Here is a 144,179-nt window from a genome sequence, read left to right on the forward strand (position 1 = left end):
TTATGGGTGTACGATATGTCAGGCACTATGCTAAATCCTGGGGATGCTGCAACACGCTGTCCCACTATTATGTAGAGAGATATAAAATGAGTAACTACAATAACTGATATTCTAAGAAGTTAAGTGACAACTAATATAAAAGATATGGAATTATATCCCTTGTCTTTTGTTTAGTATCATTTCCACTCCATCTACTATTTCTAACAAAACATCAAAAGGAAAACAAAGAAAATATAATGTCAAAATAAAATACTGTGCTCCTTTTCTTTCTTTGTGATAAAGATAACTTGAATAAAAATAAATTTTACCAAAATACATTCAATAAATCCACCACAGCACAACACATTAATATATAGCTGAGTGAAAAACATAAGAAAGCGGATAGGGCCTACAGCTAAATAATCTTTATGTAAATTCACATACACAGACACACACTGCAAAACATATTTTCCATGGAAATATATATTTGTAAATGTGTGTGACACATTATAATGGCTGCCTAAAGAGCTTGTAGAGTGGAGAGTGGGATAAATAAGGATAGTATAACACAGGAGGGCTTGTTTGTGTAAACATAAAATATTTTCACTGAGCAAGCTGATTAATGCTATTTTTCATATGAGAAATTGAGATGGAAAAAAAGATTAAGTTAAAGTATTACTACTAATATTTTAGTTATTAAACTATATTTTTAGAGCAGTTTTGGATTCACAGCAAAATTGAGCAGAAGGTGAAGAGAGTCCCCATATAACCCATGTACCTACACACCCACAACCTCCCCCAACTGTTAAAGTCCCACACCAGAGTGGGCACTTTTGCTACAGTCAGTGAACCAAATCGAAATATCATAATCACCTAAAGACTAGAGTTTATACTAAGGTTCACTCTTGGTTTTGTACATTCTATGGGTTTTGAGAAATGAATAATGACAAGTATCCATCACTATAGTATTATATAGAATAGTTTCACTGCCATAAAAATCATCTGTGTTCTGTCTATGCATCCTTCCCTCTACCTTAATCCAGGGCAACTATTAACCTTTTTACTGTATCCATAGTTTCACCTTTCCCAGAATGTCATATTGTTAGAATCACACAGTTTGTAGCTCTTTCATATTGGCTTCTTTCACTTAGTAATATGCATGTAACTTTCCTTCATGTCTTTTCAGGGCCTGATAGCTAATTTCCTTTTAGCACTGAATAATATGACATTTTCTGAATTAATCACAGTTTACCTATCTACTCATTTATTTTGGGGCATTGTCCAAGTTCTGGTAATCAAGAATAAAACTTCCATAAACATAAGTGTTTAGGTTTTGTGTGGACATAAGTTTTCAACTCACAATGAATACCAAGAATCATGATTGCCAGATTAGGTAATAAGATGTTCTTGGATTGAAAGAATCAATATTGTGAAAATGTCTATACTACCTAAAGCAATCTACAGATTCAATGCAATCCCTATTAAACTACCATTGGCACTTTTCACAGAACTAGAACAAAAAATTTCACAATTTGTATGGAAACACAAAAGACCCCAAATAGCAAAAGCAATCTTGAGAAAGAAAAACGGAGCTGTTGGGCTTCCCTGGTGGCGCAGTGGTTGAGAGTCTGCCTGCCAATGCAGGGGACACGGGTTCGAGCCCTGGTCTGGGAAGATCCCACATGCCGCGGAGCAACTGGGCCCGTGAGCCACAACTACTGAGCCTGCGCGTCTGGAGCCTGTGCTCCCAACAAGAGAGGCCACGATAGTGAGAGGCCCGCGCACCGCGATGAAGAGTGGCCCCCACTTGCCGCAACTAGAGAAAGCCCTCGCACAGAAACGAAGGCCCAACACAGCCATAATAAAATAAATTAAAAAAAAAAAAAAAAAAAAGAAAAACGGAGCTGGAGGAATCAGGCTCCCTGGCTTCAGACTATACTACAAAGCTACAGTAATCAAGACAGTATGTGTCTGGCACAAAAACAGAAATAGAGATCAATGGAACAGGATAGAAAGCCCAGAGATAAACCCACGAACATATGGTCACCTTATTTTTGATAAAGGAGGCAAGAATATACAATGGAGAAAAGACAGCCTCTTCAATAAGTGGTGCTGGGAAAACTGGATAGCTAGAGGTAAAAGAATGAAATTAGGACACTCCCTAACACCATACACAAAAATAAACTCAAAATGGATTAAAGGCTTAAATGTAAGGCCAGACACTATAAAACTCTTAGAGGAAAACATAGGCAGAACACTTCTATGACATAAATCACAGCAAGATCCTTTTTGACCCACCTCCTAGAGAAATGGAAATAAAAACAAAAATAAACAAACGGGACCTAATGAAACTTAAAAGCTTTTGAACAGCAAAGGAAACCATAAACAAGATGAAAAGACAACCCTCAGAATGGGAGAAAATATTTGCAAATGAAGCAACTGACAAAGGATTAATCTCCAAAATTTATAAGCAGCTCATGCAGCTCAATATCAAAAAAACAAACAACCCAATCCAAAAATGGGCAGAAGACCTAAATAGACATTTCTCCAAAGAAGATATACAGATTGCCAACAAACACATGAAAGAATGCTCAACATCATTAATCATTAGAGAAATGCAAATCAAAACTACAATGAGGTATCACCTCACACCAGTCAGAATGGCCATCATCAAAAAATCCACAAACATTAAATGCTGGAGAGTGAGTGGAGAAGAGGGAACCCTCTTGCACTGTTGGTGGGAATGTAAATTGATACGGCCACTATGGAGAACAGTATGGAGGTCCCGTAAAAGACTAAAAATAGAACTACCATACGACCCAGCAATCCCACTACTGGGCATATACCCTGAGAAAACCATAGTTCAAAAAGAGTCATGTACCAAAATGTTCATTGCAGCTCTATTTACAATAGCCAGGACATGGAAGCAACCTAAGTGTCCATCAACAGATGAATGGATAAAGAAGATGTGGCACATATATACAATGGAATGTTACTCAGCCATAAAAATAAATGAAATTGAGTTATTTGTAGTGAGGTGGATGGACCTAGAGTCTATCATTCAGAGTGAAGTTAGTCAGAAAGAGAACAACAAATACCATATGCTAAGACATATATATGGAACCTAAAAAAAAAAAAAAAAGGTTCTGAAGAACCTAGGGGCAGGATGGGAATAAAGACACAGACCTAGTAGAGAATGGACTTGAGGACATGGGGAGGGGGGAAGGGTAAGCTGGGATGAAGTGAGAGAGTGGCATGGAGTTATATATACTACCAACTGTAAAATAGATAGCTAGTGGGAAGCAGCCACATAGCACAGGGAGATCAGCTCGGTGCTTTGTGACCACCTAGAGGGGTGGGATAGGGAGGGTGGGAGGGAGGGAGATACAAGAGGGAAGAGATATGCGGATATATGTATATGTATAACTGATTCACTTTGTTATAAAGCAGAAACTAACACACCATTGTAAAGCAATTATACTCCAATAAAGATGTTAAAAAAAAGATAAATAAATATTATTGATGAATTAAAAAAAAAAAAGAGAGTATATTTGGTTTTGTAAGAACTCCCAAACTGCATTCTAAAATGGCTGCACCATTTTGCATAATACTAGCAATGAATGAGTTCCTGTTGCTCCACATTTTCACCACCATTTTGTGTCCTCACTCTTTTGGATTTTGGCCATTCTATTCTCATAGATGTATAGTGATATTCCATTGTTTTAATTTTCAGTTTCCGAATCACATATAATGTTGAGCATCTTTTCATGTGCTTATTTGCCATCTGTGTATCTTCTTTGGTGAGATGTCTGTTCAAGTCTTTTGCCCATTTTTGAACTAGGTTGTTCATCTTCTTATTGTTGAATTCTGAGTTCTCTGTATGTTTTTGGTGTCTTTTTCAGGCGTGTAATTTGCAAATATTTTCTCCTTTTCTGTAGCTTGTCTTTTCATTCACTCAACTGTCTTTTGCAGAGCAGAAGTTTTTATTTTTAATGAAATTTTTAGTTGTTTTTTTCAGGAATTATGCCTTTAGTGTTATATCTAAAAAATCTTTGCCATACCTGAGATAATCTAGGTTTCCTCCTGTGTTATCTTCTAGGAGTTTTACAGTTTTGTGTATTACATGTAGGTCTATGATCTATTTTGAGTTAATTTTTGTGAAGGGTATAAGGTCTGTGACTCTGTTCCCTTTTTTGCTTGTTTTTTTTTTTTTTTTCTTTTTTGGCATGTGGATTACTAATTGCTCCAGCATCACTTTTGAAAAGACTATATTTGTTCAATTGTATTGCTTTTGTCAAAGATCAGTTGACTATATTTATGTGATTCTATTCTGAGTTCTGTGTTTTGCTCCATTGATTTATTTGTCTATTCTTTCACAAGTACCACAGTGTTTTGGTTAGTGTAGTTTTATAGTAAGTCTTGAAGTCAGGTAGTATCAGTCCTCCAACTTTGTTTTTCTCCTTCAATATTGTGTTCACTATTCTGGTTCTTTTGCCTCTTCATATAAATTTTAGAATCAGTTTGTCAATTTCCACAAAATAATTTGCTAAGATTTTATTTGGGATTGCATTGAATCTATCAATTAAGTTGGGAAGAACTTGACAATACTGAGTCTTCCTATCCATGAACATAGACTATTTCTTCATTTGTTTAGTTTTTCCTTGATACCTTTCATCAGAGTTTTGTAGTTTTCCTCAATTTTTGTACATATTTTTTAAGATTTGTACCTAAGTATTTTTCATGACTTTGGTTTCAGTGTTAGGGTAATGTTGGCTTTGTAGAATGAGTTAGGAAGTGTTGCCTTTGCTTCTATCTTCTGAAAACGACTGTTGAGAATTGTTAAAATTTTTCCTTTAATGTCTCAGAATTCACCAGTGAACTCATCTGAGTCTGGTGCTTTCTGCATGGGAAAGTTGCTCTTTACTGATTTCGATTCCTTTAATAGATATAGGCCTGTCTATTTCTTCTTGTGTGAGTTTGGCAACTTGTGCTTTTAAGACATTTTAAAATTTTATGTAGCTTATAAAATTGGTGGGTATAGAGTTCATAATATTCCTTCATTATACTTTTAATGTTCATTGGATCTCTCTAATGATGGAAACAGCCTTTTCCTACCAGATATGTACTTTCCTTATAAGGATTCTGAGAGCCTTAATTTTATTATTTTTAACATCATTATTTCTTATTTATAAATTATGTATAGAGAAATTGATTAACCTGTACAACCTAACAACACACTTAGCTATGACAGAGCTCATTTTGCTTTATAATACCAAATTGGGTAAATGCAATACTAGAAGAGAATTGTAAGATATTTCCATGCCTATAAATTATGAAGTAGTTGATTATAATACTTTTTTTTTACATAGGTAGCTAGCCATGGCAAAGTGTATCTTGAAGTTAGAATATATTACAACAGAACAATGTCATAGTTACTAAAAGTAATTATTCCATGTTATAATGAATTGACTTTCTTATTAAACTAGAAGTAGTAAAGAATACAGTGATGACTTTATAAACTGAAAGTAAATTTCTTGATTTTAAGGTAACATTTACAATACTTAACTACATTTATATAATTACTTATAATATAAATACTTCTTAGTAACCTTTCAATTTTCCATAATTCTCATCTCATACAATTTGGCAAAAGTTCCATTTAGGACCAAACTGGGAAATAATTCAAATGTCACACTGAAAATTATCCTCCTTAAAGACACTCAAACAAAATTCTTGGAGAAGTTAGCACAGCTCAATTTATTTCTGCTTTGAAGGGAAACCTTTCTCTTGTAGGAAGTAATGGGCGTATGTTGTGTCTTTTCCTTCCAATATCGTGTCACATGTTGCTGCTCCTGACATACCCTAAATTGTCTCGCAAGACCATCCTCTCTTACATGGTAGGGTTCTTAGCCCTGGGTGGGGCTCTATCTCTAGCCCCAAAGTTGGAGCTATAGCTTCATCCAGTCATTCAGAGCACTTCATTCTGTACACAGACACACACACACACACACACACACACACACACACAAACACACACACAGTAGTGGTTGGTTCAGGGGAGCAGTGTTGTCCTAAATTTGTCCAATCAGATAAATGCCTGGGACTGTTATTTATAGCACAAGGAAGCTCTTTTTGCATGCTGGCTTTGAACCCAGGAGACTGAGCACTGAACTATTAGGCCACCATATAAAGCCAGAGAAAGAATACACTATAGGAGTTGGAGCTCTGAGAATCATAGAAGCTGTTCTCTGATGATAAAGTTCGAGTCCTAATTATAATAGTGTCTGAAACTAGGACTAAATACAGATTTTTTTTTTGTCCATTCTTGAAGGGAAGTACAGAGAAAGAACGGGGCACAGAGGCTATGTTCTCTCGCTCTCAGTGCCTTTCTCTGAAGTATATTCCTTTCTGAGGCTGTTATTTCAGGCTAGGACCTACATTCTCCCTTGAGATAGAAGTTCTCTTCAGCAAACTGTGGCCCACAACTACCCTATTTGTTGTTTTATGGCAACCACTGCTGCCACCTAAATGAATGTGGATAATATCAGATGGCCTTTGTATTGACTTTAGTGTTTGCTGCTGTCTTGAACCACCAATGGTGAGTCAGAGTACCCCAGAGCACTCATTTTAGAGTTAAATAAAATAAGTCCAAAGAAATTTTCCTTGTTAAAACATGTTTTATAAATAGGTTTAATCTACCTAATTTAAAGTAAACTTACAAAAGCTAAGAACTAGAATGAAATCACACAAAATATTTTGAGAACATTTTCACAAATTATATGCTCTCTTTGCACTCATAAGACAAGCCTTACATGGTTTAAATAAAAAACAAAGGATGCCTGTTTTCACATTTCAGGAATGATAGTGCCTTCTGACACCAAAATGCTCTGTATGATTTGCCTAACAACTTTGCTTTGAGTAAAACAAACAAAAGTAAAACACACAAACACAAACGTGGTCTTAGTTGGTCCTAGTGGAATACAAAATTCAACACTTAAACTTTTATTTTTTCCAGGTAAGAATTACCATCACCAGGATAATCTGTTTTACAGGAAGGAAACCAAGATCTACTGAGTGCCAAACTTTGTGCCAGGTAACTTACATATATTATTTTGTTTAATTCTCATAATAACTCATTGCAGATATATATTATTTAAGATATAGTGAGTGCTCTGGGCTGTATTATATCTGGCTGATGAAGATATTTTTATCCAAAATGTTTATTAAAAGAAAAATTTCTAAAACATAGTCTAACTTCAGTTCTGCTACACATAATTAGCTCTAGTATTTATACTTCAAATTGGATATTTTGAAATGAATAGCCCTGGCAAATGCATTCAATAGCCACATGCCCTATACAAAATTCTTACTCTATGTAATTACCAATGAGGTTAACAATGCAGTCTATATACAAATTCATTTAATAAAAAGACATTTGGGACCTATGGGAAAGATGGCAGTATAAAAACTAGCCATATGTATGTAATATGCATTATATATTATGTATTTATGTACTGTATCATGTATTTAGTGAAAAAAATCTTCATATAGGTGGGCCTGTGTAATTCAAACCCATATTGTTCAAGGATCAACTCTATAATAAAATTATGTTTTTCAAATCACTAAGGCTGTGCAGAGTTTATGGTGCCATTAAAAAAAAAATGTAGATTCCATCAACAGTAGAAAGTATGCATTTATAAAGAAAGCATTTAAAACAGAAATTATAAATCAAGTTAACCATCAGCAAAATCACCTTTATAATGATATAGCATCATAAAGTTAATATTCTGAAATCATAAACTGATTTTATCAGGAAAAGGAAAGTTGTAATTAAAACCAATGAGAAGAAACACTATCTTTCTTCTTTAATTACGGGCAAATTTGCTTAAGTGTGAAATTTATTTCCTTAATTTGAGAGGATATATAAGTTCAATATTAAGTATAGCATGCATTTGAAAATGATTTTTTAGAGGGAAATACATAATGAACTATTTTGTTTTATATGTGTATTTAACAGAAATAAAATAAACTATTAGGATAATATAAAATGTGTTGTACACATAAGAGGGAAAGTGTATTAATACAGCATAGACCATTCTGTCTCTAATGTATATTAAATAGACAAATTTTAATGTATATTATATAAACATTAACATGCATCTAGTTGATACTGTATTTTTCAGTAAAACCTGTGCCGGTCAGAAAGTGACTGACAGAAGTAAAGACAAGAAGAGGCTGAAGTGACCTTAAATTCTTGCTGTCTCACAATTGAGCTGGATTCCAACCAACTAGAACATGAGCCTTGGAGGCTGATCCCTTCCGTACTTCCATGTAGTGGGCGTAGGGTGACCTGCGGTCTACTTAGAGCTAGTCAAGGCTAAGTTCGAGGGAGAAATTTCCAAGGAGCATTTAGACTCCATACAGAAGAACAATTGGAAGGATGTGGGCTCTGAATAAAAGGGAAATGATCCTGAGTAGGTCAGAAGGGAGCATTCCCGGTTGTTGCAGAGTTGATACTTAGCTTGCTGCCATGGTCCTAATCAGGAACAATGAACTGTTGCTGAATATCCTTTCTTACTTGCCCTTATAAGCATCACCACTTGGAAGGAAGACTTCACTGGCAAAAGAAGTACTTCTCTTGGGGTAATTATAAGATGCCTTTGGGATGTGGATCTCCACAGACTGGACCTTTCTCCTTGCTACGGTTGCTAAGTAGACTTCCTCAGCTTGTCTCAAGAAAATAGAACCGAGGGCCAGTATGTACCATAAAGTTTGTGCTGAAATTTTAAGATCTATCTTAGTCATTAATTTTTTAACAGTAGCAAGTAAAATAAAACCTGAAGATGAGAGTGCCGATAGAAGTGAGAGAAGGTGTAGATCTCAGCTTCAGACAGATGGTGGGTAAAGGACAGACACCAAACTCGACTTGGTTGAATTCAGATATTATCAGAGTGTGCATGTATGTAGGGAAGAGACCACTTTTATTTTCTTATATATCTCTGTACTTTTTAACTGGAAGTAACAAATATGATTTAATTTTAGAGTTTAAGAACTCAAAGTAAAAGAGAGAGAATGATAGTTTTCACAAACAATAGAACTAAAATAAAATTGAAACTCATTAAACTTGAAAAATTGGATAATCTTTATCCCTTTTTGGCAGTATTTGATCTAAAACTGGAAGACTATGCATTCAATTAATGAGGAAACATAGTTTAAACAAATATACATTGTGTTGGTTTGTGCCTCAGCAGCAAAGTGTAGCCAGAGATTTTATAATAAATTTAGTTCGCTTGCTGAGATATTCCTTTGCTCCAATAACATGTGTCTATTGTCTGCCTTTCGTATATTCAATTTATGCACAGATTTTCAGGAAAGGTATGTAAAAATTAATGGGCCGCTTATAATCATCAGTATGCTCTCCACGGTAATATTCACAAAATCAGCAAATTATCAAGTATGTTCATATCTATCCTTTTATACTTCTGCCTTGGAATAAGTTTCACAAAAATGATTCATTTGTATCCTCTGTACCAAGTATAAAGCTACTGTAGGTCACCCTATAAAACGTTCCCTTATCCAATTCTTTGCTCATTATCTCTAAACGTTAGGGAGTTTTATTTCATGTATATTTTAGCTGAAAAGACTTGCTGGCTCACTGTACAATGTTCTTATAGATTAGAGCATCCCTTATATGATATATTATGCAAAATTTTTAAAAAGAGACAGATCTTAAATAATTTTATGATTAAGTAAAAAAATCAGACTTTCCCATACATGGTGCTTTTTAACTTTATAGTGGTTTACACTATCATAGCAGCATGCACGGCATTTTTCTGTTCTTCACTGTAAGATGTCTCATGAAGTTTTTTTTTTTTTCTTTTTCAATACAAACAGAAATGACAAGGCATGACAAGTTAGAATTCAGCCTATACTGTGAAAAGCTATCAACGTTGTCTCTCTCAAAGAGATACTATTTTTCTATTTTTTTTCTTTTCTGTACTTCTAACCAAGGTGTATCTTCATCTCTACTAATTCTCAGCCTATTTCTCTGCTTTCATTTCCTCTCCCCCCAACTTTGTTCAGTGGCTGGATTCTATTCATGAGGGCTTGTTCAACACAGAGGAAACATGTTGGCTTTCCACGTTATAGGAAAATAAGGGATTCTCAGTTAATTGAGAGTGGTACGTGCCTATGTCCTGATTAAAATTATAGTTATTTACTTTCTTACTTTATGCCAGGCTTCATGCCAAGCACGTCGCATATTACAGGATTGAGTTTTATCAGCAGCATGATGAGGTAGTTTATCGTTCTCGTTTTACCAATCAAGAAACTGAAGCCTGTAAAGTTAATAAATGTGACAAAGTTTATAGTGGGACATAAACCCCCAATGTGATATCTGAAGCTGGGTATGCTGGAGCTCTGGCTGATGTGTCCTTTGAGGGAGTCCCTAGTACAGTCACTTTCTGCAGAGAGTGGGTGTAGGAGGTTTTATCGCAGTCACATATAAACCTTGTTCTGGCCCAGGTCTGAGTTTGCAATATAAATTTTTTTATATTCAGTTACTAAAATTTTTTTATATTCAGTTACTAAAATACTAATATATCTAAACATGATATATTGCTTACTCGCTGGCTTTCTTCATTCTTAATTCTGCTTCCTGGTTGAATGAGAGAGAAACCACAACCAAATCAAGAGTAAGTGTATAGTAGAGATCATAAAATCAATCAGAGAAATATATTTATGAACTATAGGTATAAGTTTTTAATAATCCTATTGTAAATCTACTCATCATAATGTCTAATTTTCCCCAAACATTGTCATGAAAACATAAAAATAATAGTAAAAATAGTTGGGCATGTGAATATATGTCCTTTATTATAATTGTTTTCTTGATAGTAATTTCAATCTATGTTCAACTTTCAGAGCATGTTTTGTGATATACTGTAATTAGCTTAAACTCATTTCAGGTAATTTCTTAAATTCATAATATATTACTAGTTTTCTATAAAAATCTTTTTTGATTTTTAGAAAATACTTTCTAAAATTTACTCCGCCTGCTTTTATCTACCTGGTGAGGTCTCAAACCAGAATATTAATTGGTCTAATCAACTATATTAAAACACTCCAGCTTTAAATTGAATGGAGCTTTGACACAGCTTTTGTGAATTTTAATATTTAAATGTTTGGTGTAAGTCTCTCTTCCAGTACATTTTGTCATCTAAATTCTATGAGGCAGGTATTATTATAAGGTGACAATATTGAGGTAAAGAACATAAAATTTCCTCATAGCTACATTGCCGGTGAGCAAGAGACCGGTTATTCAAATCCAGAGAACCAAATGAGTGCCATGGAAAAAATTTATAAACAACAACAACAACAAAAACAGTGCAACAGGATACTTTCACTGTGATGTTTCTGCACCTCCTGAAGCTTGAACTAAGCTGTGTTCCATGTAAAGCCCCTTTATTCAGGCAAGAGTCAGGCCTGGGTGACCTATAATAAAACTTCACTGGACAAGCTGTCTTTGACCCACTCCTTCAGGTGAAAATTCACAGGTCCCTCCTCTTTTTTTATTACCTTCATATTGAATCTTACATATTTAACCTTCTGATAGTGATGGCAGGAGTGTGTGGAAAGACACACACTCTTACAATCAGGCAAACTAGAAAGCAAATGCACGAGTACCTTTCATTCATACTGTCTCTTTCAGTTCACCCCCTATGAGTATGGCCCAGTGAAAGGAAGAAGCATGGGCAAAAGAAGATCAAGAAGAGTTATTGCTTTCCCCCACTGAAAAAATATGAAAAGAACTTTGCTGTACTTCAAATTCAACTTTAAATATCCTAATGGGAAGAGACAAGAACAGAGGAACAACTTGGTCAGGCAGGAGTGATGTTTAACGGAAAGAATACTGAGGAAGAGAGAGGAAACAGAACTGAGAAAAGAAGTAAAGACAAGAAATGAAGAAGCACTGATGCTGTCACAGGGAGGGGGACGAATGGCTGGCTAGGTGTGAAGTCAGGATGTTGGAAGTTGAAAGGATGCTTTCTTATCGGCTTTCCTGTAAGATCCAGCCTATCACCGCAGCAGCTTCCGGAACCGCCACACGGGGGCAGCACATAATAGTCAGTGTGCAGAGGGTCTCTGGGGCATGTCTGATTGGGTTCAAATTCTGGCTCTGAAATTTATTAGCTCTGCATCCTTCATAATTTGACTTCTTCCCTCTCTACCTCAACTTCCTTATATTAGAAATGATAACAGATAAAATTTAAGCAGGAGGCTTGTGGATCTTAAATGAGGTAGAAGAGTTCCTGTCACATAACTGCCCAATAAATTTTAGCTATTACTAATATATTGCTAATCTTGCCTGTGCTAAATTCTTCCTCTTTGTAAGAGTGATCTCTCTCTCTAAATCACTCCCAACCTCTCTCTTCTCTGCTCCAACTACACTCATATGACAAGAATGAATTAAAAACCCAGCTCCCCTGAAGTGATATATCACCTATTCTTTGGCTGCTTCCTCATTTTCCACCTGAAACTTTCTTGAACACCTGCTCCTGCATAGTAAACCTCTTCCAATCCCCTCTCAGAATATCACCGTTTTTCATCCCCTTGCCTTGTTAACTGTACTCTGCATGGAGCTTTATTCTTCATTGCACCTTTACTACCATCAATAAATTCCACCCTTTATTCAACATCTCAATCAATACTGGCAGTTGATGAAAATATGTATTAGTTATCTATTGATAACTAGCCAGCTGTTGTCCAGAGGTCACCCTTAGCTCCTTGTGACTGGACCTCCTCGGCACTGCACCCTGCTCCATTAAAGCCAAGAGTGGATCTACCAGCTAGATGGAGGTTACAATTTTCCTGAATCCCCTCTTTCAGGGAGACCCTCTGATTGTCCAAAACAGACAAAAGTAATTGGAATTATCACATTATTTTATAGCTATTTGACTTGCTTGTTTTACCCCGTGGCCTGCATGACACCTGAGTCTGTGTCTTCATCTTTTTAATGTCTGTAGCTCAGTGGTGACCACAGCATAATGACTAAAATATGGGTTTAGTCAATCCAGGAATGAAATCTATAGATATATAGCCACTTAGTTTTTGATGGGTGAGAAGTTGTTTCCTCTCATATAGAATAAATTCCCTTCAGCACACAGAAAAAGTAATCTTGCTATTGTGCAGGCAGCAGATGTATATAGCAATAGAAACAAAATAGAACAGTCATGGATATAGTGACAAAGAACGGTTTTGAGGTTACAGTAGAGAAATCTTGAAGTGTAATTTCAAGGGCATCTAAATAAATGTGTTGTAGTAGAAAAGATAATATTAACAGATACCATCATTCAGGAATTCACTACAATTCAGTATCCACCCAGAACTTCTACACAGTTGGGCTGTTGGTATTAATGAGAACTGTCCTGGCACACAAAACATGCTTATTAAATTCTTTAAAAAATATATTGTGAAATATTGCTGTTCAATAGGTATGGGGAACAGGGATTCAACATGGAAAAACCACATTGTGGGCATATACAGAGAAAACAAGAATGTGACTTTTTTCCCCTCTGAACCGTATTTCTGAACAAGTGTCAACCTTTATAAATTGTCTTTTAATGGAATTGTAAAAGTGAATCAATTTATATAATTTTCCATAGAATCCCTTCAGTGGAATTACCAGCTCCTATAGGAAAATAAGAGTAGCAATCACAATGTATTGGATTTAACTATCAGTATTTATAACATAAAACTTTAGAGTTCAAGCTGAATGTCACAATTAAAGTTCAAAATTTTTCATATCTGAATAGAGTTTTGTACTGTACAAAGAAATAAAATGATCAAGTTGGCTCAAAGACAGTTTTGAATTCTTACATAATTAAATATGAAAGGCTGTACTTTCCTGAACTATCTTGACTTTTCTGTGTTCTCAGAACATCTTTTCCCTGGCCCCCATGTGGAAAATTCCACTTGGCCCTGAGTTAAACCTGAATGACTGGGAAATAATATCCAGTACTTTTCCCAGGTAATATTGTAGGCGTCCTATTTTCTGACTCACACTGTGTGTGTTCCCTTTGAAAATGCACATGCTTGAGACTTTGCTGGGGTCTCCCGTCTCAGATTTTCTACGATTGCGCCTCAGAGTAGCTCCACACACTTGAAGTCTTATAAATACCCCTCGTTGCTTATTCTCTTTGAAGCAGTTTCTTCAGAAGCTGCCTTCCTGTTGCATTTCAGACAAAAAGGGAAGCATTTTATTTCTTCTGCAGCCATTTTTTATCTTAACAGATAACTGAGTTTATTTTATCTAGGATTAAAATGTAAAATTCAAGGGGTTTTTTTCTTCTTCATACAAGAAAAGGGCTATGTGCCTTCTTTTTAGAGGTTAATTTTATAATACAAATTAGTAAGAAGCAAAAAACAAACAAACAAACAAACAAACCCAGATTTTATTACTAATCTCTTTAGGAATGAGTTTTTAATACCAGACAATTAGAAAATGTGAATTTTTTTCAAATATTTTTTCAAAGTTTGAATTCTTCAGGGACATTACCACAATAGCACATTTTCCAATGGTCTGCAGAACTGTGTTTTTATTTATTTTTGATCATGTGCTTAAAAAACGAAATCAATTCTTTCTCATTTTGCACCTGGTTTTCATATAGTGAATAATACAACCATCCTTCTAGAGTGAAATATAGTAACGCAGTTTATGGTTTCTCCAGAAATAGCATGTTAGTCAAACACAAGGAATGTGAAATGCTTCTTCACTAAATAAATCAGAGTTGCAGCTAAGAGTTTCAATAATCTCTTAGGGATTAAATAAAATTTACAGGTATCATCAGCATTTTAAATACTATTGCTTATCGTTCAGTTGTACAATCTAGGTAGACATCAGTTTGACTAAAAATTATTTCATCTAGATTTTAGAATTTAAGAGGAATATTTTTTAAAAGAAGGAAGAATTGTCATGTTGGTTTTTTTATGGGAGGAACAAGAGAAGCAATACAATTTGCTTTTGTTAATCAGATAAACAAAAATTTAAAAATTCAAATAATATGTAAAATCTGTGCTTAACTCCATTTTGATACAGAAATGTGGCGTTCAACAGCAAAATGTGCTCAAAGTGTACTTGGGGGGATCAATTTTACACTGCATTTAAGTCTAAGAAAAATTATGGTAAATTTTCAGTAACCTAATCATTAAACAGAAATTATTACTAAATGTAGTAAGACAGCGTATGTATTTATTATATTTATGATAGTATTTACCACATTTTGATCGTTTCTAACCTCCTGGGTTGCTTCTCCCCACGACCCTCCACTTCTGTCTCTTCCTCCTCTCTCTCAATCACACACACACACACACACACACACACACACACACACACACACACACACGCTCTAATCAAAGAAGTTTTCTTTGTATAATAGGTTCTTGCAGTGTTTTCTTTAGTGACTCTTTTAGTTTAGGTGCTACTGACCTCACAGAAATTTTATAGAGTATTTATTCTAAACAGTTTGGATGTTTATGACATGATTTTATTAATTGTATGGTTTTCCCCAAAGATCTGCTACCTTGTATTCTAATGTATTTTCCCCTTTCGTAAAGAATTTACACCTATTAAAAAATACTGCATGTTTGTCAACTTTGTTGCTAATTTCCCAATTTTGAAAAACATTGAAAAATAGAGAAGAGCATTCTAGAACTCAGACATGTGACTTTCTATTCTGCATGACTGTTTTTATCATCCAACTTAAATTCAAAGTTTAACAATAAAAATAAAATTCTTAAAAAATATAAACTATTTCATAGTATTTGATAATATGAAAGTATAAAAAAGGATCAGAATGTTTTAGTTGCCTTATTTCTAAATTCTAGGGTTTGGAAGATATTTTGTGATTAACATTTTCATGTTGTGTGTTATTTTTCAGCTGCCTGGTTTCAATTTCCAACTGAAATATGATACTGCTCAACAATGTCACTTTAAAGAAGATTAAGTATCCTGGTGTGTGACAAAGCGAACTCAATTTTTAAATTATGCACAATGAAATAACGAAAACAAAATAAAATGGAAACTCTATTTGTCAGGGACTTGCTACCTAGTATGTAAATCATTTATAGCACATGTCTAAATTTTCTCACGATTCATTTTTTTTTATACTCACTTGAGCATTTTCCTACATTTAGCTATTTCTTAATTTCTCTGTTTAGAAGTTTAGTGAAAAGGCAGAGCACGACTAAATACCAAAGGAAATTTTAGCTAAATTTTATTTATACATATTTGGTTTACTTGTCCCAGCTACAAGGGGGAAAAAAACCCAAAAAAACCCTGAGATGTCAAAAGGCAAAATTCCCAAAATTTCTTTAGGTTTTTTGGTGCTTTGTTTGAATCCATTCTGTGGCCCTTAAGTTAGATGTTGCTTCCTTGAGAATCTTCCAAAAGAAAGAATTGTTCTGTTGTTGTTGGTGGTGGTGGTGAATGTTTCACTGCCAACATAAAGAAAGCAATACCTGAATTTATACTAATAATTGTGTAGTGATGCATATTACTCTGCATGGGGCATTTTCCTTTTATGCTGGGTGTCCTAGGGAATATATAAAAGTAGTACCACTTCTACTCTTACAAGTGTGCTGGGCTGGGTGATCCATTTTATGCACACTTTATAGTAATACTAAGCAAAGTCTCATATTTGTATAATCATTCAATATTTACAAAAGTCTTTTTATTTTATCATTTTATTTTATTATCTTCTTAAGAACCTGTGATGCAGGAAGAAAAATGTCTAAAGATGTTAAGGAGACTACCCCTCGATTCTCCAATGGGCTATCCTTTCCTTGCTTGCAGGACTAGATCAGGGTCCAGTCTATTTTCAGGAGAAAGGTGTTAGAAATAGCCTCCAAAAGATTGTGTCCAAGATCTACATGTTTTCTAAATCACATTTGCTTCCTATATGATACTGACTTCCTAAGTCATCCTTGGGGTCTTCTTATTCTTCCTTTTCCTTCTAACTCTTCTGTTTGAGCTTCCCACTAACAAAGAAAACAACTGAGATAGAATTGGAAATAACGATAATATATTCCAAGATGTATTCTAATTCCCTCTGTTAATTATTTTGCCTATCTTGTGTAGGCTTTGAACAATCTTTGATGATGGTTCCCAGCTCAGAAGGAAACCAAGTCTCAGTATCAACTTTAAACTGCTTGCCCTATTCTGAAAGGGATTTAATAAGAAGCAAATTAGCTTTGTAAGTGTTTGGATAGCCATAAAAAGGGGAATTAAGCCAGGAAGAGGGATGGAACTAAAGGAACTACTAAAGCATACAATGGTATAAGAGAAATAGGAGTGTACTGGCAATTAGATTCAAGTTGTTCTTAGAGAATCTAAGATAAAGATGGATGGTATTAAGTTTTTAACATTTTTCATTTGCCTAGGTCAAGGAAACAATATTGGAATCTGAATCTCTTTTTGAAGCTCTTTCATAATTCCACTCCCCTAATGCCGACCATTAAATATTTGGATATTTTTTTCTTTTATTTCTAAGAGATGTCTCTCACATGAACAATTTTGTTCATAACAAAAGTATTCAAACTGACTACTATAATTCTAAATCATCCTTGGTGAAATTGAAACATTTAGATATATAGCTTCACAAATTAAATTTATAGTGTAAAAACATGCAAGCAGTAGGTGTCTGGCACAGAGTTAGATTTATACAGATACAACATTATTAGAACTGCACCAATCAGTAACAGTGGTGCTTATCCAACTTCACGCCTGTGGAATCTAATCAATTAATGAGGCATCACCAGTCAAAATCCAACAAAACTCTTAACTCCTGAGAGGCAGAACTGAGCAAAGCAGTTCTCAGGGAAAAAAGGCAAGACAGAAAGTGTGTTCAGGTGATGTATGATTAGACCTTCTTAACCAATTTAAAGGATAGACTTCTTGGCCCTTTGCTTATCATCTTCATAGAGACTCTCTCTTATAAACTTACAACACAAAGTAACAGGCAAACATGGGAATGAGACATGTTTTCACCGAAGATGAAAGTCTTCAAACTTGATTAAATGGCCACAAAGTAAGTAGAAGCAGTCCTATTTCCTAGGAGACAAAATTCATTTAGCATTTGGAATCTTGATGAACACAATGCAGAATTCAGATATAAATGTGAAACTGATTCCACCATCATTGTCAAAGAATTCCATGAATTGGAGGTCAAGGGGCATCAGTTGAACCTGCAGTTTCAAAATTGATGATTTTGAGCCATGAATACAAGTAATTTTGTATTTGAATTTTGGTCAGACCTACATATTCTAAACCTCACTAGACAATCTGCTAATGAAGCAAAACTGAATTTAACCAAACACATTCCATTGAATGAGAGAGAACATCACTACAGTCTTAGTAATAGACTGTTAAGTTTTAGTATAGTCTTAGGAGTGGATATTTATAGATTTTGAGGGTACTGTGTTCAAATAGTTTGAGGAAGGTATTTCAAGTTAAAGAGCTGATTGGAATCGGGCAAAGCTCTAGGCATTATTGTTTAGGGGGTCTGTTTATAGTCAGAAGAGGTTCTTCAAATGGAACTCAGGAAGTAAACTATTGCTGATTGTATCAGTCTGCTAGGGCTGCCATAACAAAGTACCACAGACTGGGTGGCTTAAACAGAAATTTATTTTCTCAAGATTCTGAAAGCCAGAAGTCCAATATCAAGGTGTAGGCAAGGTTGTTTCTTCTAAGGCCTCTCTCCTCGGCTTGCAAATAAATGGACATCTTCCCACTCTGCCTTCATGTAGCCTTTCCTTTGGGTGTGTCTGTATCTTAATCTCTTCTTATAAGGGTACTAATCATGTCAGATTAGGGCCCATCCTCATAAGCTCATTGATCCTTAATTAATTAATTAATCAATCCTTAATTGATTCCTCCCTAAGGACCTTATATCCAAATACAGTTACATTCTAACATACTGGGCATCGGGGCTTCAACATATGAATTGTAGGGGATCCAATTCAGCCTATAACATTGATAAAGAAGCTGTTAACTCAGGTGAGCAGGTTGTTGTTTTAGATAAATTAATCTGATGAAATTTTCTGAAGCAAGTAGTTGTGCTTTAGAGTCTTACCTTTCTTGCAATATGTGTTCGTATGACACAGATAGTCACCTTTCTAATCATTTATTTAATGTTTTTATGCTGATGAGTTGGCTTTGGTACTGCTAGTCCAGGCCTTTCTCACAGTGTGAATTTGGAGAAGTCATTTAACCCTTACAAAGCTCCTCTGGAGATATTAGCAATACCTACTTTTGGAATTCTTGTGAGATATAAATAAGGCAATTATTATAAAGCTCCTAGCAGAGCGCCCCACATTTAATGTGAGCTAGGATACTGCTGCTGATGTTGATAATAATAATGTTGTTACTACTGCAAGAGCTGCCCAGAATTCTCTATTTTAGGGTCAAGTTCAAAAGAGAAAATAACATTGGGAGTCTTTAAGATTAGGGCTTCCTTTTTTTGGTAAGGGTAATGGATAACAAACTGAGGATTTCTTTCTTGTCATTTGATTTTGTGAAATCTGATATGATTTAGAAACTACTAAATAAGTACTTATTATGTGGAAATTTTTATTGTTTAATTTAATTCTTGAAGAAGTACATAAAATAGATCCTTTCTAGTTTAACTATGGGAACAAGGAAGCTCAGAGATGCTATTTAATCTGCTCAAGCTTATTCAAGTAAAAGAGTAGGAATTGAACTCAGACCTATCTGATACAAAAGCCTATGTTCTTAGTAGTTCATTTAACCAGCCATCTAAAGAATACTAGAAGACAAGACACAATAATAAACTATTTTTAGCCCTCAAATTTATATTAGCCTTTTCATTAAAAAAAATTGAACTTATTCTAACTAGATAAGTAGCCACAAGATAATCACCCAGATAAAAGTTAGACTGCCTGATTATGCAGGCCTTCAACATGCCATAACTCCGGGAATTTGGTCACCATTTGCAAAGATGCGATTTGACCTGGGAGAGTAGTTGAGGGACTAAAAATCCTTAGCACTATGGAAAAAACTCCCATTTTTTTTTAGGTGCCTGGGGGAGATACATCTATAACTGATTACTCAAGTTCCAGCTGTTCTCAGAATTGTATCATTGAAGTCATGAATTATTTGTTGACTCTAATATGTGGATAACAGTTAAATCAGCACAGTGAGTTTATTTACCTGTTGCATAATCTCTTTTATAAACATGCTTGTCCAAACAGAAGATACATATTCATCAAAGAAATTAGTCTAAAATTATTGAAAAATATAGATAGTACAAAATAAATATTCACACACACAGAGGATAGCATTAGGGGAGGGATGTCAAGCTAGCTTCACAAAATTGTCAGAGACCTTTGTTTGGAAGATACTTGTCAACACCTCTGAAATGACTTTCTTCAATTGGTTCTTAAATTATTTCCTTAGCTGTTATTATTTTGAATCCGTCCCTTTGACTTATAAATTAACTAACTCTGAAAAAGTGAGTAAGGTTTTGTATGCTCAACTGAGTGGAGCAGGTTTTGTCCATTTTCCCTGATAAGAATTCTCTGAGGCCTTCCTTATATATCCTCTTTTAGAGCAGTATTTCTAAACTTTAATAGGCACATGAATCACCTGAAGGTCTTATTAAAATTCACTAGGTTTGAGGTTTGAAGTCAGGGCTGGGATTCTGAAGCTCCCAGCTGATGCTGATCCTATCGGGCACTCTCCCAGTAGCGAGGGTGTGGAGCCACACTGTCCAATAATGTAGCCACTATTCATATATATTCTGAGCCCTTGAAATGTGGTTAGTCAGAATAGAGATGTGTTGTAAGTCTAAAATAGGAGATTTTGAAAGCTTAGTACGAGAACCCGCATCTAAATTGTATCAATAAAAATGTTTTTTATAATGATTACATGTTGAGTAGACAATTCTTTGGATGTGTTGTGTTAAGTAAAATATATTATTAAAATTAATATCATTTTTTACTTGTTTGTGTGGCTACTATTTTATAATGAATATTTGCCTTGCATTATGTTGCATTTGCCCAACACTGGTCTAAGTATAGGGTCAAGACCAGAATCTGATTCAATGGGACTGAGATGAGACCTTGATATTGTCACACTTTACTACTCATGCATATTAAAGATACTAATGTATCAATCTATCCCACAGGATTGTGAATTTCCTGAAGGCAGGGACTCTTCACTCTTTCATCATAAGCAATTAATAGGATGACTGGCAAAGAAGAGGTTGTCATGTTAGTTAGATATTTACAACACACCATTTTGAAACTATATTACATTATGTTGGTGACTACAATAAGTGATGCAGTGAAGGAAAAAATATCATTTCTGGAACACTAAATTTGGTATCAGATAGCTTGAGAGAACTTTCTAAAAACTTACAATACTTCTTTTATTCTGGTGTTATTATGGAGAATGTGTGAAGTCATGTCACAACCCCGTCTCAAATATATGATTATCTTACCTGAAACCTAAGGAATGATACAATGTAGTTCATATGAGTTTTGTACAGGGAATCTTGAGATGATAAAATATCTTGTAATTCTCAGTTATGAATGACTACACTGAAATGAAAGTTTACTCTCAACAAAGCAATACACTTCAAACACACAGGAACTTTTTTGCTACTGCAACTATCATAAAATATATAGTATTATCAGGATCTATGTAGCAACATACAATGGAGCATGTGTTTATGTGTGCACAGGTACATAATGCGTTTTAGACTGACCTGAAATAGTATGTCCTGCTCCATTCTCAAAACTTAATTTACAACTGTTAGAAATATGGTACTGTGGTTTTTCCTTACGTGAGGCTATAGAATTAGTGATTAAGATCAAAGTCCCTAGAGCCAAAATGCCCTATGCAATTTATCATCATTTCTGTTTATCAGTTTTTTCATCTCTAAAATAGGGGTAATACAGGAAGTCCCCTACATACGAACCTTCAAGTTGAGAACTTTCAAAGATGAGAACATGCATTCACATGCCCAATCACGTAAGTTAGTTCCCAAGTCTGGCGTACACTGTCACGTGTGTGCATCCTCTACAAGTGGTTGTGTTTTTGTGTTTTTTACTGTACAGTACTGTATAGAGTACAGTAGTACAGTGTCTTTATTTCAAGCCCAGGATGTCCAGAAGCAAGTGTAAAAGCAGCGGTATATAGCCAATTGTGTTAGTTGGGTACCTAGGCTAACTTTGTTGGACTTAAGAACAAACTGAACTTACATACTTGCTCTCGGAATGGAACTCGTTTGTATATAGGGGACTTACTGTAATAGTATTTATCTCATAGGGCTGTTGTGGGGCTTAAATGAGTTAAAACTTCTAGACTATATGGAACAGATTGGAACCGAATTATGTTCTGAACCAGTAACTAACAGAAAAGATTTAATGGCCAAAAGCAAAATTTGCATTATAGTTTAAGTATAAGAAATGCGAATTATTTAGTTTCAGTTATATATCCCCCACTGATGAGAAAACTTGAGGACAACTGATATAGTCTATTGTCTTGAAGCAAATAGCATTATGATGTTTTCAAAATTCATTTGCAGACACTTATTTTTTGAATGAGAAAAAATCTTAGTGTTTCTCACAATTCAAGGTAAAACATAGAATATTATTTTCTCTGGTAAAATTGAAAAAGTATTATTCTGGGTGTAACAACCATTTTATCTAAAGTTAGAACTATGTTGCTTTTGGAGTTTTGAAAGCATATTATATTCTTTTTCAATTTTAGTCTCAATATTGTTCCATACATAGCATTTCCAATGTAATCCTGAAGATATGAGTCATGTATTATTTATGTGTCCTCTTGTATTAGCACTTTAATAATCCATTTTCCACCTGTGTAGCATGGTTGTTTCATTTCAGTATTTTAGCAGCCCCAGTGTGCAATGCATTCTGTTATTTCTATATTTAAGAATCACAAAAATACATGTTGGAATGTGACATGATGACTAAATGTAATGCGATATTTTGTGTGGAATTCTGGGACAGGAAAAGGAAATTAAGTAAAAACCAAGAAAATCTTAACAATGTATGGACTTTAATTAATAATACTGAATCAAGATTGGTTCATTAACTGTGACAATTATGCCATAGTAATGTAATGTGTTAATAAGAGGAAAAAACTGGGGCATGGTATACTATGTGATATTATGACAAACTTTTCTGTCAGTCTAAAAGTAGTCTGAAAAAAGTTTATTAACATTCAAAAATACATTTTAAATTTCCTGAAATGTGTAGTACTAATATGCTTTTATTTTCATTCTCCTGCCCCTTACCCTCCACCCTGCCCTTTCTGTTCTTTACTGTCTCTTACTATTTAATACAGTATTTTTTCTAAGAAATTAGAATTATAGTCTTAACAGAAGCCTGTATTGCATCTCTACACCTGCGAGTTAAATCTAAGAGTTTAAAATATAAGAATTATATTTATTTATAAATATACAAGCGGTCTTTTTTTTTTTTTTTTTTACAAGCGGTCTTTTAATTAAAAATTGAATCTGCTTATTTACACCATCCTTAAATATGGATGAAACTTGCAATGTTAAGAAAATAAAATTTTGTAGTCTAACTCTGTTCATATCTACAAATATTTCTAAATCTATGTGAATGACTGATGAATAACAAAGGTCTCTCCTGGAATAGAGAATATTCTCCTGGAATAGAAATGTCTAGTCACTAATGTCTAGTCACCACTCTCTTCCACTTTCCTGCCTTTCTAGGACAAAAATTTATTTAAATAGAAAATTTCAGTAAAGAATTTTTATCATGAGTCTCGTAAAATCTACTCCATAAAATTTAATGATTATTTTTACTTCATCCCATAAAGTTAGTTTACTGGGTTTTTTTTTTTCTTTTAAAAATTACTTGATTAAACCATACTAATTTCAGGTTGTATATTACTTTTTGGACTTTTGATACATGAGCAAATTTTGATTGAGTGAGGTCAAAGAAATGCATCTCTGCAAATGGTTTGTTAAGAATCCCTTTAGCTTCTGTCCCCCTACTACAGTGCTCTCACACTCCAACCAGCATTTCCAAAGTGACTCTAAGAGGAAGGGTAGACAGGGTGCACATGAATGTGCTTTAAAGACATTTCTGCTCCAGAAGACCTCAGGCTCCTCAGAGCCCGACTTTCTCTCATGTTTATAGGGTTTCCAGAGTTAACATTACCTACATTATAGATCCTGTGGATTTTATTCTCCTTATATGTAGTTTTCATCCCTGTTGCCTGATTTCTTGGATTTTGGACTCTGTTTCCCTTCCTAGACACTATGGTAACATAATTCCATCCACTAATGGCCCTGATCACCACCTGAGAACTTGAGACTTAAAGTTTCATTTTTCTGAATCTAAAGAAAATTAGATAATAACAAAATATAGAAATTGCAGTACATCTGAATAACTGTAATGTCTGAGTTCTATAGTGACATTTATTCATTTACATTTGCACTTAAAAAAAAGACACAACTCATATCGAAGATTCAAGCACGTACTAACACTTAGTAGCAAAATACTATTTCAGTTCAGTGTCCAAAAATAATAATAATTATATATTATACTTTATATATGATACACAAATAATATAGTATATAATAACATAATACATAAAGCATATGTAATATATACATTTATATTTATGTATAAAGTATATATATAATTTAAAGTTATTTAAAGTTTTATGTCTGCTAATTTTTATGTTTCATTTTTTATTTGTATAGTCAGAAATGATAATATATTATTAAAAACTGTGATTTTTTATTTTTTTGCCATCATACACTACACAATATTCCTTAATGGAATCAGAAAATGTTAGCCAAGTTTAGAACTCATATAAAACAGATGGGCTGCAGACTTAAATCAAGGAAGTTAGCAGTTACTTGTAGAAGTCAATATTAGACCCTATATGGAAGGGATCAGATGATAGGCAAAAGGGTGGGCTGTTGACAGGAAGGACCAAGTAGGTCAGGACTAGAATCTATAAGAAAAAGCATGAAAGATGCAATGGAAGACGGCCTGTACTTAGAGCTGTCTCTGGCTTGACTGTTTTAGATTAATTACATGTATTAGCCTTCAAGCTCCAATTACGATGGTTCTCATGAAATCACTTTATTGAATCAGAGCCTATACATAGCTCCCATTCCTCTGCATTGATTCTGCCTCATTTTTCCATTGCTTTAGTGTTAAAGAAATCTTGCTCTCTTCCTTTCGCAAATTCTGTAAGGGTGACCTCTGTAGTCACTCCCATCCTAAAAAGTCAAAAAGGTTTCTGCCATTAGAAAATTCATCCTTATTTCAACACCAGAGGCATAGAGCACACCTCAGGCCAAAGCTCTGAAATGAGACCATTAATATAAATGGCATATTTGTAGATAAGGGGGAAACAGAGCCCTCCATGTGGCCTCAGACAAGGAAGTCCTCATAAGCCTGTGCTGGACATCAGTGGACTCCTTTAGGACTCTTATTTTCCTGCTACGTTTGCACTTTATCCTTTGCTCTAATAAATCTTAGCAGTATTACCTTTAGCCCAAAAAATCACAACCAACATGGAAACTGTTCAATTCTTTCTAAAATAATTGGGACCAAAAGTGAATATCTTTCTTTTACTAACCTCCTTGTTACAATTTGAGGTAAATTCACTTTAAGTTAAGAAAGAGAAACAGACAGACAGAATGAATTATCTCAAAAGAATTTATCGGTACTTTTTTCCCCGTAAATTTAACTAGGGTTATATGCACCTGCCAATTTAAACACAGTATGTATGATGCACAATTATCTTGCACTAAAGCATAAAGAAAAACAAAAGTTGTAATGCCACTCATGTACAAATCCTAAATATATCCTCGGATCTTTGGTATGAGATTTTAGGTACACTTCTGGATAAAATTAACCAAACTCAAACCTGGTGCTTTTTTATGCTCTCACTCATAGAGAAAAGAACAAAACAAGACCTAACAAGAAAATTCAGGAAGTTAACTGTGTTCAAGAACATACCTATGGGCTGCCTCAAACCTCTCTCTAAAAAATGCACAGGGTTTTAACTCTTTTAAGACATATTATGAAATGTTTAAATAATTGGTGCATTATCTACTTTATGTTAGAAACATTTAGACAATTGAGGTAATCAGTTTGTCGATGATTATTTATATATAATTAGAATATATATATATCACTGTATATCACAAATGTATAAGTCAAAGAGTGAAATACAACAAAGTGTAAAAGAAGGAGCTTTCTCACAGGAATTTAAACATTTTGAAAGTGTGGTCTACTGACTCACCACAAACACTAGCAGAACAATCTGTTGATCTAATCAAAGCTGAGTTAATTATACCTATTGTCATAAGAAAGAACATAATTTTGTCATTTTCTCAAAAGAAGGAAATCAGAAAAGTGAATTATTGGATTTGGGGGTCTGGAGTGGTTTGAGGTGGATCTTTCAAAGAGGGGAAATAGCTGGGATTGGGCAAAATTTATGAAATTTATGATACAATAGTTTATGATCAGTATACGCAATGAGGCCAGAGTCCTGAAACCAGACTTAGTGGGCAAGTGGTTGTCAGGTAAGCAAGCACTTTTCCCAGAGAAGTTTAGTCTGAGAATCTCTTGAAGGAAAAAGCAGTTATCAGCTGCTTTATCATCTTCTCTTTCTGAACAATAATGTTCTGGAGCAAACACTTAAGTCATATTATCATAGGATATTTAAGTTCTCAGTAGAGGGATACAATTCAAATAGGAAAAATTACCTCTTCCAGTAGAAAGTACTGGGAAACTTCAACTCAAATGCAATCATCCACAGATATTGACCACCCAGTTTATGGCACATGTCCTGTTAGGTGCAGTCTCCTAGGTGTGAACGTTAGATAGTCCCTCACTTCACAGACCATGTAGTCTGGTATATGACGCAGGCAAAAAGAAGGGCAATTCAGTGTTGTGTGATGAGTGTTTGACAGCATTAAGTACAGGGATACAATGGCAGCACATGGGAAGAAGACATAATCCAAATTTAGAGGGTTGTCAGAAGGCTTCTTGGGGAAAGTAATGGCTTGAATGAAATTTTGTAACAGAAGCTAAGAGACTTGATGCAAGAAATGAAAATATAAAAAATATGAGGACAAAAGAGCATCTTTTTAAACAACAAGACTTAACCATAGCTAGAACACTGATTGCTCTGAAATCTAAGAAAAGCTAAAGCTTCCTATCCAGAAAATGTACGTAATGAAGTGTGTTCATGTGAAAATAAAAACAGAGCCATTTCTGTTACTTTCACATGTTATTATTTATTCATTTCTACTAAGGGCCAATACATGAGCTATAGAAATAAATCTAAACAGTGTACATAAAAGTAAATTTAATTCTGCTTAGATTTCCTTTAGAAATGAAAGCTACTGTGATTTAGCCTTAACTTGATGTCAACATTTCTGAGAGGTCATTTATGTGGCTATGTGTATATTATGTTTTAAACCAATCAATTTATCATTCATATTTTGGTAACAGTAAGAATATATAACCTTCAAGAGACTCCCCTGTAATCCAGTAGACCAGATTTAAATTTTAAAAAAATCAGAATTCTATAAGACAGTTTGAATTAAATTGAAGTTTCATCTCTTTGTTTGCAATTCATTCAGACTATATTCAGAATAGGCTGACATTTTTTATGCTATTTGTGTCATCATGGAAACTATTAAGAATATGCTTACTTATGGTTAAATTTTTCTAAGAACTCTCAGAAGAGTTTCTTGAATTTTTTTCTACTGATTATGGATTTATTTTTGTGGAAAACAGACAAAGCTTTATTATTCTCAACCCAAGTATGCAGGGATACTTCTTCTAGCACTGGAAAATTCATATGTTCATTCATATTTGTTCTTTACTTATAGTTCTTTAGCAAGTAGCAAACTCCTATTTTTAGACAATATTCTATATTATTAGTGAGTCCAGGGCCCTTAAAATAAACAAAAAAATCGCCATGTTCAAATGTCCAAAATACGTATACATCTCTCCAGTCAGCCAAGAAATAAACTTTTTGTCTAATTATACTAAATTTGAATTTTAAATTTCCCTTGCTCAAAGAAACTTAACTCAAAACATTAATCATTAATAATTTTACTCCGACTTCAATCAAACACTGAAAGATTTATTATCTCTAAAATCACAGTTCTGTTGTATAGAATATGAAGTCTAATCTATTATTTAAAAATTTTTTAATGTAATTTTTCTGTTATAGATAACAATTTTCATAACAGAAGATGATACTTCTTTGGGGATCATTGATGATTTCTTAGATGTGGGATGAATGAATTATGTTTGGAGCCTCTTTCTTCAGCAAAGAAGCAAAACTAGCATCAAGAGTGTTCCATCTGTGCAGAGAATACCAAGATTTTCTTTCTTATTTTTAACCCAATTTTTTTTTCCTGGCAGAGAAATGTGTCACCATATCAAGAGACATCTATGGCCTTTCAAGTGTTTAAAAGGAACTCAAACATTGAAATGTTTCTTTGATGGTGTCAGCGTGCTCACAGTGGATGACAAGCAACTCACTTCACTGAGAAATATCTAAACTTCCACCCAAACGCATGCTGACTAGAAATGGCAGAGATGATAATTACATATTTGTTCAGAATATTAGTAGAAACATTAAAGTTTCTGGAGTGGGACCTGTCATTGATGGTGGAAATGGTTCTGTTTTTATTATATTCTCTCTCTTTATATTATAACAACCAAGGCGTATCAATTTAATCACATTCCCTCACACTGTGGTTATTTATTTTATTTTCAGTAATATTGGGTAATTGTTAGTCTACTTTATAAAGAAGACTTTAACTGGAATTACGATAAAACTTTTCATAGTAAATTTATGTATTACATAATATAGAGTAAAACATAAATAGAACATGAAGTCAAAGATGCAGGGAAAAACCCATCAGATCATGGTTTCAAAAAAAAACTAAAAGAAGTCTTGCCAAAAAGTACTGGACTGTCTATGAAAAGACTCCACTAGGTTTATCTGCAGGGCAGGTATTTAAGATCTATCTTGGAATCGACTTCAACTTGGCTCATCTGAAGAGGGTAAAGTGAAAGTGCCCTGGATTGAAAAGCACTTGTGTAAAAAAGAGCAGTCACAGAATAGAGAAAATAGCCAAGAAGCCTCAGGGAGATAAAAGAAGCTTTATTTGTTGGGGGAAACAGGGTGACAGAAAGTTTAACATTTTGAGATAAGAGAGAGTTGAGCCTGTTTATTACAGGGAAGAAGCCAATTAAGAGGGAGATTGCTAGAGAAATCAACTGTAAGAGATTTAAGATCTCTGATGAGGTTACCTATTTGTTGAATGGAGATGGTTTGAAATAGCTAATACATAATGAGAGAAAAAAACCGACCACATAAATACACACAGATTTCCATAAAGTTTTGAAGATTCCATTGAATGAGGAAAAAAAAAACCCTATATTTATCATGACACCAAATTTTGAGGCCATGTGTTTCTCTAATGACTTTTCTTCAGTTGTATCCAACAGTGTGCATGTTGGTAAAGAATATATAGATATTTACCAATAGGTATATTTGGAATCTAATAATATCCAAGGCATTGTATGGAGTAGAAAAAACAAAAAGGTTCTTGCCTTCAACAGAACTATAATTCAGTTGAGCGTAATTAGCTAAAATTAGTTTTAAAAATAAGCAGTTCAAAACAACAGTGAATAATTGATACCCACGCTCCATATCTGGATAAAAGTGATTCTGTGATCTAGTTTAGTTTTTGGATAACCTCCTCTCTGCCCACTGACTTCATAGATAATTGCCCATCTTCAGTAATGCATTAGACAATTGTACCTTCAAGTAAGAAAGCAATCATATCTATTTAACACATTTCCAAAAAAAATGCATTCTCCACGTGTCTGCAATATTATTCACTGTAAAAACTCTTTTGCCAAGGTGTTTCTCTATCCTGCTTTAATTAATTGTTTGTCAGTGCCTCCTTTCTGGCTGAGATCTGGGTATAACCAGGAATAGTCTTGATAGCAAAGGCTCTGAAGTGTAGTTCTAGGTGACTGCCATAAAACGGTGGTGCTATTAAGTGCAGGGCATTTAACCCTTCAAACAAAATTCAACCTGACTTAACCAAGCTGATTTTTGAAAATAACTCATAAAATAATTAAGATAAGCATCTACAGGAAATTTATAACAAGTTAGCTATCACATTAAAGTACTAAAGGAGCAATTAAAATCCAGATTCTCTTATGCCTCTGCTTCTTTTCTGCTGTTCCTCTTGGTGACAATTATGGGTTCACTTAATCTGGCACCATAAGCCTGAACTTTGTCATCACCAGTTGCTGTATTAGAGTTTGTCTATATCCCTAGCTGTTGTTGCCAATTTGAGATCTGACTAAAGCCAGTGAAGTTTCAATGTCTTTCTGCTAACCCCATGCCCTGCTGAAACTGTTTTTTTTCTGAATAATCATCAGACTCTATCTCCTTGACAGGAAGAACCTGTCTTTTCTAGAGCTCCAGTTAGATAACAGACAATGGAATTGGTTCAGCACTGTTTGCTTTTGTGAAAGAAGTCAGATAATATTCCTGGCAATTGAATTAAATGCTTTTCACAAAAGGAGCATTTTTTTAAGTCATGTACCTTGATAATTTTTGTAAAAACCTGTGTAATCTTATAATGCTTTAATAAGTTAATTATTTTAATAAAATATATTTTTATTAAATTAAATACTGCTCTCTTAAGTGCATACGATGCGTACATATACAAGGTAAGTGAATACAAATATATTTTTAAGTTGCCATCTTATTGTGTAAAAACAATAATGAGTATTTACTACGTGTTTGACAATATGACAAGTTTATTTAATTATTTAAATTTATTTGATCTTTTAATTTTCACAGTAAATGGATGGGGTCGGTTTTATAAGTCCCGTTTTACACATGATAAAATGGATGGTGAGCATGATTTTGAAGCTCTTACAGCTAAGAAAGGCCTTTGCTGTCTTTCAAATGGAGGTTAGTTTGTATGGAATGTGTAGAATATTATGCTTCTATACATTTTGCTATACTAAGAAAATATAGCCTTAGTGGAATGGCAAAGCTAAATATCATTTCAACTATCATTGATTCCACCGTACTGTCACACAACTGAAGATCTCCCTATTATAATTTCTCACTCCACATACACTTTGTGTTCAAAGTGAAAGAAATTGCTAACTGGACCACTCACTCCAAAATCTTCATACTTTGAAGACTAATTTTAAATATAATTTAAGTTTCTATATTTCAATAGATTGATGTAGCTAGAGAACATGCCTTGATATGTTTGAAAGTTTTCTGTTTGATTTTAGTTTGATTTTAGGTTTCAAGCCTCAAAAGGATAGACTATGATTTATGGGTATCATTTCTTATATTGAAAAATACAATAATGGTGCAATAATCCCTATTAATCCTATAGATTAATGTATTTAAGGGGACATGGTTTTATTAAAATTTGCTTTGGTTTTCACTGTTTGTATGCAGGTCTTATTTATTAGCCAAGAATATACTGCACAACCATGCTGAACAAATAATGCTATTATACATATTTTTATTGAGGTGTAATTGGCATAACATATTTTTCAGATGTATGTTTCGATATCTATATATATTATAATTTTTATACCTGAAAATATGTAACTTTTGACCCCCTTCACACATTTCATCCATCTACCACCCACCAAAAAATGATATTTTATTGACTTTAATTGTAATTGTTCCTTGTAATTGTCATTATGAATATAAATTTAGACAAATCAGTTTATATGCCTATTCAGCTTTAATTCTTGTTATCCTAAGCCAATCTCAATTGTGGACTTGGAGTAATTTCCACGGTTAATATGTTGATAATTAATGTAATACAATAAGTAGAAATAAGTTTATACAGAGAAATTTTATCAGTAACATTATCATGATTCTTTCAGCTGGAAATAGCACATGCTCTAATATCTAGCCAATAGATAGATAGATGATAGATAGATAGATGATAGAGATATAGTTGATTGGATATAGATATCTGTTTCAGGCTCCAGGTCTACCTATAATCAGATGACCTGGTTCCCCTGCTGTTTTACTCTTTCCTTTAAAGCAGTGTTCCCCAACCTTTTTGGCACCAAGGAGTGGTTTCGTGAAAGACAATTTTTCCACTGACGGGAGGGGGGTGATGATTCAGGTAGTAATGCGAGCGATGGTTCAGGCGGTAATGCGAGTGGTGGGGAGCGATGGCAGATGAAGATTCACTCAGTCGCCCGCCACTCACCTCCTGCTGCGTGGCCAGTTCGTAACAGCAGTCCGCGGACCCAGGGCTGGGGAACCCTTCCTTTAAAAAGCACTACTTTTGAGACCTCAGCCATCACCTCCATGTTAATTCAGAGGCCTATACCTGGATTTCACTTCTAACACAGGTGTCTGAGTTCAATACACATTTAAACTTCTTTTCTACTGGAGGTTTATGTTTGCCTTTTTTATTTCAAACTGAAAGTGCTAAAAGACATTTTACTCTCAAGATCCCGTCCCGTGTTTTCTGCTTCTTTTATTTTTCTGCCAATTACTTCAGTGAGAAAGTTATTAACTATTTCTTACTCAACCTTTTCTTTCATCGTTGTATTAGTTTCCCATTGATGGTGTAATAAATTAAATCAACTTAGAGGCTAAACACAGCACAAATTTACTTTCTAACCGTTTGGAGGTCAGAAGTCCAAAATGGGTCCCAGTGGGCTAAAATTAAGGTGTGACTAGGGCTGGCTGAGTTCCGTTCCAGAGGCTCTGGAGAAGAATCTGTTTACTTGCCTTTTCCTGATTCTGGAAACTGGGTCGAGTTCTTGTCTTGCTGGCATCTTTCTTATGCCTCCCTCTTCTATTTTAAGGGCACTTGTCATTACATTGGACCCACTCAGATAATCCAAGACAATCACCCTGTTTTAAAATGAACTAATTAACAATCTTAATTCTACCTGCAATCTTAATTTTTCTTTTGCCTTGTAATATAACACATTGACAGGTTCTTCCGAGGATTAGAATGTGGACATCTTTTTTTTTTTTTTTTCTTTTCTTTTCTTTTTTGAGGTGAGGAGTGTATTATTTGGCTACCACAATCCCGATCAGTAGGTTACAGAGTTTTGGAGAGTTTTATATGTTTCACGTGATTTTGAGATCCATCCTCATGTATCCTACACGCTACGTTTTACACAGTTTATATTCAGCTTTCAAATCACCCAATTTCATTTTTGCAATTAGCAATTAAGAGGCATGTTTCCAGTAGTCCTCTACCACTAATTAGCTCTGTGTCTTATAAAAGTAACTTGTTTTATAGGTAAATCAGTGTTATTGGATTAGGTGATTTATCGGACACTTTCCATGTTTAAAAATGATAGTATTTTAAATAATAGTAAACTATAATATACTATGATAAAAAACAATATAATTATAATTGATTTTGACTATCAATTCTTAAACAATGCCATATTAAAAATACGGTTTGAAAGCATTATGCATATAATTAAAACTTGATTTGAACAAAATGTCTTCTTTCCAGTCATAAAAGAAATTGAAGTTCTTTCCATGAGTGTTTCTCTTAAGATAAAGTGATGAGGTAAATTGATGTTATTTTTACTGTGTTAAAAATAGTTCTTGAATCTTCTGCTCATAGGAGAGAAAGTTTATTTAGATTCACTTTCCAAACTTTCTATATGACATTCTTTATTAAACTACCACTATTATATTTGGCAATATTAGCTAATACAAGAGACTGGATTACTACATATAACATTTCTCTGTAGGTTATGTTTTAAATGATAATCTGGTTACTACAATGAATAATATTCCATTATGTCAAAATGTTGTGACTGCCTGGGAAGGAATAATATGATAGAAATTTAAAACTCCATTTAGCAAATTTTTGACAGACTTCGTTTTTTCATACTCACAAACAGAATCCCCTCTGAAACAATCTCTAAACTAGATTCTGCATTAAAACTTTTTATGGATTTATGAATATAAGAAAATGTGCACCCACAATAAATATCATTTGTCCTCTGAATATCTTTGACATTGAGTAATTTTGATTCAAAGAAGATAATATTAGTTGTTATTTTAAAAGAAAATTGGGGGCTTCCCTGGTGGTGCAGTGGTTGAGAATCTGCCTGCCAATGCAGGGGACACGGGTTTGAGCCCTGGGCTGGGAAGATCCCACATGCCACGGAGCAACTGGGCCCGTGAGCCACAACTACTGAGCCTGCGCGTCTGGAGCCTGTGCTCCACAACGAGAGAGGCCGCGATAGTGAGAGGCTCGCGCACCGCGATGAAGAGTGGCCCCCGCTTGCCACAACTGGAAAAAGCCCTCGCACAGAAACGAAGACCCAACACAACCATAAATAAATAAATAAATAAATAAATATTAAAAAAAAAAAAAAATAGAAAATTGACTCCTCAATCATAGTTTTTATTTAGCTGTTACTATAATTGATATTTAGGGTTTTTTCTCAAAGTAGAAGAGTTTAGGATTATCTTTGTTTTTACTGTGTCTTAATATAAACATCATAAAATTTATGGAAAGATTCCATTTTCTTGTTATCACACGTTGTAGGAAAATTGCAATTTGTGTTTGAGAGTTATCTCTCCATATTGGAAACTAAGTTTTACATTCTTTATATTTTCAGGTAATGAATGATAATTGGATGAACTTTAGTGATGAAAAGCCAAGCTTTTTTTGGTTTTTGTTTTGCTTTATTATGCAACAAGAACAATCTTGCTCAAAAAGAATAAAACCTAAATATTTTTCAAGGTAGATTAAATATACCCTTTGGTTACCAGTATTTTTATTTTATTCTTACCAGAAGAAGTGCTGATTTTTCTCTTTTCCTCTCAACTGTTTTCTAATATTATTGATATTTCACAGAGTTTTGTTAACTGCTTCTAAGTTAATAGTATGTCTGCAGCATAAATTCTGAGTCAACTAGACTTGATCAATTGAATTTTTTGAATGGAGATACAAATTTATGCCCTTGGTATAATTAGGACTTGAGATAATTAGTTCTAGTTACTATTGTAATTGTGATATTTGGTGAATCAAGTAGTGAAACAAACATGTAGCCTTCTGGTACAACGTGGAATTCCTCACTTTTACTTCCATACAAGATGGCCATGTTCACTGTTCATAAAGGTTCAGAAGAGTTTTGGAAAAATGTATTTTCTATTCTTTATCTTCAGATTATGCCTTGTAAGGCACAATTCATTGGTTATTACTCTTTGGTAAGCAATTAAAAAAATTAATAATTTGCTGCTAATTCTCATCTATCAAGATGGAGGATATAAAACAATATCCCACAAATAATATCCCACAATATCCCACAAATCTTTTAAGGCAATACTTATTAATTTTCACATATTAATTTTTGTTAAATTGATTTGTGATTTTCAGTTTTATTTGTAAGATGTATAACGTTGGAACTTGTATATAGAAACAAAATAAAAATGATATACATATGTTTAAGCAGTCACAACTGTGATATTATCTACAACATTAGCATGCATATATAAAATAATTATGTTGCCATACTTAATGTGAATTTACTCATTTCTAAATAGTTATAATGCATGTTTGCCATGTGTAAATATTTTTTAATGAAAACCTCCCAAGTTGCCACATAAATATTACATGCTGGCCAAATGTCTCAGAACAAGGGGAAAAAAAGGAATTATGGAATATGTGATTGGAATCAAAACTGTAATAATCCACTTATCTGTCATTATTAGACATCTGTATGACTCTTCTGCATATTGTTGGTTATGGATTACCAAAAGCAGAATTGTGATTTTTTAAAAACTGAAAAATAGATGTCTTAGGACTCAGACATGGAGTGGAATGTATTTTAATGGTGCCCCAGAGACTGTTCATACCATTGAATTAAAAATAATACACAATTTATGAAGACTCAAACACTAAGGGATGACATTTTTTAAGTCATGAAAATGAAAGCACTGACATGAGTAGGAAATCAAGCAGTAGCAGTATATAACAAAGGACAGGGAACACACAAACAGAAAGGAAACCTAGTAAAAAGTGAACAGCAAAATTACAGTTCTCAGAAAATAGAGATGCTGCGTAAAATGCATGTGAACTGTAATTGTGATCTGACCAAAGTAGAAATATTCCCAAAATATAAAAATGAGAGGCATTTATGTCACAGCTGTGACATCAAATCAGTACTCCAAAAAGAGCAAAAGGATATTTAAAACTTTTTTTGCAATTTCTTGTTGATAAATGTAATTTAGTACATTTTTAAAAAGTGTTTTAAAGCCAGCAGAGCAATTACACATTGGAAAAATGAGTCACATTAAAAATGATTTGTAATGAAATAATACCACACCCACTGTGGAAGAAATGTGCTGCTATTTTAGAGGCCTCAGGCAGGAGGGCTGCTATTTTAGACTCCCCAAAAGGCAAAAGTGAGGTCACAGCACAGAAAGAATTAAAGGACAAGCTGTACGATACCTGCATTTTCACAGCTATGGTAGATGGCTTGCAGCTATGTCAGTGGAACTAATCAAACATGTACATCTGATTAATTTTGATGTGTTAGAGGGCATTTGACCTCCTGAAGAGAAAAGTCATGAATTTCATAATGAGACAAAAAATGGAACAAATATATCCACAGCCCTGAGAATATTTGCTCTGAAAATGCTTTCCTTATAGAAAAGTATCGTTTCTATTACCTTTTGGTATTTGTTTAAAATCACAGATTTGATAGACTTCACTCCATAAAGAATCTCTCAAGTAAGCTAAAGAAATAGAAGGAAATTCTATCATCAGAAATGGGGCACCGATTGCAATACTAATATATATTACTTGCATACTATAATTTATAAACATAAGATTGTCTACGTATCATCACCTCCTTTCTATGACGATAATAGCTCTTGGTGAATTATCTCTTTAGGAATTCCTAATCAAATAGCCATTTTCTCTATCTTTTCCCTTTTCAAATTTTGGTTACTGAGAGAAAAAAAAATCAAATTAGTTATTATGGGAATTGTTACTCTATATAAAAACAAGCATATAATTGATAAAATCCCAGTATACTTTTCATACATAAATATATTCTTGTACTAAATACAGTACAAGAATATATTTATTTAGTACAGAAATACACTTAGTATATATTCTGGAATAAACAGTGACCTCAGCTGAAGATGATTTTCCATTTTCCCTATCAGATAATTTTTTTGAAGTTTTGGGACATAGTGATTATTTAAACCATTAGGAAAATAGATTAACAGGACAGACATCTATGACAATGATATTTTTGGACTTAGATCTATCTATATAAATCTTGTATATAAAACCATTTATGTATACATTTAGTGATTTTTTTTACAAATTCTCACATTCCATATAAATATTTTACACAAACTTTACATGAATCTTTGATATTGACTTCTATTTCTAGAGCTAATTTTTACATCATGAAATTCCTTTCCAAAGAATATAATCTTACTGTCATCTTAGTTTTTAAAGAAACTCTATATGGCATCTCTGGAAATTTTATTCATATTATTTGTAGGTCATTAAGACAATATTATTTTAAAATTTTACCTTGAGGTACATATTCATGATTGCTAAAACTTAATCACTTGCAATTGTGAGGTCTTACCCGCAGGTATAAAGTTAACATTGACTAAATGCCTTTACTTTTTTTTCTTTTGTCTCTTTTTTGATGATTCTGCTGGGTTGTATCCAAAGTCATCCAAAACTTTATAAAATATTCAGGCAATTCAACTTGTTGAAAATAAGATACTGAGAGAACCTCATGTAAAATGAGAGACAATAAAATTAGAGTATACGACCTCCTTGGTTCAGTGAGAAGAGCTGCAGGGGAGGGGCAACCCATCTCTGCTAAGGATATATGGCTCAGGGAAGAGAGTATAATCTCTGAGATGTGAGAAAGACTTTTAGCTGCTCAGATTCATTTCCAGCAGACAAAATTAAAATACATTATACTTTATATTTTACATTTTTAAAATTTTCAAACTTTTACAATAATTATTTTATTTAACATATCCATGTAGTAGAATCAGTAGAATGCTTTTTCTAAAAATCTATAATTAGAATATGGATCCTCTGGGGGGAAGAAACAAAAATCAGCTGTTTTTCCACGATGAGTGTCTGAATTAGTACTTGTAGGGTGAAAACCATAAAACATTGCAGAGACAAATTTAAAAAGGCTCAACGGATGGAGAGACGTCTCGTTCTCACAGATCAGAAGACTCAATAATATGACGACTTCCAAGTCTTCTCGTATTGAACTATAGATTCAACACAACTCCATTTATAGTCTTAGCTGGTTGATTTATAGACATTAACAAGATAGGTTGAAAGTCTATATGGAGATGCAAAATAACTAGAATAGCCAAAACAAAACTGAAAACGAACAATGTTAAAGGATTCACCAGATTTCGCACTTGTTCTAATGCTACAGTAATCAAGACAGTGTGGTATTGGCAACAAGTGAATAAATAGATAAGTGAAACAGAATTTAAAACTCCAGAAATGAACTCATGCATACATGTTCAATTTACTTTCAACTAATGTGCCAAGGTACTTTAATAGAGAAATAAAAGTGATTTCAAAGATGGTACTGCAACAATTGGATATCTATATATAAAGAAACAAACTTTAACCTCTTCTATATATCATTTATAAATATTATTTGAAAATAGTAATGTCTTTTGGAAAAATTGAAAATTACTTTTAGCAGCACACTTGCTGGGGTACTTCAATATGAAAGAAAATGACTTCAGATCATCTATTTATAATTTTTTTTAAAAAATCAGAGGTATGTGTAGAATCTAAGGCATTCACTAAAAGGCTACTTTTGGAAAGTATAAATTATCAAGCTAACAGAACCACAAAATAATGAAATGTAAAACAAGGCAAAAAGTGAGAATATAAAAACATCTCAGAAAAGAAAATAATTAGAAAACACATGATAAGTTACTTTCAAAGAAAATTGTAAAATTAATTTCCTTAAATAGAATAGGCTAACTGTTCCAAACAAAAGAAAAAAATTTTTGTCAGATTGGATTTAAAGCATGAACCTATTAATATGTTCATTATAGGTGAAATTTATAAAATATTAGAGTACAGTAAGTTTGAAAGTAAAGTATGGAAAGAGATATACCAGGCTAACATTAATTAAACGCAACTGGTGTAGCCAGCTGAAAAGATATTGACGGTTCTGTTAGATCATGTTATATTATAATAACAAACAACTCTAAACCTCAATAGTTTGCCAAAAGTTTATTCCTTGTGTTTTCTACGTGAGCCTCAAAGGTCCATGGCAAAAGAGAGCACTGGCGTGTCTTAAGTTTCAATTTAAAGGCTCAACTCAGATTGCAACTCACTAGCCAGAATTATCCCAACCATGTGGTAACTGGGAAGTGGGGTATCCCAAAGAGCTGAGTCACTAATAACTAATACATGGACACAAAGAACCCATGCTGTATTGTTCCCTTTTTAAAAAGTTCAAAAACAGACAAAATATATTGTTAGAAAATCAGTATGGTGGGTACTTTGGTGTAAAAGAAACGGTGACATGGGAGTCCACATTGTGGTAAGTTATTGAGTTGTACTTTAATGTTTTGTTCCTTTATGTGTGTTATATTTCAATAGAACTATTACAAAAGTAAAAGGGAGATAAAGAAAAACACCAATTGATCCGACTCACTGGGAAGATTGAAAAAGGAGTTTTAGCAAAAGTAAAATTTGGTTCTAAAGTGGATATATTTTTATTCTCTGCCATTTAATACAATTTTCTTTGGAAAGTAAATATCTATTTTTAGCAGTAATCTTTTTAGTTCCATATAACAGATATGCAACTGCAGCTAGCTGAATCACATTGTGAGTTTTTTGGCTTACTGACTGAAATCTAGAGATTGCTCTGCTTTTAGGTTCTGCTAGGTATCATGTGCTCCAACTCTGCTGTTAGCAATTTGTTGTTCATTTCTATCTCTCAGCCTTCGTTGTACCTGTGTTTCCTTTATATCCGTTGTCTCTCCCTATATGGTAGGAAAGATGAATTTTGGAAGATTCAGAGGTACATGATTTTTATAGTACCTAGGTTCAAAGGAGACAGTTAATCTACCCCAGAGCCTATAAGTATTCCCTAAAAAAGTACCCATATGACCAATATACCTGAACCACATGTCTTAGAGAAAAATGTGCTCCCTAATTGAAAGGAGAGTGGTAGATAGATATATCCCATTACAATTCCCATATAGCTACCATTTTAATCTGATTCTTATTTGATAAACCAAGCTTCTTGAAAGATTTCATGTTTGCTGCTATAAATATGCCTTTAGCTCCCATTCTCTCCTCACTCCAGGTAATCTGACTTGTGGCCTCATCATGTCCTCATAGGTACCTCATTGCCAAAGCAATCAATGGCTCCTGGAATATGAATTCAGAGGCATTTTATTATTTATTATATTTGTTTGACTCTTCTACTTTTCCTAAAGAAAAAAATTATCTTTTGATTTCCTTGAAGATATTTGTTCCTATTTATCTTCATGATTTTGTAGCCCCTTCCCAGCTCTACAGCTCCTGCCTTTGGTTAAAAGCAAATGTTAACAATCCTCAGGATTCTGTCACACTTGCTGTCTCTGAAACCCAATCAAGCTGACCCTTCTGTCTGCAATTACTTATCACTTGGTCTTAATAAGTATAATTCCAATTTGTTCTTAAAATTCAGGTCAGGTGTGTTCTTTGCAGTCAAGGTTAGAGAAGAATCTCTGGAGCATTTTGGCACGACCCTAACATAACATGCATATCACCTTAATCACTTTTCTGTCTCTCTCGTAGTTGCACAAAAATTACGTTAGCCTAGGGTCTTCAAATTTCTGTGCCAAGACCCTGGGGAAGAGTAGGTACTCAGTAGCTGTAGCAAGATGGGATGGTGGGAAATTAAGAGTGTGCTTCTGCTTGACAGATCCAATTTCATCTGTGAAATAGGAAGCTCAGTGATCTGTTGATAGAAAAGTCTACAGTGCTGGGATAGAGTGTTTGACAAGAGTTAAGACTTCTGAAGTGTCGGTAAGGAACACAATCTGTTCCTAAGAGATGCAGTTGACTTCTCTAGAGCTTCTAATTCCCGGGTCCTAATAAATCTCACACTGTTATGTCCTCCTCCACTGATGTTCACTACTCCAAATGGAGAGGACGAGGCAGAGAGCTGGGCTGATCAGAGATGAAGTGCTGAGTAGAGGGTGGCATAAGATAAAGAACAATGTGGTGAGGATGTTCCCAAGAGAGTCATTCTGATGTTGCACAATTTAGAGTTGGCTTTGTTTAGAGAGAAAAACCGAAGCTGTGAAAGACTGAAGGAAAAGGAGGGCAAAGACTGGACATGGTAATGAAGTCAAAGATCTTGTGTGATAGTGTAAGGAAACAAAGAGATGGGGGTTTTCCCTTTCATTGACCATTACATTTTTTGGAAAAAAAAATATATACTTGCTTCACCATTTACCATTTCCAACCTATATTTATAAACTGAATTTTCCACATGCCACTATACTGAGGGTGTTTGCTAAAGGTCACCTGTAACTGCAAGTTGACAAATCCAAATGTCTTTCAAAACTCTCCATCACTCTTGCTACAGCAAATGTCAGTATTACTTATTCCTTTGAAAAATGTCTCTATCTATTCTTCATGCTTGGTTTCCCTAACAGAATTGTTCCACTCCAGTTTCAAAGAAGCATCACATGACCACTACCAGCCAATCAGCATAATTCTATCTTCTAAGTTATAGAAGTTACTCCAGGGAAGAGAATTTATATCAAGGTCATGGAAGCATATGAATCCTAAGCATTGTTCAGGAGTTATTTAAAAGAACTATTCTCTTAAATGTGTCTGGAATAGAGCTACTGGTAGGGGGTTATAAATTATAACCTGAAAACAAGCCAAGCTTATTAAAAATACAGCAGAAATTTGTGTTAGAAGCATCATAATGATGTTCTCTGAACCCTAGTACCAAAGGCTGCTTCATGGACCATATAGTTATGTGAGCCAACAAATCTCATTTGTAATTTAAGTGAGTTTATGTGGGTCTTTTTGTTAATTTCATCAGACAGTAGTAAAGATATATCCAATCTTAAACAACTTTACATTCCACCTTTCTCAAGTTTTCTCTTTTACACTTTTCCTATATGATAACTACCAAGAAAACTTTACATTGTTATATATTTTCCTAACACTGCTCACCTCAATTCATCCACAATCTTAATTGTAACATTAATTTGCACAAATCTTCCAGTTTTGTACAGAAGGAATAATGCATTTTAGTTCAGAAACCGAGTTCATATATCTTATTTTTAATTAATTAACTAATTAATTAATCCATCCAAAATTTTCATCTTACCCTTTATAACAACGCTGCAGGATTGCAAAACAGAATATGCTTCCTCCTATCCTGTTATAGTACGCTCTCTGTCTTTGTGTTAGTGGTATTTCCTAGAACCTAAATGTTCTTTCTAGTTCATGCCATCCCCTCATTCATTTATTCAGTAAACATTTAATTCCACCACATTTTCCTTCCATCAAAATTCTACCCAATCCTTAAATCATCTTCAAATATTATTTTCTTCATAGTAATTTTTCTAAGAAGTTAAAATATGAGTAATTTTGATGTTAATTGAAAACTCATTGGACTTTGTTCATTTTCTGAAAATTTTATCATAATGTTGGAAATTTTTCTCTCTTATCTTCCTGGAATATCAATACTTCTTGAGTACACTGTTGTTTCTTCTTATTCTCTTATTTGTTTTCTTTATAATTTATAAAACATCGCATTGCACATTAAGCACATTTATTAAACCACACATTGCAAGAAAAGTCCTCAATAGTTAAAGTGAATTTCTTAAAATGTATTTGGATGAATTTACTCAATGGTTTTAATTAAGATTATTTTATTAGAACACTTTTTCTTTTCTTGCAAATGTATTATGATATACTAAATTGATATCAACTATTGGCCTATAGGCATATTTACATTTTTAAAGAGCTTTATGGAATGTTATTTATATCATCAACTCTATAGGTAAAACAAACATCCCTTTATGAAGTGAGGAACAAATTATTAGAAAAAAGGTGCAATTTTTTTTTGTTTTGTTTTTTTTGTTTTTTTTTAATTTAATTTTATTTTTTTTTAAAAAGATGCAATTTAAATTGCAAAATTAAGATCAATTATGTTTTTATTAGTATATTTACAAAATTACTTTGATTTTCATAAATTTGGAGAGTATTCATAAATATTTTTACTTGTTAAATTGACAACTCCATATCAGCTTTATATTAGCATTTTTAAAATTCTAACTTTGTATTTTATTATGAGGCTTTTATCAAGGGTGGTCTGATAAAAGTTCATGTCAATTTAAGCAGCAGTTTCATTTGTTCTTGATGATGAAAATTATATTTTATGAGGTACAGAGAAACCATGTTTTACTACTGCTTAAGTCTCTATAAAGCTATTAAAACTGTAAAATTTTGTTTAAATCATGTTTGAAAATATTGAGTTTTTTCAAAATGTCCTGTGCAATTTGTGCCTCATTATATTTATCTATTTATTAAGTATTTAAAAATGAATAAGAGAAAAAGCATCATTGAATGAAAGAAATCATAGTCTAGGTGCCTGAGATAGCCAAGCACATGGGTAGCTCCTCAATATAGTATTTTTTTGCCTTGGAAAATCTGGAAATTTTATTTGGGCCCTCAAATATATAATTAGCATAGGGCTTGTTTGCTAAGATAAAAATACATTATAATTTAGTGATTCTTATATAGTATTTTCAGGAGGATTCAAAAATTACCTGGACCTACTATTTATTTTACTTTTCTGAACATAGTTAAATTTTTTGCAGCTAGGCCTTAACTTTCCTCATTCTTATATCTGATGATTATGACACTCAATTTCTCCTTTTAGGAAGTCTTATAATTCATTCCCCAAAGTAATATAAGCCCAGAGTTTTAAATGTTTTCATCTCAAATCACTTGTCTTAACTAGCTTGATACAACTGAAATAAAACTACTTGTACTCAGTCTTATCTTAACCCAAACCCAAAATCAAACAAACAAGTAAACTCAGTGAAATTGCATGCTAGCAACATCTTCTTATATTTAATCAGATGTTCAAGGGCATGCTATTACTATTTTTTATATTATCAAAGAAATGAATGTGTGATTTTATATAAAATTCTTATGGAGTACATTCAGAACTTTAAAATATTTTTCTATGGAGTTTCTAACCTTGGTTTGAAAAAAAGTCATAACATCATCCCATAGTAGTTTCTCAAGTAAGTTATTATTTTAACTCTAAGATGTTATGAACCAATTTAAAGAGAGGAATTTTTTTCTTTATGTAATAAGACTCCTTTGTTCTTTTAAAATATTTAAGTGAATTTTTGGAAAGGTTTTGATTTCAAACTCTTTTGAGAAAGAAAGTTTGTGTTTCATACACTTACATAGTTGTTGGTTGGAAATAGTAAAACAATGTATCGGTTAGGTTGTCTTAGATTCCTACTAACAGAAAACTATCAAGCAGATGATTTAGTTAGAAAAATATTATTATCTCACTTAAGAAAAATTCTGTTTCTTTTCATCTTTCTGCTGTTTTATACCATGTGTTGACTTATTCTCAGGACTGTTCACCTCAAAATTTAAAGATGGCTTCTTTCTAACCAGCACAAGTAAACAAAGTAGCATTCAGCAAAAGAAACTGTCCTTTCTAGAATAACTTTTAAAAATTTAAATGTATCAGTAGTATTCTAGAATTTAGAAAACTCAGTATTTAACAAAACATACAAACTAACTAGGTAAACTGAACGTACACTGCACATGTTTTCAATGTAATGCTTTTTTTCAGAGCATGTATTTAAGTATTCTCACATTTAGGAAAAAATAATTAAATAAAAGTTTAAGTAATTTGAGATATATCAAATAGTGAACAAAGAGGGAAAAAGTAATCATCCTTGAGTATGGGAGTTCTGAGAATTCTTTCAGTTCTTCAAATCTTTAGGCAAATGGTGAATCAGCCCTTATAGGTCTAGGGTCATTGGCTATAAGGGAATGAGTGTGGGAATCAGACCATTAAGTCTATTTCTCTATCAGTAGAGAAAAACTATTTCTAATAGGCCCTTTAGTGTAATGTCTACTCTGCCATTATTTGCCCCGTGGGAAGAAGTTTCTTTTCTTTCTATGAGGAATCCAGACTCTCATCCAGTATAGTTCTCACCAAGGAAATGTTGGCCTTAATTGCACTCTCCTAAATTTCTTCCCATTATTCCTAATTGCACTTCCTTGATGAACACTGAGAAACAGTTTGCTCTCTTCAGAGTTTTTCTTGTATAGTTTTTCACCCTTTTATTTGAGCAAGAAATAAATTACAAAATAATTTACATTTATTCTGTTTAAACTAATAATATTATACTTGAATTCACTTTATTTAGATTTCAACTTTCAACTTTCAAACATAAATATTCTAATTTTATCAGATACATATAAAAACAAACTCCTTTGTAAATGTATAATGTCACTTCTTTCACTTACATTTAAACATTACTTCTATTTTATAATTAATCCTATTTCTCTTCCAATTTCAGTTCCATCAACATAAAAATAATTAAATGTATGCAATTTAAGTCAAGAAATGCAAACTGAATTATCTATCAGCTTAAGAAATGAATGTAGTTGTTATTCTCCCATTTCTTATACATTAGGATTTTTCTTTCCATCATTTGTCAATATAATAGCTTCTAGTCTAATATAATTTAGAAATTGCATTATAAATCTAAATTTTTTCTACTTGCAGATTATTACAAAATGTGAAAAAAATCTAGAATATTATTCTGATCCTGCCACTCAAGCTATAAAAGTCATGTTATTCCTCATATGTATACATACTAATATAACCATATCCAAGTGAAGTTTGAGAATTTATTCTCAATTTTACTTGGATTAATACCAGGGTCCAATTAATAAGTTAGTTTTGTCAAAGTGCACACATATACTTTTATTGGATTATGTTCATGGATACATTTTAATTCTGCATTTTAAATGTGTGGTATTGGGGGCAGGGTGTGCATAACGTAGTCCAGCAATTCTATGGATTTCTGGATGCAGTTCCTTGAAATTGAATCCCAGCTACTCTTCCATTTATTTCTGTCTCATATATATAGAAATTCCCCCATCCTTCCATGCCTGCAACTGTCTATATGTACTGAATTTTCGAATTTTATTAAAAAATTCAACTATTTTTTGTGTTTGAATGTTATATTATTTACAAATTTCATCTGAAGATAGTAAAATTGTCATTAGACTTTTTTTTTTTTCTTTTTTACACCAAGAAAGAACATGGGATCTATAGTGTTGGTGAGTGTACTAACAACCATGAGAACTGATTGCCAAATATAGCGTTCCAAATTTGAACAGAGTTCTGAGCTTTATATGCATAACCATCTACTACTATCAATCAGAACACTGCCTATACTTCTTTAGTACATCTGCCCTAATGTTATTACCTTGGAGTCTGGATAAACATAAGCCCAAGTATTTTATTTTATCTCTGCTTCAAATACATCTTTCCAGGACAATAGTCCTGACCAGAACTCTCACAACTTAAAGTTTTAATTTACTCAGATTTTAGCTATAGAATAAATGTCATAGTGTGCCAAAAATTTCACATTACAATCTGCTCTCAATTTCTCTTTCCAGATGCCTGACTTACTTCCTATATCCACCCCATATTCTGATGACACTGGATTAGTTGACAGTTTTCAGATAGTAAGCAGTTTCAAACTCCACAATTCTGCCCTGTTTCTTTCCCTTGAAATGTCTTTTGCCAGTTTCTTCAACTGGAGAAAAACAGATTTTGAGACAGTTTTAAATGTGTCTGGCTTACATACGAAAATGCAAGTTCCTATGTGATTTGGAATACATAAACACATGGAAAATATCCCCAAAGTGTGGATATTTGGAATTGCTCACAAAAAATATGTACATTAGAAGACCCTAAAAACTGCTCTCTTATTCAAGCTGTCCAAGTTCTCAGGGGTTATTATTTACTAAAAATAATTTTTAAAGTGAGGAATTTGTTTAATGAGATGAAAATTACTTTTGGATCTATTGTAGATACAAAGTAATAAATTGCTGAAAATTTTGGGAAGTCAAAGTGTATGTGGGACTACTAAGGAGGTAACAAGAGAGTTACTTGGAGTGCAGGTGCATACTTTATTCCCATCTCCTATAACAATCTCTGTGGCTTTATATGGGCCATTTTGTCCCATGACAATACGCCTTTCCTTACATGCTTAATTTCTCTCTTCAACTCTCATTCCAGAAATAAAAGTATAGTTCATCTTAATGTCACCTCTTCTGGGGGAACTTTCCTGGGTCATTTTCCTTGGCTGACTTAAACATTACTCTTTTCTGTACCTTGCTGCACCTCTTTTATAGCTCTTATCTGGTTTTGTGGTTAAAAAAGTATTTATTGTCTTTTCCGTCTTACATTTTGAACTTCATAAGGGGAGTCCTTTTAATTCACTTGCACATTAATAACTTAATGTTTAGTGGTGGCTGAATGAGAACATCAAGTTCTCTGAGAGCTTGAATTCTGCTAGACTGTGAAATTCACAAGGGCAGGCTTTGCATGTGTTTTGACAACTCTATTTTCCAGACACAAAACACAGTGCCCAGCACTTATTAATTCCCGTGGTCGGATGATATTTTGAAGGATTGGTCGATGTGATTTTGTTCACAAAGTGTCTTATTACTATATATCCATTCTCCCATTCAGTCAGGGAGGCATTATGCATGTAGGATAGCCTCAAGTAGGATATGGCACAGAAAAGCAATTTCAGAAAAAAATATGAATTATTCCTAATTTTTGTGTTTCAATAGCATCAACCTCAGGAGATGCCAAACACATCATATATGAAGAAAATGGCTGTGGAAACACACGTGAAATGTAAGAAAGTAACATACCTTTAAACAACATTACTGAGACAAGAAATGATTCCTAAGGTCAGAGGAGAGAAATAATACAGGTGATAGAAGAGTCATTTAATTTGGCAGATCTTGGGAAGAAGTTATAAGTCTTGGAGGAAGCACATGGTGAACCTCTGCTTCACTTCAGCATTGCTAAGCAGACAGTGTAGCCAAGATCCGGGAGCCATCGGGTCACCAGCGTGGCAGCCATAGACCTTCCATTTGAATATTTGAGTGAGCCTGCATTTAGGAGTTTTCCCCAACAGCATATTACATAACTGACACCCACTTGTTCCCTGAAACATTGCTACGTTCTCATCCTGCTAATTGCACATGGACAAATTCCCTCTCAACAATGAAGGATGCATATTCTCCACATTAGTGCTACGGAACTGATTTTTTAGAAGAATGGTTATGGTATGGAAAGGAGATTCTCATCAAAAATTTACTGGGGAGAGAATAAATGGAACCAGCTCTATCTCTCCTCCAGAGCTAGACTAGAGCAAGAGTAAAACACACGCAGCCACGTAGTCTACTGTGGAAAAGACAAGTCAATAAACGATTGCTTATGTTCAGTGCTATGAAAGAGGTAAAAACAAAGTATGGAAGGAGGTGATTAAAAGGGCAAAGAAAACAGAAAGAAAAAAAAGGAAGGGTCTACCAGTCAGACTTAATCTTAAAGTAGAATGTACATTAATTTAGAACATAATATAAAATGAACAGAACTGTGGGCAGTAAGTTAACCACACACTCAAAAAAAAATTTGTCATAGGTGGAGGTAGTCATGTGACATATCAGTATCCCAAAAGTAATACATGCAAAAATACATGGGGTTAGCTGCACAGAGAAGATGACTACAGCCCAAAATGTCCTCCTGAAATCTTAATAGAATGATTAAAAAAAAGATTAGCTTAATGAAGGTAAATAAAACAATAAAAGTATACCTAAAGTTCACTTCTGTGTGTTTTTGTTTCAAATTATAAATTAACCTAAGAACCCAAACACACAAGGTAATAAGCAGATATCAATTAGGTTAAATATTTAAGGGTTAAAGAAAACATGTATATAATAGAGAATTATGTGATATTTAAATATTTGGCAATAAAGGCTTAAATACTAAACGCCAAAATATTAAGACTTGCCTTCCTAAAAAATTGCAATGTTTGTAACTTAAATTTACCGTAAAATTTTAATTTTACCACAATTAGAAATTATTTGCCACATATATATAAAGGGTATACATTATTAGTGCATAAAAATTTTTATAAATCAAAGAGAAAATAAATATCCTAATGGAGAAAAGTCAAAAAGACCATGAAAACTCAGTTCACTAAAGAAGAGTTTGAGAGTGGCAATATACAAACAAAACAAAACAAAAAACCCACACATTTATTCTACTAGTAGCCAAATAATTAAAATTGATAGCGTGGTGACATTTTTTACTTTCTAAACAACTGTCAAGAAATTAAAAGGTAACACTCAAGTTATTGAGGCTTCTAAGACACCCATATTAAAAATCATGAAATCATGTGTTGAACAAGCAATGATCAATTTAAAAATCTATTTAGAATATTTAATCATGGATATAAAGCAAAAAAAAATCTTGAGAGGATCCTCAAAGTGTTTTAATAATGATAAAAATGTAGAAATGTAAGTGCAACATTAGGGTAGTAGTTAAATATTTTAAAGTATAATAATTATATAATTAATTATGTCACTTAGTCATTCATCATCAATTTATTTGCTCAGAAATTACCTATTGGTGTTTACTATAAGTCAAACCCAGTAATAGGCATTGGAGATACATCATTAACCAAGAGAGTCTTTGCTCACAGCCAACTGAGGGAGTATTAGTAAACAAATAAAAATGAATATAATAATCAGATGTTGACTAGTTATATGAATTAAAGCACTTAAGCACTGTGCTGAAGGATTAGGAAGGATATAAATAAATATTTTCTACAAGAACTAGGGGAAGATGGCCTTTTAAACCTGAGACTATCAAAGGGAAATAATATCGGGAGCTTTTAAACCTGCTGGACTCTTTCTGTGACCTTGTTCATATTTGAAATGAGGAATCCACAAGAGATTTGGCATATATCCAGCGGGTGATCTATCACTCTCTACATAGTCATTAAAATGATGATAAAGAAAGTTCGTGAAAGATTAATGTATTTAAATTTTAATTCAAACCATAACATAAGGTATGGTTCTGTTCTAGAATAGAAGCTTCTATTTAGCTTGGGTGACATTTTCTAAAGTGAGGTACATAACCTCCATGCTGCCTTGCAAAATATGTGATCAAAACTGATGTTTTTATCTTTACCCAACAATCCAACTTCAGTTAATTATTGAGTTTGGAGAGAACAACAAAAGATTAGGAAATTATAGGATTCTGTGAGTGGGAATATTAAGGAAAAAGACCTACAATTAGATAAAATATATTTCTCCCAAGATTGAGGGGCACAGTGGACAGTGTCTGATTCACATGGAAGGAATCTAAAGGTGTTACTGGTAGCACTGATGTCACACCATCGGAGAGGTGGTGGGACTGAGGGTAACCAGGACTCATGGGAATTTTTGCATGAGAAATTGGGTTAGAGGTTCCCATAATCAAGTGTGGACCATAATCAGGAGAGAAATCTGACTTTGGGTGGTTTCAGCTGCTATTCAAGAAACCCACCTGGATGAGCAAAAAGATGCCAATAGAAAGAACCTGGAAGTACATCAGATGGCTAAAGTCGGAAAAAGAAGACGTGTGTACCTTTAAGAAGAAATCACCAATCTCCCAATTCATCCCCCTCTTGACACTATGTATAAAATAGATAACTAATGAGAACCTACTGTATAGCTTAGGTAACTCTATTCAGTGCTCTGTGGTGACCTAAATGGGAAGGAAATCCAAAAAAGAGGGGATATATGTATACATGTTTCACGTGATTCACTTTGCTGTACAGTAGAAACTAACACAGCATTGTACAGCAACTATACTCCAATAAAAATTAATTTAAAAAAAAAGAAGAAGAAATCACCCACCTCAAAAGAATTTCACTGAGAGATCTGCAACAATGGGGGCAGATTCCTGAAAACAAAAAGAAAATGCCAGTATGCCAGCCTCCTCCATCCCAATGGTGCTCCAAACTTCTGTGGGTACATGTTGAGGGAGCTTTTCTATTAGTTCTATTCTATTAGTTCTCACAAATCCTTCCTTCTTTGGCTTGCCTTGAAGTAGAGGATATATAGCCTCCTTTTAGGAAGAGAGGGGAATGCCCAGTAATTTTTACTGCACTTGTGACCCTGTGTAAACAAAGCTTTAGTACCTGTGTTTTTCTTGATCAATAAAATCCTCATTTTCCTTTATATAATGCTTACGACAAGCAGTGACTTATGTTTTTAAAAAACTATTATCTCTTAACTTTCTTGCTAGATATTTACTAATCATTATTCTCAGCTAATTAAGCATATATTAAAAAATTTAAACTGATTATATGTGCCCCCGCCCTCATTAAAATATAAGCTTTAAGAGACAGGGAATTTTGGTCTGTTTTCCTGTATCACCAGTGCCCAGCACATGGTATACTCAATAAATATTTGTTGAATGAAATTAACCAAGGTTTGCCCTTAAAACATCCTCAAATAAATTGGGGATAATACAAGAATACCTACAGCTTTTATCACCATTATTACTAATATTGTTTTGAAATGACCACAAATGTAATTCAACAAGAGAAAGGCAGAACACATCTCTATTTCTAGCTTTCTATTTTCATTTTTTAAGACAAGGAGGAAACAAAGATGAAATTTTGCCAATGATATGCTTATATACTTAGAAAATTCAAGGAAATCAACTAAAAGGTAATGAGAATCAATAAGAAAATGTATCAAGGCAATGGATAAAAAATCATGAATAACATTTTAAAAATTATGTTAGAAACTGTACTGACAGAAGCAAATAAACTAAATAGTTAGCCTACCTACTAATGAACAGTACAGGTATGAAGGAACTATAGAAATAACACTTTGATATGCCCAGGATCCTCCTGTTCTCTTCCTCTCCACCTCATGCCAATCTCGTAATTTTCCTCAGGCTTCTAAAATTTGTCAATTAATCCCCAGGATCTTTGCAGCTGTATTTCCTCCTGCTACAAATGTGTCTTATTTTCTTTGGCTCATTCTTCCATGTTTCATCTGATTTGTGCATGCTCAGCTTTCACAATTCAAGAAGGTCTTTCCTGATTCTCTTAGGATAAATCAGGTTAAACTGTTGGATGGTTTCTTCCCAAAACAGGGGTTCCTTTCATAGTAGGTGGGTCTTTATATTCACTGTAAAGTATAAATTTGCATTTGTGTGATTATTTGACTAACGTTTGTCTCCACAGCTGGAGGTAAACCACAAGGAGGGGAGCAATCTATAAGTAAACAAATGAGACTCCAGGGCTTAGCAGAGCACCTGCTGCAGAGTGGAGCTTTAATAAATACTTAGAGAATAAATGAACAAATGAATCCATACAAATGAATGAATGAGTGAATGAATGAATGAATGAATGACAAATTGTATTAGGTAGAAGACCAAGACTGCAAGTCCATCCAGACCATCAGGAATATTGACTGATGCAGACAGGGTATGTTAGTGTTCACACTGTAGGGTCATAAGTTTCATAAATTGCTCAAGAACATACATGATTTGGGTCTGCGACCTATAAAATGTTAAACATTTAAGTCAGTTTTCATGTGAAATCTTTGCATTAATACAAAATGAAAATTATACAAAAGACTTACAGTGAAAAGCAAAACAAAAGGAAAACAGGTATAATACTTGGATATTTCTATTTCTGTACTGAAAAAGAACAGAATATCCTTGGCTTCCCTAATAAGTTTATAGTTCAATTATTCCATTTCATGCTATTTCATGGTTGGACTATTTGGGATACAATTAAAAGGCTCATGCTGTATGTCTGAATTACATATAATTTGGATGCTACAAAAGAATGTCATTTAATGACAAAATTAAATGCAACTTTCATGAGGTTTATAAGAATGATATAATTTAGCAATTGCTAAAAGAAATAAGATTTCTTAAAGTGATTTTTATAAGATCAATTTTTAAAAACTTTCACAATACTTTTCTAAGCAATTTCAATGTTGTTATATTTACAGGAAGCCTGCATTTGTCAGAATGAAAGTTGACCAGTATTAATCATTAGGGATCATTCAATCACTTTATAATTCTCATTGTGCCTTACTAGAAATTTCTCAACTTAAAAATAATTTATTTTTCAGACAGTTCCTGGGGAGCTGACATTTTCTGCATTTTAATTAATTAAGATACATAACTTGTATTGATTTTTCATATGGATTACAGGTGAAACATAAAATGGAATTATATTTTACTTAATTTTGAATGAGGAAAAAGCATTGTTTTGTGATTAGAAAATCACCACTATTTTGTTAGAATTAACAGGAAAAATATCAGCCTGTCCTTTTTCATCTCCTTACAGAAAGCAGACTCAGATAAATTGACTCAAAGTACAAAAAAAATGAATAATGGGCAGCTGGAAAAATCCTATGTAAGATGAATGAAAGCTGACAACTTCAATTACAATTTGAACTGTCTCTTTGTGTATGAATGTGATCTAATGGAAATCTGATATTCAATAAACCTGACTTTCTTTATGATTTATAATAGCTAGCCTCAGGTTACCAGATGTATTTTATGTGTAAAATGGCACAATGCCCTCTTCCAGTGGTACACAAAATTTTCCATCAACCAAGAATCGAAGGATACTTTTTCTGATCAAAAAGAAGCATACGTGTGACCCTAGTGAACAGGAATTTTACAACACACCCTGACCCCCACTCCAAAACCCTCTCTTTCATTACTTGAAGCAACACAAAGAATCTGCTGGTGTTACATCTAAGTACCATTACACATTCCATTTAATTTCTTCCACTTCATTGTGTATAAGGCAGAGTGAAGAGAAAGTTACCCCTGGAGACATTTTCCTGAGGCCTGATGTCTGTATATATTGCCCAACTTGAAGTCATAAGTTTTTTTTTAATCTTACTTTAGGAAGTTTATTACAGATCAAGTCTTCTTCAAGAGCATAATTAAACTGTAATCCAGGTTAATGATTTATTTGAACTATAGCTGTAAATGTATTCATATGCATATCTTCCTCTGAAAAAAAAGCCTATTAGGGAATATCACGTTATGACTTTATCTAGCTCCACAATTACTACCATATTGATTTTATATCAAAAATGCATCCTCAATTTATTTTAGATAATAAAATAGCAGATAAGAGGTGAGTGTTCCAGGAAGGATATTTAGTAATTAACATGACTTGTCTCATTGACTTTTTTTTTTTTTTTCTCTCATTGACTTTTAACAGCAATGACGTTAGGATTTATTATCACCATTTTAAAAATAAGGATTTGAGGGCTTCCCTGGTGGCGCAGTGGTTAAGAATCCGCCTGCCAATGCAGGGGACACGGGTTTGATCCCTGGTCCGGGAAGATCCCACATGCCACGGAGCAACTAAGCCCCTGCGTCACAACTACTGAAGCCTGCGTGCCTAGAGCCTGTGCTCTGCAGCAAGAGAAGCCACCGCAATGAGAAGCCTGTGCACCGCAATGTAGAGTAGCCCCAGCTTGGCGCAACTAGGGAAAGCCAGCATGCAGCAACGAAGACCCAATGCAGCCAAAGATAGAGAAATAAATAAATAACTTTATAAAAAGAATAATAATAAGGATTTGAGATTTACAGAGGGCAAGTAGCTTCCGCAGTTCACACAACTGGTAAATGATAGAACCAGGATGCAAACTAACATTTCCATAATATAAGATGGTTGTATATACATTATGATTTGTGAAAATTTATAAGTTTGTTAAGATCCTGATTAATTCAACCTGATTACTGTGTATTTGCTACTTGAGTATCCAGATGTCTGTCTACATATCTGTCTGTCTATCTGTCTATGATTACTGGAGGCTAGGTTCCCTGGAGGCTGTCTCTGAGACTTAGACTAGCATGCAGAATGTTTATTAGGCTGGGCTTTTAAGATCAAAACACATGGAAAGGTAAAGAAGGAAGGAAGACTGGTCAGAGGGAGTTTAGAGAAGAGTCAGTCTCAGTGGAGACCTAGCTGGGCCTACAGAGAGCACTAAGGCTTCAATGGCCTTTCTAACATGTCCCAAGTGAGGCCAAAATAATTGGACATTTATTGTCCTTCATAACTGGTCACCGGATGCAGGCTTCCCAGAGAGCATATGTAACCTTTCTTTAACCAAGGTAATACAGGATAGTGTGACAGCTGAGGGCTCTCCCATCAGCCACTGAAATAGACCTTCAGCCTAAAGAAGGATCTGAGTCGTGCATCATAACATCCATACTCATATGCACAGAGATAACTCTATACATTTACGTACATACAGAGCAATACATACATAACAAAGTTTAAATTTTAGATGTACATACATCAACTAGCTTGGACCACATATTATTATTAAGCAAATAATCCCAAAGCTTTGCATTTTATTCAGATCTTCCAATACGGACAATGCACTTTGTTAAGAAAATAATAGTACAGGAAAATAAAACACAAATGCATCTCCTATCTTAAAAGTCAATGAAGTGTGACTTTATTAATACCTTTAAAGCAGTGGTGAGGAATTCAGACCCGTCACTAAATCTGTCCACTAAGGCCTAAACATTTCTATGGAACAGACCAAAACAGGGGATTCAGCCTTGGTGGCTAAGTGGAGAAGTCCTTCTGAGTTGGTAAAATGATGCATTCAAACTTCGCAAACAGCTGTAGATATGATTTTCTTATATATTTTGCTCAAGTGAGGAAGGCTTAGAAATAGGAGACACAAAGGGGTCATTCTCAAATTCCCAGAAAGAGGTGGTTAAAATGTTAAGAGTTTATTTCAAAGATCAGAAAACTTATCCTGGCAAAATAACCTAAGAAATTTGCCTGAGAGGTGTAAGATGGTACCCTGATGTCTACAGAGTTGGAGGGTTGTGTCCGAGGTGTGAGTAAAGAGAAAAGAACTCAACAGTGGTGGTTGGAACACCACCACTTGTTCCTAGTTCTATACAGGAACTAGGACTGCTTTGCCACTGCCTGTGTCTAGTCACCATTAGTCTGAACCTTGTGGTGATGACAAGCCTACTTTCACATCACTGTTCATGACTGAACACACATTATGGAAGGGCTGAAAGTCAGAAATAGCAGAGAAATGGCTCTGATACTATAGAAGGAAGAAAAAAATTACACAAACAACTTACACAATAACTGCACTGAATAGGCAAGAATACTCAGAAACTAAAATGGCTTATAAATACATGCAAGTAGTCAAAGATGTACTTCTAGGTGGATAATGGTGCCTCCATGCCTCCTCTCCCCCTGTCCAAAAAAAAAAAAAAAAAAGAAATCCTGGGTAAGTCTAACCCTTCTTGCCCGTTATCCCATTTGCCTCTATTCGAGTCATCAATCACTTCTAGATCAGCGGTGTAATTTTTCTTCCATTAACTTTAATAGGCTTTATACCAAGGTTAAGCAATGGGATCATTTTACACTGACTGGGTTAATGAGAAATACCTCCACTCAATTACTTTCTCAATACTGGAATATTTTGAAATGAAGAAAAAATAGGCAATCTGAAAACCTTAAGCTGAAAATGAGGTAAAAGTTTCTTTAGTTTTGTACTTCATGACATACGAAAAACCTGATAGTATTTCTGTGCTAACAATAAGAAAAATGTATTCAGCAAACTCCCGGAGGATAGTAGGTCATGTACAATCCTTCACAAATGGAATATTTGTAAAAATATACAAGCAATTTTTAAAATGTTTCACTTTGCCTGGGATAAAGTTTCATATACTGGGGATTTTTGTATCTTGTCATAATGGTTTCCCTTATAATTTCAGGAAAAATATTTTATCTAATATAAAATTAAGATCAGAATATTATTTCGATGGATTGGTTTATAGGAATTGTGCTCATTCTTGCTAAAATTTTCTGAAGCTGAAGTATTTCTTACTTGTAATATGTTAAAATATTGTGTGTTTGAACATCAGATTGCACTTTAATGTTTCTGAGGAACTGATTACATGGGAAAGAGTTGAATGAAAAAAACCTATTTTCTAGCCATATTAAAAGCTATATACTAAGACACAACTTCTCAAGTAGGTAGAAGATTGTAAACTTGCAAGAAATATGAATATACAGTAAATTTTATTGAAGCGACAAAAGTACTCATTTTATATAAAGTATGTTAATTTCCACCTCATCAATTAAAAACACAAATTTGTGTTATCCCTATCTATGTACACTGCAAATGAATATGCATGATGTTCACAAATACACATATACTCACAAAGCTAATTACAATTTTGGACTATTCAATACAGTTGCCCAAGTCTGAGTGAATAACTCTGACTGAATATCTGTGTGCTCCTCTGGTAGAGCATTGAGCTACTTATTCAAGAAAATCAAAATGCCAAAAATTCTCCTTGACTGCCTGGGGATAGGAAAGATTATTCCCTTTTACGTTCACTCCACTATGAAGAGGGTTAAAGTGTAATCACCTACCCAGATTTTCTGTAGGTTATAAAAGAGTTTTTTTAAAAAATTTCTGTTTTCCATCTCTTCTGTGTATAATAGGTAAATGGTAGTGAAACAGACTAGAAAATATTAATCTTTTAACTTGGTTGTTCAGAAATTATGGAACATATATTTTTTATTCTTGTACAGTACTTCATACGGTTTAAGGGAAATGATACCAAATGTACAGGGTAATGAATATAACAGTTAAAGGAAGATTTCATATCAACTAATAAAAAAAAAAGAAGAAATCCTGAAAATAAGGAAAAACAACAACAAAAATGTAAGGAAAGTCATTTCAAAAGTGAGTGATGAGTTTCCAAAGAAGAAAACAGTTAGATGCCATTGTCTTGAACTACAGACAGGTCATATAAGCTCACAGCCCCTCGTTTTCTCATTCACCACAAAAGGTCTTCATAGTCATTTCAGTATCTGGGGCCCTAAAGTATCAAATCGTTTGAATGTTTCTGCATTTTTTTCCTGTATTTTTCTGCATTAGGTAAAAGGCATTTGTTGAAGAAAATTACAACTCTTCTCTACCATATGGTTAAGGAAAGAGTCAGAAGAGACTTGACATATTTAATTTCCCATAGATGTTCCAGCACTTCTCTGTGCCCTATAGAAAGCCAGGCACAGGCTGGTCTTTGATGATCATTTGTCATCACAAGATAACACCCAGTGGGCACTGATCCCTAAGTCTACAATGTCAGCAGGTGCTTTTACATTTTAAAGATTACAGCTTACTTCTGAAGATACTTTCCCAGGGCTGTAACACATATACATATTTTTCAAATAATAGATTTACATACACTGAGAGGAAATAAAGTAGGAAGCAGTAATAGATTGGAGAGAGTATAGGACTCTATTTACTATATCTGCTTTGAAGACCATAGTAGCAATTTCTCCCCAAGTATACTGAGGTCTCTTATCCTAGAAGGATTTAAAATGGAATTAGAAATTTCTCTGAAATGAAAGAATCTCTCCAGTAAATCAGTCCACACCGCGAAGAAGGAAACTTCTGATGGGAAGACCTGATATCCACTCTGCAGCAAAGCAATGGCCAAAGTACAAATTCTTCACAGTGGATCAGCCTAGAGTCATTGTCTAGGTTTGAACAACAATCTTTACTGGAAAGCTAAGCTGAATATATTTTAATGTACACTATGATTAGCAAATTTATGACTCACATTTCATAGCCTGTTAGGAATGGAATCTAGCTGTTAGAATTAGGTATGCTATTAAAAACAAATAAAACAGAAGAGGCAAAAACTAGAGAAGGCATTGTTCAAACAGTACAACATCAATAAGGAAAAAAATGTAGGAAAAAAGTTTCTAAACTTAAATATATCCCAACAGATACAAAAATATACTATTTTGAGTTTTTCAATTATATATTTAGTAACATCAGTGTTACTAAATAATGACCACTTTATAATGACTGCTTTTTAATGACCGCTAAATCACAAACAATGAAAATGTAAAGCTTCAGGATTATGTGTTTTCACCTAATATCACCTTTTGTTTGGTGGGGAGGGAAGCAGTTCCAGATTAAAATAATAGAAAATATGTTTTATTGACCAGGCTGCAGAGAAACGGGAACTCTAATTCACTGCTAAGGTGAATGTAATTTAGTATAAACTTTCTGTAAAGCGATGTGGAAAATATAAAGCAGAAGTCTAGAAAAAAGTGTAAATGTAATGATTTCAATTCTAAGATTTACTCTAAGGAAAATAAGTGACTCAGTAACATTTTATAAGCACTCTTTAACTTACTATTTTTAGAAAAGTTTAATGGCTAAAACTGAAAAACATTTATAATAGATAAATTGCAAAAGCCTCAAATATCCTGCAAGATATAACCAAATCATTGCACCCACTAAAATCCAAATATTTGGATAATATTTAATGTATGGAAGAGTATTAGCACAGCATTAAGCTAAATGAAAATCAATAGAAAAATATGCAAAGTTAAAATGATATTCACACACATAAATACTTATGTATCTATTCGTATGTACATGTATGTCTGTAAATTCATTCATAGCATAAATATAATTGAAAGTGAATTAATATTAAACATACAGATTAAAATTAAGCTACATACCATATGATCTCCAGCTCCTTTTCCTTTACTTAGCTGCAGCAAGAATCCTTTGGTACTTGCATTTTATGTCCTTGTGACTGTTTCTAGAGAAAAAGAACATGCAAATATGTGGGATGCCCCATTGTTACGGTCCCCAGGAGTTACACACTCTCATACAAACTCACATTCAGCCTCCAACAGTTCATCATACTTTCTGGTTTAATCTTCCCACAGACTTTTACGGTGTATGCAGCTTCTGCTTAAGTTAAGCAAATATTTGTTTGTCCTTTGACCTATGTTCTTTTATAGGTTCTTGAAATGTCATTAATTTTCTGCCTGAACAATATTTTTCTTGTTTGGATTGTAGCTTTTTTTTTCTCCAGTTCTTTAGATGTCCAAGATGAATCCAGAAGTGGTTAGTATACTATGGAGTAAGCAAACAATACAATTGTAAGTGGCTTGATCTTATTCTAGAGAAAGACATATTTCATGTAATCAGACTAATTTGAGAAAATTGAAAGTACTAATTTCCAAAGGTAAAAATGATAATGAACTGTTCTTAAATAATAATTACTTACATCATTTAAATACATGCATACACAGCTTCTAGATAACTGACTTTATTTATCTCTCTTATCCCTTTGAACCCATGGAATAATTAAAATAAGAAAATTAAGAACAGGCAAAGGAAAATATAATCTAAGCCTTAAATCTAAGCCCAAACACGAGTGCTTTTTTTGAAATAAAAATTAATAACAGCATTCACTGGAAATGAAGGTTATTTATTTTTCTCAGAAAAAGTGATTGATTTGCATGTTTTAGAAAATCCCTTGCATAAGTTTATTGGTTAAATCTGGCTAAGAGTATAAAATTGGAAGTGAAGGTAACAATGTAGATAATGTTGAAGATGATGGCAATGATAATAATGATAACTATAGTGATGATGACTTAGGTTCCAGTTCTTTGAGAAGAAAAAATTCCATTGAGGTTTACTACCTATAAGAGTTATTTCACTTCACAAATTTCTCAAATAAAAATTATCATTATCATCTTAGAGGCTTCTTATACCATTTTAACAGAGAATTTATATGCATTCACTTATACAGTATTCTCCAAACTCTGCAAAATCTCCATAATTACTCTCAATTTGGAGATACTGAACAAGAATTCATAGATATTAGCTCGTCTCCTTCAAGTTACAAACCTAAGAAGCAGGTTAAACTTTGGCCAAAAACTCCAAAGTTTTATTATTTCACCCTGTTCTCCTCTTGAAAAAGTTGCCACAATAGAAAAAATATTCTATACTTAATATGCACCAGGCACTGCCTGAAGCGTTTAAAACATGTAGTGCACATAGAATAAATTTGTATTAGGTATTACCATTATCACCTCCATTTTATAAATGAGAAAACAAAAGAACAGAATAATTAAGGAACTGATCAAAGATAGTATGGCTGGTAATGGAGAATTTCAACACATGGTATCTGGCTTCAGAGGATATGCTGCCTTAGGAGCCAATATCTGGTGATGGGTATATCTAGATCTAGATCTGGAGCTATACCTAGATTTCTATTGTCATCTATCTATCTATCTATCTGTCTATCTATCTATCTATCTATCTATCTATCTATCTATCTAATCATCTATCTATCTATCATCCATTGAGAAGCTGCAAATGTTCATGAAGGATGGGATAAAGTAAAATACCTATTTCAATATTCCAAAATCCCACCTTTTACCTTTTAAAAGCAAACACAGTTAATATTTTTATGGCATTTTCTTCTAGCATATATCATACATCTTATATTACTAGCATTATACTCTGAGTTGTCTTATATTTTATGTTTATTATCTTTTAACTCATAAATGGTATAGACCATGCTATCCAATTTTACTGCTTATAGGTTTTTTTTTTTCCTAAAAAAAGAAGCACATGAACAATTAAAAAAACTGTCTTAACAAAGTCTAGTGTAAGTAAGTCCATGCAACCTATGAGGTGTGGCTGCGACTACACTGACATGGAGATATTCCTTCAAGAAAGACTTGGAAGGACGGGGTTAGCTGGAAGCTTTGAGCTGTTAACTCCTTCTGGTCTGCCTCATCTTTTAAGCCAAGATCGTGCTCCTTGTGGGATGGTCCCACACAATGACCAAGAGTCCAAAGGCCTCGCCACTTCTCCCCACATGCGACTCCTGTTATGAGCAATTTTTGCTTTTTAACTCCCTTTTGGCTGATAGAATCTTTGTCATCCCTTCCTCCTGTTTTGACTGCTTCTGTATTTAATCCAGCTTTCTCCATTTTCATCTTCCAGGTTTTAATCCTCACAATATTTTTTACTTCTAACTTCATCTCAGAGACTATTTCACAAAGGAGCAGAGTGACATAATGGTAATGGGAGCGATGCCTGAATGAGCAGGTGGTAAGAAGAGGTTTTGGAACCCCTTCCCTCACTGGCCAGCAGACACTGAAAACCCCATCTCAGGGCACAGATAGTTCTCTGACTCAAGACGGGTACCCAATTGCCAATGTTTTCACTGATGCTGACTTGGGAAAATGTTCTGGTAGGGGGAACACAGTAGCTAGTGTCATAATTCAGACATCTGAAAAGCGCAGGAAACAAAGCAGGCAGGGAAATGGTATTGGTGGGTTTTTGTAAAGCTGCATTGCCACCATTTTGAGGGATAATGAAAACCTAAGGGCCTAGGAAACTAAGTGTGAAAGCCAAAGGAGCTCTTTGGTAGCTTATCTCCTATAGAAGGAGTGGACATATTATCTGAGGCCACAGGACCCACCAGATAATTTTGTTTCATGGGAAGGCTCAGAAGACACACCATTTACCAAGGCCACCAGGGATGAACTGGTAAGGTCCCCAGCATCATTACTAAGTTCAATGGTGACTTTTGGAAGGCTAAAGCTGAGGGTAGGAAAGGCCACAGAACTTGGCTAATTAATAGCAAAGGGGAGAATGGTTTATTTAAGGACTAGCAGATGCCTCAAGGAGATGCGCTTTTTATAATGACTGGCAAGATCAGAGCGACAGCCAATAGGAGTTTAAGCTGTAGGGTGTAATGGAAACTGGATAATGAAACATGGCATCTCCAGGAACAAAAAAGATGGGTAGCCAACAAGGGTACTTTGTAATGCCGCCATAATGTAATATATGATTAAATAAAGCAATAGTGAACGAACAGGAGGCTAATTGAAGTAACCCAGTAATAGCGATAATATAGTTCCTGTAGTTTTTATCCCTGGAATATATGACTGAAGAGATTTCCATGTCCATAGGAAGAAGGACCTGGCAACATCATGGCAAAATATGCTTTAATAATTGTACCAGTTCTTTTCCAAGTAACTTATAGCTATTTGCTTGTAGAAAACTACATGACATTTCAAGAGTTATTGAACACATGGTCTGAGTTGACACTGATTCTCAGATATGTTAAGTATTTTGCCCCACTCTCCGCATAATTCTGGTCTTGGTAAAAAATGGAAACCTTGTCAAAGTCCAGCATATAATAGGTCCACTGGATTAGAGAATCTACCTGATGGTCATTTCATTAGTCTCTGAATCTATAACTCAGATTAGCACACTGTGTAGCTAGAGTAATCTCCTCACTGGGATTTTGGTCTGTGGCCTAAGAATTATCATAGTAGGGAAGGACAAGGGGAAGTTTCCAAAAAGTCCCCCAGCCAAGATAGTAAATGAAAAATAATATCGCATGGGGTAGCAGGATAGTAGAGATTAGCACAACACTAAAGATCTAAAGAATATAGTAAAGAGAGTCCTGGGATTTCCCTGGTGGTCCAGTGGTAAAGAACCCACCTTCCATTGCAGGGAACGCAGGTTCGATCCCTGCTCGGGGAACTAAGATCCCACGTGCCATGGGGCAACTAAGCACATGAGCCACAACTACTGAGGCTGTGTGCCTCAACTGGAGAGACCACATGCCGCAAACTACAGAGCCCATGCGTTCTGGAGCTCACACGCCACAACTACAGCGTCAATGAGTTCTGGAGCCCGCACACCACAACTAGAGAGAAGACCGTGTGCTGCAACGAAGGATCCCACATGCTGCAACAAAGATCCCACATGCCGCAACGAAGATCCTACGTGCTGCAACTAAGACCTGACGCAGCCAAAAATTAAAAATAAATAAATAAATAAATAAAATATTTTTTTAAAAAAAGAAAAGAGAGCCCCTAAAGTATCTCCATGTGATTCACCAGTCTGACCCCTGCAGAAACCAGATGGATTTTGTAGACTACCCCAAGATCACAAGTAGTGGCTCCAACAGCATATGCTGTGTCAGACACGGATTCATGCTTGTGTGGAATACCACACTGATCCTATATATTGATGTTATCATGATGAATGGACAGCAAGATCAAAAGGTGGCTAGAATCACAGAGATCTTTACAAATATATATGAATTCCAGAGTGTGGGAAATAAATCCTGTAGATGTCAAGAATCTACCATTTCAGTAAAATCTTCAGGGGTCCAGGATATCCTCTCCAAAACAAAAGATAAATTGTCGCATCTTGTGTTCCCTACTTCAAGGAAGCAAGCATAACACCTAGCAGACATCTCGAGGTTCTGGAGGCAACACATTCCACCCTTAAGAATACCTCCCAGGACTATAGACCAGGTGATATGGAAGGCTACTTGCTTTGAGTGAGGCCTAGAGCAAGGAAGGGCTCTGCAGCAGGTGCAGGCAGCAGTAAACATGCACTTCCAGCAGTAGCTCAGGTGTTGGAAGCATCAGTAGTAGCAAAGATGCACAGTTGAGTTTATGGCAAGTCTATTATAGAATCACAGCCTAAGCTCATGGGATGCTAGACAAAGGCCATGCCCTTTGAAACAGTTACATGTCTTTTAAAAAACAGCCATTGGTGTGCATTTGTTTCTTGATAGATCAGAATGCTTTACAGTGAGACACCAGTGAACTTGTGTCTGGGACAACACATCAGCAGATGAGTCCTGTCAGATCTTCCAATTCAGGAAGGTTTGATAGCAAATTTATTAAAAGATAAAATAATAAACATAAGACTGAGCACAAGCAGGACTAAAGTACCTAAACAAACAAGAGGACATGAGCAATTCACCAAGACTCCCATGTCACAGAGAACAATTGCACCCACACTCCTCCCTCACATCACACCGATGACCATGTGGAAAGTCCCTTAAGACAACCTAAAGGTGGATCAAAAAGCACAAGCTTGGTTTATTTGTGGGCTAGCTAAATATTATGGTTCAGGCAGAAACAAGAGGATGGCCATAGACTCATTCATAGGCAGCCTTGAAAGACAGAGGAAAGAAAACTTTCCCACGGGCGAAGCTTTGGGTGGTGAGCCTGGTTATCCACATTGTTTGAAGGAAAAGTGTCTGAGGTTAAGTGGAGTGTGGTTAATACTGGAAAGCTGTTCAGGAGACCAGAGGAAAGAGATTGGAAAATCAGGGACAAGGAGGTTTGGGGTAGAAGCATATTGATGGATTGAGGGGAATCTGGACAAAGTATGAAGATCTTTGTAAAATATATTATTGTGCAGTTGAAACTGTCTACCACAAAAGAAACACTACACAACTAAATAGATGTTATTAATAACTCAGCCAGTTGATATTAAACAGATTTTATCAGCAGCCACTCAGTGTTAGCAAAACGAGCATACAAATTATGTGTGCCTTGTAGCAGAGATGAAGGAAATGCATGTACTCCTATTTATCAAGGTTAATCTAGCTATTGCCACCTCTAAATGTACAGCAGGGAGTTGTACAATGCAGAGTGCTTGGTATGACACCATGCCTCAAGGATATAAATTGGCTTTTAATGTCTGAGAAGGGCTACTGATTTGTTCTCACAGGAATATATATTTATTGCAGGTGTGGATTTGCTTTGCCTACTTGCTGAGCCTCAGCCAACATTGCTACTCAGGAGCTTACAGAGTATGTGCCCATAGGCATGAAATTCCATACAAATGAATATCATCATTCGTGATGAAGGAAATGCAGCAGTGGACCCATATTGCATACTGCACTATTCAGAAACAGCTCCACTGATAGAGAGTGGGAATGGTCTGCTAATGGTGTATCTGACATGGCAGTTTGGAGGCTATACTCTAAGGATAGGGGGTCCATCCTCACTGAATCAGAGATGTCTATATGACACTGCATCCCCAATAGTAAAATCATATGGATTCAGGAACCATAGGGTAGTGGCATTACTCTGAATGCTCCATTTGGTTAATTTATTTTGCTCATTGCCAGAACTCTGGGCTTTGCTGGGGTGAAGGTCATTGTCTCTGTCTCAAAAGAAGTTGCTGTACTTGCCGAGGGAACTGATTCTGATTAGCAGGAAGAGAGAGGACTGCTGTCCTAGCATCAGAGAAGTGAGGAAAACATGCAATGCAAGATGCAGGTGAAGCACCTGGCTGCCAGTTAGTTCCCCCTCTGCCAGCTGTGACCGTAAGTGGACGAGGGTAACAACACCTGCTTGAGAAGGATATGATTATTAGGGGATCTAACCCCCAAAATGAAAATTTGCGGTACAGCTCTAGGTCAGTCAAAAGACCAGCAGAGGTGATAGCTGAGGGAAGTGGAATTTGGAATGTATAGGAGAGGAGGGATACAATGAGTTGGGGTCCCAAACCCAACTGCAGGAATGGGAGCTGTCTCAGTAACCTCCCTCTTCTAAATTCATATGTAGGAAGGGACAACCAGTGGAAGGCTGGCGGAGCTGCAGCCCGAACATGAGTGGAGAAGCGGAACTACGTGGGGCAGATCCTCCTTCAAGGAAAAACATGCTGCAAGTGTGGTAGGCTGACAGCCCACGGCTTTCACTCCTCAGCATTTGAGCTGAGGCCATATTTCTTAAGATGGCTCCAGGCAACAGCTAAGTGAAATAGCACTAAAAAGGGTCTTGCCATTTCCACCTAACGTGGGACTCCTCTAGTGGGCAGTCTTGCCCTAGAAGTCTTGGGTTTAGTTGGCAGAGACTTTTGACAGATCTGCATTATGGTCTGTGGGCTCCCCCTGCACGTTCCAACTACCTCCTTCTTTCTTTCCCAGGTGCTGCTCTCCAATAAATATGTACTCTTAACTGAGTCTCGGCATCTGTTTTCTGGAAGACCCAACTGAGGCATAAGTATTACATGTTCTCTATGACGGTCAGTCAAATGGGGCATATTGTAAATGACTAAGTGTTTCTTTCATGGGATCAAAGGTTTTTCAACTCAAACAAAGTAAACTATCAAAGTAAGGAGTGCAGTTATCAGACAGTCTCCGATTGCCACGATTTTGGAATCCGCCAGTGTTCATATTAAAGCCACACCCCCCACTTAGGGCTGCATGTAGCCATTGCCTGCGCAAGGCGGCTGTCCTAGAGCCTGTTCTTCCCAAATACCACTTCTAATGGCTCTTCTCATACACTTCTCTGGGGCTCTCCCTTAGCATGGATACAATTTTTTACAACCTACACTGCAATGGGAGGCTTTTCCTACTCAATTCTCTTTCCTTTCCCCTCTCTTTCCATACAAGTCAGGCCTGTATCATGGTTTGATGGTTCTTCTTACCTACTCCTAGTTTTCACTCCCCATGATCTTTCATAGGCAGTTTTCCCATTAAATCTCCTACATTCTAATTACAACTTTGTGTCTGCTTTCTAAAAGCCCAAATTAACACAGAGCCCATTCCATTACTACATTGAAGATTTAAAATTTTCTGTATTTATGTAGAAGCTCTACCCATATTTTCTATTTATGCACCTATTTTTCCTCCGGAATTGTGTAATATATATCTAATATTTGTCATTCTAGAGAAGGACATTTTAAATACTTGTAAAAGCTTCCTTTTCTTCCTTTCTTTCTTCCTTCCTTCCTTTCTTTCTTTCTTTCTTTCTTTCTTTCTTTCTTTCTTTCTTTCTTTCTTTCTTTCTTTCTCTTTCTTTCTTTCTTTCTTTCTCTTTCTTTCTTTCTTTCTTTCTTTCTTTCTTTCTTTCTTTCTTTCTTTCTTTCTTTCTTTCTTTCTTTCTTATAGTAAAGCATTATCTTGAACTGTTCATTTTCTTTTGAATTAATTCTTTTTTAAATATTTCTTTCAAAATCGGGCATGCAAATTTTTTAACCCTAAATGCATTTTTAGTGTGAGGTTACAGTGGGACCATTAAATTCCCTACTCTCTATTCTGTATTTATGTTAATCTAAGACCAAACTTGCATTTTTCACACCATGAAGTAGAATCATATAAAAGCTGCAGTCACCTAGAACTCATATATCTTTTTCACATATGCTGTGCAAAGACTTATTTTCTTTATTCCATGTTCCTGTAATTGTTTCTTTGGAACTAAGCATACTTTACATTTATTCTCATTATATTTCATTTAATCTGCTTTGGTCCATCTAACACATCAATACTCCTTCACATCCTGATTCTGTCACCTAATATACTGACTAATATATCCCAAATTAGTTTCACCTTCAGATCCACTCATTGTGCCATTTCTGTTCCAGGAACTGATACAAGTGGAGAACAGGATAGGCTCTGTTAGTGTGTGTTTAAACCTCTTCCTGCAGATTGATTTCAATTTATCAGCAGTTTGGGATTCCATCATTCAACCAAGTATAGATCCACATAAATGTACATTTGTTATTATTAAATCCATACTTATTCTGTTTTCTAAAAGATTTTCATAAGATATTCTATCAAATATAACTACTTCCTACTATATTAAATATGTGTTTGGTCAAGATGCATCATAACCATTTCTTTATCTGATAACTGCTGGGAAAAGGAATAAATTTTAAGGTAGGAAATGTTGTAAAATGATGCTAACTATATTTGAATTTTGTTATTAACTAGTTTCTTATCACCTCAAAAGTCCCTGAGAGAAATATAGGCACAATGAATAATAGAATATAAACTAATAGTGGCTTAAGTTCAGGCAAAATTGGGGCTTTTGCACAAAACTTAATACATCAGTCAACTAGATCAAGAAATCCCTTTTCCTAGACTAGAAGTAAGCCTACAGGTAGAACAAAAGCAGTATAATTTAATTCATCTGTCCCCTTTCTTGCTCAGTTTCATATCCAATCCCCAACTTTCCACAATATTTTCTATTTAGGAAAAACATGTTCTTAATAAGTGAATACAAGAATTTTCTCCCAATGGCTAGCCCTGTTTTAATTCCCAACTCCAGGCCTCCCTGGAATGAGAAAATATAAGAAACTTGGCATTTCTTACTTCTGTAACCTCATAGCAAGACATGCAATCCAAGAGCCTGACTCAGAATTTATTTCTCTTCACATAGGTTTTCCTACCTTCATACTTTACTTGGTCTGTATTACAATATTATCCTTTGCATTGATGCTGATGCATCAAAAAAATAGGTAAGGAGAAAAAAATGGTAAAAGGGAGAGATATAAATTGAGGCATTCATTCTCCTCACAGGCCACATTGCTCTTCCTTTAATAAGCACTGACATTATGCTTTAACTCATACAGTCACTAAGATACTTTTCTCTTTTGCATCTTCTGTGTATAGTTGATTATGATTTTGTCACATTTTTAAGATCCAATATTTGGTCTAGTAATTAGAGTCCTTTTTGGATATAAATAATAGAATACCCAACTCACCATTTCTTAAAAAAATGACAGTACAATGCACTCAGTTTTTCATTCTTTTCCTTGAGAAAAACATGAATTCTCATTTTAATTAATTCAGGCAACTGCCATTTATCTAAATGTATGATTATATTTGAGATCAGTGATTATTGATCAACATTTATCTTAAAATTTCTGCTCACATAGCTTTGCATAACAATGTCAGTTAAAATAGCAACGCAGGCTATGTGGGCACTTTTACAGGATTAATGGGCACGACATTTCTGTAATTTATTTTTTCCCCGAAGGTCCTCAAAGTAAAACATGGAAATTAACCAGAGTCTGTTTAAAGAGTTTATATGAACAGAATATATTCCTAGATATTTATCAAAAATTAGCTATATCTAGGAAAAAATGTACACTTTCTAGAATTGACTAAGTGATTTAAAATTTTCTGCTTCATAAAAATAAGTGGGAGTATGTTTGTTACTTATATATTTCTCTGTTATAAAGAAAGAAAAATCTTACTAATATCTGTTAAGAAAGAGTTCATCACAATAATGTCTAAGAGGAACTTACTGATACAGTGTCAGATGAAGTATGGATGCATTAATGTGATTTGTAAATATGACTTTTGTTCTAAGGGAAAGAACAAAGAAGGAATCAGTTCAGGAGAAAAAAACTGATTAGAAATATAAAGAATTAGTCAAATTGAAATATAACATCCTGGAGCTTAAAAGGAAAGCAATTTTCACAACTCAGTGGCAATTTTCCTTGTTACTTTCAAACGAAGCCAATATGTGTATTTTCATGTGTTTTACAACCTTACCAACATTCTAACTTATTTATGAGCCCTAGGTAGTACTCAACGAACTTCTGCATATTCCATTATGCCTACTACCCTAATGGGATGATTTATTCTTTTATTTTGTTTTTAATTTTAGTACTTAGTTTACTTGACTGTGCATAAATTAGTCTGAATGTAGCATTTATCACACAAACTGAGCATTAATAATACATTTCAATATTACTTCAAGAATAGAAATAATACACTAGAAAATAAAACTTGACTTTTAAAATGATAGGAATAAAAAATAAAATGAAAATTAAATGAGGCAATACAATATTTATTCTAGTGCATTTTTTTAATTAATGAGAAATGTGTGCTTCACCAAATAATGACATATACTTTCAAATATCTTGTATATTACCCTTAGTCAAATTGGGATTTGGTACAGAAATGATGTTTCTTCATATTATCAGAATGAACTCAGAACACTGTGAAAGCAATAGGTTTAAAAAACAAAAAACAAAAAAGCAAACCAAAAGAAAACTTCAAAAACTATCTTATCAATAGCAGGACTATTATTAAGGTTCATTTACTAACTCTATTAAAGTTGGCATTTTCAGTTAAACTTTCATTATTTTAATAATACGAGAATATCTGAAACAGATGCTCTCAGCTTCAGCACTGTTACTGTTTTGGACTGGAGTATTCTTGGTTGAGGGGGACTGCCCTGTGCATTGTAGGATGCTTGTAACATCCCTGGCATCTACCTGCTAGATTCTAGCAGTACTCACTCAGTCATGGCAATTTAAAACGTCTCCAGATGTTACTAGATGTCTTTTGGCATGTGTATGTGTACGCATGTGTGTGTGGGTAGTTGCCCTGGGTTGAGAACCACTTATTTAAAATTATTAAATCTACTCAGCACTTGATTTTATGGTTGTCATAGATCCTATTTGCAAATATTCAGCAAATTTTTACACTACATACTCAATGTTTGTAAGGAAATCTACTTTTGTAATTGAATCGATTTTGCTATATTTTATGAGGGGAATAGTAGCTTGTAGTGAGTGTAATGTGTACTAAGGATCCAGTTTTAGAACAGGGAAGTAGCAGGAACAATTAAAATTTGGGTAGGAGAAAATGGCAAGATTCACTCAAGCACAGTAGAAAGAAAAAGCAATAATGGATGGCATCTATAAAGCTATTTTTTCATAGATGCCTTCCATAATGTATTACTTGGAGAGCTGACAAAGATCAAAGCAAATACAAATAGAAAGGCTATTGTTTTTATATCAGCATGATTACAGGAGATATGTTATATAAGTTACAAACAGTAGATATCAGTACCAAAACACCATTTTTCCAATGCAGATGTACATTTTCTTCTAAAGAGATAAAAGGTCAAATAAAAGTGAAGAAATAACAACTATCCCTTTTAACATGGGTAAGCAGCTACAGTTATACTTCATCACTTCAAATTAAAAATTCAAAATTTTCTTGCAGTTTGTTTCCCTGGTCCATCACCAAACGGGATGAGAAAGACATATGGCAGAATCTTTGAAAAAAAAGGTCAGCAGAGTGGGTGGAGAACAGAGTTTTCCATAACAACAGAGATGTATTAATTCCTAATACCACCTGGTACATGCTGAAACTTTCATTTTTAAAATTATATTTCTCTACAAAAAGAAAAAAAATAGGTAGGATTGCTCTTATGAGTATAATTTGTATATAGATTACTCATTGTCAGTTCTTCATTTTTTGATCTGCCTCTCTTACTGCCTGCACATAGGAAAGTGTCAGTAATCATTCGTTAATCCACATCCTCTCCCTTCTCTTCTACCCAACATATAGTTACTAACACCTCTACAATTTGTTTAGTTGTATCTCCATTTAATGCTTTAGGATTCTAAATAGAAGCATGCATTTATTTGATATTTACTTGTGAGTTAATTAATTAATCATTTCTACTCCTTCTAGATTCTGTGTCTATATTTCTGAATAGTTCCCCCATTGATACCAGGACTCTGGCCCCATGTGTCGATAACTTTGATGGCTATAGTACATACTCGTAGGGCTCTGTACTGATGACCTCTTCCAGGTTGGCTCATCCATCACTCAAGTTCTTGGAAGAGCTGTTGCTAACGGCTCACAGTTGCAGTCCTCACAGATAATTGCCTTTATCTAAAGTAAGGTCACCCTCCTTCTCCCAGAGGGTGACCCACAACCATTGACATGTTCATGTGAAAATTCAAAAGTCCATCCCTTTGACTCAATTTGGGCAATCTCTGAAGGACTACCCCAGCTCTAGAGCTCTTTGTATTGACTGAAGCCTCAGTTGCAACTGCCTTGCAGATGAGCCTCTTCCTCTGCCTGATCCCACCTTTCAGGTCCATCACTCAAGAAAACCCCCTCATAAATATCTTATATACATCTCCCTATTGGGTAGCTTTATGACTTAATCATAAGAGAAACAAAGATTCAAAAAAGAAAAAACTCTTAGCCCAGTAGAATTCCTATGTCAGTCTCAGAGCTCTGTTAAGACAGGAGTGAGGTCCTGAAATGTGAGAAGAAAATATGTGGGTAAATGCAGGCAGTAAACTGAGCTCATTATTCTCTAAACCAAGGCTACTTAACCTTGGCACTATTGGCATTTTGGACCAAATAATACTTAGTTGTGTGGATGGGGGGTTGTCCTGTGTACTGTAGGGTATTTAGCAATATCCCTGGCCTCTACCCATTGGATGCCAGCAACACCTCCTCTCCGAGTTGTGATAACCAAAAATATCTACAGACAAAACCCTGGGGTTGGCAAATTGCCTCTGGTTGAGAACCACCGTTTTCATATCCTCTGGCTCTAAATGTGACCCACTTGTCCTTATTAAATGATACTGCCTACTTTCTGGAAGACCCTGCAGAAATCTGAAGAGAGGCAACTGCTTTACAAAACACTGCTTGTCCTCAGGACCTACACCATTTTCCTCTCTGCCAGCCAGACCAACACACCTTGACTGGGGAGATGCTGAGTCCCTAGAAAGAAGCTGAAGGGCTTTGCAACAAGTACCAGCAGGAGCCAACAGAGGTTATATGGGATGATTTATTGAGGGTAATGTATATAAAGGGAGGATATAAAGTCAGATATGTGGGAGACAAATGTTCAGGGACCTGCACATCAGTGAAGTTTTTCAGGGTCAAGTGGATTGAGATATAAATGAGCATTTCCTCCGATAAGTAAGAATGAAATACAACACTTGGTAGAACTTTTCAGGTTCAGGGAACAACATATTTCACATTGAGATTATGGGATGACACAGAAGGCTACATCTTTGCATGTATATGAAGAAGGAAAGGGCTCTGCACATTGCCTAAGCTCCATTGCTCTGCAACCTTGGGCAATCTGGTTCAGCAGACACTGTAGTACAAAAAACATCTTTGGATTTAATGTGGAGTTAACACCAAACCCCAATAAAGAATGTAATTAATACCTTGGGATATGAGAGCAAAGTTATGCAAACTGACAAAAAAACTATACACTCTGAAAACTTGGCAGACTGAAAATTAGTTCATGACATGCTACTGAGATGGAGCTTCTAATCATGGAAACCAAGTGACCACGCAGCTAGAGTTGGGTTATGTCTGATCCATCAAATTATAATATGGACCAATCCAATAGCAATCCATGGTAAGATAAAAGTTGTATATCCAGGATCAAAAACTAGGAGAGTCAAACTATACAATGAGCCAAAAGTAGACTGGTGTCACACTATATAGTTCCCCTCAGAGGAGGCCTTCAGGAGACCAGGAAGAGCCTCAACTGATACACCTGGACATCCACTTTGTGCAGAAAGAAATGTGACCTAAGGAAAGAATATATCTGAGCTCATGGGCAGTGGCAGATGGCCTATCATATTGAACACAGACATGGAAGAAAAACAATTGGAAGATCATTGACATAATTTCTGAGAAGGAGGCATACATAAGGATCAATTGGATTGGACATGAAATGTAAAGATCTTTGCATAATGCTTGACACTACCAGGGAGTACCCACCACTAACCAACTGAGTAGATAGAATGACTCAGCCCATTGACTTCAGTCACTGTGATACTGGCTAGCCCAGTGCTGAAACAATGGGTCCATAAATGGAGAAGCTATGGCAGCAGAGATGGATGCTATGCATATACATGGGTTGTGTATGGGTTGCTACTAATCTAGTTTTTCCAACCTGTCAGAAACAGAGACCAATATTGAGCCTCCGTTATAAAACCATCCTTCAAGGAAAACATCTAGTCATTTGGTGGCAAGTTTACTGTATTTAAATTCTTCTGCTCTGGAAGGAGCAGCAATTCACATTGACTGGGAATGACATGTATTCCCAGAATAGGTATGTCTTTCTTGACTGTGGGGTCATGGCCAGCATAATCATAAGAATACTTAGTCTTCAATCCACTGGCACAAGACCCCATATGACACTGTCTAGGAACAAGAGACCCATGTTACACGAAAGCAGCAATAGCAACTGGTCATGAACATGGGATCTACTAGTTTCACCACATTGGTCCACCCAGAAATTGCTGGCCTGATGGAATAGAGGAACTGCTTCTTAAAGATGAAGTTGGGGCATGAGAGAGAAAATGATATCCTGGTATTTTGGGGTACCATCCTCCAGGATGTGGTATACACCTTAAAATATATTACTTCTATATGGAAGTACCATTACTTCCCCTAATTTTGGGCCCTGTAAGACAAGAGGTCTTGGTTCTCAGAAGGCTAGTGCTTCAACCAGGCTATACTCCAGGAGTTCCATAGAGTCTTAAGTTATAGCTGCTGCCCTGTCACTTCAGGCTCCTCATTCCAAGAGATCATCAGACAAATAAAAAGTTTACTGATGTGGGTAATTTGTCCTGGTCACAAGGAGAAGGTAACATTGCTATCGTATAATGGGAAGCAAAGAACAGGTTTTGGGGTCAAGAGATCTACCAATGAATCTCTTGGTGATCCCATACCCCTTTTAAAAAGGAAATGCATATTTTAAGAGTCACTGTCTGAGAAAGGCATAATACCAAGCAATTTGGAACCCTTAGGGAAGAATTTCTGGGTGATTTCCACTAATAAACTGCCTAGACAAGGAAAAGTGCTAGCAGAATTTGAGGGGCTTTGAGGAAAAGGAGTGAGGGGGTGTTGACAAATCTCAGTTATGCTCTTTAGTTCTTCTGCAGCAATATAGGCTACACTTCCATCCCACTAAGCTGTCTCTTGTCAGTGCTCCAGGGAACAAGATTAACCAGAACTCTGGGGATGCTCTTCCCAGATGGGCCACAACTGATAGAAAAAGCATGTGGATCTGAGTGGTACAGGTATTCACATTATTGGATACAATGATTTTCCATCTGGATCCCCTATTTGAGTTTGACATGTGCAATGTTCCATGCACCTGGAGCTATCAGCTGCAAATGGTTCAAACCTGCCTCTTTACTGGGAATTGTCCTCTGCTACAGGGAATTGCCTTGTGCAAACTTAAGCACCCTTCTGTGATGTTTTGATGATCCTCAGGCCCACACCCAGGTTTGACGGTTCACTAAGAGGACACATAGGACTCAGCATGTAGTCATGCTCATGGCTGGGATTTATTACAACAAAAGGATACAAAGCAAAATCAGCAAAGGAAATAAGCACATAAGGCAAAATCCAGAGGAAACCAGGCACAAAATTCTAAGAGTCCTCTCCCAGGAGTCACAAAGGAAGTGCTTATTTCCCCCAGCAATGTGCTGTAACAACACATGTGAAATGTTGTCTACCAGGGAAGTTCATTAGAAACTAAGGGCTCAGGGTTTTTCCTGGGGACTGATCACGTAGGAACCCTCTGCTTGGTGAATACCAAAATTCTGCACTCTCAGAAGAAAATCAGGTGTTCAGCATAAATCATATTTTTTGCACAAATAGTATAGGCACAGTGGACCACTCTTACCAGATAGGGTGGTGGTAGTCACCCTGAAATCTAGATGTCAGACAAAAGCCACCCTTGTAAACAGGCTCTTCATAGGATAGCAGACAGGCCTGCTGTGCTAACACTTTTGTGTTCATGCAGGCAACCTCTGTCAATGATTAGCTGATGCAGGTATTTGAGAGGTTGGCCTCCTCGCCTCAATCTGGGTTATTTTGGAAAGGCTATCTCAGCATCAGATTTCCCTGGTGGCCTTCACAAGTGAGCTTCTTGCTCTGCTGTCCTCCCTTCATGCCTTCCCCCACTTCTTACAGAGTTACTCAGAGCTCTTCCCAATAAATCTCTGCAAACAAGTTCCCAATCTATGGAACTTAATCTAAGGTAACAGCGTAGGAATGATGACCTGAGTTAGACTGAAAGTAGATGTGGTCTAGTGGGTCTCGAATATTAAGGTCATTTAAAATATATTGAGTTATTAACTTTTAAAGTGCCTGGAGCTCTGATGAAAATTAGAGTACAAAATTTCAATTATCATGAGACTTATGATATAGAAAATTATGGCTTTTTCTAGTGAAAAGAGTGACCTGGAAAGTCCAATTTGTAGCACAAACCTTATGCTTAAAATGTAAAATGGAGATAGCTAGCACCTCAGTAGAGTATTGAAAGTAAATAAGAAAGTGAATTTGTTCTGACTTAGGAGTCACAGTGGAAGAGAAGTAGAGGGAGGACATGGCAGACTAGGTAATACAAGCACACACACACATTACTGTTTCGCTCTATGTACTGACCTTGACGTCAAATGAATTAAACGGAGATTCATGGCAATGTTTTTGGCACTCTGGAGCATCATACCTGCTGTATAAATGCTGGTTGATCCTGACTCCAAATGACTGTCTCTACTTTATGCAGAGCCCTAACAACTATGTGTAAACAAGGAAGACTTAATCTATTTTACTAGTTAGGGTCAGTGAAAATATTTGAGATCTTAAGCTTTCTGATAAAAATCAAAGTAATCGTCAGAAAGAGAAAAACAAATACCGTATGCTAACACATATATATGGAATCTAAAAAAAAAAAAAGGTTCTGAAGAACCTAGGGGCAGGACAGGAATAAAGACGCAGACGTAGAGAATGGACTTGAGAACACGGGGAGGGGGAAGGGTAAGCTGGGACGAAGTGAGAGAGTGGCATGGACATATATACACTACCAAATGTAAAATAGATAGCCAGTGGGAAGCAGCCACATAGCACAGGGAGATCAGCTTGGCGCTTTGTGACCACCTAGAGGGGTGGGATAGGGAGGGTGGGAGGGAGATGCAAGAGGGAGGAGATATGGGGATATATGTATACATATAGCTGATTCACTGTGTTATACAGCAGAAACAAACACACCATTGTAAAGCAATTATACTCCGATAAAGATGTTAAAGGAAACGTTTCCTCATTTTCTAATCCTGAAAAGTATCCATTATTGAATGCAAATTGAGCCTGTGCCTATGCTTGTAATTCCTGCAGGTACAAATCAGAAAGTTCATTATCGAGCAGAATATAATGAAACTAAGTTTTACTTGGCAAAATCAGCCTCATTATCTGAACACTATTTGAAATCTTACTCATTTGGTAGTAATTATATATGACTACTTGCTTGCTCTCTCTCTACCCACATTCACCTTGTCAGTCATAAGGTTGTTTTGTAACATTTGTTTTACTTCCCCATCTCTACCACCTATCTGCAGCCTCTGAAGTCATTGTATCCCTAATGCTTGTGATCCGTTCTGCCAATCACCAAAGATTTTCCTCTGAACTCATGAAATAACTATCTACAATAGCCAGGACATGGAAACAACCTAAATGTCCAATGATAGATGAATGGATAAAGAAGATGTGGTACATCTATACAATGGAATATTACTCAGCCATAAAAAGGAACAAAACTGGGTCATTTGTAGAGATGTGGATGGACCTAGAGTCTGTCATACAGAGTGAAGTAAGCCAGAAAGAGAAAAACAAATAGCGTATATTAAAGCATATATGTGGAATCTAGAAAAATGGTGCAGATGAACCTATTTCCAGGGCAGGAATAGAGATGTAGACGTAGAGAAGGGAGATGTGGACATAGGGGGGAAGTGGAGGGGGGGACAAATTGGGAGATTAGGTTTGACATAAATACACTACCATGTGTAAAATAGATAGCTAGAGGGAAACTGCTGTATAGCACAGGGAGCTCATTTCAGTGCTCTGTGAAGACCTAGATGGGTGGGATGGGGGTGGTGGGAGAGAGGTCCAAGAAGGAGGGGATATAGGTATACATATAGCTGATTCACTTCATTGTACAGCAGAAACTAACACAACAGTGTGAAGCAATTTTACTCCAATAATAATAATAATAATAATAATTTAAAAAATAATAATAATTAAAAACCTTATTACATTGGAAATACATTTGACTTACCAGAGTTGTTAGACAGTTTCTCAAATGTCAATTAAATAAGCAATTCAAATATGCCTGCGAAAAATCTAAGGTTGCATTTCATTGCTTTGGAAGGCTTAGGAAAGAGGTTTTTTATATCTTAACTTCTATAAACATAGAAGTTTCTTCTCATAGAAGGGTGCTAAATGGCCTTTATCAACTCTGTGTTTTCTGCATTCATTCCCGTATCTTAGTGGAGAAGCCTGGATCTAACTTTCTCAGAGTGCCTAACTTACACGGTGCCAGTTTGGATTCTCCTATTGAGAGATATTCATGCAAGATTTGGAAGTTGGAAGGTAATCCTATGCAATTATTCACCAGTGGAAGCTGTGAACAGGCCCATGGATGTCGTCAGTGGCCAACTTTGGGCTTTACCAAAAATTCCCTGCTGTCCTCAGCAAAATCACTCTTTTCAGTTGGTCAAGCAGCTGAAATCTTCAAGGACAGCTTGCCTGCACCTCTTGTACTTCTGTACTTCCTCAGAGCCTCCTTGACATTTACTACTTCGGGTCTTCCAATGGTTGTATAAGCCACTAATTAATCAATCCCTTACTGCCTGAAATACCTGGAGTGGTTTATGTTTCTCTGACTATATCTGACTGACACAGGAGATAATGGGAGAAGGTGTGCGCATTAAAGATGAGAGGCTTTGTATTTTGGAGAGTTACTTTTAAATCTCAACTTAAAAAATGCAATGTTTTACTAAGCCTTAACTCAGTATTTGAGACAAGATAAGGAGAAATTTGTAAAGTAAAGGAGAAAAGCATTCTGGGGAAATGGTTTTTAATACTCCAAATTATTGTCAATTGGTCAGAGGCCATGACATCTCTCTTTCCTCAGTTTTTCTAGATAGCATTCTTACTTTGCATTTAAAAAAATCTAGGATTTGTGTAAGATTACTGAAAAATGAGAAAGGAGCTACTCATGATTATGGTTTATGAAAACAATATCTTGTTATGTAGAAATACATCTACTTTTAGAGAAATAAAATATATTAAAGTTTCTAAAGTGAAATTCAAATATACATGTTGTATTTTACAGGTTGAAAATACAAAAGTTATACTGTAGAAGAAAGTCAAACAAGACAGATCAAAATCATTTATTTTTAAAACCTGGAATTTTAAATCAGACATAAAAAGTTATCAAGCTATCATATACTGAACATATATTACATATGTATAGTAATTTAGTCTATAAAAACTGGCAATTCATAATTCTTATTTCATCAATAACAACCAAAGATTCAGAAACTTTGAAATGACATATACTGATTTTTATTTTAAAATGTTATATGTGTCTTGGCAGTAATTCACTTTGAAGTAGAAACCATCTGCAGAAAGAATGAGTCATTTTGTACATTTTGTTTGAAATTTTTGAATTGCTTTTTTCTGTAATTAATATTTATGTATGAAACTTAAATTGTAAGGTGTTGTGTTATTTCTGATTATATCTGTATAATCACAACTTTGACAGTGGTGAAATAATCTTTCCATAAAAAGACATATCTCTTTTCAGCTATTTTATCATTATAATGGTAGAACTAGCTATGGTTGCTTGTTAAATCTATTAAAGCTTAAACTATGAGTGGCTACTATTAAAAATTTTAAATATTTCCCTCTTCTCCCTGCCTCACAAAAAGGTCAAGAAGGTCAATAAAATTTTATATTTATTCATATTTCAAAATATCTAGTCAAGTTTTAGAGATGGATGGTGGTGATGGTTGCACAACAATGTGAATGTACACACTACCACAGAAACATATACTTAAAATGGTAACTTTTATGTTATGTATATATTTCCTCACAATAAAAATACTGGAAAATTATCCTATCATTTACTGTTAATCAGAATTCATCTTCATCCTTTTTTTTCCCCCTTAGGCAGTGATCAAATTATAATTGATTTCAGGTAGGCAGGGTTGAGATACAACAATAAATATTTTGTTTTAGTAGGTAAAACTTTAAAAACTGTAGGGAGAAATTACTAAAATATTTTATGTAGAATAGAAGTCAACTGATTCATGATAGGCCACTTTATATTTAAATTTATATAATATAAATATAATTTATATTTAATGAATGAGCTTAATTCAGACATAATCTATAAGAAAAATGGATTGACTTAAACATTTAAATAGGGAGAAAGGGAATTATAAGAATTTATATCTAATTAAGATGGGATCAGTCTTGTCAAGAAGATTGGAAGAGAAAAACAGAACAGCAGCTCAACTCAGTAGTGACAATCCTATGTTGTTCCAGTGCCAGAGAAAACCTTTTCTTTGTTTAATAGTTGTGGGATGTCCAAACCTGATTTGCCTCTTGCCTGCCTATATTCTCTAAGTTAACTCATTCTTATACACTCACCCCTCAGCTTTCACAGAGATTACAGTCAGTCTCCCAACAGAGATAAGAGAAGCCATGTGAAGCAATCCCACATGTACAGACAAACCCTATGGCCGCTACCCATAATCCACCCAGCCCTTACTGAAATCAGCAAGCATTTGCAGAGGACCAAGAACACACAATGAAAGAATAGGTTAATTTCTTTAAAAGGAAGTTTGTTGGAAAAGAAAGAGGAAGTTTTTCTTCCTGTCTCAGTTTGGAAACATTTAAATAACACTAGAAATATTTATATCTTGAAGGTTTGATAGAACCACTTGTGAAAAATCAGTCTTGTTTTATTTTGGAAAGGAGCTGTTTGACAGCTTTCTCAAATCATACCATGATAATTGGTTTGTTTACATTTTATGTTCTCCTGGTAATTTATATTTTCTGAGAATTTGAAGTCAATTTTCAAATTTATTTGAATAGAGTTGAGTAAAATATTGTCCTATAATTAGTTACCTCAATATGGTTATGTGATTATTCCCTTGTTTGATTAGATTAGCTAGTGGTTTATCTATTTAATTGGTTCCTTTCAAAATATGAACTATCAAATTTATTTATTAATGCTAGTATTTGCTGAATATTATTCCATTGTATTTTTATCCATTCACTTGTTTATGAATATTAGGGTGGTTTCCAACTTGGGCTTTTACAAATAAGGCTACCATGACTTACTTGCACATGTCATTTTATGAAAATATGCTTTTATCTGTCTTAGGTGAATACTGAGAAGTAAAATGGCTGGGTATTATGGTAACTATGTTAAACTTTTTTAAGAAACTGCCAATTGCTTTTCACAGTGGTTGTATCTTTTTAATTTCCCACCAGCAGTTTGTGTGACATCCAGTTTAACGAGACATTCTTAACAAATTTGGTACTCTAAGTTTGTAAATTTATCTATTTTTATAGATATGTAGTGTTATCTCATTTATGGTTTTAACTTATATTTCCCTAATAACTACTTGAAATATTTTTCCATGTGGTTATTTGCCATCTGTATACCTTTTATGGTAAAGTATCTTTTCAGATTTGTGTACTATTTTTTTAAATGTAGGTTAACCTTTATCTTGTTGAGTTATGAGAGTTCTTTATACATTCTTAAACAAAAGTCCTTTGTCAAATACACATATTGTAATTATTTCTCCATTTTTTTGTATCATATTTTCATTTTATTCATAGCCTCCCTTGAAGAACAAAAGTTTTAATTCTGATAGAACTTAGTTTACCATGTTTTTATAATCCATGGTTTTTGCATCCTATCTATGAAATGTTCACTTACATCAATACCCAAATATTCTCTCATATATTTTCTAGTAGAAATTTTATAATTTTAGTATTTATATTTAGGTGTATGATCCAATTTGAGTTAATTTTGTGTATGAAGTGAGGTGACGGACATTTCTTTTCCATACAGATATTCAGTTGATTCAGTTGATCCTGCACCATTTCTTCAAAAAACTTTTCTTCCTCACTGAATTGCCTTGGCATTTTTGTTGTAAATCAACTTACCATAAATATGAGTTTAATTTTGTACTCTCAATTCTGTTCCATTAATCTCTGTGTCTCTCCTTGTCATAGTTTTACCCTTATTCTTACTTTCTTTCATCTAAGTATATCTTCATTTGCTCTTTATGCTTGAATGATATTTTTGCTCTATATAGAATTGAGTTGATTAATTTTTTTCTTTCAGCTATTAAAATTTTTGATTTCTTGTCTTCTTTCTTTTCTAAATTCTGATGAGAAATCTAGTCATTCAAATTGTTGTTCATCTCTATATTTTTCCTAGCTAATCTCAATAATTTCTCTTTATCTTTGTTTTTTAGCTATTTGACTATGATGTGCTTATATACTTCACTTAATTTGAGATTTCAGCCATTCTATTTTTGTATTTATCTCCTCTTTCTCTTTTTTCTCCTTCTGAGGTTCTAATTTTCTGTATGCTAGACTTATCTTACAATATGGCCTCATATGTTTCTGAGGTTCTGGGTTTTTTTTTTTTTCTCCCAAGTTTTTCTCTTTCTTCTTCAGATTGCGTAACCTATCTTCAACTTCATCGACTCATTCCTCATCAACCTCATTTTTCTTTTACACCTTTCAGTAAGTTTTTTTATTAAGATGGTATTTTTTTTCAGAAGTGTTTTTTTTTATATTTTGATTCTCTACTGTAAAATTTCAATGCATTTCTTTTATCATAAATCTGTGTTCCTCATTGGGCACAGTTATAATAGCTTCTTTAAAAATCCTTGTTTCATAATTCTAGCATCTGAGTTATCTTGGAGTACTCATCTATTATATGTCTGTTCCATTGAGAATGAGTTACATTGCCCTGGATTTTCTTATGCTAAGAACTTTGGATTGTATCTTGGACAGTGTTAATATAATGGAAACACTAGATTCTGTCATATGTCTCTAAAGGGTGTTGCTGTTTTTATTGTAGAATCCAATTAGCTTGCTATGTTGGGCTAATGCTTAGACCTCGACTCAAACAGTTTTATTCTACCTTGCTCCTGTGTGGTTAATGGGTCAGCCTGACTTGGGCATGGTTTTTAGACAGACTTTGGGTTCTCTTTCTCTGTCTCTCTCCTGTTTGGTTTACTCCCTCATCTCTTCAGTGGTCATTCCCCTGCTTTCTTTGGCAGAAAAGATGGAGGCTTTCTATCAGAGTTTTAGGAACATTACACCATCACCACATCTGTGGTCTCCTTTAGGGCATATGTGTAAAAACCAGGAAACTAACTTTGTGCTGGTCACCTTCCTCAAAATTTCGAAACCTGTTCAAAATTTGCTTACATTTCTTCACTTACTACAGCTCTCAGGCAATTGTTTCTTGTACTGTCATCAGAATTTTTAGTCTATATGTGTGAGGCAGTTAGTTTGCTAGGATCCTGCTCCTTTATACAAGTAGTGGAATTCCTATATACACAAAATTTTGACTATTTTTTCAAGATTATTTACCAAATATGTTGTAATTTATGTTTTGATTTTCTTTTTTTTTTGGTATGGGGGAGAAAGCACAAAGTATACGGCTGTCTAATGAGAATCAAAAGTATTAGATATCTGATCCAGTATCAAATTTTACTAATAATTTTAAGGTACCATTGAAGCAAGAAGAGACCAGAATCATCAATGCAGTTCCCCAGGCCCTTTCTTACAACGTCCAAATGTACTATAGCCCTAATTAACATATGAGGTTTCCATGGGATAAATGAGTTCACATCACTTACAAAGAAGATGTCACCCCAGTAATGAAACATTCCCATTGTATAATCAGATAGTTATGTACTATACGAGACATTTTCCAAAGAGTCAGGCACCAAGTATATTTAGTATAAGAAATCTTGGACAGAATAGATATATTCTACTGAAAGCACTATTAAATAAATTTCAATATATTATTAGTTGGTCTCCTAGGTTTTATTTCATTAGCAAGCTGTTTTATAAGAGTTAAAGATTCTTTTAATGGCAAGACACAACACACTGACACCAGCATATGTCAGCTTACAGCTCCAAAGGACAAAAGGCTGTCAGGTGTGGCCATGCTTGGGGTTGCACCCAGTAACATGGTAACAGCAAGGTGGAGCTCTAGGAGGCAACTTATCTATGGCAAGTGGGGTGGAGTGGATTTAGCTAAGGGCTTCCAATGGCTTGGCTAATTTAAATAATTTCATGGGATCCAGGGGCTGGGGACTGTCCAGGTTGTCTAGCACCTGGCCCCTGGGCAATTAGGGCAGAAGAAGAGTTGTCCTTGATTATGAGAGCCTGATAAGGGAAATGGTTAAGTGTGGACTTAATCAGCTGCTCTAGAAGGGGAACTGACCAGTTTCTTGCCAGAGCCTCAAAACTGGGTCAAGATAGCATTTTAAAATAACTATACTACACATGCTTAGAAGGGGATTCTCCCTGGGTCATCGTTATTTTCTGAGTGTGTAACCTGGGTCAAGAGGGAATTGCAGACCTGTCGTATAACTATTGTTTCTACAAGGCATTAGAAAGTGGTTGAGAGGAATTCCAAAAGCAAACAGGGAGTCCAGTTCCCCTATCCATTCATGATATTTGGAGGATACCACCTCCCAGGGTATCCTGTACCAGTAGGAGGCAGCTAGGGCAGGTGGCAATCATTCTTAGCTGGAAAACGTTGGCCAGAGATCACTCACCATGACCCCATTCCCTTTGCCTATTCTGGGCATGGAGGAGACCCTGAATCTTTTGAATGTACCACTGCGTGTGAAATTCAGAGTTGAGAACAAGTTGAACATCTCTTAGTATTACAGGGTTATATTTTAGAGCAACAAACACCATAAAAAGGAAATTCTATATCATGTTAAAATATGAAAAATGCTACAGTGAAAAGAAAAAGGGAATGTAAAGGAGAAGAGAAATTCCTAAGCAGGCTTGTATATTTGCTTCCAGGACATCTTAAGTACCAATATTGGATGTTTAAGAAGAAATTATAGATGCTTTGCATAACAGAGAAAAAATACCTACTAATATGGTCACTTATTTGTGCATGAATTTTGTTTTCTCTAGCTCAATTTTTATTATATTTCCCTAAGTGTCTGACTTGATGTGCAGAGATAAAACTATTATAAATATTTACTTAAATTCAAATTAAGAAATAAGTTATTACTTATTAAACTTGGTTCTGTTATATAATTTTCAAGGCAGTATGATCGAATTTAGAGGATAGTGATAAACATGCTTATCACAATTTAAAACTTTGCTTAATCACTAAAATATGTTGCACCAAAGATAAAAAAAAATAATGTGTATCTCCACATTTTTAAAAGTTAATCTAAAACTAAGTATTTTTTTTTTTTGTTCCTCTTCTTACACCAGGACTCAAATAATACCTAGGCCATAAAAAAAAACCCAAAAAATAAAATGAAGGGTTCTACATGTGCAAGTCCATATATTTTATGTATTTGTTAATCTTAAAAACAATATTATGAGGAAATAGCGTTTTGGTATTTGAAAATGTCACTACCATTTACTTGCTTACTATTTGAGAGGATGCTTATTCCATTGCTCTCAGAAATCATTGCTATAAAAAGCCTGTTTCTTACTCAGCTTGGGCTGCTGTAACAAAATACCATAGACTGGGTTGCTTAACAACTATTGTTTATTTCTCACAGTTCTGGAGGATGGGAAGTCAAAGATCAAGGTGTGGGCCCTTTTCCTATCTTGCAGACAGACTTCTTCTCACTGTGTGCTCACATGGCCTTTGTTCCATGCATGTGCATGGAAAAAGAGAGAGGTGTCCTGTCTCTTCCTTCTCTTATAAGGGCATTAATCCCATCAGGAAGACCCCATCCTCATGACCTCATTAACTCAAATTACCTTCCAAAGGCCAGTCTCCAAATGTGGTCACATTGAAACCTAGGTTTCAAAATATGAATTTTGGGGAGACACAGTCTGCAATGGTCTGTTTTCATTTTTAATATGACATAGTCCTCTTTCCTATCTATGGATGATATTAAATTAGTAACCCTGGGCTTACTTACCTTAGCATTTCTGGACTTGCTAGAAGGTTTTGGGACTTGTTTTCTTTCCATGAGACACTTTGCCTTTAGTTCACTCATAATAAGGTCAAATATTTGTCTGTAAGAAATAAAAAATAAATAAAACCTCCCACTGAATACTAAATATGACATTTCATTTATTTTATGTAGTCAGAATAAATAGCAGTATCTTAAGGAAATAGAAGCACAAATAAATAAACTCCACAACAGTTTCAATTCTACAGGTAATCTAATAACTTTCTTGAACATAAAAAAGAAAGTAAAATTGCTGTCATTTCCTATGCCTGTGTCACAGCTTTTCATTTACAGAATGGAAAACTAAAACTGAGAGAGGTAAAGTTCTAGCATAAAGTCGCAGAGCTAGTGTGTATTTGCGGGGTAACAAATAATACAACCAAATTCCTCAGTGGCTTAACATAGCAAATTTAATCTCACTTATGCAGATCTGGAGGGCACCCTTTGTCAATTCTTCTCCATCTAGCCTTTGTTCATCTTATCCTTACTCTTCCTCCACCATCTTAGCAACAGAGAAAGAGAAATAGAAGACTTCAGGAGCTATTAAGTGGTTTATTCTGGAAGTGACATACATTCTTTTCCTAGTTCATTCTGACATGGCCCTTTTCAACAGCGAGGAAACTGGGAATTTGAGCTTACCATGTGCTTGGAAGACGTGGCAATAAGGATGTGAGCAAGCACTGATTGTAAATACACAAGTAGTATGAGAAAAAAACCCAATTTGAACCCAAGCCTGCTAACTCCAGAGCTTACTAAATTAAAATGCCATGTCTAAGAGTATAAAATAAGTATTAGAAGACACGATTCTCACTCATACTCAATGTGTCAAAATAGAGCAAAGACACATCTCTAACACACAAGCGTGTTTATATTGAGGACTGTGCTTGCAAATTTCAATTATTTAGAAATTGTTTCTAATTAATTCTGACAAACAATTCAGATGTCTGTTAAACTGAATTATTATCACGCATCTCTGCTATTCTCTTTTTTCCTACACAGGTTCTTGCTCTCGCTATGTTCTTGACATTTAATGAACATCTTCCAAAAGAATGTCCCATATTTTGTTTTCTTAGAATAATTTAAGTTTAGTTGAGAATATGTTGGTTGCATATTCATATTATAATGTTGCATTTCATTTTCCCAAGACTGTGGATAGCAAATTGAAATAGTATCTTCTTATGACATATTATTTCAAGAGAAACATATTCACCATCATAGGAAAAGTTTTTATTATAGCACTTACCCCCCTGAAAACACTTGTGTTGTGTGTAGTAAGAGTTGAAATCTTAACTATATTGATAAAATGCAAATTATCATGATTTATTATTCAGATTTTCCTACAAAAATAGAAACTCAAATAGTGACTTGGAAGTTATTTTTTAAAAATTCACTGTATTATTACATTTATTTTATAATCACACATTTATTCCTACATATGTCAAATCACTTATAATGAAGATTCTAAATGGGAATAAGGGAGCATAACCACTCAACGACTAAATTTTAAAAAATAATACATTTCCCTTTTCATATTCTGTCAAAATCAAACATCCAATTCATTTATTTTTCAAGTGAAGAATGAAATAATTTCCATGTAAACCGACACTATTCACTTTTGCCTTACATCTGAAACTGATTGTTTTAAATGACTACACAGTTACGCTTTAACTTTCATTGCCAAAATCCATCCATAATGTGGTGCTTAAGTGCATTCTACTTGAATCTCTTTCATTGTCTGGATTCTGCTACTCTCCACTGCACAGCTCTTTCTTCATGGATTACTGTGTCTGTTGCTATCACTCTTAGAATACTTATTTAATAGGACATCTTAGAAGCTCAGTGGAAATGAGAATACAGTTCCTTTGTCAGCAGCCAATTCTATTCCAGGGTCTTCAGAATCAAACTGGAGGCTGCCTCATGATTTGGCAGACGTGGGATTTCACAGACTCAAGGCAGAGAGGCTGGGCTGAAGTAAATTATGTGGTTGTTTTTGTTCTCCAAAACTTAAAGATTGAATAAAATTATGATATAATTTATACACTTCTTTTATTAAGTCCTAGTTTATTTAACTCTATCTATCTATCTGCCTGTCATCTATCTACTATCATATTCTCTTACTACTTGTTTCCCAACATTTTCGTTTATTTGAAAATCCATTTTATTGTATTTAAAAATTCTATTTTTCTTCTGTCGGATCAAATTGAAAAAAGGACAACTTCATAAATCAAGTATAAGTTCTGGCAAAGACTGAGAAGACTCTCTAATTCTCACCATGTAACTTATCTTTATTAATTCTTCGCCACGAGAAGGGACCACAATCCACTGATCCTACGGCATCTTTACTGTGTCTCACTCCCTTCATGGCCTCACTTCTTTCCATTCCAAACTTAACCTCCATGGTCGACAGTTATCATCTCTCCCTTTCTCTTAGTTTTTTGCCCTTATCTTGCTTCATTGTTTGTTGTTGTTGATGTTTTGCCAAATCTCAGCCCTGACTATATCCAACTCTCTAGTTACTGAGAGCCTGCCCTACACAGATAGACCTGGCCTGCACAGGGCCTTTGCATCATACTGACTTTTTTCTTTTATCATTCATCGCAAGAAAGCCCTTACGTTGGTCAAAAAATGGCCTTATATCATCCGGGTCAATTTACTCTTCCATTCTCTTAGACCAACATCTCATACATTATCCTTTGTTCTCAAGTCTCTTCCACTGTCCTCATTTTCAGCTTTGACCTTGAGCCTTACTTCATTAAAAAACATTGAAACAACCAGTTGAGATTTTTCAAAAACTTTATTCACCACATGAAACTTATTAACTAGGATTCCTGCATCTGTGTCTATACATGTTTCCTTTTCTCTGATTATTTTGGGTGAATCAGTCATATTTACATTAAAAAACAGGCCCTAAAAATACACTTTAACATAATAATTAAACAAAATTTTATACGGAGTAGTTTTAATAATATAACTAGGCAGGTACAGATCTAATATGCACTCAATCCCATAACTTTCTGCTGCACAGAGATTTTCCCTAGCTCCCTCACCACTGATACCCTCCCTACTTGAACTTTTCCTTTGGAATGTTAATTTTCTCATCTAAACAAAACAAAACAAAGCAAAAAAAAGCAACTCTCCTAATACTTCTTCACCTTTTTTTGAATCACTCTCAACTCTCTCCTTCAGTTTATAGCTTTGCCTGATGAAAGAATTATAGTCATTTTAATAACATAACTAAGCAGATATGTATTTAACATTTTCAATCACATAGCACTTAGATTCATTTATTTTAATTTTTTAATTTTTTTTTCAACTGGAAGATAGGGGTTTGATTTTTACTTTATTTATTTATATTTTATTCTATTTTATTGTTGGCTGCTTGGGTCTTCCTTGCTGCACGCAGGCTTTCTCTAGTTGTAACGAGCGGGGGCTACTCTTCATTGCGGTGCGCGGGCTTCTCATTGCAGTGGCTTCTCTGGCTGTGGAGCACGGGCTCTAGGCATGTGGGCTTCAGTAGTTGTGGCATGTGGGCTCAGTAGTTGTGGCTCGTGGGCTCTAGAGCGCAGGCTCAGTAGTTGTGGTGCATGGGCTTAGCTGCTCCACGGCACGGGGGATCTTCCTGGACCAGGGCTTGAACCCGTGTCCCCTGCATTGGCAGGTAGATTCTTAACCACTGTGCCACCAGGGAAGTCCCAGATTCACTTATTTTAATTCAACAACATCATCCAGCAACTAAAAATTTTTAGCAAATTTTTTTTCATAATATAGTTTTAATCTTTTAACCAATACATTCAATATAATAAAAATTACATTCTTCAAATATTTGTATTTTTAAATCATTTTACATATGGAGTGTGTCCACTCAGTACTTTTATGAAATAAGGAAATTAAACCTTATAACGTTTTCAAATTGGGTAATGCAGCACTCTTAAAATACCTTACTTGATTTTATTTTATGTAGACCTACTGGTTAAATATATCAATTAAATATAATTTACCTAAAATTATTTTATTTGAAATAGTGACTATGTTGGCCTTAGAGCTGAGAAAGAAACCAATGAACAGGAATCCAATTAAGTCCTGTGCACCACGGCAGTAATTCTTCTACATCCCACAAATATGTCTTTGTGGTATATTTGAATAGTAGCTATGGCTATGAATTGTTCCTAGAGTCCTGAAATCTGGATCCATATTTAGTATGTTTTTCATTGCAGACTGGAGAACATTGAAATACAGTAGGTGGTCATAAAGTTCTCAACAGGAAATATTGAAAAATACATGTTCCCAACCAAATTCTACATTAAAAAAACTCATGAAAAATACCCCAATAGAAAGGCAAAGAAAAAATAAAATTTTTATCTGTGTGGCCTTGCTTTTTGCTTTGATTTTAGAAATTTGAATATATATATTTTTAAAAGTTTAGATAGTTAATATAGTTTATGAAAAGCATAAAATACTTTTTTTGTATAATTATTTTCCTACTATTTTAATTAATAGGGCATATTTTTAACTTGCTACAACAGTAATTTAGAAATATGAGACATAGGGACTTCCTTGGTGGTCCAGTGGCTAAGACTCCAAGCTCCCAATGCAGGGGGCCCGGGTTTAATCCCTGGTCAGGGAATTAGATCCCACATGCCACACCTAAGAGTTTGCATGCCACGACTAAAGATCCTGCATGTGGCAACGAATATCTTGCATGCCACAACTAAGACCCAGTGCAGCCAAATAAATAAATAAATATTTTAAAATATGAGACAATATTTCTGGGAAATATTGTTTGTTTTCATTAAATTAAAAAGACTTACATTAATATACCATAGAGGTTAACAAAGAAAATTGTCAAAAGACATGTCCTTTTGAGAAATTATTCCTTTAGGATACACCAAAAATATTCTGAAAGAATAGCAAACTCTTAAATATCTATAGGATCATCTGCAAGCTATATAGACATTTTTGTTTATCATTACCTTCAAAGAATTGTATAGGAAGTGATTTGTCTTGTGGTTTAGGGCTTCATTTTATCAGTCAAGTTAAAGTCATCCATGTCCAAAGTTAGTCAAAGGGTATACTTACATTTTAAAGAAATCATCCAAAGCAATGAGATCTTAAAAAGGCTTTCTTATGCTTCATGACTTAAAATAATATTTATGCTTACTAAATCAAAACATGAATTTCCAAGATAGATGATAGAAAAAGTTACTCAAAGATATTGAATTCTCAGTCAGGACTGATGAATCTTAAACCCATACTTGTTACCCATTAGATTTGTAAGATTTAGCAAATTTTAGAAGTTGTATTGCTAATTGTGGAATAACAACCTCAAATCCTTTTAAGTCTCACTTTTTTCATCTGTTAATTAGTATATTAGACAAGACCAGGGCTTTATAAACAACAGCCCGTAGGGAAAATCCAGCCACCTCTGGTTGTGTTAAAAATCGTTTTATTGGAAGCAGCCTCATTCATTCGTTTACATAGTGTTTATGGCTGGGTTCACGTTACAACTGCAGAGTTGGGTGCTTTTGATAGAAATCACATGGCCCATAAAGACTTAAATATTTAGTATCTTCTTTAAATATTTATTTATTTATTTTTGGCTGTGTCGGGTCTTAGTTGCAGCACATGGTATCTTTCGTTGTGGCACATGGTCTTCTCTCTAGTTGTGGCATGCAGGGTTTTTCTCTCTCTCTCTAGTTGTGGCACAGGCTCCAGAGCACATGGGCTCTGTAGTTTGTGGCATACAGGCTCTCTAGTTGAGGTGCGCAGACTCAGTAGTTGTGGTGGGTGGGCTTAGTTGCCCCATGGCATGTGGGAGCTTAGTTCCCCGACAAGGGATAGAACCTGTGTCCCCTGCATTGGAAGGTGGATTCTTTACCACTGGACCACCGGGCAAGTCCCAAATATTTAGTATCTTGATCTTTACAGAAAAAGTTTGCTGGTCACTTGATTAACTGATCTTTTAGGTCCTTTCCAGTTATAAATGCTATATAATGATAAATGCTATATAACCCGATCAGATACACAAGTTGGAAAAGAAAACATGCTACATTTCCTAAGAATTCATTGATTAATTCTGCTAATCACACAGATCATAGTATCATACTTTTTCCAAATACTTAAAACCACTACTTAAAATGTTTTAATTGTGTATGTGAATGCACATATTTTCCAATTTTATGTAATAACAAAAGTATAATTAAGTAACCAAATAAATTCAAAATAATTAGAGGTTGATTCATAACAGGGCTGCCATAATTAGAGATTTAGAGGGAATAAAGTACATTTTCTGGGAAAGCATCAATGTATTGTACTTTAATAAGATTGTGCATGGTAATTTTATTTGTATTTATTTATCTGGATCTAAATCAAGATTAGGTATTCACATATTAAACTATATACAAGCAGCAGAATTTTTCCATGATAATACTGCATATTAGCCAGTGAAAATTATTTACAAGTTTAGCAATGTTTATTCCCATACATAAAATGCATTCTTGGGCACTTATAAAAGTGAGATGTGCTCTACAAATAACTTGTCATAGAAAAATAGTAATTGTAACAAAACTGAAGTTACAGACAACAGTTAAGTCTATAATTGGAATTTCAGCTTTTAAAAATAATAAGATAGTATTAAAAAAAAATAAGATAGTCATACCATAAGACCAAAAAAAAAAAGAATAGCATAATCTTATACATATATCTGACAGTGAAACTACTTCTCTACGTCTTTAGCTAATTCAGGAAACATTAGCAAAATATCTAATATGTGCAGGTGTCTTTATATTCAAGTGAGTCCTTCAGTTCTAACTGGCTTTGATGGATTGCATTAGTTTTCAGCAAATAATCACTCTGCCCACCATCACACCTGCCCCATTGGTGCTGGGCTTGTTCAAGTGTCGCACTTGCTTTGGCTAATAGAATATGAACAGATGTGATGTATCTTCTATTTGAACAGAGGCTTTAAATGTGTGAATGTTTGACTTAACCTCTTACATTTCTCTCCTTCAACAAGAGAAGAATGATGATGTTCTACTCCCTCTGCTTATCTACCTGCGTTCCAGGAATTAAAGACATGTGGAGCACAATTGAATCTAACCCTCAGGCTTGAGTGAAGCCACCATAGCTAGCTCTCAGACATGCAGACAAAAATAAACATTGCTGTAAGTCACTGAGATTTAGGAGGTACTTGTTACGTTGTATATTAATTCAAAACTTGACAAATACATCAGCCATAGAAAAACTCTGACTCTACTCCTTCTATTTCTACAGGAAAAGTCCCAGTATCACCTACAGAATTTGGAAAGTTTCACAGTATGTAGAAATGGTAAAGTGATCACCATAATATAAAGCAACATGTTGTCATGTTCCTGGAGGTTTAGACTTTTTCATTGATTCACACAGTGAGTAATAATTCAAGGTATAAAAAATGCATTATTCAGTTTTTATACTACAAGCTATATTTTTAACTGCCATTCTTGGACATCCATTCTTTTCCAGAATAAATATGTAGGTGCTAACTTCAGTTCTAATTCAGACTATAAGTTCTACAACTCTGCTATGATCCAGAAAATTATTTTATCTATCTTTGTATGCTTATCATATCTTCAAAGGCAACATCCTAGAACCAAAATAATATCTTTCTTCAACTTGATATGCCTTACCACTATTCATAAAATTATTACTTCCAAAGTATTTATTTTAAACATATATTAAGATATTTTATTATGAAATATGCAACATGCTATTCAACTTACTTGATTATAAAATATTTTTGTATTATATCCACTGATAGTGCTCTAGTCCTACATGACTGAATGAATAACAAAACAAGACCCTATAAGAGATTTTCTGCCTACAAAAGATTTAATTTAGCTTTAAGGGCACACATAGGCTCAAAGTGAATGGACGGAAAAAAAATATTCTACACAAATAGAAATAAAACAGAGCAGGGGTAGCTGAACTTACATCAGACAAATATACTTTAAGCTAAAAAATGTAACAAGGCACATTATATAGTGATAAGTGTGTCAATGCACCAAGAGGAAATAACAGTTGTAAATATGTATCTACCCAACTCTGGAGACCTAAATATATTAAGAGAAATACAGCAATACAGTAATAGTAGGGCAATTAAATACCTCACTTTTAATGGGATAGATTATCCAGACAGAAATTAATTTAAAAAATTGGACTTGAACTGTACTTTAGACCAAATTGACCTAACAGATATATGCAGAAAATTCCTATGAATAGCAGCAAAATACACATTCTTATCAAGGGCACATGGAACATTCTGTAAGGTAGACCATATGTTAGATCACAAAACAAGTCTTATCAAATTTTAAAAAAATAAATAAATCATATAAGGTATCTTTTCTTACTGCAAGATATGAAACTAGAAATCAGTAACATGAGGAAAACAAGAAAATTAACAAATATGTGGAAATTAAACAACACACTTCTAAACAACAAATAGGTCAAAGGAAAAAAACAAAAGAGAAATAAAAAAAGATCTTGAACCAAATGAAAATGGAAACACAATACACAAAACCTGATGGGATTCAGCAAAAGCAGTTATAAGAGAAAAGTTTACAGAAATAAATGCCTACATTAAGAAGATAGAAAAATCACAAATAAACAACCTAACTTTATACATCAAGGGACTAGAAAAAAAGAACAAGTAAAGTCCAAGGTTAGCAGAAGAAAGGAAATAACAAAGACTAGGGTGGAAATAAATTAGAGGCTTACAAGACAATAGAAAAAAAAATCAGGGCTTCCCTGGTGGCGCAGTGGTTAAGAATCCGCCTGCCAATGCAGGGGACACAGGTTCGAGCCCTGGTCCAGGAAGATCCCACATGCCGCAGAGCAACTAAGCCCATGAGCCACAACTACTGAGCCTGTGTACCACAACTACTGAAGCCCACGCACCTAGAGCCTGTGCACCACAACGAAGAGTAGCCCCCACTTGCCGCAACTAGAGAAAGCCTGCGTGCAGCAATGAAGACCCAACGCAGCCAAAAATAAATAAATAAATTTATTAAAAAAAAAAATCAATGAAACAAAGTGCTGTTTTTTTGAAAAAATAAATAAAATCAATAAACCTTTAGCTAGACTTAACAAGAAAAAAAAGAAAGAGAACAACAATAATAAAAAAATATATGGTTGAAAGAAGATATATTTCAATGGATACCACAGAAATACAAAGGATCATGAGAGACCACTATGAACAATTATACACCAAGAAATTGGACCACCTAGAAGAAATGGATAAATTACCAGAAACATACAACCTATAAAGACTGAATCATGAAGAAATTGAAAATCTGAACTGATCAATTACTAGTAAGGAGATTGAATCAGTAATCAAAAACCTCCCAACATAGAAAACCATAGGACTGGATGACTTCACAGGTGAATTCTACTACACATTTAGGAAGAATTAATGTGAATCTTTCTCAAATGATTTGAAAAGAAGGAAACATTCCCAAACTCACTTTATGAGGCCAGCATTACTCTGATACCAAGCCAGGAAAGGACACTAAAAGATAATAAAATTACAGCCCCAAATCCCTGATGAATACAGATGTAAAAATTCTCAACAAAATACTAGCAAACTAAATTCAACAACACAGTAAAAGGATCACAGATCATGATCAAGTGGGCTTTATCCCCGGATGCAAGGAAATTTCACCATAAACAAATCAATAAATGCAATACACCACTTTAACACATTGAAGGACAAAAGCCATATGACTATCTCAATGGATGTAGAAAAATCATTCGACAAAATTCAACATTCATTAATGATAAAAACTGTCAACAAAGTGGGCATAGAAGAAATGTACCTCATCATAATAAAGGCCATATATGGCAAGCCCACAGCTGACATCAGACTCAACTTGTCAAAGGTTGAAAGCTTTTTCTCTAAGACCAGGAATAAGACAAGGGTACACTTTATCTTCAGTCCTGCTCAACATAGCAAGGACTTCCAAGTACTGGAAGTCCTTGTGAGAGTAATTAGGCAAGAAAAATAAATAAAAGGCATCCAAATCAGAAAGGAAGAAATAAAATTGTCTCTGTTTGCAGATGATATGGTCTTATATGTATAGAAAATCCTGAAGATTCCACCAAAAAAGTTTTAGAAGTAATAAATGAATTCAGTAAAATTTCAGGATACAAAATCAACATGAAAAAATCTGTTGTATTTCTATATACTTACAATAAAATATTTTAAAAACAAATAAAGAAAACATATTCTATTTACAATAGCACCAAAGACAAAATAGCAATAAATTTAACCAAGGAGGTGAAAGATCTGTACACCAGAAACTGTAATATACTGATGAAAGAAATTGAAGAAGATGCAAATAAATGGAAAGATAGTTCATGTTTATAGATCAGAAGAGTTAATATTGTTAAAATAGCCATACTACCTGAAGTCATCTATAGATTCAAGACAATCCTTATCAAAATTCCAATGGTATTTTTCACAGAAGAAAATCCTAAAATTCATAAGGAACCACAAAAGACCCTGAATAACCAAAGCAATCTTGAGAAAGAACAAAGCTGGATGCATAACACTTCCTGATTTGAAACTATATTACTAATCTATTGCTATCAAACAGTACGATATAGGCATAAAAACAGACACATAGATCAGTGGAACAGAATAGAGAGCCCAGAAATAAATCCATACACATATGGTCAACTAATATTTGACAAAGGAGCCAAGCATACTCAATAGGGAAAGGATAAACTATTCAATAAGTGGTGTTGAGAGAACTGGATTTCACATGCAAAAGAATGAAATTGGACTCCTATGTTACACTCTCACAAAACTTTATTCCCAATGTATACGGACTTAAATATAAAACCTGAAACAGTAAAACTCCTAGAAGAAAACATAGGGAAAAAATCCTTGACATCTGTGTTGGCATTTAATTTCTGAATATGACACCAATACACAGACAATGAAAGCAAAAATCAAGTGAGACTACATCAAATGAATAAACTTCTACACAGCATGAGTTACAATCAGCAAATTGAAGAAGCAACTTATGAAATAGGATAAAATATTGGCAAACCATATTATCTGATAAGGGGTTAATGTACAAAACATATAAGAAACTCACACAACTAAGTAACAACAAAAAGTCAGATTTAAAAATGGGCAAAGATCCTGAATAGACATTTTTCCAAAGAAGACATGCAAATGGTCATGAAAAAGTGTTCAACGTAATTAACATCAGGGAAATGCAAATGAAAACTACAATGTGATATCACTTCACACCTGTTAAAATGACAGTTATCAAAAAGACTAGAGCTAACAACTGCTACTGAGTATGGGGAGGAAAGAAAGGGACCCTGTACACTTTGTGGGAATATAAATTGGTAGAGCTACTATGAAAACAGTGTGGAGATTTCTCAAAAATTAAAAATAGGATTACCATATGATCCAGCTACCCACTTCTCTATATATATCCAAAGGAAATAAAATCACTGTCTAGAAGAGACATCTGTATCTCCATGTTCATTGCAACATATTTCACAATAGCTAAAACATGGAAACAACCTAAGTGTCAGTCAACAGATGAATGGTTGAAGACAATGTAGTATATACATACAATGAAATATTATTCAACCTCAAAATGGATAGAAATTTTGCAATATGCTACAATATGGATGAACCTTGAAGACACTGTGCTAAATAAAATAAGCCAGTCACAAAAAGGCAAATACTGTATGATTCAACCTCTACGAGGAACTAAGAGTAGTCAAAATCATGAAATGAGAAAGTGAAGTGGTGGTTGCCAGAGAGGAGAATGGAGAGTTACTGCTTAGAGTTTCAGTTTACAAAATGAAAAGAGTTATCAAGATGGATGGTAGTGATGGCTGCACAACAGTGGGAATGTATTTAATATTACTAACCTGTACACTTAAAATAGTTAAGATGGTAAATTTTATGTTATGTGTATTTTAATACAATAAAAAAGAAACATAGAGCAAATTAATTTCTCTATGAATTTTAAAACCATGGAAATGGAAAAACAATAAAGAAACAAAAAACTATGCTTACATTGAAGAGTTGATATGAGATTGAAAAGAAATTATATTTGCAAAGTAAAAACAAAGTAAAAGCCTGACACAATGAATAATAAATTATAACCATCATGCTTATTGACAATTAGATTTGAGTGTATTCACCTTAGATAACTGAAAAATTCTGCTTTGCACAACACTGAAAAAAAATGGTGAACTATATACTAACATTCTTTTACTAAATGTCTGGAACTATATATATCTCACATTTATAAATTAGCTCCTGAATAGAGTTCACATTGATTATCTGATTGATTCTCACAAGTAGTTTAAGGCACAGAAATGACAGTATTATCTAAATTTCAAGAATATAAACCTAAATACCAAAATATTTTTTAAAAAGGGGAGAAATATAACACTCACTTTTGGATTCTCAGTTTTGGATTCCCAGTTTCATTCTGTTACTTTATGAAATCCTTATGATTATAAGATATAAGTTAGAGATCTTTCCTATTACAGTAAATTTTCCCCACCTAATGTATATAGCCATCAATGCCGAATTTTAGCCATGAGGCCAATCACAGAAAAGTAAGTCAAACGCTATGAGTATTTTCTTCGCAATTATATATTTAGAGACATGTAAAATTGATGGTATTTAAAGCCTAAAATAAACACTGTCAGGAAATATGTAAAGGTTTTACTTTTATTTGCCTTTTATTTTGTTGTGTTTTATTACAAATTTTTAAATCATAAATTTGAATTTATCAAAACAAATACACACTTGTAAGACTTCTAACTATAATTTCAAACAAAAATGTGGTCTGTGTTTTATGAGTAAAAAAAAAGTTTCATTTACTATTCTTAAGTCTTCAAGATCACTCAGCTGAAGCTATTTTCTAAGCTGCCATGGTACCTGTGTATGTGAATTGATCATGATTACTAAATATATAAATATGAGATATGGCATTGAGTTCTGGCTTTAATGAAGTGAAGACTGAAGGCATATAGCTTCATATTTTACTAATAAAGATATATCAGGAAATATAAATTCAGGGAGCTGGTAATAATTTTAAATTAATGTATTAGATTTTTCTAACAAATGTAGGCTACGCTAAAGGAGTAAGAAAAGATCACGTACACATATGCACACACACACACACACGTGCACACACACTTAACAATTTTAACTTAAGTCCTGGGGATAAATGTTTGCAAAGAAGTTACTGTATTTTGCTCCTTTTTATTTATATAGGCTAATAATAGATTGGGTAGAGAGATAAATAGATAGATGATAGAAGTTCTATATAAGCTGAATGCCAAAATTTTCATAAAATTTAATGTCGAAAGCATCTCAGTAATAATTATGCTCAAAGTTGGAATGACATGTGAGAACGTCATGTAAACAAATACTAGAGATTTTGGAAATACATAGATCATAGTTTGCTCATCCTACTCTAATTATACAGTTTATAATATTAAAAATATTAAAAACTAAGACTGAAAATATATAAATGAAATATTTATCACAGTACTTAGAAAAAAGATTTAAAACTCCCTGTTTAATTAAGGACATACAACCTACTTGGTTAAAATATATCTGATATTCTTATAAATAATATAAAACAAAAGCAGCTGATTATATTTTATCATATTCCAGATTATTATTAATAAAACTAAGTCTAATTTTATTGTAAATGACAACAGTCTATCATTACCTTTGAGGCAATATATATATGAATGTCATTGTATTTATAAATATGAAAATAAATATTGCTAATGGTAGATAATTTTTGTTGAACCTCTTTTCATATCCCTACCTGTACATGTTTAGAAATTGTGTATCTATTATTTTGTACAGATTAAATTTTGAGTATACATTATTTTAACCTGATAAATTCTTATATAATGTCACTATATATAACACTTAGACTCATTTAATAATTGGATTCATATTTCAGCTGTATATAAAAATTCTATGATTTTCTACATCTGTATGTTTTTATAATATATGGCCATGAATATAAGTGGAGTAAATACACTCTCTCTGGCTCGTAATATAATATAAAATATTTTAATTCGTTATTTTTAATTAGGCAGATATTACATTATACATACATTTTTAAGAGTCTCTATCCGAAATTTCCCTTCTTGTAATTTATGTACAGAACATGTCAGTAAAATTTTGGATGTTGGAGATAAACAAACTGGGCTCAACACCTCCCACCCATGTACTATCTTATCTAGTTGTGAACATTTTATGATGTGATATGATGCAGTCTTCTCTTCTTAAAATTGAATAGTATTTGTAGTTTTTATCAGATAAGTCAACATATCTATTGGTTATTTTTTTAATTGCACCAAACAATGTATTTTAGCTAGGTAAGCAGAAAAGGATTTATTAATAGGTACAGATATTACGTGGAGTCTGACTTTCCAGAAAAAACCTCCCAAAATGTTAAGGTGGAAATGGGCTGCTGAGGGCAATGAATGCCCTGTACCCCAGCTGTTGTGTGTGTGCATTGGCTCTGAAAGAAGAGATTTTGGATGCTGATTGAAGTTACCCAAATCATGTCTGTAAAGTACCGGAATCATGCTTGTTACATAGCAAGCCCACAATAAGTGCTACCTATTAATACTTTTATGATCAAATAATTATATCTGTATTTGCTTCACTTGTACATTTTTGCAGCTTACATATTTCAAAACTGGACCCTAAAATCTCCTCTTTTTTCTCCACATTCCCTTTATTCAACCTGAGATGCCAAGTTCTGTGCTTTTCTCTTTTATATTATATACATGGATTGATATTTTTTAAATTTATTGAGGTTTAATTGAAGTAAAATAAGCTACAAATATTTCAACTGTACAATTTGATCAGTTTCGACATATATGTACACTTCTGAATGTATCATCCTAAACAATACAAAGAACATTTCTATCAAAAAAAAAATGAGAAAAAATAAGAACATTTCTATCACCCCAAAAACAGCTTCCTCCTTCCTCTTAGAAATCCTCCTTTCCTACTCTTCTTCCCTAAGCAACCATTGACTTGAATTCTGTCATTGTGATTCATTTGCATGATCTAGATTTGTATATAAGAGGAATCATATAGAATCTACTATTTGCCTGACTTCTTTCACTCAAGATAATGATTTTGCAGTTGAACTATGTTTTTGTGCATATCAATAGTTCTTTTCTTTTTACTGATGTGAAACATTCTATTTTATGAATACATCATAATTTGCTTATTCGTTCATCTCTTGATAGACATTGGGTTCTTTATCATTTTGGGGCTATTATAGATAATGCTGATCTGAACATTCGTGTACAATTCTTTTTGTGAACATATGTTTTCATTTCTCTTGGGTAAATAACTAAAAGTGAACTGACTAGATTTTGTCATACGTTTATCTTTTTAAGAGACTGACATACTGTTTTCCAAACTGGTTGTGCCACTTTACATTAGCACCAGCAGTAAATGTAAAGTCTAGTTTGTCCAACTCCTTGACAATACTTGATACGGTCAGACTTCAATTTTAGCTAATCTAATGGGTATATAGAGGTAGATCCTAATTGTATTAATTTTCATTTCCTTGATGACTAATGAAGTTTAGCATTTTTTCATGTGTTTGTTACCTATTTGCATATGATTTTGGGTGGTGTCTTTCAAATTTTCTGCCCATATATCATTATTTCTTTGTTTGTCTTATTATTGAGTTCTAATAGGGTTTTATATATCTTGGACACAGGTGATTTGTCCAATATATGTCTTGGACAAAACTATCTTTTCTCAGACTATCATTTGCATTTTGGATTTCTTAACAATGTCTTTGGAATGGAAAAGTTTTGATTAATTCTAATTTATTGATGAATTCTAATTTATCACTTTTTGTACGCTTCACGCTTTTTGGGATCTATCAAACAAAAACTTTTTTATACACAGATGGCAAATATTTTGTCATATATTTTATTTCTTTTCAATTAACATTTACATCCATCATACACTTTAAGTTAATTTTGTATATAGTGTGAATCTTTCCTTTTGCCTATAATTATTTGTTTTCTCTGGTAAATTAATCTGTTGTTCTTTTCCTTTTGTGTAGTTAATGGCATTCAAGTGTTTTCTATTTACATATAAAAAATAAATAGAATGGTTACCTTAAGTAATTGGTGAGGATTTTCTCTGTAGTTTTAAAATTCTTTAAACCCAGAAATCCCCTCTCCTGAATGTGTAGCTTTGCAGAAAACACTGATTAAGCTGTCAACATATTTAGACTGAAAGGATTTGCTTTGGTCTTAGTTGGTGTAGGATAAGGCAAGCAGTTGGACTCAAACCAGATGTCGATAGAAGGCATTTGCATTGTGTGTGGAACTTTTGCTTCCTAGAAATATTTATATTTTCCTTTTCTATTTTAGAATTCTATATCCAGCATAAACACTTAGAATCTTTCCCTCTCCATTCTCCTCTGTTGGATTCCAACTGCTCAGGAATCTCATTCTTTCTCAGATTGGCCAAACAATTTATTTATAGAGAAGATTATTAATTTTATCCTGACATAAATATTCCAGTAGGGAAAATGGCTCTGAACAAGTTCGAATCTAATTGATGGAGAAGAAAGGGCGAAGCATTGCAGGTAGGATATATATTGAGGTGAAGCGCGCGCGCTCTCTCTCTCTGTCCTTGGCTGCCACCACTGCTGCTTATTTGGGTAGTAGTACAGAAGACACTTTATGTAAAGTGACTAGACAGACACAACAGGAGCAGAGCAGACTTATCTATGTGTGCCTCTTTATTGACTCCGAGTTTCCTAGTGGACATGCAGCTGTGTGTGTTAGTTCACACACCTGTGGTCCCGCCAGACTTGAGAGAGAAGACACATTCTTGGTAATTCAGTATTCTTCTATCCATGAAGTTTCTATCTTTGTATACTAATAATCTTTGTGTTTCTAAACAGGAATAACACTTATACCATGGTAATTACAAGCCCTTGAAGTAAAATCAGCTTGGTAAAGTCACATGATCCTCAGCTTTCAATCACCTTTTGGAACGTTCTCTATGTTTCAGCACTTAGGTTAGGTATTGTCTATACTGTCTCTCTGCCTACAGCTTCTCATCACTTCTGCCAGTAGCTCTCCTCCAGAGGGGAGTTAAATTTGTATGTTAAGACCTCTAAATAACATTTAAATGACTAAAATTAACGGTTACTTGGGAAATAGCAACTTGAACCACTGGGGAAAACCAGATTTAGCATCAGTCTGTCACATATACCAAGTCACATACTTAAGATATCTGTGCATCTAAACCATCATTTTCATTTGTGCTAATGTCGCTTCATGAAGGTGTATGGAGCTACTGTAAACAGTTTACTTCTATATTTTCTTTTATAATTAAAAACAAACATGAAAGCAATTACATCTGTTTTAAATATTTACTTGAACATCTTGCCGACTTTGCAATACATATCCAACTTCTTTATTTACTTCTGCATTAAATTCATTTGTTCTGTCAGTGAGTGGAAAGTCTACCATCAAAGATTTATGCAACTGACATGTATAAAAATCATTTTAAAGTTCTTACCTTCTAATTTTCTCCCAAGTATCTGTTTGCTGTTAGTTCCCGAATTATATATTGCTATTCAAGAAAAACACTCCCATTAAGGGACATCAAATGGTCAATTGTATGAATAGCTAGAAAATGCTGTGGTTTACTTAAACCAAACTTACCTCTCTCAATATCAAGTAGCTGTAACTTTGGGGCAATCTCCAATTAATAGAGTTAATATTTATCAACAAATATTTGAGAAAACATAATAAAATAATTCATCAGACTTCACAACTTTGGCTAGCATGCTTATAATTTTCTGGAGTGAATTAGTTTTTCCACACACAGTATACATGTAGTTCTATGCACATGGGTAAGCAGATAGCAAATGACTCCATAAAATGTGCCTTGTAGTTGAGCAGTGAGGACAGAGTGTATCTCCTGTTGACACAGTTAGTCATTTTGCTTTTCATGTGGCATCTGGATCCTCATCTGTTTTATTCCATTTTTATTTTAGGGAACAAACTATAACCATGAGTACATTTTCAGTACTAGTTGCCACAGAGTTGTAGAATTTTACAGCTGGGAGAAACCTCAGAGATTAGCGCATTTAGCACCTTAGGAATTTCTAGCTGACATTTTGGCAGGCATAAAGGGAAGGAGCTCCTCAGAAGAATAATACGTAAGATGCAAAGACTTGAGTTTTTTTCCTGAAAACGTTTTAGAACAGAACTTATATCCATAAAATGTGTACTCCTAACAAGAATATTGATAGGTCCCAGGGGCACCGCTTTTGTTCTTGAGATTCAAGCTCTCACTCCTCATAGGTTCACATCTATTACCATCACTGCTGTTCCTGAGCCCTCCCACGACTCTTCCAATAACAATTCACTGAAACTTAACGTGAGGGCCCTTCCTGTGCACGCATACATTTAGAGCTAACGCTGTGTTGCCACAGAGGTGCTCTCTAGTAGCAATGGTAACCGAAGCTCATACCCAGAAAGTGGTAGCTCAGGTATTCGATTTAGGTGGATATTTACAGAGAAGCAATTTGGAATACTATATTTTTCAATGCTTTAGTCCTCATAAATGATATCAATCAAACCATTGCAGCTATGCCAGCACCTTGCTGAGTAGACATTAGGATTTAACAGTTAGTTATAAGAAGAGTTAATGGGTTAGATCAGATAAGCAGTTTTATAAGGGGTCGGAAAAGAGTCATTTTCCTTTTCACTTGTCTAATTTGCACTCAGCAGCGGAGGGCAGTTTCTTAGCATTGAAGCAATTGAATTTTATAGCAACTTTTTCCCCCAAAAGCATATGATTTTCTCTCATTTAAAAATCAAAGCCTAGGTGACATTTTTTTTTTTTTTTGAGTATCAGATCATTTCCAGTATGGAACCACATATTTCCCAATATTTAAGGGTATTAATGAAGTACTAAAATTAAGAATTGGAAAGTGATTATATAATTGAAGTGAAATAAGGAGAGAAGTGAGAACAGGAAAGGTTATTGGACAACAAGGGGTAATAGGATCGTAGGTGCTGATGTGTTTTAGTGATTTTTAAAAATAGAGTAGGAGGGACTAAATGAGAAAGAGTTGGGATTGGGATGGGCACTAGACTGAGGGTGTGATGCTTGAGGCAGGTTATAGGTGGAACATTAGTTTTGGGGGTTCAAGGTTAGCATATAGGAATAAATAGCTGATGCAGCATAGAAAAGGGCATAGAAGGAGAGAAATAGCTTCCCACTAGCTAGCTATTTTACATTTGGTAGTATTTATAAGTCCGTGCCACTCTCTCACTTCGTCCCAGCTTACCCTTCCCCCTCCCCGTGTCCTCAGGTCCATTCGCTATGTCTGCATCTTTATTCCTGTCCTGCCCCTAGGTTCTTCAGAACCATTTTTTTTTAGAATCCATATATATGTGTTAGCATACGGTATTTGTTTTTTTCTTTCTGACTTACTTCACTCTGTATGACAGACTCTAGGTCCATCCACCTCACTACAAATAACTCAATTTCGTTTCTTTTTCTGGCTGAGTAATATTCCATTGTATATATATGCCACATCTTCTTTATCCATTCATCTGTCGATGGACACTTAGGTTGCTTCCATGCCCTGGCTATTGTAAATAGAGCTGCAATGAACATTGTGGTACATGACTCTTTTTTAATTATGGTTTTCACAGGGTCTATGCCCAGTAGTGGGATTGCTGGGTTGTATGGTAGTTCTATTTGTAGTTTTTTAAGGAACCTCCATACTGTTCTCCATAGTGGCTGTATCAATTTACATTCCCACCAACAGTGCAAGAGGGTTCCCTTTTCTCCACACCCTCTCCAGCATTTCTTGTTTCTAGATTTTTTTATGATGGCCATTCTGACTGGTGTGAGATGATACCTCATTGTAGTTTTGATTTGCATTTCTCTAATGATTAGTGATGTTGAGCATCCTTTCATGTGTTTGTTGGCAAACTGTATACCTTCTTTGGAGAAATGTCTATTTAGGTCTTCTGCCCATTTTTGGATTGGGTTGTTTGTTTTTTTGATATTGAAGCTGCATGAGCTACTTGTAAATTTTGGAGGTTAATCCTTTGTCAGTTGCTTCATTTGAAAATATTTTCTCCCATTCTGAGGGTTGTCTTTTCGTCTTCTTTATGTTTTCCTTTGCTGTGCAAAAGCTTTTAAGTTTCATTAGGTCCCATTTGTTTATTTTTGTTTTTATTTCCATTTCTCTAGGAGCTGGGTCAAAAGCATATTGCTGTGATTTATGTCATAGAGTGTTCCGCTTATGTTTTCCTCTAAGAGTTTGATAGTGTCTGGCCTTACATTTAGGTCTTTAATCCATTTTGAGTTTATTTTTGTGTATGGTGTTAGGGAGTGTTCTAATTTCATTCTTTCATATGTAGCTGTCCAGTTTCCCCAGCACCACTTATTGAAGAGGCTGTCTTTTCTCCATTGTATATTCTTGCCTCCTTTATCAAAAGTAAGGTGACCATATGTGCATGGGTTTATCTCTGGTGTTTCTATCCTGTTCCATTGATCCATATTTCTGTTTTTGTGCCAGTACCATACTGTCTTGATTACTGTAGCTTTGTAGTATAGTCTGAAGTCCAGAAGCCTGATTCCTCTAGCTCCATTTTTCTTTCTCAAAATTGCTTTTGCTATATGGGGTCCTTTGTGTTTCCATAAAAATTGTGAAATTTTTTGTTCTAGTTCTGTAAAAAATGCCATTGGTAGTTTGATAGGGATTGCATTGAATCTGTAGATTGCTTCAGGTAGTATAGTCATGTTCACAATGTTGATTCTTCCAATCCAAGAAGAAATGGGGGCTTTTTAAGTGGGAGGAAGAGACGGCATTGAGGTAGAGATAGGCACCTGTATTGTAAATATATATGTGTGATCATGGGCGTGAAATGCACAGGACACTATTTTTAAATCATATGAAGCAAATGGTGTTGAACAGAATGTAAGAGTGCTTGCTTTCCCTATCTTTCCTTTTCTAATTTTTTCATCTTAACTGCTTTCATCTCTTAGACCCCATTCCACTTGCAGTGTGAAAATGTTTGCAACTAGTAAAAGCTCTGCCATTGCACACTTGAGAGCTTGACCTCGGTCTCAGGCTACTTTCTGAAATGCCCTTGTTGTTTCTCTGTGAGCCTTCTACCCCCTGTGCAGAAGTTAAAAGTGCATTTGATCGTTCTCAACATGTATGTCTTTTGTGCAGTTTCATGGTGGGAAAGTCTATTGCTTTTAATAGTTTTACTTCCCAGGGTAGTTCTACTTTTTCTCCTTCAAATACATTGCCTCCTAATCTTTTGAGCATAGAGAGAAAACGATAATATATGAGCTATAAATATATTCAGACAAACCATGCTGCTTAGCTTCAGACTGAACATGCTGTTATTCCTACTACAAACTATTGGGGGAAAAAAATGGTGTGATGTGGGTCAGCATTTATTCACAACTAAATTAGAACAATTAGAAATTTTTTAAAGTAAACCTTAGGGGGTTGTAAAAATCCAAACTAAAATATATTCTAATGAATTTGGGATCTTTGCAATGTTTGAGCTTGCTTATTAAAAATAAACTGAGTGATACAATTAATCTCAGCTTAGATCCACTGAGGAATATACTTAATTTGGTTAAGATGCATATATTTTATTTTATTTTTTGTTTTATTTTATTTTTTAACATCTTTATTGGAGCATAATTGCTTTACAATGTTGTGTTAGTTTCTGCTGTATAAGATGCATATATTTTAATAGTGATGGTTTGGGTTACTCAGAATGGGAGAAGATAAAGCATTAAATTCCATTGCATAGCTTTAACTAGCTTACACAATTCAGTGTTTCATTTTCAGAGCCCTCTGTGATAGAACTATCCACTGAACAATTTCGGACACTATCAGCCTCACCTGTCCCAGCTTTAGAGCAACCACTTTTGCATGTGCTCCACCCAGCCTCCTCACTGGAGACAAATTTCACGCTAGCACAACGCAATGGCGCCTTGTCTCAGGTTGCACTACACTAGGACTGCCCTGTTGCTGTTCAAGTAAGACACCAAGACACTAAGAATCACACTGGGTATCTATGCACGTCCAACCCAAAAGTGTAGGGAGTTACCCATAGAGAGAATCTTAGACAGGAGTTTGCAACTTATTTTCTCCCTTCTTTCTACTGGACAGCCCTGTCCTGAGATGCAACATTTTATATGGTTCTCAGAAGACAGGCCATGAAAATATGCCACTCAACTCTCCTGCTGTAGGAAGCATGATTGACATGGACCCAGCTGCTATGCTGGAATTCCACCACCACATTCATTGCCCCAACCACGACTTCCATAGGATGCTTTCAGCCAAAGGCAGAGAACAGCAGAGATAGTAAGGCAGACCCATTCTTGCAGATGTAAGATGCTGGACTCCTTTGGTAGGTAACATTGGCTCCAGGGCCACTCATCTGCCTGGACAAATCTTCCTTTGAAATGCATTACAGTCTGAGGCTCTGCCTATCCTCCTTTGGCTCCTTCACAGCAGTCAGACCTGCAACCTGGTCTGACCCCATTCAAGTCCCTCCCCTTTTCCCCCCACAGTCCTTTACCTCAGTAAATCTCCTGTACCTCTACAGTTACATCTCAGTGTCTGCCTGGCAGAGAACCTGAACTAACCCAAGTAGTACTAGGAATAATTAGTCCAAGAATACAGACAGAAAGAAGAGAACTTAGGACTGGCTTACTTCTCACCCAGCAGGCCAAGACAACACTGCCTTGAAGAGTAGTGGAACACAGATAATCCCTTGCACAAGTGGTGACCTGATTGCTAAAGATATCACTCTTGATGACCTACTAAAATGCCCACCGGGAGAGAAATATCTCAGGTGAAATGATCCAGGTATTTGAAATATATAGAGGGAATGATGCCTGCAGAAACAGAGGCGTTAACTGGTTATTAAAGAGCTGTTTTGAAATCTTGTAGAGAGATAATGAGAGAAAAAAAGTGGTTAAGAAACTGTTAATGGCTGAGTGTGAGAGCCAGAAGGCCTCTGGTAGCTTATAAAGAGGCCCTCATCTCCTATAGTAGATATGTCTTTTCACAGCTAAAAGGAGGATGAAAATTGATATTTAGAGGCACAGAGCTCAGAGATGTCAGAATGCTTCGCCAAGGCAGATCAGTTACATTAAGGTCAGGGTTCTGCTTGGAAGAACCCCATACCCTTAAACACAAGATGAGAACATCTGGAGAAGTGCCCTTGAAGATGTTGATTTTTCAGGCACGCATGAACTTCAGAGCCTTCAGAGTTTGCCTTTCCTTCCCTAATAAGAGATAGCACTCCCACTATATTGAAAGATGCTGCAGAGATCTGTCCCCAACCAGGCAAGAAGAAAGGCCTCAGATGATGCTCTCACCTCCTCTCCTGTCCCTGAAAATATATTTAATTGTCATTCTTGGCAGTTGGAGAAAACACACACATTAGGTCCTTGTTCTATCGGTGCTGGCATAATGAAGAAGGCCAAATACAACCCAATAATTAGGGTGAGGTCACAACATATGCCACCTGTCGACATGCCAGGCCTGCTAAGTTTGGAAACAGGCTATACATTGAAGGAGTTACAAGAAGTAGCTTGTAGGTACTGGTAAAAGGCAGAGGATTAGCTCTGAACTTGGACATCAAGGATGATTGATCAAGCAGGCTACTGGCACAGAAGACTAGAAATATGAGAATTTTCTTAAGACATGAGATTAAACACTCTGGTCAGGACCCCAGAGGATGGGCTAACTCACTGCTAGGTTGGCACTTAAAAGGTTAGAAAAAGTGAGAGCCAAGCTTCAGAGAAGTGGAAATGTCTGAGTTTGCTCTGGCAGCTGGCAAAGAGAGGGATACAGCAGCAGATAGAGCATCAGAGAGGGATACAGTAGGGGAAGTGGTCAGGACTGAAAGGATCTGTTACGTAAGGCCAGAGGACCCGCCAGATAGGGCAGCCCACAGAACACAACATTAGGAATGTACTGATGAGAGGAGCTCCTGCATCTTGAAGAAGTGGAGTGATGGCTGTCCTCTGTAGGACATGGCTGATGGTATAAGAGGCAACCACAGAATCACAGAGTGGGGCTCATTTATATCCCCGGGAATAATGACCCCTCAAAGCACTAGAGACCAGATGGCAGTGCTTAACAGGAGGAAGCCAGGGTGCCTAATTAGCATAACGACTAGCAAGACTGAAGCACAGCCGAGGAGCTTTGATCCACATGGAGTTGGGTGATAGGTAAAAGAGCATGATAACCCTAAGCATAAAATAGTCAACTGACAAGGGTTCTGTGTAATATATAAACCCAAAAAGACAAAGATAAATGAACAGAGGCAGAAGGTGGTTGTTCCAATAGTTACATTCTCTGGCATATTTTCCAGACCTGAGCCAATTTCTTAGTCCAGAATCCTTTGCCTAAAGAACACTTTCTACAACAGGTTACTAAAAAGAAGGACTCTGCAACATTGAGGCAAATATATATTGTAATGATTACCCCAGTCTTTCCCCAAAGAGATCTATAAACAACCATTTACTCAGGTGATTTTACACAGGCTCTATGTTGGTATTAATATCTGGAGACCCAAAACATCACCATGGTCTCCTTTTCAGAGGAGTTTCCATGGACCAGATAATAAATAGAGTCCTGGCTAAACTCCAGATCACAGTGGGCCCAATGGGTAAGAATGAGAACCCAGAGGTCATGTCCCATGTCCCTGCAAATATATTTGAATTGCTATTCTTGGCAGTTGGAGAAAACACCCACATTGGTTCCTTGTTGCATTGGTGCTGGCATAGTAAAGAAGGCCAAGTGCAAATCTCTAAAACTCCCCCCATTCTGGCTAAGATAATATATCAATGACAATATCGTGTGCCCAGAGAAATGGCAAAAATTAATACTGCCATTAAAGATCTGCATTAAGTCCCAGTGGTGTCTCCTATCACGTCTCCTTCTAATTCACAAGATTGGCCTGCACAGAAGCAGCTAACTGCAGATGGATGCAGACTTAACAAGTAGTATTTCTGACTGTAGCTGCTGTGCCTAAGGTGGTACTATTGATGAAGCATATTAATAAATTCTCACTTATATAGCATGCAGCACTCACGTAGTGAATGCATCATTTTCTATTCCCATCAGAAAATTGGATCAGAAACAGATCACATTCACATGCGATGACAGAAATATTCACTTACAGTTCTGTCTTAAGGGTATGTAATATCTTCTGCCACCTGTCATAATATAATCCAAAGATGTCTCAACTGCCTTCATGTCTCCCAGGACATCACACTGTTCCCCTGTATCAAAGACATCATGCTATTGGTTGATAAACTAAAGGCTGGTCATGAACTAGTTCATTGGTATGAACTAAAGGCTGCAAGCATATTGGAGGGCTTGTCAATACAGCTGGGCTTCAGAGGATGGGAGATAAACCCTCTGAAAATTCATGACTACCTTTTCAGTGAAATTTCTAAGCATCAAGTGCTTGCTGGAGTATCTGTTGAAAGACTTCTTTCCATGGATCTCTCATATTTCTACATTTCTTACATGCAGAGGCAATGACAGCCCTTCTTCCAGACTCATTTTTCAAGAATGTCTGTAAAGGAAACAGTCTTGGAATACAAAGGAAGTGTGTCTCTCCACAGAAAAGGGCAGTTTTGTTTACTGCCCAGTATAATAAAGAGAATGCCTCCACCTGGGACAAAGCTCAGTTGTACTGTAAAACATCTGGGTCCCTAAGCACATGTGACAATGCTGTGAAAATGCTAATGTACAACATCCACCTGGGTTTTTCTGAATTGTCTCTGTGGCGCTTGGGCTATTTCCTGTGCCATAAAAATAACATTCTGTATATATGATGCAGGAATCTCGTGTCTTCTGCCAACATCTATGCAGTTGTGGCAGGCTATCTTTTAGCTGGCAAGTAGGATAAAATGTCAGACCCTTCACAGATTCTTGATAGTTTTTGGTGAGGAGAATGGAATGATGTCAGAAACATAGCTCTGGAAGAGAAAGGATGAGGACATTGTAGATCAAGATATGAAATATGATATCATGGAATATGGGAAGATTCCTGGAATCTGGTCACAGATACTTTCCTCCAAGTGGTAGGTAAGGGAGGGAAGTTAGTGTCTCCTACTATTCTGATAGGTAATGAATTTCTACAAGATGAGTGGCTAGAAGAGAGATTTAAAAAATGCCCTCCTAGTGATCTGGCTGTTGCTCATTCTTCTATGGATGAGAAGAAGGAATGTTATCATGGCAAAAGTCATGGGGCTGGAGCTGATGAAATCAAAGGTTTCAGCAATAAGAATATAGAGCCACCCCTTTGTTTCTGTCTCATGGCAGCTTCTGGAAATTTTTGTCAGGAATGCACTCCTAATAGGCTACTCTGATTAACCTGGCCGATGGGCTGGGAATAAATGCTGACATACTCAAAATATCCAAATCAAGTGTTGAAAATCATTTGCACCAGCTTGGTTATGTTCATTGCTTCGATGTTTGGGTTCCACATAAGTTAAGTGAAAAAAACCTTGACCGTATTTCCGCATGCGATTTTCTACTTAAATGTAATGAAAACGTTCTGTTTTTAAAACAAATTGTGACGGGCGATGAAAAGTGGACACTGTACAATAATGCGGAATGGAAGAGATTGTGGGGCAAGAGAAATGAACCACCATCGACCACACCAAAGGCCAGTCTTCATCCAGAGAAGGTGATGTTGTGTATATGATGGATTGGGAGTCCTCTATTATGAGCTCCTTCCGGAAAACCAAATGATTAATTCCAACAAATGCTGTTCCCAATTAGACCAACTGAAAGCAGCACTCGATGAAAACTGTCCAGAATTAGTCAACAGAAAACGCATAATCTTTCATCAGGATAATGCAAGACCGTATGTTTCTTTGATGACCAGGCAAAAACTGTTACAGCTTGGCTGGGAAGTTCTGATTCATCCACTGTATTCACCAGACATTGCACCTATGGATTTCCATTTATTTCGGTCTCTACAAAATTCTCTTAATGGAAAAAAATTTCAATTCCCTGGAAGATTGTAAAAGGCACCTGGAACAGTTCTTTGCTCAAAAAGATAAAATGTTTTGGGAAGGTGGATTTATGAAGTTGCCTGAAAAATGGCAGAAGGTAGTGGAACAAAAGGGTGAATTCGTTGTTCAATAAAGTTCTTGGTGAAAATGGAAAATGTGTCTTTTATTTTTACTTAAAAACTGAAGGCACTTTTTGGCCAACCCACTACTAGGGATTACAGACATCTCATTGACTTGCAAAAAAACATGTGTTGGCCAATTCTATCACTCATAACAAACCTGGCCAGTGAGTTGAGGCTGTTGTAAGCCTTCCATAACCAAGACTGTGTCATCGATAACTTTAGTTAAAATAAGGCACAGCATTCATACCACTTTTTCTAAAGGCATGACTCCCAGCATAGAGAAACCTGTTCAAGGGGTGTGCATAAACTACAAGTCATTTATTCCTTCAGGAACCTTCAGCTAGCTGCCAAGTGCAGCATCATTTTGGAAAGACCTCCACAACCCACTGCTTAACTGTGTAAGCTTCCTGAGGAGAGGGATTTATGTTAGCTTGTCCACTGAAATATTGAAACATCCAGCACATTATCTCATAAATATTAGTCTTCAATATATAATTGTTGAATGGATGTACATTACTATAATACGTGTTTACTAAAAGTACCAGGAAGATGTTTTACTAATTGGTAATGATGAGAAAAAATGGGACTGGCCCAAAATTTCATCCTGTTGAATGGAAAGAATCAGATCCACAGCATTTGTTTGGATGGATACTAGAGAAAAAGAATAAAGTTCATCGCTGATTATACTCCATGAGTCTGGCTTATTACAGGGACAGGTTATGATGGTCATAATAAACCACAGACATTTACTGAGTACCTAGAATATTCCATCACTTGACTGGTTGCTGGGAAACAAGTAAATGTCATCGGTGATAATGACTGCAAAGCTTCAGTGAAGGAAGTTGGTATCAAGGGGTTAGGTTGAGAACAGAAACATACAAACAGAAGTATAATGAAAATTGAATGGAGCATAAGAGAGATTTAAAAAAATGTTTCTCAAGAGATACAGGATAAATGAGAAACTTTCATTTCAAGAATGACAATTTGACAATGAAATTGCCATGTTAAACTGAAAAAAAAATCCAAATAACCCAATTCAAATTGGAACAAAGTTAAGAAATGCAATTTTCCCTGAAACAGCAGTTTACTGTAATGACTAAACCTTCAGAGACCTAAACCCAGGGCAGTGGCCAGGGGTGGCATACGATGTATTGTTTTCCCACTCTTCATAAATGGGTAAACCACAGGGTAAATTTGAAGTATGATGGAAAGTGTATTAGTTTGCTAGGGCTGCTGCAGCAAAGCTTCACAAACTGCATAAGTAATACAACAGAAATTTATTTTCTCACATATCTGAAGGCTAGAAATCTAAAATCAAGGAGCTGGCTGGCAAAGTTGTTCCCTCTGAGGGCTGTGAGGAAAGAACCTGTTTCAGGCTTCTCGCCTTGGCTTGTAGATGACCATCTTCTCCCTGGGTTTTTTCCATTATTTTCCCTTTATGCATGCCGATCTCTGTGTCCAAATTTTCCCTTTGTATGAAGACTCCAGTTATATTGGATTAGGGTCTACCCTCAAAATCTCATTTTAACTAATTATATCTACAATGACCCTATTCCAAATAAAGTCACATGATGAGGTACTGAGGGCTAGGGCTTTAAATTGTGAAATTTTGAGGGACACAATTCAACTCATAACAGATAGATTGGATATTCTGAAGTTCAAAATTAAAAGTCAAAATGGATATATTGTAAGGTAATATTTGGGAATAGAAATATCTACTAAATATAAAACTAATAATATAACATGATCTTGAGCTATGTTGGCAAGATTCTGATAGGATATTAGTAGACTGATACCACAGTAACTACACTGTAATAGTGAACAGCATAGGTTTTCAGTTAGATGGAAAAGATTTCAAATCTTTGTTCTGCTAATCAAGTGCTATTTGACCTTAGAGAATTAATTTTACCTTTGAAACATGTTTCCTCATCTATACATATGGCAATAATAACAGAGAATTTGCAAATAAGGTTATCGTAAAAATTAAGTTAATTGATATTTGTAAAGTCCTTATTGCTGTCATTATTCTTGGTATAGTATTAAAGCTATTGCTATCCTGCTCTGTTTCCAAAACTGAAAATGTGGGTCACAATTCACTTTCACAAGTGCTAGTAATATTTATAAACAATCTTGTGCATAATCACCAAGATGATTACTTTTATATTTGTATGTTGCATTAGTTTCCTAGGGATGCTGTAACAAAGTATCACAATATAGTTCACTAAAATAGGATAAACTTTTTACCTCACAATTCTGGAAGCCAGAAGTCCCAAATCAAGGTGCTAGCTCCCTCCAAAGAATCTAGGGGAGAATCCTTCCTTACCTCTTCAATTTTTTGTTATCTCTTGGCATTCCTTGGTTTGTGGCAACATAACTCTGTCTTCATCTTCACATGCCATTCTCTCTGTGTCCCTCTGTGTGTTCCCTCCTCTTATAAATACACCAGTTTGGAATTAGGACTCACCCTAATCCAGTGTGACCTCATTTTAGCTGATTACATCAGTAAAGACTCTATTTCCAAATCAAGTCACATTCGGAGGTTCTAGATGAACATGAGTTCTTGGGGAACACTGTATATCCCACTACAGTCTGACATCTGGTCCCGTCAAATTCATGTCAATTCCACATGCAAAATATATTTACCCCAATCCTGAACCTCTCCAAATCTTAATCCATTCCAGTTTTAGCTCTAAATTCGAAATCTCATCTAAGTATCATCAACTCAAAAAGTTGCAAATTTCATCATCTAAATCGGGTATGGGTGAGACTCCAGTTCTAATCCACTCAGAAGCAAATTCCTCTCTCTCTCTCACCTGTGAAACTAAAAAAGAAGTTATCTGCTTCTCACATATGGTGGTGGGACTGGTATAAGATAGATATGCCCATTCCAAAAGGGAGAAAATGGAATGAATAAAGGAGTAACTGGTCCAACATCCAGCGGGGCAAATTTCATTAGGTTTCAAGGCCTGAAAATAACCTGTGGCTTGATGTTCTGCCCTCTGGGCTCCTGAAAGTCGCCCCAATCTCTGGCTTGTGGATGAAGTAGAGGCTGTGCCTTTTCAGCCTATGGTGCCAGTGATTGCCTACCAGCCTCTGAGCCAAACTCAGAGTCATATTTCCTTTCTCTTGAAGGATAACACATGTATGCAGCTGAGTACCTCTATCAGCTCATTTCCTGCCTGTGGAATTTTGGCAAAAATACTTTAAAATAGGTACTGTGTATTCCCTCAAGATGCACAAACATCCAGGTGTCTCTCTTTGATGTTAGCAGCCGGTGATGCTATCTAAATAAATCTACTAATTAATTAGTAATTTCAAAATGGTGCTCTGGCTCCGTCATTCTTTTTTTATTAGCTAGGATACTTCCCCTAGTCAACTATTTTTGTAGTCACACCTGATTAGAAAATAATGCAATAACTAACTTCTCTGAGAATGAATTTACACGTTCCTGGCTTTAATTACATGTGAGAAGGACTCTTGTTTGTTTGTTTCTTTTTTAATTAGCTGCTATACAATGCCAACTAATTCACTGTAACAGACTGTCTCTGTCTGCATAATTGTAAATGGTCCTACCAAAATAACAGAGGCACAGCTCAGGAACCCTTAGAAATAGAGAACTGCAGATACCCAGTGGAAGAAACTGGAAAATAAGATTGCAAATAAATTACTTGGCTCATTAATTCATTGTGGAATTCTCCCACCACTTTTTTTTTCCTTTAAATTAAAATATAATCTTTTCACTCTTTGGGCAAAATGCTAAGTACCTTTATTGTGAAATGCCTCCTCCTTACTTAATATTTTTAATTTATATTCTACAATATACACTATTTTACTCATGATGAAAGTACTTAGAAAAATTGATAGAAAATATGTATGATAGGGAAAGCAATTCAACTTTTTATAAATAATGGGAATGACAAAAACTAATATAAGACAAGGAAGTATGTTGCTCTCATTTTCACCAGTACTGTTAACATAATAGGGTATAATTACTAATATTAATAGAGTCAATGGGCTATACGGTGTAGAGAATAGAGAAAAAGTTTCTATGAATAAAATAAATGTTACTTTTTTGTTATGTGTGTATGAGATGCTTATAAAAATAGCAATAGAGTAGAATACGTTCTCCTTTATCATCTGAAATAACAGGGTAAAGGGATATATCTGAGGATAGTTTTTTGGATGGTATTTACTTCAGATTACCTCCAAAGAGAGAAAAATAAGATACATTACTCTGTGTCCTACCCAATGTTGGGGATGAGATAGTTAGACACATAATCCTGCAAACTGGAATAGTTTGATGGTGAGGAAGACAATGAAGTCATGGCTGGAGAAAAAAGGAAGTAGTTCAGCTGCATATAAATGGTATCATCGTGTTCACATATCTGTTTAATGGTGGACTTTTTCCACGGCATTATTTGGGAATATATTTTCACAGGCAAAAAAAAAAAAAAAAAAAGCAGGGGGAGAACAGAACTATTAACCTACTAACACAATGAAGCAGAGAACACAAGAGCTGTACAGAAAAAAGAAGCAAAGAATGAGCAGATTGAGTGAAAAGGCTGCAGGGCCTCAGAGAAACAGAAGTTAGAATGGGGAATATTCCAGTGTGAGGATAAATAGAGCAATAGGGATTTTCACTAGGAACACATGACTTTTGAAACAAATTGATGAACATTGTCCTAAACATGGCTTGTGTGTAAATTCAATAACAGTGATGAAACTATAGAGAAGGGCCTATAAAAAAGAAATCTCTGAGCACATTGGCACCAGTCAAAACAGTGTGAGTCACAGAGAAAGGGAGAAATCTAGATCAGACTACAGGAGAGACTATCTTTAAGATAGTCACAGTAATTTTCACTAGTTCCTTTTCTTTTTTTTTTTTTGATCCTGTGTGGCACGCAGGATCTTAGTTCCCTGCCCAGGGATGGAACCCGCGCCCCTTGCAGTGGAAGCTTGGAGTCTTAAAGCACTGGACCGCCAGGGAAGTCTCACTAGTTCCTTTAATGAGACTTAACTGTGAAGGACCTAAAGTCTTCTGAACTAGTTTCTTGCATAGTTTGTGATTTATTGTTATGCATAGGTGGATTTTATTATAAAGGCTTCATTCCATTGTGTGGATTTATAATGTGTTTATAAGGGAAGTGAGTTAAAGGGACCCTCCAGGTACCTCATATATTGTTTTAGACTAATTTGATTTTCTGGACTGAATGAATCTCAATCAATGAAATGCATTGGAGATCCTGGTAACCCAAACTGGTCAAACCAGGGAAGCTACGCTCTTTAGAGAATACTGCCACAACCATACTGACTTCTGCTGGGGGTGTGGGGTTGCTACATTTATAATAATAGTACAAACCAGACACTTAAATCACCTTCACAAATACCGTGTTAAAACCATGATGTTTATAATGAAAAAAAAAACAATATTTAATGTTTGTTGAGTGCTATTTCAAGCATTTTAAACACTTTATCTTATTTAATCACCAAGATATTCTTATAAGATAAATGTTGTAACAGTCCATGTTAATGGTGGGTAAACCGAGGCAAGGAGAGTTTAAAGGACTTGGCCATGTCATTAACCTATGAAGTAGAAGAGTTGGATTTAAAATTTAGTTAATCTGGTTCTAATGCCATGCTTTCTATCCTGCATTATAGTGAGTATCAATAATGGAAGAGCTAACAACAGTAGAATATTTTTGAAAAAGCAAAACGTAATTTCTATTCTACCTTTAAAAATAAGTAAATAAGAATTTGGAATGGAGCATATTCTATCTACACATATGCCTATATATAGGTGTATGTACATGTACATATATTTTTTTCTTATATAAATCCTGGAAGTCAAGTACTGTTAACAATATTTTACTGATAATGAAATGAAAGTTGGATACCTTATACAAGGTCACAGCACTGGAAAATTCTGACTATGGAACCCTGTTACAAAGATTTTGGCTTTCTGAGCCTGTCCCTAAAAGGAATGCTATTAAAAGAAAGTTCAAATCAAATGAGAGACAATCAGCTAACCTAATAAGAAAATGTCATTCTTTCTCTTTCTGATTGCTTTATTGTAAGAAACGTGTATCTATTTAGAAATCTTAAACATATTTGTAAATACAAATTCTTGGAGTTTTAAACTAGTAAAATCAAAATAAAATAACATTTATTCATTCACCTGTCCTTTATTGACACTCTCCTTTTATTAATAATAAGACTATATTAAGTCCTAGGAATTCTTTTTTTTTTTCCCTAGGAATTCTTAAACGAAAAAAAATTCTCTGGCCTAATGAAAGAAATGGGGAAGACTACAACCGGACTTAATAAGTATGCACCATGTGAGGGAACTTGCCATAAATTAGCACTGAGAAGGAACAACTGATTCTGGGTGTACTCTGGGACTCTGATAAAGATTTTGCATTTTTAGAAAAAAAATAATTTATTGAGGTGAAATTCACAAAACAAAATTAACCATTTTAAAGTAAATAATTCAGTGACATTTAGTACATTCCCAACGTTGTGTGACTACCACTTCTACATAATTTGTAAGTTTTTCCATCACTCCCAAAGTAAAATCCCTTAGCCATGAAGCAGTTCCTCCCTATTCCCTCTTCCTTACAACCCCTTGGAAACCAGCAACCAGTATTCTGCCTTCATGGTAAGGATTTTGCATTTTGACTCTACAGATGTGTTACAATTTTTGTGTTTCCTGAGAGGATTTGATTAGATCCATAGAAAACATTTTAACACATCTATTAGAATGTCAGAATTGTCTACTTTGCTGACGGATGAATAGACTGCCTAAGTTAAAACTGAATTTTTTATAAACAGATTATAAATTGGATACTTAATATATTGGGGGTTGATTGTTTTCATTGCATAAGCTATTTTATGAAATATTCCTCAAATAACTGAGTTATTATCTGCAATTTGAAATTAAATCTGAAGTTTATATTAGACATTACTAAGCTTCTAACACTAGTTTTATGTGCCTGAAAAAAATTTGCTAAACTATAACTACTTCTTCCTACTCCTGGAGTGCTGAAAATTTCTAGCAGACATGATATCTTTCTGATATCTAATGAATATCAGGCAATTTCCATCACACTATTTAGTCAAATGATTCTAGCCTAAACTGGCAAACCCAAGTACTAATAACAGAATACTTTCTTTCACATTCAGTAAGCGTCTACCATGTCTCATAATTTGATGCTAAAGCTTCGTCTTCACTAAATATCCAAGTGAACTTAAACCTATTAGAAATGAAATAAATTTAGTTGTACTAGGCATATGCTGTTTCTTTTATTTCTGTGATTCTGTGAATATGTGCAAGAGTGATGTTTTCCCTAAAAATAATTTATAAAATGCCTTCTCTTTGTGAGTTGAGCATAGCATCCTATTGATTCCTTGACATTTTAGTCCTTACAATCATTTTAAAAAATCCCATTATGTGTCACTTGTCAAAATTGTGCAACATATTAATCACAAATACTGCACTGTCCAATACTTTTGATGAATAATATAACTCATAGATGAAGTCACATAAAGAGGAAAGTATATACTAACCAGAATGTAATAATTTCATAATTGTATAAAAGTTTAATTAGCAGACAAAAAGGACAAACCACAGTTTAATTCCCAGAAAGCTATTTGTCCCAAGATTCTTCTACACAGTTTCTTCATGTCAAGTAGGTAGTCTGAATGTATGTTGTATTTGTCAAAGCTTTACACTTCTGTTTTATAAGTTTTGAGGATTGATAGCCTGTTTCAGAATTGGAGACCAGTTTCATTTAATTCTTTGGTTTACTTGATAAAAGCTCTCACTATAAACTATTGTTCTTCTCTAGGTAAAAACTTAATTACAGAAGACATCTTACAGTAGAAGACATTTAATTAACTAACCAACATGAAGAATGTTGTAAACTCTGGCAAGAGCAAGAAGGGTGAATGATTATATCCACAGTATCAGAAATGTGTCTCCTAGACCTTGTAATAGTGATACTAGACATACATGATTATCCTGGGTCAATTCCTGCTGGAAAATATCAATGGATTCCTGAGATTTTTAGGCAGATTTTTATGCTTACTGGAGATAATTTATTTGTAATTCATTTTAATGTTGGCACATTATTCAGTGGACAGAAAAATCCAGCACCTAAAGAAAGTTAGACACAGAAAGATGAGTGTCATTGGAACGTATAACTGAAACAGGTAAGGGGTAGTTAAGGGTCACACTTTGAGGATAACAAGAATCCAGATATCTCGATTAGCTGTCCACTGGAAGCCTCTCAGGAAGAAAGACCCTTAAATGTAATTTGGAATCGAGTTACTGATAAGATCAAGGTCTTCTTTCTTCACAAAGCATCCAAGCTACAAGATTAAATAAGCCCTAAACTTGATCATTGTACCACATTATGAATGTGTTGAATGGGGAAGTAGAGTAATTAAATGGCAAGGAAAAATGGAAGGTGACAGTTATTATGGAAACTAGAAAAGAGAGCTGAGTGACCCTATGCCCTCGTGCCTCCAGCTGACTTGTTAAAGGAAACAAGATATTGTATCCGGGTGGACAGGAACATGATAGTTGCTAGAGAAAATGGCTAACCTACAATGAAGAAAAGAGCTCTTTAGAAAGAATTAATGAAATGGTATTTACACTTTCCAAATATATTTCTCTTTACTCCGTTTACTAAATTTCCCTGCAACTTCAATGATATCAAAAAGTGGGGGAAATATTTTTAATATATTGAAACAATTTTGTACCTACAAAAATTGTTAATGACTTTATCTCTGACTGGGAGTGCTAAGAAAATATCGCCTGTGCTTTTATATTATGCATGAAAATTGTAAGAAAGAATGTCATCTGCCATAGGAATATTGCATAAAGTGTTAGACAGTTATATGAAAATGTAATTATATTTTAATATCTACATCGATTCATTCTTTTATCAAAGTTGTCCAAGATTATAACAGAGGCAATAAAGGTGAAACAAAAACAATAAGAAAACATGGTCAAGAGTAAAAAATGTATCTGGAACATAAAATCTTCTGTCCAGACTAGAAAAAGATTGAAGAGAAGACATCTAAACTGATGGGAGAAATCTCTTTACATCAAGGTAAGGTCTAATATTTGCCATGAGTAGATCTAGGTTTTGTGGGACCTACAATTTTTTGTAGCCCTCTTTAAGAAAAAGAGTACAAAACTGAAAATACAAAATTCAGGTACAGAAGTAAATATTTATTCAGAGTGAAGAAAATAAATCATAATAAATGGTGAATTTTAAAAGCTAACAAATACCAAAATTATCATAAAATCCAAAATAATGACATAATGTTTTTATTAAGCAACTATTTATTACAACTCTATATTATAATTGCCCTATATTTCTGGCTGCTTAACTCTTATTTCTTCAAATGAAAATATTTTGCAATATAATGTACTATAAAGAAAATGAATATACTTTAATTTTTACTTTATTATTATTGATTATTTGATCATGTGGAAATTTATTGTAGCTTCCTAACTGTTACGGACAATGTCATGCTAAGATGTAAGTGATATCTTGGCATGCTTAAAACCTTCCACTCACACATAGATATGCTTGCTGCTTAGAGGACTGCTACAAATTTGTGCCCTACAAACACAAGAATTATGACCAATCTATTTTTCATGGCTTTCAATTGGAAAAATAAAAGAGAAAAATGTATTGTGGGTTTATAATTATAAAAATTGCATAATTGAGAGTATTTAAAAGGAAAGACCTTCTTTTTTAGTGGCTCCTATGAGAATATAATTATATGCCTACAATTTTATATAACTAATGATTGGAAGAATTTTCTGCAGTCTAGTTACTGATCTAGGACAATTAAAATCTTATTTTTTCATTTCCCAGATGCTTTCAATATGTTTATACTTTTTGGGGGGGGGTGGCATCTTCATGACAGGTGAATTGGCACTGGGTGGTCAGAAGTATTCCTAGGTTGGAACAGCTAACAATCATTTAAGTATACCTGAAAATGATTGTGAGCTACATACTTATATCCAACAAATTCCGAACTAAATAAAAAATAATGTCCTAAATATAACTTTGTTTTTATTGAATCTCCCAAAGCAGCATGACTATTCTGACATCAATTGAACTGAGGGACCATGGTAGAAGGGACAACATATTAAAAGAGACATTGTAGACAAAGTGTTATGTTAACAGATGTTATTAAAAAAAAAAAAGTGTAAGTACATAACAAGGCCCATTCCAGGGCCTCGGAGACACACAGAACAGCTATTGGGATCATTTCCATGAAATGGAAAGCCCATGGTTCCATGAGTAACTCCACTCTCTTTTGCTTCTCCATCCGTGAGCTCACGCTTGTCATGATGTGTGTGCACATCATTAGCACTTTGAAGTAAGAACCATGGGAAACACTCAGGCTTCTTTTCTTCCTCCATATTCTTCTCTCTCTTTTTTCTCTTTCTCTCTCTTTTCTTCTCTCTCTCTCCCTTCTCTTCCCCTATCCCTCTCCCTTTCCTTCTTTCTGTCCTTCTCTGAATAGAAGCCAAGAGAGAGATGGGGTGATTAACAAAAACACTTTTAATGAAGAATAATCTCTATATTTTCATCTTATTTCCTAAACTATACTACTTTATTATATTGAAAAAAAGGAACATTTTATAGATGATGTGGTTATCTAATCAAAAGAAATCATATATGATACCTACACACTATTCTGTTTTTTAAATAAAGAGAAGTTCCTGGATGTGACAGTGTGAGTGAATTTTCTGAAACTGGATAAGAATGGGTGAAAAAAGCTGGGTGACATATGTACAAAGTTCATAATAATGTAATTCCAGTATCAGATTTTAGAAATGATTCAGGATAAAATTGAAAAGCTCTAATCCAACATTGGTATAAGAACAACTTTGAATGGAGGTTTTTTACAAATAAATATGACAATGATAAACAGACTGCTAAAGATCTTTCTATGAGCTATTGTTCAAAAAAAGTAAAATTGGATGATTCATTTCTTATTCATTTCTTATTGTACCAAGAATAAAAGAATGGGAATGCATCCTTCTGTCCAAATTTTCACAAGGTTAAAAAAAGAAAAGTTAAATCTGTACATTTCAAAAAACCAGCCTGCTAAGTCCATTGATTAGTAAGGTGACATATCTACCTTCTATCCTACAAAATAACTAAGGAATGCTCTCTGACTATTGCAGCAACTCAGCTCCAATCTCCTCTGTTTTATGTGCACCAAGGAGACAACAGTTCTACTTACAATTGTAGATATATGTGGAATGTGTATGTGTGTGTAACTATTGATACACATACTACTTGCCATACCTCATGATATAAGCATATTGATAACAGACAAGTGTCTATATTGATTAAAAGGCCTTATATGTAAAGTTTCATTAATTTATTTTCAAATCAGTCAAAGGTTCAACCAAAACAATGCCTCTTTTCAACTGAAAAGGGCAGTAATGGCATATCATTCTAAAAAGCGTAATGTTTCTTGGTTTTCAAAAATACAACAGGAAAAACAATATATATATATATTGCTATGTCACACAATTTAATGGATTTAATCTAACATTGTAGTAGTCATTGCTGTTTGATTTTATTTATCAAGTGAAAGTCTGATAGAATAGATAATGCCATTTGCCAAGTAAATGGCAGAGCTGAGGTTCAGAATCAGATATCAGCTGCTTGACTTACGTGCAACTACATAATTATCTACACCTTAAAACATGTATATATTTTCCTGGAATTTGTATACACTTCTCTCTCCACAGACCTTATTTACATATGAGTCTGGGGATGCCCTTCCCTTTAGAAGAATAAATATAACGGCAACATTTAGTGGCACCAGGCTTACATTGTGATTTGTTTTAGCCAATTAAATATTGGCAATGTAACATGTACCAATTCCCAATAGAAGTTTTGGGAGTTAGTTTTAGATCCTCTGGGTATCTCTGTTCTCTCTTCCAGAAGACTGACTATGTTCCAGATAAGACCACTCTGCAGTCTGTATCTTAGAGTAAGGCTGTCATGGAGCAGAGCCACAGCTGACCCACGGACAGATAATTAATAGAAAAACGAACCTCCATTATTTTAAGCCAGTGTGGCTTTATTTTTTGCATTTTATACCAAAACTTGGCATAAACTTACATGATATGGAATTTTTTAAATGTTAGAATACACTATTATAATTTTAGGAATAATTTAAATAGAAAAGAATGACAAGTTGATAACACAGTTCTTTGATATCACGGGATTCAAAACTCAAACTTCTCTTTGATTTAACTGGGCAACTACTTTACAAATCGTCTAAAAATGTGTGCGTTTTCACAATAATAAATCCTGCATGCTTTTCAAAGAATGAAACTCAAATAATCACTGTTTCATAGCCTAAGATGCTCTTGCCATTTGGTAAGTGCGAATGTTTCCAAAGCAGCAAATGTTCTGTCAGGGAGTTTCACTGATGTTTTCATTGGATTGTTCTATTATCTGAACACGTCTGCCAAAAGAAAGCACCTGTGCAATAAAGAGTGTACAGAAGCTGCCAGGCTGCAACAGCAGAAGGAAAGTAAAGCGCACGCTGACAAGTTACCTGTCATCCTCAGATCTACCGAGTGGTTATGATAGATGCTTCTGCTACTCGATGTCTCATGATCACTTCTGTACACAAGGAAGAACCTTCTGTCTTGGGAATACAATGGAAAATTGGACTGCAGATAAAGAACAAAGAACATTCAGGTTTTCAGCTACAAAGTCTCTTCTTAGGAGATGTTAAAACATAACTGGCAAAAAAGAGCAATGTATGATTTTTTTTTCACAGTTTTTCTTTTGGCTTCTAAGATTCTGTAAATGCATTACAGGATTTTAATGTAATTTATTCTAAGAAAATATACTGTTTTATGTTTTTTATAAATGCAACAAAAAATATGAAGTTGAATTTGGAGAAAAGCATTCCTCAAGATATACTTGGTCAGTATTATTTGGCTTTCTCAAATTATAAATTTTTTTTCAATAGAACTATCGAAAGTACATATACTGTGACAAATCATGAGTAAAATGATTGCCAATATGCTGTCATCTTATTCATATTTTTATTCCAGTTGTTCCCTATCAAGAATGAAAGTGAAAGTAGGCACCCTTGAGATTTTAAGCACCCCTCACACTCCTTCTATTTTATTAATAAATTTGCTTCAAGTAGTTAAATTTTTAACTTAAATTTTTGTTCCCTATCTCTACACAACAGAAGCTGGAGAACAGGCTGAAGGTGTACTTCTAATTTTTCATGAAAAATTCAAGTCATTTTACTATTTAATATATAAATACAATAAGACATTTAAATTCTACCATAACATCAACTAAAACTTTGATCAATGCCAGACAAGCTGGTTGGCTCAGTAACATCACAGTAGCCACTTTATAATTTACTGTCTTTGCCTCTTCTCAGAATTAAACCAAAGAAAACATTTTTAAAAAGTTATATGCTTGATGTTGATTTAAGTGTATAGCCTACATATTATAAAAATAATTCCACAAATAGTCTGATACTATCTACAAGTTAACTATAAAATAACAGGAGAAAGATAGTCCCTCTGACTCTCTAATTCAATTATATCATAAAAACTCATTGTGTACTTCAAAAATAAATTAACTCAAGATGTTACTCAACACCCCATCTGCTATACTGCCTTAAATGCATTCCATGGAACCTGGATAACTTTAAGTGATTTTCCATCAAAAGCCAAGGGCTGTTTTTTAATGTTCAACTTTGTTTCAGAAACGACCTCGTAAACTCTTTAATGATTTTCTTTTCTTTTCCTTCTCTCTTTCTCTTCCTGTATGAGGGAAAAATATGCTGCAAAATATTCTTACCTGCTGTCTTTTATGCAAATTACTTTCGACTGCAGTTTGAAACTTTTAAAGAAAAATGAAGTTCGCACCACATTTTCACAATGCAGGAAGGCATTTTTAGAAGAGAAAGGGAAAATACCCAAAATTGATTCCCTCTTTTATTTTCTTGTACTTTCTATCATTCATTACTTTATGTAAAAAAGAGTATTGTTCAAACAATTTAAATATATTGTTTGAAATACTATCTTTTAAATAAACAATAGGAGAAAAATTATGGGAACTTTCTTACCTGAGATTATTTGTTAACTGAAGTCAATTCTATTCCTAGAAGAATATGTCTATCATTGTATATAAAGTAGTATAAAACTATCCCTCCAGTTACCCAGTTTCAATCACTACTTGAATGTCCTTTTGGCTGCTAAATTAAAATATGGGTTTTCTGATTTACGAGAAGCACAGTGCATGGGTATAGTACAGGCACAATATAAATTAGTGAAGAAAAGTTGGGAAGGAAGTAAAAAAGAAGGAAGGAAAGGAGGAAGGGAGGGAGGGAGGAAGGAAGGAAGGAAGGATGGAAGGACGGAAGGGAGGAAATGATGAAGGAAGGAAGAAAGGTCACAAGATGGAAAGTTAATGTATAAAATATCAATTACACTAGCAACAACTGAAAAATAAATTTTTAAAATTATTTTAAAAATATACCAAAACATAAAATACTTAGAAATAAATGTGACAAGAGACAATGAAGTTCTCCTCAGTTAAAGCTGCATAACTGTGATGAACACAATTTACAAAGACTTAAATAAATGGAGAGATAGGAACACCATGTTGTTGACTTGAATGATTCAATTCCATTAAAATATCAATTATTAACAAATTGTTTAAAGATTTCAAAAAATCTCAATCAAAATTCCTAGAGTCTTCCTTTTTTTCCTTGAAAATTGACTAGAATAGCTGAAACGGTTTTAAAGACCAAGAATAAATTAGAGGAATGACAGTACTTGATTTCAATATTTATTATGAAACTGTGCAAATCAGGCCAGTGTTTTATTGGTGAAAGAATGAACATACAATTAATGGAAGACAATAGAGTTCAGAAATAGACCCCCAACTATATGGTCCATTGATTTTTAGCAGAGGTACCAAGAAACTATGATGATGGAAGAAAAGCCATTTCAACATATAGTGCTAACACTATTGATATACTTATGGAAGAAAATAAACATTGATCCTTAATTCACACCATACCCCAAAATTAACTTAAACGGGATTATAGACCTAAATTTAAATATTAAATACATAAAACTCATAGCAGGGAAATAAATAGGAGAAAATCTTTGCAACCTTACTGTGAGAAATGAAAAAATAATGTTTTTGTTAGTTTGTTTGTTTTTTGTTTTTTGCAGTAAATACATAAATTAAGCACAATGCCCTTACCCTGGAAGAGGGGGCTGCCAATATGCTTCGAATGTAACAGGGACCGTGTTCTAACAACAACACCCAGAATGAATGCACTGACTTCTGTATTTACCTTTTGTGGTTCCTGAGTTCCTTTCTCTTTTGTGCAACACAATCTCAATGATATCAATTCCAGGCCACGACAAATTGTTCTAGGATGTTAATAGTTAAATTATGTAAAATATATGGATCTTGACCTTCCTCAGTAGACTGTGTCTTCTTACAAATAGACTGAAGGGTAAAATGCTTCCTGAAAGTATACATGTAAGCTGGTAGAACAGAATCCCAAGGAAAACAAGCTCATAAATAGGATTTGGAAAACTCAGGTGGTTTTCAAAAATTAGTCTCACTTTGCCTGACAGTAAATACTACATCAAATTCTTTAAGGACACAAGAACTGATTTAAATTCCTTAGCTTAAATGATTATGGATAATAGAATAAACTTGCTAAAATGCATGTGGTACCTGGATTAACACTGCTGATGAGTATGAACATTCAATTCATATCTAAGCTAAATCACTCACACCTAAGCTAAGAAAGGAAGGTGACCTGGTTACCTAAGATACCCTTAGTGAGGCTTCAAGGCCTCTCTTCTTTGTCAAGCCTGGGAAATCTTGAAGCATTGATCCCAAACATTTTTCCGTCCCTCCTTACAATAATTTGAGTCACTGTGATATGTCTCAGTAATTGAATGTCTGCTGTGCAAAGCCTTAAAAGCTTCAGGCTCCACCCTGACAGAAGAGACAACAAATAATATAATAATAATAATAATAGAATGAAATCATGCTTATCAGCACTCAGACTGAAAATCAGTCACCTTCAAGTGAGACATCAACTTAAAGAAGAGTCAACAATAGTTATGAAACTCCATCCCGGATGCTGGGAGGAAAAATAGGGTTGATGCAAAAAATAATGTTTCTATACTTCAAGAATGGAAATGACTTTTTGAATTATGGTTTTCTCTGGGTATATGCCCAGTAGTGGGATTGCTGGGTCATATGGTAGTTCTATTTTTAGTCTTTTAAGGAACTGCCATACTGTTTTCAATAGTAGCTGTATCAATTTACATTCCCATCAACAGTGCATGAGGGCTCCCTTTTCTCCACACCCTCTCCAGCATTTATTGTTTGTAGATTTTTTGATGAGGTGATACTTTACAGTTTTTATCTGCATTTCTCTAGTGATTAGTGATATTGAGCATCCTTTCATGTGTTTGTTGGACATCTGTATGTCTTCTTTGGAGAAATGTCTATTTAGGTCTTCCATGCATTTTTTGGATTGGGTTGTTTGTTTTTTTGATATTGAGCTGCATAAGCTGCATGTATATTTTGGAGATTAATCCTTTTTCAGTTGCTTCATTTGCAAAAGACACATGTACCCCAATGTTCATAGCAACACTATTTACAATAGCCAGGACATGGAAGCAACCTAAATGTCCATCAACAGAAGAATGGATAAAGAAGATGTGGTACATATATACAATGGAATATTACTCAGCCATAAAAAGGAACGAAATAGGGTCATTTGTAGAGATGTGGATGGACCTAGAGAGTGTCATACAGAGTGAAGTAAATCAGAAAGAGAAAAACAAATATCATATATTAATGCATATATGTGGAATCTAGAAAAATAGTATAGACGATCTTATTTGCAAAACAGAAATAGAGACACAGACATAGATAACAAATGTACGGGTACCAAGGGGGAAAGGAGGAAAGGGGGAGTGGGAGCAATTGGGAGATTGGAATTGACACATATACATTATTGATATTATGTATAAAATAGATAACTAATGAGAACATACTGTATAGCACAGGGAACTCTACTTAATGCACTGTGGTGATCAAAATGGGAAGGAAATCCAAAAAAGAGGGGATATATATATAAGTATAGCTAATTCATTTTGCTGTACAGTAGAAACTAACATAACATTGTACAGCAACTGTACTCCAATAAAAATTAATTTTTAAAAAAAGAATGGAATGACTGATTATTCAATACGTATAGTAACAACTAAAGACCAGATCAGATAATAAACCCATCCCAGTGAGAGCTCTCCACACACACCTCTGAAAGCTAGCTAATAAATGACAGACACATGATCCAGAAAATCAGCCAATCAGCAAGAGCTGCACTCCTGTAAACATCCTTCTTTTGCTAAGGTCAGTGAGTCCAGAATCTGCTTCTGAAAGGCTACCTATCTCTGAACTCAGAATTTCTAAAAGCGATATACAGGATCAGAGTTTTGCCTTGTTCAGAGAGACTGGCTGATAAGCAAGGGCCCTCTTTCTTCCAGATCCTGACTGATGACCTCTTCCTTCCATAGCCTTTACTTGCATTAAGTACATATGAAGTCTGCCATCTCCCTGTTATTTTCCAAGTAGCTTTCTACAATCTGCAATTAACACGCTTTTGGTGACAAAGCAATTGTAAATGCCAAATGCAATCACAAATTGGCAATTCTGGGTCAGTGCTCTTTCTTATTCCATAATATGTTAATTTCAGATAATTATTAAAATATAAATATGTGCATTCAAAACTCACATCAGAAAGTTATAAACTCTAGATTATATGCCTGGATCTCTTGGGTTCTGCAGACTTCAGTTTGACATTAACACTGGGCACAAATATAAAACAATTGTATTTTCACAGCTAGAAAATACGTCTCCATCCTCAGCTGATCATCTGACTTTTGGGTGGTTGAAAGAGTGATTGAACCAACAGTTGGGGCTGAGATAGTGTATTATGTGAGTCAACCAGGATCAGGAAGTCTGCTTTGTTCAGATGGACTAAGAAAATCTGAGGGACCCCATAGGCTACAAATGGAAGTTTAAGACAGGTATATACTGTTTTGTCTATTCCTTCATTCAACAAATATTCATCGAATCCTTATCTTAGGCCAGGACTTTGTGATAGGTTCTTGTTACAGATTGTATAACACTTTAGCATACTTGATTTAGGGATGGTTTTCACAAAAGTGTGTTAGAGATCAGGGGCTGGATGATCAAGAGTTACTCTAAATGTGACTGAACAGCTCTCCAGAACTGAGAGGGCCACGGCCTAAATGGACTAAGGTACTTGTTGTGATCATGATTTCACTATGAGAATTCTGGACAACTTTACATGGGCATTCACTGAATATTTTAAAGTGTCTACTTAAGTGCTGCCACAGTTATAAGGTTATAAATAACATAGGTGCAAGTATCCCCCTGATGGAATCTCAGTTTACCAGGAAATGCAGATATTAAAAATGTAATTGCACTGAAACTTGGAGATGCTATAGAAAGGGAAATACAGGGCACTCTGAGAACATATAGAAGGAGGACCTTGCAACTCGAAGAAGTGATTCCCAAAGAAGTGAAATCTCAGGTGAGACAGGCAAGGGGAGAAGCAGTTCTTGAAACGGATGTGACAAAATGTGCTTCACATAGAAAAGTGTCCAAATAGAAGTTCCAGTTGTCCCTCCTGAAACCTGTATTTCTACTCAACTGACAACATTGTGTACCTAGACAATACAATCGCCATTTTGGAAACTATCTTTGATCCCTCCTACTGTACATCTTTGACAACAAACAACTTACATCTTGCATTTTTATTTCCTAAAATAGCATTGATGTTTCTACATTCTCTGACTCCTTTTCCACTGTTACTGTAATTCAGGGAAAAATCTGTGCCACAGTTTGTTCTTGTATTTGAAAAAATATAAACAGTATGTTTGCAGTGTGGCATCTGAGAGTTGGTACCATATCATATTCATTTCTGTGCCTTAATATCTAGCATAGTGCCTGGCACACACATGTGCTCAATAAATGTTTGGCAAGTAAATATAGGTCTCTTGATTTTATTAGTCAAGGCCAGTGATGAGAAATGGTATTATAGAACTAAGGGACAAAGCTTTTGTGAGAAGAGACATAGCCTTCCATATCGTACTCCGAATGCTTTACGCGCACGGATCATGTAGGTGAAGCTCCAGGTAAGGTGTTGGGAAAGTAGGAGTATGTTAACGGAACAAGCTTTTGTGATTTCTTATATCCAGGGACTATATGCTATTTTATCCCAGATTCCCCAGACAATGGACCCTGAGATGAAGAATCAGCAGTAATCCTAAATTAGTAAAAAATAATTCCAGCACAGTAGAAGTAAGGGAAAAGGACATAAGACAAGCTGGACTGTAGAGAATACAAGGTGATGTGTTACTGCACTAGCTACTGCTTCCTGTTGAATCTGGAAGAGACACAGTTGGTGGGCACCTTCAGCTGCTTAGCCACCAGGATGCCACAAGCCAGACTGTATGGAGATGATGCTTTCAAATAGTCCAACGTAGGGAGGAAAAAAGAGATTGTTCATTTGCCTGTTCTGTCTGATTTCCAAAGTTATATTATTCATATTGTCCTATGAGAAAATTAACACTACTTTTCTGGGATTGCATTAGCTGGTGCATTTGGCAGTAGCCAGGAGGCCAGATCCTATGCCCTGCTACATATCCTTTCAATTACCTCTGAAAGGGGCTAGAGGATATGGGTCCTTTATTCCAGTAGCTGGAACGGAGAAAGGGGCTGACAGTTAAGAAGACAGGCAAAGTTAAAAGGATCTGAGGAACTCTGTGAAAGGTGTTCGATAGATTTGCCAAGAAACATTTCTAGCAGAGAATCAACAGCTTCACATTCCAATATTTAAAAGCCAATTTGCCTGAAATCTATAACTTAATGGAAAAATTGTTTTCATAGGACTAGAGAATGAGTAGTCAGCAATTTCTTCGCTTTCTAACCTCCAAACTTCAACAAGAAGAAAACAATGACGACGTGTATTTGAATGAATGGCTCCCAGCGTACAATTTTGTCTTCTGATATGTAAATTCTCTCAGTACAGTGGTGGCATTAGAAGTGGCATTCTAGGCATATTCATATTTTACCTGTCTACACATTATTTCTTATAAATACATCTCTATTTGTAGGTACTGATAACAACCGGTTAACTTTTTTCTGTTCTTAATTATAACATATTTTTGTAGATTTATGTTTCTTATATTGTCTAGCAGAAGTTTTATTAGTTTATTATTTATTCATTTAATTAATGGCCTTTTTTAATAGAATATGAAGTAGTTTAAAATGATGATAGTTGAAAATCTTTGTTAAAGAAATAATCTTTGTTAAAAGTGTAAGCTCATTATCAAAAAGTAATGATTGCAAACATTTTACTTAAATTTTAGTTTTAGTTATACACATATTGTATTATTCAGTGTCTCCAGAAAAACAGAACCAATAGAATACATAGATAGGTGGATAAATGATAGATTTATCATGAGGAACGGGTTTACGTGGTTATGGAAGCTGAGAAGCCCCACAATCCACCGTATGCAAGATGGAGACACAGGAAAACCTGTGGCATAAACCAGTTTGAGTCCTAAGATCCAGGAAATAGGAGGACTGATGGTGTAAATCCCAGCCCAAGGGCAGGAGAAGATTAAATAAAATGTCCCACGACAAACAGTAGGGCAGGGAAAGAGGAGTGAATCCCTCCTTCCTCTGCCTTTTGTTCTATTCCAGCCCTCAGTGGATTGAATAATGTCCACCCACATTGGGGAAGGCCAACTACTTTACTGAGCCCACTGATTCAAATGCTAATCTCATCCAGAAACTCCCTCACAGACACATCCAGAAATAATGTTTAATCTGGGCACCCTATGGTGGGTCAAGTTGACACATAAAATTAACAATCACATATAATAAAGGAATTCAGCACTTGAAAAGTCGGTTTTATATTTTATCACACACAGAGAGTCTTTAATGAAAACTATTAATAGTTATTATACAAACTTTTTTGACAATAATTTATTATAAAATACTGTAATTACTTGGGTTTTAACTGTGAATGAGCCAAATCACTTTATTTTAAAAAAATAAGTTTTGAGATATCTAGTTGGGAGAGGGTAGAATAGCTAGAAATACAATGCATGTTTGGTTTGTTTTGTTTTGTTTTCTAGTGGAAGAGAGTTAGAGGTTCTTGTCTGCATCAAGTGAACTGTAGGAAATAATTTACCACTTTATGTTTTAGTTACCCAATAGTTAAAGAGAAGATACTGCTTGCTCCTAACCTACATTACATATATTACCTGGAGGTTTGTCCATAAAATAAACCCAAGCCAAACTCACCTTTTTAATAACGTTTCTGAAACTCCCATGCACCCTGATACTTTGAATTTTGAATCATAGCTAAAATGCACAGATGAATTTCATATTCTTAAGCTTCAGGTAATCAGTCAAAACTTGCATTCTGCGTCTAGTGAGTCAAAAGAAAAGGTTGGTTTTCTGGTCTCTTTACTTTTAAGCAGTTAAATTGAAAATTGGAGTCTTGCAAATAAAATCCGGTCAAGGCTCCATTGGCCAATACCAAATGTAAAATCGATTGTTATCTTTGCAAGACAAGATAAATCAGAGTCCTATGATGTTGGGTTTTCTTTCTCAGGCTGTGTTTTCTAGGATCTCTGATTAAATGGGGAGTTAGGGACTCCTCTGCTGTACCGGTCATGCAACAGTGACTAAACATGTGATGGGAGTGAAAACAAAAGAGTTTTTATTTCTAGTTCTCTTAGGTTATTTAATTAGGTCCTTTTTCAACACACATTTTAGTATTTTATGAATAAGCCTATTTCAGCTTCTGATTTTTTTTTAAAATATGGTAATCTAGTGTAATCATGTGCTAAAAATATGTTCAGGAATACAGTGTGTTTTATGTAAAGGTGCCATTACAGAGATGTGATTCAAAGTAACAAGGAACTTGTCAAAATGTACAAAATTTATACTTGTACTCCTGGATAACTTTGGTAACTGCAAAAGAATATTACCATTACTAGAGGCATTTTCAATATCTTATCTCTGGTCTCTCCATTATGGGCTAAATGCCTTGGTCTAAATTAAGTTTATTAACTGCAGTTTGAAAATGTGCCTTTCTAACTTGTAAATGTCCAAACTTTCTTCCCTGTATTTTTCATTGTTTCAGACATTCATAGTTGGTAGCAATGCTATGCATGTATTAACATTAAGCTCCTCACTTCACAGTGCTTTGAGTATTTGCTTTTCCTGCATTTCATAAATTTGATGTCACCCAAGCATACTGTGTTGGCCAAAAATTTCGTTCGGTTAATGAATACATTGTTCAATGAAGTCCTTGGTGAAAATGAAAAATGTGTCTTTTAAACCGAACGAACTTTTTGGCCAATCCAACAGTTTACTTTCCTATCCATCAACCTTATATATTTTCTTTTTGACACTTCCAACCTTACATCTAAGATGTAGAAATGTATGACTTGGTAAAGTGACTAAGTAAAATTTAAAAAGTAAATATGTAAATGAATCTAATACAGCTATGAAAACGAACACCTAAGGTTTTATTCAACTCATTTATTAATGAGAGAACAAGTAGGATGTTATAACAAATTCAAAGAATTTTTAAAGAACTCTGTCTCTTTCCCTTGAGGAAGACATTTTGTGTGAAGAGACAGACCATATTTACCATCATTCTGACTAAAATGGCCAAATTACAAATTAATGGAAATAATCTGTACAAATTCCTATGTTAAGTATCTGATATGAGGAATGATTCTTAAAGTATTTTGTGTTTATATGTGCCTTACTTATTTTTACATCATCTTCTCCTGACATATATAAAGACAGACTCTGAAGGGAGAGAGTAATCTAATTCAAAAATACTATTACTCAGCCTAACATGTAATTATTGTCTATGATATGTCAAGCACTTTACTATGTAATCAAGAAAGACCAACAAGCAAGACAGAATGGTGTCTGCTTTTAGGGAACTTAAGCTTATCTTTATGTTCTGATATCAAAACAATTAGCATGTCATTCAATTAAAAACCTCTTTTAATAGAATATTTATCTCTATCTTTCTATCAATGCAGAAAAATGAATTCAGATTCCAAGCACTTATTATAATTTAAAATTAGATTCTAGTCTTTATAATGAAACAAACCAAGATCAAAATATTTCAACTACAGAAATATGCTGTTTTCATTGTGATGAAACTTTAAAAATCCTTTGGGCATTCAGAGATCTTAACAAAAATATACTTATTTGAAAATAGTAAAATAAAGTTTTGCCATGTGGGATGGGTTACATAAGCAAACCAAGATTGAAATGTGAGCTTGGTAACTGTTATATTGCAAACCCTTGAAAGATAACTCCTGGTATTTCATTAGCACATGCATTTTTCTTTCTTTCTTGATTCGGTGAAAAAAATATCCTTTATATAATTTGGGAAATGTATTCTATCTTTTCGACCAGTACAGTTTTTCCTCCAGATACTACATGCAAATATTAATGTTTCAAAACCCCAAGGTGTAGGATTCTGTGCAATGTATGTTTGAAACCTTTTACACACACACACACACACACACACACATACACAGAGTCAAATTTTAAGATCAAACTAAACCAATGTGGATATACTAATTAATCTGAAAGGACTTCTTCCTTGGGGCAGAATCCATATAGTATCTCTTTATAAAAATTCATAGAGTCTGAATTTAGAGCCAGTTTTCTGACATTCACACAAAAAAATGTGACTAATGTGTTATACCTCTTGAGTGACTTGTGACTTCCAATTTATTCATTTAATCTAATCTAGAGGACATGGATGAATTAGTGTTAATGGTATAAGAAGTTAATCCAGAATTTTGGATGCCTGGTGAAATATGTAGGATCAGGCCCTTGAAAGAGTCAGCATCAGGCACTTGGTAAAGAAACTTATGAAATGTCCTTGAGCTTCAAAACTATGAGTAATATATTTATTGCAGCATTATTAAAGATAGGCTATCAATAGATATTTAAACTAATTAACATAGTTTTGGAGCTCATCCCTGACAATCACTCACTTCTGGTGGGTGATGCAGTAAAGTAGGCCAACAGTTGCAGTGGACTTTGGTAATAAAATTGTATAAATACGGCTTCCCTGGTGGCGCAGTGGTTGAGAATCTGCCTGCCAATGCAGGGGACACGGGTTCGAGCCCTGGTCTGGGAAGATCCCACATGCCGCGGAGCAACTAGGCCCGTGAGCCACAATTACTGAGCCTGCGCGTCTGGAGCCTGTGCTCTGCAACAAGAGAGGCCGCGATAGTGAGAGGCCCGCGCACCGCGATGAAGAGTGGCCCCCGCTTGCCGCAACTAGAGAAAGCCCTCGCACAGAAACGAAGACCCAACATAGCCATAAATAAATAAATAAATAAATTTTAAAAACATTGTATAAATAGAAAGCTACGGGAAATTGTTAAACACTCTGAGCAAAAACCACACCTTTTCAGAAAATTATTTGTGAAGTTACAAACTTATGTAGCCCTTTTCTACCAAAGTGTTATATAATTATATATTATGTACCTATGAAAGTCTTAAATTTTGATTCACGTATTCACTTTTTGTTTGTATTCTGATTTATTAAAATTGTTGTAGACTCATATGAATATGAAAGCTTGCTATAGTTTAACTCTGTATTTCAACCTCTGAAAAATAAAATTCATAAGGGTATTGTCAGGTGGTTAAGTAACATTAAAGAATTCCAAAAAGGGTGACATTATTTTGTCATGACATTTACAAAGTGGTTGGCAAAGCTGTAAAAGTAAAATTATTACAACTATCTAAAGAAGTAATATTTAAAAAGCCCCTAACTTTCAATAGATTTTATGCTCAACTAATTCACAAGATTTACCAATGACATTTCTCTTTGAGAAACTTGCCACAAATATGGGAAAATAAATTAAATCAGATTGTGTTTATTAGACCAAGAAGACTTAAGGAAATAGTAGTTGTGATCCCAAAATTAGATCTATGTTATAGACAGACCATTAATTACAAATTTGCTTAAGAAATAAAAAGCAAAATGATCACATTTCATCACGGAAGCACATATCATCAGGCTGGACAAAGGTTCCTAATTTCTTTCTCCAAGTGTGTTCTATAAAATGCGATATGAAAACTTCAGAAAACTTCAGCCATGAACTATTACCATTTGTTTGCATCTTGGCTGAAAAACAACTTTAATTGCTAGATCATTTTGAGGAACTGTGTGAGCTCTCTGTATATTCGTAAAAGAGAGCCAGCTCCCTTGGAAATCCCCCAACCCTCTTAATTATCTGGCCCAATTTATAAAAATAGCATGCTGTGATAGTATCAAAGACATTGAAGACATTCATCTTTAGCAAGCATCTAGTGGGAATGGTAGATAAAACATTGGAAAGTCATATAATTTTATTAAATATATGTATAGAGAGCTAACATATGCTGTGAAAATTAAATATCTGTATGATATAAGCATTCAAGGTTCCCTAGGAAAGGTAAAATTATTGTCATTTCCTCAAACTGAACACTTTATGAATGACCACTGTCATTTATAAAAGAAACATCTGAAAAGGTGACAGGAAGAATTAAATTATCCTAACTGCCTAGCCAATATCTATTGTCTTCATCCTCCTTATAAAGAGAAATATAATTTATTTGTGTTGGCTATAGTCCTATTTATTAGCAATTGCGTTTTCAAACTCACTTACAGTAGAGGGGATAATGGCATGAGATTCAATTGTTCAAAAAAGGTGAAAATGGAAGTCTATGACATTTGCCTACCTCCACATTCTATCTGACTTGCTGACACAATGCATAGAAGTGGAACCGTTCTCATGAGCTTAAAAGGACAAAAGCCCAAGCCAAGACTGATGTAATAGGGAGTTAAAAAATATTGTGGGATTCTAATGAGTCATTTGCAGTGTAATGCATATAAATAAATGCCACCCAGTTCTACTCCACCCCAAATAACTGAGGTGCTTCCTCCCCCAGCTGCTGGAAGCGATGGCATGGGTAACTCTCAGCTGAATCCCACCCCTAGATTTTCCTTCAGCTGAAGTGTGCTGCATTGTCCAAGGCAAACTTTTCAGAGCAGCTGGGATCCAACAACCAGATGATGCGGAGACCTGGTATAGAGCCCCATCCTCTTAGCGCAGGTTGAAAGAATATTGATGTGCCCTCCTAGCTCTACTGCTCCCATAGAATGGACAGAGACCTTGGATGCAACTGAAACATAGTATAATTTTAACTTCTTTCCAGTCCTCTTCCCTTTGTACCACCTCCAAGTGTTGATCATGAGAGCATTCTGAAATAAGTTTTCTGCCTGCAAATCCCTGCAAGTCTCAAAGTCTGGAACTACTTAGGGTTTTCGAATACGATTATGATCGTGAAAGCAAAACATGCATTTAATAAGCATTTGTTATGCTTTCACCTTTCTAACTAAACAAAATATGTACTCATAGGGTAATTTTTTAAACCTATAGCAAAGGTCATTGCTGTGCATAAACATTTGATTAATGTTCTTAAAAGGATTAGATTTAATTGCAATTATTTAAAGATTATAACTCATAGGCTGTATTGTCATGTTTTGAAAATGAATTATATAATGCAAAGAGTAATACATGCAAAATAATTTTGACAATTCAAAAAAATTTTAAAGTGATATTAATATTTCTACTGTTTTATGTTAGGAACATTTTGGTATAAGGAATTAAGTCTTGTTTAACCTGTTATATATCATGTAAAAATTCTCACAGACACTCCCAGGTTCCTGAAATCTATGTTTAGAGTGTTCTGGGGTTTTTTTGTTTTTTTTTTTAAATTAATTAATTAATTAATTAATTTTTGGCAGTGTTGGGTCTTCGTTTCTGTGCGAGGGCTTTCTTTAGTTGTGGCAAGTGGGGGTCACTCTTCATCGTGGTGCGCGGGCCTCTCACTATCTCGGCCTCTCTTGTTGCGGAGCACAGGCTCCAGATGCACAGGCTCAGTAATTGTGGCTCACGGGCCTAGTTGCTCCGCGGCATGTGGGATCTTCCCAGACCAGGGCTCGAACCCATGTCCGCTGCACTGGCAGGCAGATTCTCTACCACTGCGCCACCAGGGAAGCCCCTTTTTTTTTTTGTAATATAAAAATTAAAGCTGTCTCTAAACCTTTTAAGAAATATATTTTACAAGACAAGCTACATATAAATAACTAATGGAGGTAAATGAAATTAGAAAACAAAAACTATCAGAACATTGGCATAAAATGTGTATTGATGTAGCCATATTAAAGAGGGCTAGGAAGTAAATTCGAAACATGTACAGTGCTTCTAATCTTTTTTCCAAAGTAAGCAAAATTCCCTTCTAATATAAAGTCATTCTGTATTTTATAGACAAACACCAATTCTGGATATTATTCTTATTAACCTTACGTAATTACAGAATTCAAATAGATTCTATGATTTTTTGACGGAAAAACTGAATCCTCAACAATAAATTGTTCTATTAATGCTATCAGAATCACTTGTTATGTATCTCTTAAGAAAAAAAAAGACAACTTTGACAAACTGACCATCCTCCCACCAGCACCCACCTCACCCCACCTCCCCAGCCAAGCTCTAACAAAAGCATTAACGTCTTCTGCAAGTGATAGCGTGGCTTCTCATTTCAATGCAATAAAAATCTAAGTTGAAATAAAGAGTTAGGAAGGACTATTTATTTTATCGTATTTCTAGAAAAATGATTAGCATTAGTGGTCTCTTTTGTTTTTCTGTTCTCCTCACAAAAATAACTGAGCATTTACTGACTATGAAAAGAAATGGATGACAAAGCAGACAAGCACAGAGCCTCTTAGAAGCTGATAAATAGAAAAGCTCATTGTTAAGGGAAGAAGAAAAAAAATAACCTCTATTCTTACCAAAGGATTATAAAGAATGTCATTGAAGCAAACGCAGTCTTCACTGCAATAAACAAGGAAAGCAATAATGGTCAAGTGAATATTTGTACTGTAATTTATTATACTAATGGCTATTTATTAAATTATGCCAAGGGATAATTTATCTCACAATTTTAATTAAAACATCTGTTCGCACTCCAAGGTAGGCTATGAATGATTAACTTTCTTGCATGGCTTTTGTTTCTGTGTATTTTTCTTTCAAGTAAATCAAAGATATTTATTAGGTATGATGGCATCTTAATTTGTTCAAATGAATTGATCTTTAGCAAATAATCAAAAGAAGAGCTAAATAGGAACAATAATACATGAAGAACAAATAACTTTGGAATCCAGGAAAACTGCCTTTTTAAGGAAAATCAGAACAGGCTGCTCGTCACATCAGCATCTTCTACTGCAAGAAAAAGGCCTCTCCATCCTTGTTTATTTCTCATAAGGGACCACGGTGGTTTTAATCCAGCAGGAAATGAGTCAACACAAATAAGATTAAAACGTTCTGAAATGTAGTTTGGGAGACATATATATGGCTAAGTGCATGTACAAGGGTATTTTTATTTCAACTACTCTTAATTATTTCAATGTTTTATATAGTTAAATTAAAATTTTCTTTGCAACTGGGTTATGCTAGCCTGAAGGCTCTTAACCTATTCTAAAAACGATGTACTTTAAATTGTACTGACAGCAAATAATAATGATTACATATATACATATACTCTATCTTGGTAAATAAACTGAAAATAATCAAAGAATTTGGTGATTTATGATTTAAATATGTTATTACAGGTTATATTTGATATGTTTTTGAAAGTATCAATGAATCAGTCTCATTGAAATAAATACATATTTTGGAATAAATCAAATAAAATAATGTTTATTCTGTGCACTAAAACGTGCACAAAATTATACAGAAAATGAGGACTAATGAGATGATTTTTTTTTAAAAAGGGCCTACATGTAAACCATGCTATGCAATTTAAAATCTTTGCCTATAATGAAGTCCAATAATCTTTCACAATCTCTTTAACCATCTTTTATTTACTTAAATTTCTTTCCTTACTTCTTTGAACTTGCCTATTTAATATTATTCCTTTGATTAAACATTATACTTTAAAATTACTGTGATTAAATAAGTAGAAAATAAAACCTCAGCTACCAGATGTAATTATTTTACTTCTAATCTATTTGAACAACTTAAATAATCACTTGTACCTGACAAAACAAGTTGTATCCTGTCATCAGAATGCTAATATAAATCAATATTGGTTCAAATTTGCACTGCTATAGATTTCAGCAATATTCATGATAATTTTAATACCAGTTTTGATTTAATGACATTCTCCCTCCACAATTGCTAAATGTATGTGGTTTTATTTTTTCCACACTACAGGACTTTTTCCTATTATCATTTATAATTAGGGTTGTCCGCAGCAATGTGAAAAAAAAAATGCAATGATCTTCATTAAGTACCCAACTGAATCTGTGAACCTGACTACATTAAATGAATGCCCACAAAATCAGAATGAGTGCATTAATATTTTGAAATTTGAATTAATATTAGTATTAAAAAACACTTGGTGTACATTTCTCATTTTCTATTCACAGTTTTCAAGTGGAGGTCAGATATGAGATCCTGCCTCTCTGCATAGTAAAAGGGGAACTTTGCCATCAGTTTATGATCTAATTAGTCCATCTACATATTTATTATGTGGGAGACAGTTTGCCTGAGAGCAGAGAAGTCAAAAGGTAAAAACAGTTTGTCACTTCCTGTCCTCTCTGCTCCGGGCAACACGGAGCTGGGCAGTGAGGCGGAAAGTGCAAACTCACCCCCAGGAGGAAAGAAAAACATCTCAGGCCTCCAATGAAATCCACAGTGTTTACTGTATCGACTTAACTTTCATTTTATTCTGTAGTGGTTCAACACAACCCAACATTATATTTCATTATTCTCCATGTGTCTGAGTGGTTTTATTACGCTTACATTATTTAAATTAACAGAAGATATTCTGCATTAAAAGTCTTCATAGATATAATAGCTTTCACAAAAATAGGGACATTTCAACTGAAACAATACAACATATGGATTAAATATTAATCTATTATAGACAGAGATAAGGGGGCCATCGCAGGATTGGGACCCATCTAAGGGAGATTTAAGAATGTGCTAATGTTGCTGGATTGTCTTTGCTAAACTCAAGCAACTTTTACAGCCTGGAACAGATGGAAATGTTATTTAAGTATACGGCTGCAGCCCAGATATAAAATTAGTCCTAGAACACAGCTTTGTTTTTATTGTGTGATTCTTAAGTTATG

Source organism: Balaenoptera physalus, assembly GCF_965194825.1.
Source record: "Balaenoptera physalus genome assembly, chromosome: 3".
NCBI lineage: Eukaryota > Metazoa > Chordata > Mammalia > Artiodactyla > Balaenopteridae > Balaenoptera > Balaenoptera physalus.